Source organism: Coffea eugenioides, chromosome 1 (assembly GCF_003713205.1).
Source record: "Coffea eugenioides isolate CCC68of chromosome 1, Ceug_1.0, whole genome shotgun sequence".
Classification (NCBI taxonomy): domain Eukaryota; kingdom Viridiplantae; phylum Streptophyta; class Magnoliopsida; order Gentianales; family Rubiaceae; genus Coffea; species Coffea eugenioides.
This window is the reverse complement of record NC_040035.1, coordinates 11158179-11276906: the sequence shown is the minus strand read 5'-3', so window position 1 is coordinate 11276906 and position 118728 is coordinate 11158179. Positions and strand designations below refer to the sequence as shown.

General features: G+C 35.3%; 2 protein-coding genes, 1 long non-coding RNA gene and 4 other non-coding genes across 7 annotated transcripts; 6 read left to right on the top strand and 1 right to left on the bottom strand.

Annotated features, from left to right (window-relative positions):
• The first annotated feature begins 3873 nt into the window (after positions 1-3873).
• On the top strand, positions 3874-5840 carry LOC113751568. The gene is made up of 3 exons (XR_003464843.1): positions 3874-3992; positions 4105-4209; positions 5762-5840. It is a non-coding gene; the product is annotated as an uncharacterized LOC113751568 (long non-coding RNA).
• Positions 5841-6963: 1123 nt separating this feature from the next.
• Positions 6964-7736, top strand: LOC113751544 (F-box protein At4g00755-like). Its single transcript, XM_027295595.1, has 2 exons — positions 6964-7425; positions 7535-7736. The coding sequence occupies exons 1-2, from the start codon at positions 7062-7064 to the stop codon at positions 7663-7665; spliced, it is 495 nt and encodes a 164-aa protein (XP_027151396.1). The 5' UTR covers positions 6964-7061; the 3' UTR covers positions 7666-7736.
• A 9255-nt stretch (positions 7737-16991) lies between these two features.
• Positions 16992-64188, top strand: LOC113767757 (beta-glucosidase 12-like). The gene is made up of 15 exons (XM_027311941.1): positions 16992-17210; positions 53024-53093; positions 53704-53762; positions 53987-54062; positions 54170-54208; positions 54416-54420; positions 58344-58377; positions 58475-58562; positions 58987-59242; positions 59344-59459; positions 63127-63347; positions 63474-63505; positions 63639-63675; positions 63776-63884; positions 64023-64188. The coding sequence occupies exons 1-15, from the start codon at positions 16992-16994 to the stop codon at positions 64186-64188; spliced, it is 1527 nt and encodes a 508-aa protein (XP_027167742.1).
• On the bottom strand, positions 19815-19921 carry LOC113753103. Its single transcript, XR_003464970.1, has one exon. It is a non-coding gene; the product is annotated as a small nucleolar RNA R71 (small nucleolar RNA).
• LOC113753246 lies at positions 28252-28358 on the top strand. The gene has a single exon (XR_003465008.1). It is a non-coding gene; the product is annotated as a small nucleolar RNA R71 (small nucleolar RNA).
• Positions 34867-34973, top strand: LOC113753239. Its single transcript, XR_003465005.1, has one exon. It is a non-coding gene; the product is annotated as a small nucleolar RNA R71 (small nucleolar RNA).
• Positions 41482-41588, top strand: LOC113753232. The gene has a single exon (XR_003465004.1). It is a non-coding gene; the product is annotated as a small nucleolar RNA R71 (small nucleolar RNA).
• Positions 64189-118728: the final 54540 nt, after the last annotated feature.

Below are 118728 nucleotides of genomic sequence, written 5' to 3'. Positions count from 1 at the left end.
TGAAAATAAGGATAGGAGGTATATAAAGTACATCTAGACAAAATCCAGCAAAACTTTAAAGAAAATAACCGAAAATAGCAGCTTTGTCCTCTTGGTCTTTAAGCAGCAATTTATCCAGAAATCTCTGGCTTTGGATGAACTTTTCTCCAACTAAACTTCTCTTTTCTCAGTTCTAATTCATTCTTAGACATTATTAACCAAAGGTAGAAGGAAAATAAAGAAGTACTTAGCAATTACCTCCCTTTTTTCATTCACAGTTCATGGCTGGAATAATGGAGATAGAATGCTCTTTCCTCCCTCAGCTCCTCAAGGTATCACACCAAGAAAATAGAGCTTCCTCACTCTTTCCTTCCTCTCTAACTTTGTTTCCCTCGGCTTCAACTGATATGGAGGTGAACCAGAAAATTCTCTCAACTTTTCTCTCTCGGTTGGAGTAGAAGATAGGAGACCAGCCTTGCCCTCTTTCTTTCTTGGCTGAAGTGGGACAACCAAGAAGAATGTTTTGGTTCTCTCTCTCGGTTCCAACAAAAGTGAAGAATGTGCAATTGGCTCTCGGTTGAGCTAACTGGAAACAAGGAGGAATTCAAGCTGTTTTGACTTGGTCAAAATTTGTGGCTGGTCATGGAAGCTCTTGGTCATGCTATGACCCAAGTATCCCTGTCTTTCTCTTGGCTAAAACAATGAAGGCAACGAGAAGAATTTTCTGGTCAAACATAGCTTTGGGGTCTTGCAAGACAACCGTCACTTAGGACTTAGCATACCACTTATCACTCAAGCATGTATAAAAGTTAATCTAACAATTACCCTCACATTTTTATATTATTAGATTATGACCCTATTAATTCTTACTCTAGTTGGTTTGTTGGTTTTAAGTCCTATTAGATTTGATGCTATACAAATTGAGGGTGCACTCAAGTCTTTTAATCTCATGAAACAAGCAAACATGGATATTAAATAATATCATGCAAATTAGAACACATTCAAATTCTAGATGAAATCATAGATGACAAAAACAAATTTTTTTTTCTTTTGGGCTCTCACAAAAAGGGACTCTCTTGGGTATCTATTAGTTGTGATATTAATGATTTAAATTACATTAAAATTAATTTATAACATCGTACATGTATCCTGTTGATCAAGTTGCTAAATCGAGTAATTTTAGGATGAGATTGTTTGTGAAAATACTTGATTTTATTTTTACCATTCACCTATTCGTGCTTTTCCTTTTTCCTTTTTTGTTGGAATTTTTTTTGTTCCCAATTACAATTATAATTTTTTCCCTAGGACCTAGTAGAAAATTTAGTTGCTCTTAAAAACTCTCACAGATTGATAATTGCTTGGTTCACATCTGCAAAAATTTTTGTTTTAAATAATAGTAAACAACCAAGGTAGGATGGCGTACAATTTGAAAAAATATCTTTAGAAGTTTTAGATTATCTTAAATGGGAATTTCTCTACTGATAAGTGGGCCTTTTGCTATTTTAATTATGGCAAATAGGAGGCGATAAGGCAAGAAAAAATCATTACGAGAATAAATTATGGAAGTGCATTAAAAGGGTAATATTTTTCGAAAAGAATATTACTTTGGCAAAAAAAAAAAAAAAACTCACAAATTACACCTTTTGAACTTGTATAGTTATACTTTCCTTCCTATCAGGATCCTCCAGCTTGCAATTACACTAGAAGACTAATTCAAATTATCAAGGAAAAATGGTCATTTTCGTCCCTAAACTTTTTTCTAGAGTCGATTTAGTCCCTAACTTTTATTTCTGACCAATTTAATATATAAACTTAATTTTCAGATCCAATTAAGGACTTTTGTGGCAGCACGACCACCTAAAAGCAATTTATCTCCTCATTTAACGTTAAACAAGGGCATTTTTGAAAACTTCAAATTATCTCCTCTTCACTGTCAACCTCCGTCACCAGCCACCCACATCCTCCTCCTCCTCTTATCCTTCTCTTTTCATCCACCTTTGAGTTTACATTGTAATTGAGAAAGTAGAAGAGGAAATCTGTAAATGCAGGCGAGTGGGTTCCCCAATATTCCAGCCCTTCATTTCTGAAGAACCACGATGTTTGAGGAATCTGTGTCAATCACTATACCTTCGATCTGGGCATCCATGAACAGCTGGTTTACTCCTGCTGTTCTCTTTGTTCTCCTCAATCTCATGATTGGTACCATTGCAATTACCTCAACTTTAGCTAACCAGAAACAGCACCACAACAATTAGCACCAGCAAAACTCCCAAAATGATCTTCATCCTCAACAACCCAAGCTTGCTAGATCACCCTCTGTTCTCCAACATTTGAGGTCCATAAATTTCTACCACTACAAATCCCATGATTCTGGTTCAATTGCAAACCATTTCAAAACCACCCCAGATTCAGACGCCCATTACGGTTTTGAAGAACCCATCAATCCCAAAACCTCGGAGAGTCTCACTCCCAGTACATTTTTGAACAAGCCCATCAACCACAAAACCTTGGAGAATCTCACTCCTAATACATTTTTGAACAAACTCGTCAAAAGCAGCCAGCGCAGTTCTTGTCTTGCTTCAGCATTCGGCATTCGGAAAGACTTGATACAGAAGACTTGTCTTGCTTCGGCTTCGGCACCTTCTTGTCTTGATTCGGCATTCGGAAAATTGTGATTCAGCACCTTCTTCATGTCTTGTTTCTGCTGAAGCCTCTGTAGCAGGCAAGCAATGAAAGACTAAGAAGGAACAACCCCACAACCACGGCCAATCGGCTGGGAAAGGCGGCCAACAAAAGCAGCAGCAGCTTCCAGTCAAGAGGTCAGGTTGGGCTCAACACTAACTGCTATGCAGGGTGATCGCCGCTCTCTTGAACTGTGTATCCATTTGATGTTAGATGAAAGTACTTGATCTCCTTAGACATCACATCTTTGGAGGGTTAACGGGAAAGAGGAGTGGCTGAGAAAATTAGTCGACAAGAAAGGAAAGGAAGGAAGGGGAGGTGGTGGCGGTGGCAGCAAGGAGGAAGGAGGGGTGAGGAAGAATTAAGAAGTTAATTAAAATATTGAAAATCTCTTCAAAAAGTTTTAAATTTAAAAATACTCCAAATACTAATAATTTTTTTAATTTACTCAGTTTGATTACAATTCATACCTGAAGTTCCAAAAATGCCCTTGTTTAATGTTAAATTAAGAGATAAATTGCTTTTTGGTGGTGGCACCGCCACAAAAGTCCTTAATTAGATCCGAAAATTAAGTTTATGTATTAAATTGGCCAGAAATAAAAGTTAGGGACTAAATCGACTCCAGAAAACGTTTAGGGACGAAAATGGTCATTTTCCCAATTATCAAAAGCTTCATATAGTTTTAGTCTACATTGATAAGCAGGTAGTCCTAGGCCAAAAGGGAAAAAAAAAAGTTTACTTGACATGCATGGGTTCAGAAAGGTGAAGTAAAATTTGAATAGTGTTTAAATGTAAAGGTGGTAATAAATATATGTACATTGGACAGTGCTGTAGTGCCTATAGTTATGGTAACGATGTTAGGAAAACCTACTATTACAGGTTTCTATTATCTTTAGTGACAAATCGAATTTTTGAGCGACTTTTTAAATATTATATTAAAATAATTAATATTAACTTTAGTAAGTTTTTACTTAAAACGAGTAAGTATATGCCTAAAAGATAAGTTTTAGTCAAAAATAGAAATTTACCCTTTCAGTAATTTAATTTACTTATTATTTGACAAATGTTACTTTTGTTTAATTAAAACTTATTAATACTAAAAGTAAAAAAAATTACATATTAAAGTAAGAAAATAATCGATTTCTAAAACGGTTTGGGTTTCCACATCTCTCTAAAGTTGCTTCCCTTCTTTTTATTATCTTCTCAGAAATTTTTCCCTGGAAAAGGAAGGAGTACGATCATCATCTTATGGAACGGGATTAGCTTTTGCTAAAATTTAGAAAATTGATCAAGCGGGCTAAGCAATTCTATCTTCAGGCTAAACTCTTCTGGTAGGTTTCATGCCTCAGTCTCTATTTCTGCCTTCTACTAAGCATTGATTCTCATTTCAGTCAATCAATTGGCCTGCCTAGGTGCAGAGGAAAAGCTAAATATGCTTTATAGATAGCACAGGTTCAGGAGAAAGGGTTTCCCCTCTATCAGACACAACAAAAGGGTTAGCAACGGTGGTAGCCAACCAAAGAGCATATGAAAAATAGCGGTGACGAGGTTAGACCATCATGTTCTCTTGAAATCGTTTGTTTATATTGCTGTAATTTATTTATATTTCATTTGTTTTGTTTGTCAAGATTTTCTTGTGAAATCAGGGCTGAGAATTTGAAGAATTTATTGCAATTTTGGGGTTGAAATTGTCCATTGAAACATCTAGGAAATGGTTGTAGTTTTGATTGTTTACGGGTAAAATATGCTTAATAGCCATATGAAACATCTAGGAAAGGACTTGAGACTAGGTGTTTAAGTTAAATGTGATTAATTTGGGAATGCATATAAGATGTTCGGTGAAATGCCAAAGAGAAATTTGACTTGGTGGTTTTGATTTTCAGTTTGGCGGACAAAATACAATTGATTCTTAAACATTTTAATATTTTTGATGATAATAAGCTTTTTGATAACTACCATTGACTTTGTCTCTAATAATTTCGTAAGCACGTTCCTGGCATATATACATAATCATAATTTATAGTCTTTTAGGGTCAACTTTCAGAAGCAGTCAAATGGTTCGATATCTGTAAGAACATTCATAAAAGAGCATGAAGGCAAAATACGCAATGACATAATCAATTTTGTCTTCTTGAATTCCTCTAAAAGAAGGAATTTTGTCTTCTTTAATGAACGGAAAACTGATGTTGCAGACAAGTTTTTGCTGCTTATAGGTTTCCTTTGCATAAGAACTAGGCAATCTCTTTCAGGCAATTGTAGGTTGTACTAGGCTCTCTTCTGCAACTTTCGACCAATCCTATTTGCAAAAAAATTTTTTTGAGTCTCATGTTCTTTGAGAAAATCAACTTTGTTCAATATTTGAGAAGCTCACTTATATATTTCCTAAGACAGGAAACGCATGGTACAAAGTACATATTGCTAAACAAATACGCAATCAATGTGCCTACTTGTACTTTCATTTATTTCATCTTCAGTATAGAAGAACAAACAAATAAAAAAAATGACATAATCAATCTTATGCAATAATGAAACATTTTGAAATGTATTTACTTCCAGTTGAATTATTCCGTGGATGACCATACAAAATAACCCTTAACATTTACTTCATCACTACAAAAGGATGAAAAATACCATAAATAATTACCTGAAGGAAGAATAGCACATATTCTGCTATTGTTCTATCGTTATGTAGTTGTTCTTGGCTATCCAACCTAACAGCTTCATAATAATTCTTCCAAAATTTAAATGAAAGGAGCAGTCTATCTTTGAGAGCCACAATTTTGCTTACTCAATTGTTAATCGAGTATTCAAAAGGTGATTTTGAATATATCTTATTCTGGTAGTATCCACTCGAGATTTTAGGAGTGTTAAACTTGTATCATTTTTTTAAACAACGGCTGCAGAACAAGGTGAAATTATTGTCAGATACAATAGCTAGAGTTGTAAGACTTTCTTTGCCTTATCTTGTAAAGGGGCCAAAAAGGAGTTAATGGATAGTAACTGGTTTCAGATCATTCCTCCTGGTCAGGTAATATATAGCTTGCTTTTATTTTTGTCTCGAGACATGCAATATAATTGTGCTGTATTTGCATTTGAATAGGCATTAATGTGGGCATGCAATCCTTCATTAATCCAAAGTCATGTACGAAACACTAGCTTGTTAGGAGACGAAAATCAGGTACATTTTTTTCTTCTTCACGCCTAAGTTTTATGTTACCTATTTGCTATGATTATGTGTTGTTGTGGCCTTTTTTTAATACAAATCTTGTGATGGTTTTGTACTGAATGAACCAGATTTCAGCCAAGACCATTAAGAAATTTTATTCTTGAGAGGGTACAGATTTTTCAGATGGACTTTGCTAAAAAATTTTAGGATGATTTACGCTTCTCCGAAGGTAGTGTAATGCGTTTTGATTGTAAATCTGAACACAATCTCCTTAGTTTGCAATGATTGGTGTTTACTTGTTTTAATGTGAATACTTTCAACATCCAAGTGCTCTTGGGTTTGTAAACGAGAAATTTCAATTCAAACCGAAGCTTTTGATAGTGATTTCAGAGCCCTTGATTTGCAGGTGATCATAGTCTCAAATCAAGTTACTAGCCTCTTGATTGTTTCAGTTTTCTGAACCCAAAGTCTTTGTGCTCTAAATTCAGTTCTTGGCCATGTAATCTTGTCATGCTTAGATATCCATATCTAGTAACCTGCCGCCTTAATTCTGGTGCATAAGTATCAGTTATTAAAAGTTAGTAAATTATATAAGATCTGAGGTTGCCATTCTTTGTTTCGGCCAATTTGCATTAGATGGACCTTTGTTTAGTCCAAGTACTAAATAAATTGGTGAGTAGATTATTACTGATGCTCAAAATGAGCCGTTTCATCCTATTTTGAAATACCAGTTTTATATAAAATGTCGTGAGACATGTAGAATTTTGTTGTTTACTTCAAATTGGACTGGCTTACTTGATTTAAGTGCCGTGATTTCCTCAGTAAGCCATTAGTAGAGGTCCAAACAAAATGACAATGGAAGTTTTGAATATGGTTCCCGTGTTGCTCAATATGACTTTTGATATGCTTCACTTTTGTACAAGTTACTGAGCAATGTATGCCTTGATCAGGGAAAAGAAAAGAGTTTGAGCACTTGTCTGTCAACTCTTCTCTCTGTGTGATCAAAGTAAAGAAGTTTATGTGCAGGGCGGCAATCTGTGCCTTATGGTGGGGGAAAAATAAAAGAATTTGAGGACGTGTCTGTCAATCTTTTCTGTGTTTGATCAAACTAGAGAAATTGAGGTCCTTCACAGCTGTCTGTACTTTTATCTCTGTTTCTTTTAAGGGCTTTGAACCTTATGCAGTGATTGTGAATGGAATATGCAAGCAACTCTGTTTAAAGGTGTTCCCTGAGATGTCCACTGTTACTCGTGCTATTGAAATTAGTAACATTGTAGAACCTGTGGAATCCAGGACCAATGAGCCTATTGAATGGGCATGTCTGAAACGGGACCATAAAGTATATGCATTTTTGGCTCAAGGTATTGCCTCCTTCCCAAGAAAAGAATGCTTGTCTGAGGCACTTGGTGCTTCAAGCACTGACAATTACCCAGATGAAAGCATTCAGAATACCCCGGAACCAAGTGACAGGATTGGTCAGAGACCTTCTTACTGGTCGAGCAAGGGTGAAATTGATTCTGCAGTCCCTGAGACATTAACGTATAAATTGATGGCCAAACTCTGTGTGATTACTGAAATCCATATTCAACCATTTCAAGGTTATTTTAGAAGACTTTTCATTTTTGTTTGGGGAGGAGGGGGTTGACGGTGACTTCTTGTTTAAAACCTGTCTCTTTATTGGTAGAAAAACTTGATTTGCATTATCAGTGTACTTTCAGTTTGGTTCCCCCATATATCCAGCAAAGGCTGTAAGATTTTTGATGGGGGATTTGTATTGCTGGTATGGAAGCACAAATGGAGGGAGAAGTGTCTTCAGCTGCACAAGAATCTTGTCATGAAATATTGCTGGTCCAGATTCAGTATTACTAATTAACTGCGTTATAGGAGAATTGTTTGCAAAAGTTCAAGCTGCCAGAACCTGTCCTCTGCATTGGAGGGATTCTGCAAGTCCAGCTATTGGGTAGAGTGCAGAAGCAAGAAATAGATAGTTTGTATTACATATGGTGAGTCCTACTTTATTATGATTTTTGTCGCTTGTGTTTGGTGCACAAGCGAGAGGGATTTTTCTCGCATTCACAGGTTTGGTGCAAGTATAAGAGGTTGGGAGCACATGATCCTCAACACATTACCCGGTGCTAGAGGGATTATGGTAAATGACTACGACTACGACGGCGAGGACGATGATTCAGATGACCAGTATAACTAAGTGCTTCTGCTTCTTGCTACGCTTTCTGGTTTTCTTATGCTCTGTTCCTGCTGCCCTTCTGTAAGCTCTGAAGCACAAGATAGAATTTTGGAATTTTGGATTTGTTGGTGGGAACTAGTTTCGACTTTCTTTGTCCATTCATCGTAACCGAGGAAACAATAGTTGTGGGGGTCTCGTAAATACCTTCAATGAATCCGGAAAAAGGCTACCAGCTTTAGGTACTATGAATTCTTTGGCATAAAGAAATCCAAGCGTTACTAGTGCATCAACCTTTCCTACTCTAACTATAATTAATGGCTAATAAAAGTCACCTTGGTACTTATCTCTTGAATTCTTAACTGTTTCAAAATTTAATAAAGAATTTTATCACAACCACAACACTTTTGAATTCAAAACTACAAACAGGCCTATCCTTTTTTTTAAAATTTTGGGTTAAAGTTAGCAAAAGTTCTACTTATTTGCACCTTTCCTGTTAAAATTAATTTTTGTTGCAATTTCCTATTTTAGTTATCCATTCGACACTAGTACGGGCATAGATACGGATTAAGCAACCAGTTTGAGGAATAATATTTTTTATTAAAAAAAATTAATTTGAATTGAATTAGCAATTTGATATTTTCACAAAAAAGTGTCATTTTTTTTTGTCCTTTTTCAAAAAAATTTAAGACAACTATATTTTAGTAATTGTTGTCATTGACACTTAATTGAAGTTCATTAAGAATAATTGAAGTTCTGATATCAATACTCTATTCAAATGTAAAAATTCAACCTAAGTAACAAAATAAATGATAGCTAAACAAATGAAATATGCGTTCAATTGATCGTGTTCAAACTACATCTTCTGTTAATAGTTAGTATATATGAAATTGTATTTTCCATTTGTAGAAAATTAATATGCATTTTATATCTACTAACGAATAAATTACCTATGTTTTGAACAAATCAAACCTAAACTTATGGTGTGATATGTAAATAGTTGCTTACATTTATACGTATGCCATCATCCTTTCTTTATGATGGAAATTTCTTTTGATTATATTTAGGGGTGGCAATTTGCGATACGACCTGAAAAAATGATATGAACCTAGCACGATATATATTGATTCGGATTGAGGTTTTGCGGGGTCGGGTCAGAATCGAGTCGAATGCGACGAACCCGAAAAGAAAATGGGTCTTATTCGGGTCAAACCGTGGGTGATCCGATACGACCCCCCGATCACCTGTTTATGAATTAAAAATTATTTTACCTAACAAAACTACGTTATTCTTTTTGTTTCAAAGGCATTAATCACTTAATCCTAAATGAATTTATTTAACTTATTTGAAGTTGAAATTATTATATTTAGAAAAATAATTTATTATATTATTTTTTACTTTTATACTGCTTTTATTTATTTTATATTTGGTTTGGAACAAAACACTTTTACGATGTTTTTAATTTATTTTTGATTTGGTTTGGGATTATTTATTTAAATTTTTATTACTTGATTATGTAATTAGTCTTGTGTGAATTACAAATTACAGTGGTAAATTAATAAATTAAAATTAAGTTTTGGGTCATTCGGGTCGTCCCGCCAACCCGACAACCTGGAATTTTCAGATTCGGGTCAGATATCCTGACCCGTTTCGGGTTGGGGGGTCAAGTTCGGGTCAACCAGTTTTCTATTATACCTGGATCTCAACCCGACCTGTCACTCCGATTTGGACCCGATTGCCACCCCTAATTATATTGTCAAAAAAATAACATATTTTACAAATTATTCCAATTTATTTAGAAAATGTTACTAATTTCATTAGAAATTATGAAATGTAATCATGGTTTATTAATTTTTTACTAAATATAAATACAACATACAAAATGAAAATATATTTGACTTTGTTTTACTTTGATCAGAAAAACTTGTGGTACAAATAACGAAATAGTGACAAGGGTGCAAATTTCAAATCAACAACCAACGTACACTTAATTACGCTAATTTTTTAGTCGACCAAACTAATATATGCCATAAAGTAACTAGATTTTAGCATTTATAAATTGGCAATTTTAGCAGTTTATATACCATTCACCTATAAAAATTATGATTATTATAAAATGACATTTTATAATAATTTACATGCTATTTGCCAATTAAAAGTAAGTTTGATAAAAAAAATATATGCATATAAATCCATTTTGTAAATGATACAAAATATATTTGAATCTCACGAAACTTAATCTATGGGTAAATTTACTATAGTTTTCAAAGATTATGCCACATTAGTACAAATTTAACTTTTATGCTTGTGACCTAGAAAATAAATTTATTAGAACACATAACCTTTGTAAATGATACATACATTTATTAAAATGCTTAAAACACATAACATTGATGAGTGATACATACAATCATATATTATACATTTACGTTACCAACAATTACTAACTATAATATTAAGTTTCAATCATTAATAAAAAAATCTTAGCATTATTTTAAATAAACTTTCTAATACTTGTTTCATATAAGTTTCGTTAAGTAAAATAGTAAATTTATGCCACAAACTAGTAAGTCTTGATGATTAACCAAATTTACTATTCTATCAACAGGATTTACTATTAATCCGTGAAAACTTACTATTACTTGAACTAAACTTACTCTCCAAGAAGAAAGTTTCGAATATAGAGTAGTAATTTATTTTTTTTTTTAAAAGTAACTTTCATTTTTATTTCAATTTACTTTTTAAGACATAAATAGGATAACAGATTTCGTTCCCAAACTTGCCTTTTAGAGAGTAAGTTTAATTCAAGTAATAGTAAGCTTTTATACATAAATAGTAACTCTTACTAATAACATGGTAAATTGATTAATAATCCAAACTTACTGATTTATGGGACACATGTGCTATTTTATTTTAAAACATATTTCAAACTAGTATTAGGAAGTTTATTTGAAATAATGATAAGATGTTTTATTAATAATTAATTCTTAGTACCTTAGTTAGTAAGTACTCATAATATACCTGTATAATACCTGATTATAGGTATAATTTTAAAAAATTATTTATATATTTTAAAATACTATGAAAAATAGTTTGACTTTTCACATAATCTTGTAAAATATGAAATAAAATTTTGTCGTATTATAAGCTTTTAATCATTTTCAATTTTTGAAAGGTTTGAAAGTTCGAATAACAATAACAACAAATCTTACTAGTTATATATAGAATATTACTTGTTTATATATCAAAATTTTTATAATTTAACACCTATGAATATAATAAGATGATAAAGTTTTAATAAATTTACATCTGAGACACAAGAAATAATAAGAGTAAAAGCCTAAACAAAATGAGAAATAATATAATAATAAAAATGACAAAATTAGTATAACAATTAATATAAGAAAATCAATATGATCTTGATTTTTTTCCTTGGGAGATTGTTCATAAGAATGGGATCCAATAATTATAAATGAAAATCACATGCATGTATAATCTATTGTATAATTTAAATTAAATTTAGTTCACCTATAAAATGGTCCTAAAATAATTAGTACACTATGATAAATGTTATTTTAACACAAAAATTTTTTTTAACTAAAAGTCTGAAATATCCATGACATATGTATGAGAGATATTTTACCATATTTGTATCTCACATCTAATCATGAAAGTTAATTTGAGAAAAACTATTTTTGACAATAGAATTATTTTGAATTTAACCAACAAGTTGAGATTTTTTAAACAATAAAAGTGAAATATTTTGGGAACTTAGTTGTTTATTTTCCCGTAATAAAAAATTTAACATATGACAAATTATTCTTACATATTTTATAAGGTCATATGCAAAAAAAAAAAAGTTTTCATAGTATATTTAAAATGCTTCAAACATATAACATTTATAAATGATACGTACAATTGTAAGTTTCTTTAAGTAAAATAGTAAATTTATGCCACAAACTATTAAGTTTTGATGATTAACCAAATTTACTATTCTATCAACAATATTTACTATTAATCTATAAAAACTTACTATTACTTGAACTAAACTTACCCTCCAAAAACTAAGTTTCAGATATAGAGTGATATTTTACTTCATAAAAAACAAAGTTAGTTTCATATTTATTCAAGTTTACTTTTTGAGACATAAAAGTTACTAATATATCGAGTTAACTTACTATTTTTTTTGCAAAACTTACTAACCAGCATTTTAGGTACTATTTCATTTAGATGACCAGTACAACAGGTCATCAAATGGTCGCTAAAAGTATTTTTACCTGTTATATCAGGTAAAAATAGTTCCGTTACCATAACTATCGTTACTTCAGACTTTTCCTATGTACATTAACATAGTAAGTTGAATATAAATTAGGAAGTCATCTACGGAATTTAAAAATACGATATGCTTAAATGATAGACACAAATACAAATACGCGAACTCTTAAAAATCAGAAATTGGATCATCTTTTTATTTGTGTCTATTGTATTAATTGCATGCTAGTTAGAGTGGGATTTTTGACAAATTAAGTGTGCTGAAGTGGATATTAGATATAAAAAAAATGAATAACCAACCGAGAAGGAAAAAAGGAGGTGTTATTTCTACCACCAAAGACTTTAAGTGTTGGTGAGGTGGGAGGTCAAGGGTTCAAATCTTACCTCCCATCAATATATCACTATACGTGATTTCTTCTTAATCTATAATACGTAATGCCCCGTCTCGTCCGATGATGATTTAATCCCTGTCGGTTTCTCTAGATCCCATTGAACCTCTCCCTCCCTAGTATAAGTTAGAGTAGGAGTAGGAGTAGAAGTAGGTTAGACTAAATGTTAACGTCTAATAATAATAATAATAAAAAAAAGATCTGAATGCCAATTCGCCAGTATCTCCGGGTCTGCTTGCACGTTTATGCCAGTACGTGGTGGAAAACTAAAGATAATACTGGATAGTGCCTAGAAACTAAAGATTTGTGTATCCTTGGAACTCGCAGTCTAACAGATTTCTAAAATAGATCGTTATATTTTTAACAGTTATAATATTCTTCGTGCAAATTGCATACATGTTACGAAACCTCGAGCTTTTCCAGCTGACTGCCAGCAAAAACAAATCATGTTGATTTCACTTTCAATCCTACCAATCTCATTATTCCTATTTTTTATTATTGTCATTTTTCGTCTCTATTTTCTACTTCTCTTCTGTTTTCTGTTTTCTGTTTTCTTTCTTCTTTTCGAGCCATACAACTCCTTAAAGAAGTCTAACGTGAATACACAACCAACTAAAATTTGTAAATACAATCACTGGTGAATTGTTAGTAGTTCAGTACTTGTATATCAAATCTCAAACGTAAACAAAGGTCACCCTCCATTTTATTTCTAATTGTACAATTATTACAAGATTTTTATGACATCTGGAGTATTATTAAATAATACTTGTTAACATACCACTACATGGTCGAAAATTAAAAATGGTACAGGATAGTGCCTAGAAATTAAAGATTTGTGTTTCTTTGGAATTCGAAGTCAACAGATTCCAAAAATGGATCTTATATTTCTTAACAGTTATAATATTCTTCGAGCAAAATGCACACAAGTTACAGCTTAAACTTGAGGTTTTCCAGCCGATTACCAGCAAAACTTCTCGTCCTATAAAATGAATAGCATTTAAAACTGAAGAAAATCTTAGATGAAAGGGATAATTTCATAAACCTTCCTTGAGATTTTTAACAATTTCACTTAGTTCCCTTGAGATTTTAAAAATTACACATACCTCCCTTGAATTTACCATTTTGGTAACAAAAACTATTCGATTGTCAAAATTTTGAATGAATAACCCAAATTGCTCTTGTGAAATTGTGAAGTTCATTTTACCTTGTTATAAAATTTGATAAAAAAATAAGGAATATGCACAAAATCTCAAACCCACTTTCAACCTTTATCTCTACTATTTTAAACCTTTCATATACCTACATCTCAAATCAGTACCACTATCATCATGATCACCACTACCATCAGTCCCTAAATTCTAAATGTCAATCTAAGTTACAAAAGAAAAAAATTAGTACTATTAAATTTAAAAAATTTCACTAACTATATTAATATAACATCCCATCCCTCAAATATTGGAGTACCAATACATGCGCTGTTGTATTTAAATCTTCAACTTACATCTTTTTCTATTCATCTTTAGATCTTTCAAGCCAAACTAAAATTAATTTGTAATATGTTAGAATTATGTTTAGGACATAATTAGTTATTCTATAAGTAAACCTTGTTTTTGTTTCCATTAAATATTTAATTTGTGGTACACTCCTATGCACAAGATTCGGAGTGTATTATTTAATTACATGAAAAATATTAATACATTAAGATTATTATGGTCATTTTATAGGGTCAAGAGAGGTAAGTGTAATATTGAAAACCTCAAGGGTACTAGATGAAAGTGTCAGAAACCTCGAGGGAGATTTCTGAAATTTTCTCTAGATGAAAACAAGTTTAAGATTTGTATCTCTTCGGAGTACTAAGTAGCGAAAATTCTACTTAGATCAGTACATATAATATTCTTCATACAAATTGTACAAGCTTGCTAATAATAATAGCCAACAATATACGGTACAAAAAAATAAATTACTTCAGATAAGTCAAGCCAGACTTTTGCTATTCCAACATGCTAATAATAGTAATATTAATATATGGTACAAAAATATATTACTTCAGACGTAATCAAACTTATACTAAATAATAGTTAATAACATTATTTTAGTCCCTAATCTTTAAATGTCACTTCAATCGAGTCATTAAAACACTTTGCCCGAAGACTCTTTTTCTAAACTGTCATTAATTTTTTTATTAACACCAAATAAACTTGTAAAAGTAAATGACTTGGAAAACTACAATAACACATAATGATTAAGCAATTACACATAACAATTCTAAAACGATAACTTAGAAACGAATAATAAGTTACAATTAGTTTCAAAATGATAGTAGCATTTTTTGCTCAAACTAGCGCTTGTTACCACTGAATAGGATCCAAATCTACAGTAGGCTACCAAAGTTGTACCAGCAATCCCCCCAAAAAAAAAAAAAATAATGCACCTCATAACTTTTTTGTTTTGTTTTTTTTTAAATGCTGCCGTTACTCCCTCTCAACAAAACCCCTGCCGGGAAGCTAGTATAACGTTCATTTGAGAAACAATTTTGGTAACAGTTCCAAGTGAAAAAATGTGCCTGATGAAAAATAAAGCCTCATGCTTGCATCTAAATTCAATACATCTTAAAAGTTGAAAATAACTGCAGCTAGCTTCCTGATTTTCCACAGAGAAGTGTTCTTGAAAGAGTGATGGCATTGCTATATGAGGGCTTCATCCCACTGAATTGCATCTTAAAGAGTTGGAGGGGAGGAAGGAGGAGAGAGGAAGGGAGGGGAGGGAGAGGAAGAGGGAAGAGGAGGGGGGAGAAAGGAGGGGAAGGGTGAGGGTGAGGAACGAGGGAGGAGGAGGGGTGGAGAGGGTGGCAGCAGTAGAGGAGAGAGGAGGTGAGGAGGGTGGTGGTGTGTGATGGATGGTGATGGAAATTAATAAATTTGGGAAAAAAAATCCAATAAAATCACAATAGAATACATCTCCAAAAAACACATAATCTATACGACCCATTTACAATGGAAAATTTTCAAATATAATACTATAGTGTAATTTTTTGAAAACACCACCAAAACACCTAATCTATATGACCCATCTACAGTAGAAAATTTTTCAAATAAATACTACACTATAATTTTTCAAAAACACCTAATCCATACAATTCTTCTATAGTGAAAAGTTTTTTAAATACAACACAATAGTGTATTTTTCAAAGTACCATTAAAAACACCTAATCAATATGATTTATCTATAGTGGAAAGTTTTCAAAAACACTATAGTGTAATTTTTCAAAATACCATTAAAAATACCTAATCCATGCGAACCATAGAATATCAAGGCTAGAAAATTCAACTGTACCTACAGATGAAACTAGAAATATACTTTAAGGGGCAAAGAAAACTTTGACGTATCTAAACTTAAGTATGTAACATAACACATTTTCAAGTTTTGGTTGAGGCAAGAGTTTAAAATTATATTAACTGTTTAAATTTGAGGACAGTTTAAACCCCTCCTCACTGCCCTCTACTTCTTTCGATGAATACATCTGTTAGTCATCATTTGTAAATTAAAAAACATAATTAGCCAGCCTCTTATATGTTGATACATTTTTTCAACATTTTTTAAATCTTGACTCTTGCACAAAAAAGCTACTCAATTTTCACAAAACAGTAATATTGGCATCCAAATTCAAGATGGAAAAGAATTTTCAGAGTCTTAATGCAAAAACGTTCTACCATGTCCTTAAGATTTTTCTTTTTTTTTTAATGCAAAAACGTTAACTTTGGCTTGGAATGAGGTAATTTCCCTTTCTCCTTAATCTTTTCAAAAAAAAAAAAAAAGAAACTAAGAGAAGAATTATATACTTTCCTCTAGAAATTTGAATGTTAAAAGTATATACTTCCACCAAAAGTAATAGAAAAGGAAAAACTTCTACCAAAAATAAGAGAAAATGAAAAGAACAAGAAACTATGTTTGACAATATCTTGAGCATTATAACAGAAAATTTAGTGTTTGAGGATCATATATATCGAACTTTTCAAACAGAAAACATTAAATGGTCATTTGGCAGAGTTTTGAAACCGAAAGAAATCTTGAAAAAAAACTATTTTATTCTACAAATATGTGTTGACCTAATCTTCTTGTATCGAAGCTTCCCATGTATTCACGGATCACGAGAATGGTTTTGCATGTGCCTGAACCTGAACGTGCATTAATGAATACCAAAAAACTATGGTTCATAACAAATTCAAATCCAATGAAATTCCATCCTAGAAGGAAACTCACTCCTTCTTCCCTATGTATATAGCTTATGCTCGTCTAGCAATTTGCAACCCTAAAACAAGCCATGGAATTCCTGGGGCATCTCCTTCTTGCTGCACTTCTAATTAGTTTTAATTTGCTTGCAGCAAATGCCCAACACCGTGGAGTATTTCCAAGTGCTCGTGCCTTCAATAAAATTGATCGTAGTGCTGTCCCCTTATCTCCAAGCTTTGGTATAGATGTACTCAACCGGAGCAGTTTTCCCAAAGGGTTCATCTTTGGGGCTGCATCTTCTGCTTATCAGGTTCGCGATCTATTTATATGTAGTATACATGTAGTTTAGGTGCTCTTTTTTTTTTTTCGAAACGATATTAGTAATATATTGATCATCAACTAAACTTTATACTTGGAGCAAAGGCTGATAAGTGAATATTTAACGTACATTTTGTACAAATTTGGCATGAATTTTTGGTATGTTTTGAGAAAATTAAAGCCATATTTGGACTTTTTTGGTGATAATTGATTAAATATTGTTTAAAGGTTCAAAACTTGATAAATGAGTGGATTAATGCGTTAATTTGGTGAAATTGTGAAGGTTATTGATGTATGAAATTCATGCACAAGCTGAAAGAAATGTAAGGGTTATCCAGAGGACAAAGTACACAAGAAATTGGGAGCAGAAATGTAGAAAATGGGAAGAAGTGAAAAACTGGAAAATTGCTCAACACGGATCCGAGCACGGATCCGTGTGTACAAGAGGGATCCGAGCCCTCGTCTGTACTTCTGGCGGAGTGTATCCGAGGTTAGGACGATCCGACCTCGGATCCATCATGGGAAGTCCTCGGATCCACTGATCCGAGCTCGGATTAATTTTCAGCCCTCGGATCAGAGGCTCGGATCTGTCTCTCTCCTCAGCAAGTGGAGTGTATCCGAGGTCCAGACGATCCGACCTCGGATCCATCATGGGAAGTCCTCGGATCCACTGATCCGAGCTCGGATTAATTTTCAGCCCTCGGATCAGAGGCTCGGATCTGTCTCTCTCCTCAGCAAGTGGCACAGCTGTTTTTCTTTACCTTTCTCACAACTTTTCCAGCTATTTTGAGGGCCAGAAATCGGTGGCACATGCTTCTGCAACAAAAGAGAAGACCAAATGAGTGTAGAAAAGAAAGAAACATCATATCTTTGACTTCTTTTTACAAAATCTGAGTGGAAGAAATTATGAAGGAAAAAGAATAGACTTTCTACCACCTTTTATGCAGAAACACAGAGGAGAAGCAAAAAAAAAAGAGAGGTAGCTAGTTTTCCTTCTTGTAACAAATTTTCTCTCTAGCTAAGAGTTCTTAGAGAAGCATTTTGGAGTTTCACTTGTAACCATCTTGTACAAGAACATAGCAGGAATTGGAGAGCTTTACCTTCAATTTGCTAAGCTTTCTTTTACCTTTCTTATACTTGTACTTCATGATGTTTTGCATTAATAAACTTGTGAGTTTGATTGTTAAATCATTCATGAGTAGCTAATTTTCTTTATCTAGGGAGTAGATGAAACTTATGGCTAAATAATATGAATTGAAGGTGATGTACACTTGTTAGATCTTTTATTAACTTGTCTACTTGTGTAGCTGTGATTACTTGTTGTTGATTGATCACCAATAGCTTGTTATTAGTTGTTATTGTTCAATGAGGATTGGTAATAACAATGGAAACACATGAGTAGAGCTTGAGTTGTATGTTCATGAAAATAGAGATACACTTAGGTGGATTATTTAGCATTTCATGAAATAAAACAGAGTAGTAGTAGTATTTCACCATGAAAATAGGGAAATCTATATTGCTCTAGGCAATTTCATCATGAAAATGAGACTTGGTAATTTTGGAAATGAATCTCTGGTTAAACAAGAATAATAGCAAGAAGTAAATCCATTAATTTGTGTTGTTTATTGCCATAAGTGGAATCTACATCCCTAGAATCTTCCTTAAGTGAAATTTCGCTATTTGCATTCAGCATTTGTTAAACTAGATTTGTAGATCAGGTTTGTAGATTACAGCATTATATTTTCTCTGCTCAATTTAATTGTAAATCTAAATAATAGAGAAAACAAGGGCTTAGTAATTGTTTAAATTGCTCCTCGTGGGATCGACCCGATACACATCTTGTACTACAATTGCGACCTGTATACTTGCAGTCCAACGGGTGTAAATTCGGAATTAAACTTGCATTGATAGTAAAAACCACCGTCAAGTTTTTGGCGCCGTTGTCGGGGAGCGGCAATATTAGGGCTTAATCATCTCTATTAATTTAGATATTTTCATTGTTTTTATTCAAGTTGTTGAATTAAAACTGCAAAATTTCTCTTGTTTTTATTTGTAGTGTATGCACCGGGCGTCTCGAGAAGTTGTATTTTTCGATCCAGAAATTGAGAGGACACTACATAGACAAAGGAGGAACACATTACAGCAAGAGGAACAGGGGATTTGGCAACCAATAAAGGAAATCTTAATAGAGCTTCCATTTGAAGAAGAAATGGCAGAAAACGAAGCAAACAGGCGAGTTCTACGAGATTTTGCTGTACCGGGAACACAAGGATCTCAAACGAGCATAGCAAGGCCTTCGGTAAATGCTAATAATTTTGAGATTAAACCATCACTTATCCAAATGGTTCAACAGTCTCAATTTGGAGGTAATGCAGTAGAAGATCCTAATACACACTTAGCTACATTCTTGGAAATTTGTGATACAATTAAAATGAATGGAGTTAGTGATGATGCTATAAGGCTAAGATTGTTCCCATTTTCATTGAGAGATAAGGCCAAACTTTGGCTACATTCTCATGCTCCTAATACTTTCACCGGATGGGATGATTTATCAAGAGCATTCTTGAATAAGTATTTTCCACCAGGTAAGACTGCTAAACTCAGAATGGATATCACTAGTTTTAGCCAATTGGAAGGTGAATCATTATATGAGGCATGGGAAAGGTTTAGAGATTTGCTTCGGAAATGTCCACATCATGGACTGCCGGAGTGGTTAATCATACAAACCTTCTATAATGGTTTAGTTTTTTCTACTAAAACTATGATCGATGCAGCTGCAGGTGGAGCTTTAATGGGTAAACTACCAATGGGCCAATGAGAGAGGTAATACAAGACGTCACGCAGGTATGATAGAAATGGACACTCTCAATATGCTGAGTGCTCAAATGAATAATGTGATGAAGTTGCTAAGTAGACAAGGTGGAGTTGGTCCAAGTTCATCTAATGCACATGTAGCGTGTTGTTCTATATGTGGAGGTGAACATGATACTAATGAGTGTGTTGATTCTGAGCAGGTACAATTCGTTAATAATTACAATCGTAATGCTCAAAACAACCCCTACTCGAATACTTACAACCCAGGGTGGAGAAATCATCCAAACTTTGGATGGAAGGACCAAGGAAATCAACCAAGGCCAACCAATCCACCGGGGTTCCAATCAAGGCAACCACAAGCTGAAACTAAACCGGGTTGGGAGATTGCAGTAGAAAAACTTGCTAAAGTTACCTCGGACAGATTTGAACGAGTAGAAGGGAGACTGGATCAACTCACTACAATGTACAGGAATGTAGAGGTCCAAATTGGTCAAATTGTTAGTTCTTTGAATAATCGAAATCAAGGAGAATTACCTAGCAAAACAGAGGTCAATCCTAAGGAGCATGTGAAAGCCATTACTCTTCGTAGTGGTAGACAATTAGAAGATCCTCCAGTGGTGGAAGTTGAGAAAGATGAGAATGAAAAACAAGAAGAAAAGCAGAGGAACCAAGAGGCGATTGTGGAGGAAAATAGTTGGGAGAATCCAAGAGAAAAGCAACCATCATTTTCCACTACCATTCCAATACCTCCTGCGATTCCATTTCCACAAAGATTAAAGCAAAATAAGTTTGATAAAGAGTTTGAAAAATTTGTTAAACTGTTCAAACAATTGCACATTAACATTCCTTTTGCCGATGCTATTTTGCAGATTCCGTCTTATGCAAAATTTCTCAAGGAAATCATGACTAGAAAAAGAAAGTTGGAAGACTGTGAAACAATAGCATTAACGGAGGAATGTAGTGCAATTATTCAAAATAAGCTACCACCGAAGTTGAAGGATCCGGGGAGTTTTTCTATACCTTGCACCATAGGTAACATTGATTTTTCTAAGGCATTGTGTGATCTTGGTGCTAGTATATCATTAATACCTCTAACGGTGGCTAGACAATTGGGTTTGAAGGAGCTTAAAAGCACTAATATTACTTTGCAACTAGCGGACAGATCTATCAGATATCCACTTGGAGTGTTGGAAAATGTTTTGATAAAAGTTCAAAAATTTATCATTCCAGTGGATTTTGTGGTATTAGATATGGAAGAAGATGTATCTATACCAATTATTCTTGGTAGACCATTTCTAGCTATTGCAGGTACTATTATTGATGTCAAAAATGGCAAGCTGAAGTTTCAAGTAGATGAAGAAGAGGTAGAGTTTAATTTGCATGAAATAAAAAAATACCCTTCTTTTACCGATCATGCTTATTCTATTGGCACAATTGATAAACTAACTCAAGAGATGAGTCAAGTCAACTTTGACTTAGATCCTCTTGAGTATTGTTTGATGAGTGTAGGTAAGCAAGAATATGTTTGTGAAGAAATTGAAGAATTGGCCAAGTATTTGGATTTTCAAGCACCTTATAAAAGGGGTAATTTTATGAAAGTCTTGGCCAAGGAAAAGGGTTTTCACAACCTTCAGAAATTGAACCTCCAAAGTTAGAGCTCAAGCCACTTCCAACTCATCTAAGGTATGAATTTCTTGGAGAAAATAGCACTTTACCTGTAATTGTTAGTGCTGACCTAGATGATGAGCAGTGTGCAAAGTTGTTAAGAGTTCTAAGAAGGCGTAAGAAAGCAATTGGATGGACAATTTCAGACATTAAAGGTATAAGTCCTTCTATATGTATGTATCGAATTTTATTGGAGAACGGTTGCAAACCAGTGGTGGAAACACAAAGAACACTGAATCCAAACATGAAAGAGGTGGTAAGAAATGAAATTCTTAAGTGGCTTGACGCAGGTATAGTTTTTCCTATCTCCGATAGTGTTTGGATTAGTCCAATTCATGTGGTACCAAAGAAAGGTGGAATGACTACAATCATGGGTAAAAATGATGAATTAATTCCATCTAGACTTGTGGTAGGATGGATAGTATGTATTGATTATCGTAAGTTAAATACGGTAACAAGAAAAGATCATTTTCCCTTACCATTTCTTGATCAATTATTGGAGCGAATAGCTGGATATGAATTTTACTGTTTTCTTGATGGTTTTTCAGGATATAATCAAATAGCTATAGCTCCAGAGGATCAAGAGAAGACCACATTTACATGTCCTTATGGCACTTTTGCCTTTAGAAGAATGCCATTCGGTTTATGCAATGCTCCTGCAACTTTTCAACGATGCATGATGGCTATTTTTTCTGATTATATTGAGAAAATTATGGAGATATTTATGGATGATTTTTCTGTGTATGGTTGACGGGTTTTTACTTTAAGTGCAAGTTTAATTCCGAATTTACACCCGTTGGACTGCAAGTATACAGGTTGCAATTGTAGTACGAGATGTGTATCGGGTCGATCCCACGAGGAGCAATTAAAAACAATTATTAGATACTAATTTACTCTATTATTTAGACTTACAATTAATTTGAGCAGAAACTTCAGAATTTAATTCAACTACAAGAGTTCTTAACTAGAAAATTGCAATATCTCAAGGGGAGTAGAATTCACTAACTATTAAGATCTAGGGATGTAGATTCCACTTATGACACAAAAGATCTAAAATGAATTAATTCAACACTTGTTACTGCTCTTGTTTAACCAATGATTCATTTCCAGAAATACCAAAATCACATTCTCATGATAATAATGGGTTAAAACAGATTAGTTTGTCCTAATCTCTTGGTAAATACTAAATCTGTTCTTATTCACACATGAAATGCAGATTTCATCCACTTGAATGTATTTCTATTCTCATGAATATACAACTCAAGTTCTACTTGTGTCATTCCATTATTTTTACCATTTCTCAATGAGTAAAAATAACTATAAACCTGTTATTGGTGATCAAACAACAACAAGTAATCAAGCATACACAAGTAGACAAGTTAATACAACATATAACAAGAATGAATAACAATCAATTCATATCATTTGGCCATAAGCTTCATCTACTCCCTAGATAAAGAAAATTAGCTACTCATGAATGATAAAACACTCATAACTTCATTAATGTAAATCATCATCAATTACAAATACAAGAGGAGTAAAGAAAGCCTTAGCCAAGATATGGTGAAGCCTTCAAAAATCTTCTTTGTTCTTCAACTTAGATGATTACACAATGAGATCCCAATTTTTCTTGCAATTCCTAGGTAGAGAGAATATGTTTTTCTGTAAGAAGCTAGCTACGTCTAGATGTCCAGACCTCTCCCTCTATCTCTGCATAAAAAACACTCAAAGGCTTATTTTTCCAAGTCAAATTCCAACTTTTGATTCCCCAAATCTAACTTTGTTATAATTGTCAATAACCAATGTTTTTGACTTGAAAATAAGCCACTTTTCTTGCCCTTTTGTCTTCTGAAGCATGTGCACCGAATTCCCTTGCATCTTATAGCTGGAAAGTGGTATGAACAAGAGAGAATTGGCTGAGTCAAATTGCAGAATTTCGGCTATAAAACGCGCCTACACAAAACGCGGCATAAACTCGCGTTTTGTCTACTCGCGTTTTCACTCTAGCCTTATTTCAACTGCAATTTTCTCCATGATAAAGGCCAAACTAGCTTTTGTGCAAAACAGAAAAGTTGTATCCCTTTGAGTTAGCTTTCCAATGCTTCAAGAATCATCCAAATCGGAGCTTTGTAGCCTGAGATATGATCGAAATACTGAAGAGTGTCAAAACTGTCTTGAAGTGCAATTCTTCATTTGAACGTTTTTCACTTCATTTTTCTTTTCACCACTTAATTTCATCACCAAATCTCTATTTTTCACCTCATTTGCCATCCTTTGGTGATTGAGTCATCATTCCTGCATAAAAATGAAGGTTTTATCATTAAAATCACTAAAAATGCAATATTATCCACTTTTACCAAAAATATATAATTTTACCAAAAACCTCTTTATTTTATTTATAAAACTAAATAATCAACTCAAAATTAACTAATAAAATGCACTTAAAAATACGTAAAATAAACTCTTATCAAATACCCCCACACTTGAATCATTGCTTGTCCTCAAGCAATATAAAATTCTAACCATCAATGATCCAAAAAAAATTGAAAATAAACATATGTAGTATTTCAACTCCATTTCCTTGAATCAAGGTAAATAACCCTTATGTGATCTTTCCATTAAATTCAAGTACTCATAATATCAAGCAAAGAAGAGCCAAATATACCATAATTTTTACCAATTCAACTCAACTTCTTATTTTTATCCAATTTCGCAAGCAAGCAACTCCTATAGTCAATAAAGATGCTAACTAATCTCAGGATCAACTTCTTATTTTTCTTTTAAAGAGGGATTTATCTTACTCTTTTTTTTTTCATGTATATATTTTAAGGGTTAAATATTACTTAAGTTGTGAAAAATGCCTTTTGACGCGAAGATCGACATTTTTAGATGAAGATCCCCGGTTACTCAACATTTCACATACTCAAGTTGCTTTTCGTACTCTTAATTTAAGTACCGTTTTACGCGAAAGTCGACATTTGTAGATGAAGACTCCCGGTTACTAAGTACAAAAACTATTAGAGTAGAATAACCCTTTTTTTTTATATATATATATAATAAAATTCCCTCTAAGAATAATCATGAGAAAAGTATGACACTTATTGACCATATTAATTTCTTATCTTATAAAATCAGATAAAAAGAAGAATTTTCATCAAATATGCAAAAATATAGGCATAAGTTTCTCCACTTTACTAGATATACTTTCCTATAGATAAAAATTATAATCACATAAAAGTCATTTCCAAATTTCATGAGAAAAGAAGTTTCAAAACCACATATATTTATTTCAAAAGGATAAGTGACAAAATTTTATTTATTTATTATGGTTAATAACATATATATGTATAAGGTTTTGTAAAAATTTTGACAGAATCTCCCCTTAAAAGTGGACTAAAACTCCCTGCCAGCAACCACAAGAAACATAATTTAAGCACAAGAATTATATCAAACACAACTAAAACCACAAGTATCACACATATTTCTCCCCCCCACACTTAAATTACACATTGTCCTCAATGTGTAGGGAAGGAAATAAACAAAAGTAGAAAAGAAAAGAAAGAAGTACTCCCCAAGTCAATGGCTGAGATCCGTATCAGCCACTAATCACGGACCACTGTCAAAATACAAGTACCTACCACATAGAAAACAGAAAAAATGAAATGAAGTTAACATCTTAAACTCCACAAATTAAGATAATTAGGCAAGCAATTCCAGCAACTAAAGATAGCTTCTGCAGTGTGCCAAGTCAGTCATCCCCCTCGGCATCATCGTCATCCTCTGCATCACGATTGGGCGGTGGATGAATGCCCAAATGATCTTCAATTCGGCTTAGACGATTATGGAGTAAAAATGAAGATTTGTGAGTTGGGTAGAAGAGAAGAAGAAAAACGCGGCTGGAAAAATGGAAAAGTGAAGAAATGTTCTGGAAATCGCGTTTTTGAAGCAGAAAAATGAACCGAAAACGCGACTAAAAACGCGCCTTCAACGCGCGTTTTTAAAGCCGCGTTTTCTGCACAAATCTCGCAGAATTGAAAACGCGGTTACGTATGAAAACGCGACTTAAAGTCGCGTTTATCTGTGTCGCGTTTTCCAGTTTTGCTCAGGCGAGAAAACGCGACTTCCTCCAAAACGCGACTTCAAATCGCGTTTTAAAGGCGCGTTTTATGTTCTGCAGGCGCAGAATTGAAAACGCGATTCTGAGAAACGCAACTTGTAGTCGCGTTTTCGTGGAAAACGCGTTTTCTGCTTCGATTTTTAGCAGAATTTCAACTTTTGAAAAATTACAAAAGGTACCCCAATGACTCAAAATGCATCATAGATCATTCGTTTGCCAATTTTAATGACTGGAACAAATGTAAAACATTAAAAACATGCATTTTACCCCTTTATAATGAATCAAAAACACCTTTAACGCAAATCGAGGGGTTGAGTTGTTTGATCAAAGTTCGCCTTTTTTGTACTCAATTGGTCCTCCTTGCCTTCAATTGCCAACCCTACATTACAAAAACAACAATTTAGCTAAAACATTGATTCAAACCACAAAATCACACCAAGTTAACAAATATAACCTAAATATTGGGTTGCCTCTCAATTAGCGCTTTTGTTTATAGTCGTTGGCTCGACTGAAAAAGTTGAATCACTTTAGAGCATTTAGAGAGAGATTTTCTCCCCATGGGTCGAAACTCCCGAGCCAATCCACCATGTGGTGAACCATGCATTGATCTTCATAGTCCAATTTCCTCAAATGCCAAGGAGGAATATTAGACTTGTCATAGAGAGGCTCAACTTCACCTTGGAGTGGATTTTGCTTGTCTTTTCTGAATTGGCTCAACTTTTCACCATTTTCTTCATGGAATGGAGAATTTATTAAGCCAACTTCCATCCTTATCTTCTCCTCCTTTGTTCCTACACCATGAAAGTTAGTACCAAGGACATTTATAAATTTAACTTCTTCGGTCCTTTCTTGGTTAACCTTTTCATCATATGGCATATTAGACACAAGAGCAGTAGGCTCTATACTCCCTTCTTTATTATCCAAATTGAATTCCAATTCCTCACCATTAACCCGTAATATAAGCTTACCTTTTTCTACATCAATTATAGTTCGTGCAGTGGCTAAAAACGGTCGTCCTAGAATAATTGGCATTCTCACATCTTCTTCAATATCTAAGACAACAAAATCCACAGGTATTATAGATTGTCTTACCTTTATGAGCACATTTTCCAAAATACCCATGGGACGTGTGATTGACCGATCCGCCAATTGCAATGTAATATTGGTAGCTTTTAGCTCTTGAAGTCCCAATCTCCGGGCAACCGATAATGGCATAAGTGACACACTTGCACCTAAATCACATAAAGCATTAGAAAAATGCAATTGACCAATAGTACAAGGAATAGAAAAACTTCCCGGATCTTTCAATTTAGGAGGGAGTTTATTCTTAATCAATGCACTACACTCTTCCGTTAATGCTATCATTTCATTATCTACAATTTTCCTCTTCTTTGACATGATGTCTTTCAAGAAACGTGCATAAGAGGGAATCTGTGTTATAGCATCAATGAAAGGAATGTTAATGTGCAATTGTTTAAACATTTTGAAGAACTTTTCAAACTCCCGATCCTGTCCATCTTTCTTCAACCTGTGAGGAAAAGGTATCACATTAGAATTTAATTTGGGATGAAGTGCATCAATATCAATGATAACATGATCATTTTGACTTTCTTGCTCCCCTTCAATTGCTTGCTTCTTGTCTTTTTCACCACCTGAATTTTCAAAATCGAATCCCTCAACCGTTTTACCGCTTCTAAGAATGATTGCATTGACCTGCTCTCTCGGATTCACTTCGGTTTTACTTGGTAATTCACCAGGGTTTCTATTGTTGATCACATTGGCAATTTGACCAATTTGAACCTCCAAGTTTCTGTACATCCCAGCTAATTGGTCCAACCGCCCCTCAACTCACTCGAATCTATCCGAAGTCACCTTAGCAAGTTTTTCCACCGCGATCTCCCAACTTGGTTTAGTTTCAGCCTGTGGTTGCCTTGGTTGAAATCCCGGCGGATTGGTTGGCCTTTGTTGATTGCCTTGATCTTTCCATCCAAAGTTTGGATGATTTCTCCACCCCGGATTGTAAGTATTCGAATAGGGATTAGTTGGAGCATTTCGGTTGTAATTATTGACAAATTGTACCTGCTCAGAATCAACACACTCATTAATATCATGTTCACCTCCACAGAAAGAGCAACAAGCTACGTGTGCATTAGATGAACTTGGACCAACTCCACCTTGTCTACTTAGCAATTTCATCACATTATTCATTTGAGCACTCAGCATATTGAGAGTGTCCATTTCTATCATACCTGAGTGACGTCTCGTATTACCTCTTTCATTGGCCCATTGGTAGTTATTTACGGCCATTTCTTCTATCAAATTCTGAGCTTCTTGGGGTGATTTACCCATTAAAGCTCCACCTGCGGCTGCATCAATAATAGTTTTAGTGGAGAAAGATAAACCATTATAAAAGGTTTGTATGATTAACCATTCCGGCAGTCCATGATGTGGACATTTCCGAAGCAAATCTCTAAACCTTTCCCATGCCTCATATAATGATTCTCCCTCCAATTGACTAAAACTAGTGATATCCATTCTTAGCTTAGCAGTCTTACCAGGTGAAAAATACTTATTCAAAAATGCCCTTGATAAATCATCCCATGTGGTAAAAGTGTTAGGAGCATGAGAGTGTAACCACATTTTTGCCTTATCTCTTAATGAAAATGGGAACAACCGTAACCTTATAGCATCATCACTAACTCCATTCATTTTAATTGTATCACATATTTCTAATAATGTAGCTAAGTGTGAGTTAGGATCTTCTACAGCATTACCTCCAAATTGAGATTGTTGAACCATTTGGATAAGTGATGGCTTAATCTCAAAGTTGTTAGCATTTACCGTAGGCCTTGCTATGCTCGTTTGAGATCCTTGTGTTCCCGGTAGAGCAAAATCTCGTAGAACTCGCCTATTTGCTTCATTTTCAGCCATTTTTTCTTCAAATGATAGTTCTATCAAAATTTCCTCTATCGGTTGCCAAATCTCTTGCTTTTCCTGCTGTTGTGTGTGCCCCCTTTGTCTACGTAATGTCCTCTCAATTTCTGGATCGAAAGGTGCGACTTCTCGAGACTCCCGGTGCATACACTACAAACAGAAATAAGGGATATTATGCAACTTCAATGGTAAAAAAAACTGATTACAATATAAGATTAAATATAATCTAAAAAAAAAAAAATAAAGCTATCTAAATTAATAAAGATGATTAGGCTCTAATATTGCCGGTCCCCGGCAACGGCGCCAAAAACTTGACGGGTTTTTACTCTAAGTGCAAGTTTAATTCCGAATTTACACCCGTTGGACTGCAAGTATACAGGTCGCAATTGTAGTACGAGATGTGTATCGGGTCGATCCCACGAGGAGCAATTAAAAACAATTATTAGATACTAATTTACTCTATTATTTAGACTTACAATTAATTTGAGCAGAAACTTCAGAATTTAATTCAACTACAAGAGTTCTTAACTAGAAAATTGCAATATCTCAAGGGGAGTAGAATTCACTAACTATTAAGATCTAGGGATGTAGATTCCACTTATGACACAAAAGATCTAAAATGAATTAATTCAACACTTGTTACTGCTCTTGTTTAACCAATGATTCATTTCCAGAAATACCAAAATCACATTCTCATGATAATAATGGGTTAAAACAGATTAGTTTGTCCTAATCTCTTGGTAAATACTAAATCTGTTCTTATTCACACATGAAATGCAGATTTCATCCACTTGAATGTATTTCTATTCTCATGAATATACAACTCAAGTTCTACTTGTGTCATTCCATTATTTTTACCATTTCTCAATGAGTAAAAACAACTATAAACCTGTTATTGGTGATCAAACAACAACAAGTAATCAAGCATACACAAGTAGACAAGTTAATACAACATATAACAAGAATGAATAACAATCAATTCATATCATTTGGCCATAAGCTTCATCTACTCCCTAGATAAAGAAAATTAGCTACTCATGAATGATAAAACACTCATAACTTCATTAATGTAAATCATCATCAATTACAAATACAAGAGGAGTAAAGAAAGCCTTAGCCAAGATATGGTGAAGCCTTCAAAAATCTTCTTTGTTCTTCAACTTAGATGATTACACAATGAGATCCCAATTTTTCTTGCAATTCCTAGGTAGAGAGAATATGTTTTTCTGTAAGAAGCTAGCTACGTCTAGATGTCCAGACCTCTCCCTCTATCTCTGCATAAAAAACACTCAAAGGCTTATTTTTCCAAGTCAAATTCCAACTTTTGATTCCCCAAATCTAACTTTGTTATAATTGTCAATAACCAATGTTTTTGACTTGAAAATAAGCCACTTTTCTTGCCCTTTTGTCTTCTGAAGCATGTGCACCGAATTCCCTTGCATCTTATAGCTGGAAAGTGGTATGAACAAGAGAGAATTGGCTGAGTCAAATTGCAGAATTTCGGCTATAAAACGCGCCTACACAAAACGCGGCATAAACTCGCGTTTTGTCTACTCGCGTTTTCACTCTAGCCTTATTTCAACTGCAATTTTCTCCATGATAAAGGCCAAACTAGCTTTTGTGCAAAACAGAAAAGTTGTATCCCTTTGAGTTAGCTTTCCAATGCTTCAAGAATCATCCAAATCGGAGCTTTGTAGCCTGAGATATGATCGAAATACTGAAGAGTGTCAAAACTGTCTTGAAGTGCAATTCTTCATTTGAACGTTTTTCACTTCATTTTTCTTTTCACCACTTAATTTCATCACCAAATCTCTATTTTTCACCTCATTTGCCATCCTTTGGTGATTGAGTCATCATTCCTGCATAAAAATGAAGGTTTTATCATTAAAATCACTAAAAATGCAATATTATGCACTTTTACCAAAAATATATAATTTTACCAAAAACCTCTTTATTTTAATTATAAAACTAAATAATCAACTCAAAATTAACTAATAAAATGCACTTAAAAATACGTAAAATAAACTCTTATCAAATACCCCCACACTTGAATCATTGCTTGTCCTCAAGCAATATAAAATTCTAACCATCAATGATCCAAAAAAAATTGAAAATAAACATATGTAGTATTTCAACTCCATTTCCTTGAATCAAGGTAAATAACCCTTATGTGATCTTTCCATTAAATTCAAGTACTCATAATATCAAGCAAAGAAGAGCCAAATATACCATAATTTTTACCAATTCAACTCAACTTCTTATTTTTATCCAATTTCGCAAGCAAGCAACTCCTATAGTCAATAAAGATGCTAACTAATCTCAGGATCAACTTCTTATTTTTCTTTTAAAGAGGGATTTATCTTACTCTTTTTTTTTTCATGTATATATTTTAAGGGTTAAATATTACTTAAGTTGTGAAAAATGCCTTTTGACGCGAAGATCGACATTTTTAGATGAAGATCCCCGGTTACTCAACATTTCACATACTCAAGTTGCTTTTCGTACTCTTAATTTAAGTACCGTTTTACGCGAAAGTCGACATTTGTAGATGAAGACTCCCGGTTACTAAGTACAAAAACTATTAGAGTAGAATAACCCTTTTTTTTTATATATATATATAATAAAATTCCCTCTAAGAATAATCATGAGAAAAGTATGACACTTATTGACCATATTAATTTCTTATCTTATAAAATCAGATAAAAAGAAGAATTTTCATCAAATATGCAAAAATATAGGCATAAGTTTCTCCACTTTACTAGATATACTTTCCTATAGATAAAAATTATAATCACATAAAAGTCATTTCCAAATTTCATGAGAAAAGAAGTTTCAAAACCACATATATTTATTTCAAAAGGATAAGTGACAAAATTTTATTTATTTATTATGGTTAATAACATATATATGTATAAGGTTTTGTAAAAATTTTGACAGAATCTCCCCTTAAAAGTGGACTAAAACTCCCTGCCAGCAACCACAAGAAACATAATTTAAGCACAAGAATTATATCAAACACAACTAAAACCACAAGTATCACACATATTTCTCCCCCCCACACTTAAATTACACATTGTCCTCAATGTGTAGGGAAGGAAATAAACAAAAGTAGAAAAGAAAAGAAAGAAGTACTCCCCAAGTCAATGGCTGAGATCCGTATCAGCCACTAATCACGGACCACTGTCAAAATACAAGTACCTACCACATAGAAAACAGAAAAAATGAAATGAAGTTAACATCTTAAACTCCACAAATTAAGATAATTAGGCAAGCAATTCCAGCAACTAAAGATAGCTTCTGCAGTGTGCCAAGTCAGTCATCCCCCTCGGCATCATCGTCATCCTCTGCATCACGATTGGGCGGTGGATGAATGCCCAAATGATCTTCAATTCGGCTTAGACGATTATGGAGTAAAAATGAAGATTTGTGAGTTGGGTAGAAGAGAAGAAGAAAAACGCGGCTGGAAAAATGGAAAAGTGAAGAAATGTTCTGGAAATCGCGTTTTTGAAGCAGAAAAATGAACCGAAAACGCGACTAAAAACGCGCCTTCAACGCGCGTTTTTAAAGCCGCGTTTTCTGCACAAATCTCGCAGAATTGAAAACGCGGTTACGTATGAAAACGCGACTTAAAGTCGCGTTTATCTGTGTCGCGTTTTCCAGTTTTGCTCAGGCGAGAAAACGCGACTTCCTCCAAAACGCGACTTCAAATCGCGTTTTAAAGGCGCGTTTTATGTTCTGCAGGCGCAGAATTGAAAACGCGATTCTGAGAAACGCAACTTGTAGTCGCGTTTTCGTGGAAAACGCGTTTTCTGCTTCGATTTTTAGCAGAATTTCAACTTTTGAAAAATTACAAAAGGTACCCCAATGACTCAAAATGCATCATAGATCATTCGTTTGCCAATTTTAATGACTGGAACAAATGTAAAACATTAAAAACATGCATTTTACCCCTTTATAATGAATCAAAAACACCTTTAACGCAAATCGAGGGGTTGAGTTGTTTGATCAAAGTTCGCCTTTTTTGTACTCAATTGGTCCTCCTTGCCTTCAATTGCCAACCCTACATTACAAAAACAACAATTTAGCTAAAACATTGATTCAAACCACAAAATCACACCAAGTTAACAAATATAACCTAAATATTGGGTTGCCTCTCAATTAGCGCTTTTGTTTATAGTCGTTGGCTCGACTGAAAAAGTTGAATCACTTTAGAGCATTTAGAGAGAGATTTTCTCCCCATGGGTCGAAACTCCCGAGCCAATCCACCATGTGGTGAACCATGCATTGATCTTCATAGTCCAATTTCCTCAAATGCCAAGGAGGAATATTAGACTTGTCATAGAGAGGCTCAACTTCACCTTGGAGTGGATTTTGCTTGTCTTTTCTGAATTGGCTCAACTTTTCACCATTTTCTTCATGGAATGGAGAATTTATTAAGCCAACTTCCATCCTTATCTTCTCCTCCTTTGTTCCTACACCATGAAAGTTAGTACCAAGGACATTTATAAATTTAACTTCTTCGGTCCTTTCTTGGTTAACCTTTTCATCATATGGCATATTAGAAACAAGAGCAGTAGGCTCTATATTCCCTTCTTTATTATCCAAATTGAATTCCAATTCCTCACCATTAACCCGTAATATAAGCTTACCTTTTTCTACATCAATTATAGTTCGTGCAGTGGCTAAAAACGGTCGTCCTAGAATAATTGGCATTCTCACATCTTCTTCAATATCTAAGACAACAAAATCCACAGGTATTATAGATTGTCTTACCTTTATGAGCACATTTTCCAAAATACCCATGGGACGTGTGATTGACCGATCCGCCAATTGCAATGTAATATTGGTAGCTTTTAGCTCTTGAAGTCCCAATCTCCGGGCAACCGATAATGGCATAAGTGACACACTTGCACCTAAATCACATAAAGCATTAGAAAAATGCAATTGACCAATAGTACAAGGAATAGAAAAACTTCCCGGATCTTTCAATTTAGGAGGGAGTTTATTCTTAATCAATGCACTACACTCTTCCGTTAATGCTATCATTTCATTATCTACAATTTTCCTCTTCTTTGACATGATGTCTTTCAAGAAACGTGCATAAGAGGGAATCTGTGTTATAGCATCAATGAAAGGAATGTTAATGTGCAATTGTTTAAACATTTTGAAGAACTTTTCAAACTCCCGATCCTGTCCATCTTTCTTCAACCTGTGAGGAAAAGGTATCACATTAGAATTTAATTTGGGATGAAGTGCATCAATATCAATGATAACATGATCATTTTGACTTTCTTGCTCCCCTTCAATTGCTTGCTTCTTGTCTTTTTCACCACCTAAATTTTCAAAATCGAATCCCTCAACCGTTTTACCGCTTCTAAGAATGATTGCATTGACCTGCTCTCTCGGATTCACTTCGGTTTTACTTGGTAATTCACCAGGGTTTCTATTGTTGATCACATTGGCAATTTGACCAATTTGAACCTCCAAGTTTCTGTACATCCCAGCTAATTGGTCCAACCGCCCCTCAACTCACTCGAATCTATCCGAAGTCACCTTAGCAAGTTTTTCCACCGCGATCTCCCAACTTGGTTTAGTTTCAGCCTGTGGTTGCCTTGGTTGAAATCCCGGCGGATTGGTTGGCCTTTGTTGATTGCCTTGATCTTTCCATCCAAAGTTTGGATGATTTCTCCACCCCGGATTGTAAGTATTCGAATAGGGATTAGTTGGAGCATTTCGGTTGTAATTATTGACAAATTGTACCTGCTCAGAATCAACACACTCATTAATATCATGTTCACCTCCACAGAAAGAGCAACAAGCTACGTGTGCATTAGATGAACTTGGACCAACTCCACCTTGTCTACTTAGCAATTTCATCACATTATTCATTTGAGCACTCAGCATATTGAGAGTGTCCATTTCTATCATACCTGAGTGACGTCTCGTATTACCTCTTTCATTGGCCCATTGGTAGTTATTTACGGCCATTTCTTCTATCAAATTCTGAGCTTCTTGGGGTGATTTACCCATTAAAGCTCCACCTGCGGCTGCATCAATAATAGTTTTAGTGGAGAAAGATAAACCATTATAAAAGGTTTGTATGATTAACCATTCCGGCAGTCCATGATGTGGACATTTCCGAAGCAAATCTCTAAACCTTTCCCATGCCTCATATAATGATTCTCCCTCCAATTGACTAAAACTAGTGATATCCATTCTTAGCTTAGCAGTCTTACCAGGTGAAAAATACTTATTCAAAAATGCCCTTGATAAATCATCCCATGTGATAAAAGTGTTAGGAGCATGAGAGTGTAACCACATTTTTGCCTTATCTCTTAATGAAAATGGGAACAACCGTAACCTTATAGCATCATCACTAACTCCATTCATTTTAATTGTATCACATATTTCTAATAATGTAGCTAAGTGTGAGTTAGGATCTTCTACAGCATTACCTCCAAATTGAGATTGTTGAACCATTTGGATAAGTGATGGCTTAATCTCAAAGTTGTTAGCATTTACCGTAGGCCTTGCTATGCTCGTTTGAGATCCTTGTGTTCCCGGTAGAGCAAAATCTCGTAGAACTCGCCTATTTGCTTCATTTTCAGCCATTTTTTCTTCAAATGATAGTTCTATCAAAATTTCCTCTATCGGTTGCCAAATCTCTTGCTTTTCCTGCTGTTGTGTGTGCCCCCTTTGTCTACGTAATGTCCTCTCAATTTCTGGATCGAAAGGTGCGACTTCTCGAGACTCCCGGTGCATACACTACAAACAGAAATAAGGGATATTATGCAACTTCAATGGTAAAAAAAACTGATTACAATATAAGATTAAATATAATCTAAAAAAAAAAAAAATAAAGCTATCTAAATTAATAAAGATGATTAGGCTCTAATATTGCCGGTCCCCGGCAACGGCGCCAAAAACTTGACGGGTTTTTACTTTAAGTGCAAGTTTAATTCCGAATTTACACCCGTTGGACTGCAAGTATACAGGTCGCAATTGTAGTACGAGATGTGTATCGGGTCGATCCCACGAGGAGCAATTAAAAACAATTATTAGATACTAATTTACTCTATTATTTAGACTTACAATTAATTTGAGCAGAAACTTCAGAATTTAATTCAACTACAAGAGTTCTTAACTAGAAAATTGCAATATCTCAAGGGGAGTAGAATTCACTAACTATTAAGATCTAGGGATGTAGATTCCACTTATGACACAAAAGATCTAAAATGAATTAATTCAACACTTGTTACTGCTCTTGTTTAACCAATGATTCATTTCCAGAAATACCAAAATCACATTCTCATGATAATAATGGGTTAAAACAGATTAGTTTGTCCTAATCTCTTGGTAAATACTAAATCTGTTCTTATTCACACATGAAATGCAGATTTCATCCACTTGAATGTATTTCTATTCTCATGAATATACAACTCAAGTTCTACTTGTGTCATTCCATTATTTTTACCATTTCTCAATGAGTAAAAACAACTATAAACCTGTTATTGGTGATCAAACAACAACAAGTAATCAAGCATACACAAGTAGACAAGTTAATACAACATATAACAAGAATGAATAACAATCAATTCATATCATTTGGCCATAAGCTTCATCTACTCCCTAGATAAAGAAAATTAGCTACTCATGAATGATAAAACACTCATAACTTCATTAATGTAAATCATCATCAATTACAAATACAAGAGGAGTAAAGAAGCCTTAGCCAAGATATGGTGAAGCCTTCAAAAATCTTCTTTGTTCTTCAACTTAGATGATTACACAATGAGATCCCAATTTTTCTTGCAATTCCTAGGTAGAGAGAATATGTTTTTCTGTAAGAAGCTAGCTACGTCTAGATGTCCAGACCTCTCCCTCTATCTCTGCATAAAAAACACTCAAAGGCTTATTTTTCCAAGTCAAATTCCAACTTTTGATTCCCCAAATCTAACTTTGTTATAATTGTCAATAACCAATGTTTTTGACTTGAAAATAAGCCACTTTTCTTGCCCTTTTGTCTTCTGAAGCATGTGCACCGAATTCCCTTGCATCTTATAGCTGGAAAGTGGTATGAACAAGAGAGAATTGGCTGAGTCAAATTGCAGAATTTCGGCTATAAAACGCGCCTACACAAAACGCGGCATAAACTCGCGTTTTGTCTACTCGCGTTTTCACTCTAGCCTTATTTCAACTGCAATTTTCTCCATGATAAAGGCCAAACTAGCTTTTGTGCAAAACAGAAAAGTTGTATCCCTTTGAGTTAGCTTTCCAATGCTTCAAGAATCATCCAAATCGGAGCTTTGTAGCCTGAGATATGATCGAAATACTGAAGAGTGTCAAAACTGTCTTGAAGTGCAATTCTTCATTTGAACGTTTTTCACTTCATTTTTCTTTTCACCACTTAATTTCATCACCAAATCTCTATTTTTCACCTCATTTGCCATCCTTTGGTGATTGAGTCATCATTCCTGCATAAAAATGAAGGTTTTATCATTAAAATCACTAAAAATGCAATATTATGCACTTTTACCAAAAATATATAATTTTACCAAAAACCTCTTTATTTTAATTATAAAACTAAATAATCAACTCAAAATTAACTAATAAAATGCACTTAAAAATACGTAAAATAAACTCTTATCAAATACCCCCACACTTGAATCATTGCTTGTCCTCAAGCAATATAAAATTCTAACCATCAATGATCCAAAAAAAATTGAAAATAAACATATGTAGTATTTCAACTCCATTTCCTTGAATCAAGGTAAATAACCCTTATGTGATCTTTCCATTAAATTCAAGTACTCATAATATCAAGCAAAGAAGAGCCAAATATACCATAATTTTTACCAATTCAACTCAACTTCTTATTTTTATCCAATTTCGCAAGCAAGCAACTCCTATAGTCAATAAAGATGCTAACTAATCTCAGGATCAACTTCTTATTTTTCTTTTAAAGAGGGATTTATCTTACTCTTTTTTTTTTCATGTATATATTTTAAGGGTTAAATATTACTTAAGTTGTGAAAAATGCCTTTTGACGCGAAGATCGACATTTTTAGATGAAGATCCCCGGTTACTCAACATTTCACATACTCAAGTTGCTTTTCGTACTCTTAATTTAAGTACCGTTTTACGCGAAAGTCGACATTTGTAGATGAAGACTCCCGGTTACTAAGTACAAAAACTATTAGAGTAGAATAACCCTTTTTTTTTATATATATATATAATAAAATTCCCTCTAAGAATAATCATGAGAAAAGTATGACACTTATTGACCATATTAATTTCTTATCTTATAAAATCAGATAAAAAGAAGAATTTTCATCAAATATGCAAAAATATAGGCATAAGTTTCTCCACTTTACTAGATATACTTTCCTATAGATAAAAATTATAATCACATAAAAGTCATTTCCAAATTTCATGAGAAAAGAAGTTTCAAAACCACATATATTTATTTCAAAAGGATAAGTGACAAAATTTTATTTATTTATTATGGTTAATAACATATATATGTATAAGGTTTTGTAAAAATTTTGACAGAATCTCCCCTTAAAAGTGGACTAAAACTCCCTGCCAGCAACCACAAGAAACATAATTTAAGCACAAGAATTATATCAAACACAACTAAAACCACAAGTATCACACATATTTCTCCCCCCCACACTTAAATTACACATTGTCCTCAATGTGTAGGGAAGGAAATAAACAAAAGTAGAAAAGAAAAGAAAGAAGTACTCCCCAAGTCAATGGCTGAGATCCGTATCAGCCACTAATCACGGACCACTGTCAAAATACAAGTACCTACCACATAGAAAACAGAAAAAATGAAATGAAGTTAACATCTTAAACTCCACAAATTAAGATAATTAGGCAAGCAATTCCAGCAACTAAAGATAGCTTCTGCAGTGTGCCAAGTCAGTCATCCCCCTCGGCATCATCGTCATCCTCTGCATCACGATTGGGCGGTGGATGAATGCCCAAATGATCTTCAATTCGGCTTAGACGATTATGGAGTAAAAATGAAGATTTGTGAGTTGGGTAGAAGAGAAGAAGAAAAACGCGGCTGGAAAAATGGAAAAGTGAAGAAATGTTCTGGAAATCGCGTTTTTGAAGCAGAAAAATGAACCGAAAACGCGACTAAAAACGCGCCTTCAACGCGCGTTTTTAAAGCCGCGTTTTCTGCACAAATCTCGCAGAATTGAAAACGCGGTTACGTATGAAAACGCGACTTAAAGTCGCGTTTATCTGTGTCGCGTTTTCCAGTTTTGCTCAGGCGAGAAAACGCGACTTCCTCCAAAACGCGACTTCAAATCGCGTTTTAAAGGCGCGTTTTATGTTCTGCAGGCGCAGAATTGAAAACGCGATTCTGAGAAACGCAACTTGTAGTCGCGTTTTCGTGGAAAACGCGTTTTCTGCTTCGATTTTTAGCAGAATTTCAACTTTTGAAAAATTACAAAAGGTACCCCAATGACTCAAAATGCATCATAGATCATTCGTTTGCCAATTTTAATGACTGGAACAAATGTAAAACATTAAAAACATGCATTTTACCCCTTTATAATGAATCAAAAACACCTTTAACGCAAATCGAGGGGTTGAGTTGTTTGATCAAAGTTCGCCTTTTTTGTACTCAATTGGTCCTCCTTGCCTTCAATTGCCAACCCTACATTACAAAAACAACAATTTAGCTAAAACATTGATTCAAACCACAAAATCACACCAAGTTAACAAATATAACCTAAATATTGGGTTGCCTCTCAATTAGCGCTTTTGTTTATAGTCGTTGGCTCGACTGAAAAAGTTGAATCACTTTAGAGCATTTAGAGAGAGATTTTCTCCCCATGGGTCGAAACTCCCGAGCCAATCCACCATGTGGTGAACCATGCATTGATCTTCATAGTCCAATTTCCTCAAATGCCAAGGAGGAATATTAGACTTGTCATAGAGAGGCTCAACTTCACCTTGGAGTGGATTTTGCTTGTCTTTTCTGAATTGGCTCAACTTTTCACCATTTTCTTCATGGAATGGAGAATTTATTAAGCCAACTTCCATCCTTATCTTCTCCTCCTTTGTTCCTACACCATGAAAGTTAGTACCAAGGACATTTATAAATTTAACTTCTTCGGTCCTTTCTTGGTTAACCTTTTCATCATATGGCATATTAGACACAAGAGCAGTAGGCTCTATACTCCCTTCTTTATTATCCAAATTGAATTCCAATTCCTCACCATTAACCCGTAATATAAGCTTACCTTTTTCTACATCAATTATAGTTCGTGCAGTGGCTAAAAACGGTCGTCCTAGAATAATTGGCATTCTCACATCTTCTTCAATATCTAAGACAACAAAATCCACAGGTATTATAGATTGTCTTACCTTTATGAGCACATTTTCCAAAATACCCATGGGACGTGTGATTGACCGATCCGCCAATTGCAATGTAATATTGGTAGCTTTTAGCTCTTGAAGTCCCAATCTCCGGGCAACCGATAATGGCATAAGTGACACACTTGCACCTAAATCACATAAAGCATTAGAAAAATGCAATTGACCAATAGTACAAGGAATAGAAAAACTTCCCGGATCTTTCAATTTAGGAGGGAGTTTATTCTTAATCAATGCACTACACTCTTCCGTTAATGCTATCATCTCATTATCTACAATTTTCCTCTTCTTTGACATGATGTCTTTCAAGAAACGTGCATAAGAGGGAATCTGTGTTATAGCATCAATGAAAGGAATGTTAATGTGCAATTGTTTAAACATTTTGAAGAACTTTTCAAACTCCCGATCCTGTCCATCTTTCTTCAACCTGTGAGGAAAAGGTATCACATTAGAATTTAATTTGGGATGAAGTGCATCAATATCAATGATAACATGATCATTTTGACTTTCTTGCTCCCCTTCAATTGCTTGCTTCTTGTCTTTTTCACCACCTGAATTTTCAAAATCGAATCCCTCAACCGTTTTACCGCTTCTAAGAATGATTGCATTGACCTGCTCTCTCGGATTCACTTCGGTTTTACTTGGTAATTCACCAGGGTTTCTATTGTTGATCACATTGGCAATTTGACCAATTTGAACCTCCAAGTTTCTGTACATCCCAGCTAATTGGTCCAACCGCCCCTCAACTCACTCGAATCTATCCGAAGTCACCTTAGCAAGTTTTTCCACCGCGATCTCCCAACTTGGTTTAGTTTCAGCCTGTGGTTGCCTTGGTTGAAATCCCGGCGGATTGGTTGGCCTTTGTTGATTGCCTTGATCTTTCCATCCAAAGTTTGGATGATTTCTCCACCCCGGATTGTAAGTATTCGAATAGGGATTAGTTGGAGCATTTCGGTTGTAATTATTGACAAATTGTACCTGCTCAGAATCAACACACTCATTAATATCATGTTCACCTCCACAGAAAGAGCAACAAGCTACGTGTGCATTAGATGAACTTGGACCAACTCCACCTTGTCTACTTAGCAATTTCATCACATTATTCATTTGAGCACTCAGCATATTGAGAGTGTCCATTTCTATCATACCTGAGTGACGTCTCGTATTACCTCTTTCATTGGCCCATTGGTAGTTATTTACGGCCATTTCTTCTATCAAATTCTGAGCTTCTTGGGGTGATTTACCCATTAAAGCTCCACCTGCGGCTGCATCAATAATAGTTTTAGTGGAGAAAGATAAACCATTATAAAAGGTTTGTATGATTAACCATTCCGGCAGTCCATGATGTGGACATTTCCGAAGCAAATCTCTAAACCTTTCCCATGCCTCATATAATGATTCTCCCTCCAATTGACTAAAACTAGTGATATCCATTCTTAGCTTAGCAGTCTTACCAGGTGAAAAATACTTATTCAAAAATGCCCTTGATAAATCATCCCATGTGGTAAAAGTGTTAGGAGCATGAGAGTGTAACCACATTTTTGCCTTATCTCTTAATGAAAATGGGAACAACCGTAACCTTATAGCATCATCACTAACTCCATTCATTTTAATTGTATCACATATTTCTAATAATGTAGCTAAGTGTGAGTTAGGATCTTCTACAGCATTACCTCCAAATTGAGATTGTTGAACCATTTGGATAAGTGATGGCTTAATCTCAAAGTTGTTAGCATTTACCGTAGGCCTTGCTATGCTCGTTTGAGATCCTTGTGTTCCCGGTAGAGCAAAATCTCGTAGAACTCGCCTATTTGCTTCATTTTCAGCCATTTCTTCTTCAAATGATAGTTCTATCAAAATTTCCTCTATCGGTTGCCAAATCTCTTGCTTTTCCTGCTGTTGTGTGTGCCTCCTTTGTCTACGTAATGTCCTCTCAATTTCTGGATCGAAAGGTGCGACTTCTCGAGACTCCCGGTGCATACACTACAAACAGAAATAAGGGATATTATGCAACTTCAATGGTAAAAAAAACTGATTACAATATAAGATTAAATATAATCTAAAAAAAAAAATAAAAAAATAAAGCTGTCTAAATTAATAAAGATGATTAGGCTCTAATATTGCCGGTCCCCGGCAACGGCGCCAAAAACTTGACGGGTTTTTACTTTAAGTGCAAGTTTAATTCTGAATTTACACCCGTTGGACTGCAAGTATACAGGTCGCAATTGTAGTACGAGATGTGTATCGGGTCGATCCCACGAGGAGCAATTAAAAACAATTATTAGATACTAATTTACTCTATTATTTAGACTTACAATTAATTTGAGCAGAAACTTCAGAATTTAATTCAACTACAAGAGTTCTTAACTAGAAAATTGCAATATCTCAAGGGGAGTAGAATTCACTAACTATTAAGATCTAGGGATGTAGATTCCACTTATGACACAAAAGATCTAAAATGAATTAATTCAACACTTGTTACTGCTCTTGTTTAACCAATGATTCATTTCCAGAAATACCAAAATCACATTCTCATGATAATAATGGGTTAAAACAGATTAGTTTGTCCTAATCTCTTGGTAAATACTAAATCTGTTCTTATTCACACATGAAATGCAGATTTCATCCACTTGAATGTATTTCTATTCTCATGAATATACAACTCAAGTTCTACTTGTGTCATTCCATTATTTTTACCATTTCTCAATGAGTAAAAACAACTATAAACCTGTTATTGGTGATCAAACAACAACAAGTAATCAAGCATACACAAGTAGACAAGTTAATACAACATATAACAAGAATGAATAACAATCAATTCATATCATTTGGCCATAAGCTTCATCTACTCCCTAGATAAAGAAAATTAGCTACTCATGAATGATAAAACACTCATAACTTCATTAATGTAAATCATCATCAATTACAAATACAAGAGGAGTAAAGAAGCCTTAGCCAAGATATGGTGAAGCCTTCAAAAATCTTCTTTGTTCTTCAACTTAGATGATTACACAATGAGATCCCAATTTTTCTTGCAATTCCTAGGTAGAGAGAATATGTTTTTCTGTAAGAAGCTAGCTACGTCTAGATGTCCAGACCTCTCCCTCTATCTCTGCATAAAAAACACTCAAAGGCTTATTTTTCCAAGTCAAATTCCAACTTTTGATTCCCCAAATCTAACTTTGTTATAATTGTCAATAACCAATGTTTTTGACTTGAAAATAAGCCACTTTTCTTGCCCTTTTGTCTTCTGAAGCATGTGCACCGAATTCCCTTGCATCTTATAGCTGGAAAGTGGTATGAACAAGAGAGAATTGGCTGAGTCAAATTGCAGAATTTCGGCTATAAAACGCGCCTACACAAAACGCGGCATAAACTCGCGTTTTGTCTACTCGCGTTTTCACTCTAGCCTTATTTCAACTGCAATTTTCTCCATGATAAAGGCCAAACTAGCTTTTGTGCAAAACAGAAAAGTTGTATCCCTTTGAGTTAGCTTTCCAATGCTTCAAGAATCATCCAAATCGGAGCTTTGTAGCCTGAGATATGATCGAAATACTGAAGAGTGTCAAAACTGTCTTGAAGTGCAATTCTTCATTTGAACGTTTTTCACTTCATTTTTCTTTTCACCACTTAATTTCATCACCAAATCTCTATTTTTCACCTCATTTGCCATCCTTTGGTGATTGAGTCATCATTCCTGCATAAAAATGAAGGTTTTATCATTAAAATCACTACAAATGCAATATTATCCACTTTTACCAAAAATATATAATTTTACCAAAAACCTCTTTATTTTAATTATAAAACTAAATAATCAACTCAAAATTAACTAATAAAATGCACTTAAAAATACGTAAAATAAACTCTTATCAATGGTTCATCTTTTGATCATTGTCTTCATAATTTGGAATTGATTTTGCAGAGATGCGAGGAAACAAATCTTGTACTAAATTGGGAGAAATGCCATTTTATGGTAAAAGAATGAATTGTCTTAGGACACAAGATTTCCTCCATGGGAATTAAGGTGGATAAAGCCAAAATAGAAGTTATAGAAAAATTGCCACCTGCAAGCAATGTCAAGGGGATAAGGAGTTTTTTAGGACATGTTGGCTTTTATAGACGTTTTATTAAAGATTTTTCTAAAATAGTAAAGCCATTATGTGATTTATTATGTAAAGATACTCCTTTTCAATTTGATGACAATTGTTTGGTTGCATTTGAAAGGTTGAAGAAGGAATTGATTTCGGCCCCAATTATAACTTCACCCGATTGGTCACTACCATTTGAATTGATGTGTGATGCAAGTGACTATGCGGTTGGAGCAGTTTTGGGACAAAAGAAAGAAGGACGATTGCACGTCATTTACTATGCTAGCAAGTTGCTAAATGAGGCACAACTCAATTATGCAACGACAGAAAAAGAGCTATTGGCAGTGATATTTGCTTTAGATAAATTTAGATCTTATTTAGTAGGATCTAAAGTTATTATATATACGGACCATTCAGCTCTTAAATATTTGCTACATAAGAAGGATGCAAAACCTAGACTAATTCGGTGGATTCTGTTATTGCAGGAATTTGATGTGGAGATAAAAGACAAAAAGGGTTCGGAGAATCTAGTTGCAGATCATTTATCACGTTTGGAATATATTCCAATCAAAGATCAGGTTCCAATTCAAGAGAATTTTCCGGATGAGTTTGTCCTAACATTTAGAAATTCTCCATGGTATGCAGATTTTGCTAACTACTTGGTCAGTGGAGAGATTACAAAGGGGTTTAATTATCATCAAAAGAAGAAATTCTTACATGATGTCAAAAGTTACTTTTGGGAGAAACCATTGCTATATAAACATTGTGCCGATGGTATGATACGTAGATGTATTCCCGAAGATGAGGTACATAATGTTTTATATCATTGTCATAACCTTGAAACAGGTGGTCATTTCAGTACTTCCAAGACTGTGGCAAAGATATGGCAATCAGGGTTTTATTGGCCAACTATGTACCGAGATGCTAGGGAATATGTTAAAAATTGTGATGCATGCCAAAGAACTGGAAATATATCTCGAAAAAATGAAATGCCCCTAACTACATTTTTGGAAGTTGAGTTATTTGATGTATGGGGTATTGATTTTATGGGACCATTTCCTAGTTCTTTTAATAATAAGTACATCTTAGTAGCAGTGGATTATGTTTCTAAATGGGTAGAAGCAATCGCTTCACCTACTAATGACTCTAAGATTGTACTTAGATTCCTTAAAAAGAATATTTTCAGTAGATTTGGTATACCCAAGGCCATAGTAAGTGATGAAGGGAAACATTTTTGTAACAAACAATTGGATTCCTTATTGTTTAAATATGGTTGTAGGCACAAGACATCACTTCCATATCATCCTCAAGCTAATGGGCAAGCAGAGCTAGCTAATAGAGAGATAAAGCTCATTTTGGAGAAAACTGTGAATAAATAACGCAAGGATTGGGCTACAAAGTTAGATGATACACTATGGGCTTACCGAACGGCATTTAAGACACCCCTAGGGATGTCGCCGTATCGTTTAGTCTATGGAAAAGCTTGTCACTTACCTGTAGAGATTGAGCACAAAGCTTATTGGGCAATTAAATCTATTAACATGGATTTTAATCTTGCAGGTGAAAAGCGATTACTTGAGCTAAATGAATTGGAGGAACACCGACTACATGCATATGAAAATGCCAAAATTTATAAAGAAAAGATCAAATATTGGCATGACAAGCATATTATTCCTAAACAATTTCAGGTAGGACAAAATGTACTTCTGTTCAACTCACGCTTGAGGTTATTTCCAGGAAAATTGAAGTCAAGGTGGTCGGGACCATTTGAAGTTACTCAAGTATTTCCTTATGGAGCAGTGGAAATAAAAGGAAAAAATGGTGCTCCATTCAAAGTAAATGGCCAAAGATTGAAGCTCTATTTGGCCGGAGAAAAAGTTCCTAAAGGAGTAATTTACTCCTTAGGAAATGCAATGGAGAGTTAAAGAAGTTATAGGAGAGTCGAGCCAACGACTATAAACAAAAGCGCTTGTTGGGAGGCAACCCAATAATAATAGTGTATTTGTGTGTTTCTTACATTTTGGTGTAATTTAATTGACTAATTAGATGTATTTCACTTGTTTGTAGGAGGTACGGGAGTTTTATTATCCATCTTGGAGGTGCACTTGAAGAACATGTGTGAAAAGGGAGTCTTTCTTACCAAATTTTGTTTTAAGTGCTTAAAATCCCCATGCATATACATACATTGTGCATTTCAAGTATATTTAAGTGAGTTTTGGTGATATCATGGTTATAAAGGCTCATCGACTCATTTGATGTATATTTAATGTCCAAAAGTGCCATTTTGATGTAAAAATGCAAAAATGATCAAAGAACCTCACACCTCGATTTTCAATGAAAATGTGTTTGATGTGTTTTGAGAGGTTGGATATTGTGTTTATGGTATATTACATGTGTGTGGGAGGTTAGAATTGATAAAAAGTTTGTCCAATGTGTGATTTGGAATTGGTCGGAAAAGGGAGAAAAAGTTTGAAAAATTGCAGTTTCTGCAATTATTGCAGAGAAATAAGGATCCGAGCTCGGATCCTAAAAAGCCCAGAAAGATCCGACCGCGGATCCATTGATCCGCGCTCGGATCCATTCTAACCCAGACAAATCCGAGGGGTCGTCTGTGTTTCTGTTGGGACTGATCCGAACCATGTCGGATCCGAGGCCCTCTAGAAACGATCCGTCCTCGGATCCGTTCGCGGATATAGCAGAAACGAGGCTTCGTTTCTGTACTTTTCAAAATTCTTCTTCCCTCTTCTCACCGAAACCCTACCTCTTTCCTCCAATTTTTCATTTTAACCATCAAATCTCCAATCTTTCATCATAAACACCTCCACAACCCTTGTATGATCAGAAACCCTAAACTATTTCACCACGACACATCATCAAAAGTGGATTTTGATCTTCAAAAGGGGATTTTGGGCCGCACGGAAATTCTTTGATTTCTGAGTGAAATTGGACTTGTTTGTTCCTCATTCTTCATCATTATCATCCTCTATCATCTTCCCACACATTTGAGGTAACAATTTGCGAATTTCTTTGACATTTTATAATTTCTTATTCTACATATTTCTAGTTTTTGGGAATATTATGATAAATGCATATTTGTTGGAATTTCTTGATACAATTGTGCTACATTGTGCTTAAATAGATTGTACAACTATTTTCATGCTTATTTTTGAGAAAACTGTGGATTTGGTGATATTTTTAAGAATTTTTCTCAATTTTTGGGCTTGAGCATTTTAGTGATTTATACTCTTGAATTTTGCTTTCATTGAATATATGAACTTGTTCCGAGGAGTATACATCACTGTTATACCAATTGAAAATGATATGCTATCATTAGAGCAATAGCCCATGGGGTAAAAGAGTGTGTTCCCAATTAAGTTAAGCACATTGAACCACTTTTACTTGAGATAATTAGTATTTGTTTGGATGAATTGGAACTCATGTGTATGTAAATTGAGTGTTATGAGTGTTATGAATTGGATTGGAGATATTCTCAAGTGTTTGAGTGTTCATTCTTGCAAATGGATATAATTTTCAATTGTTTGCACTTAATATGCATGAAATGATTTCCTTATTGGTAATATCTTTTCTAAATGTGGGAATTGGATTTGAGAATTGTTAGGAAGTTATTTGTTTAAATTTGGGTACATTTTGGCAGTGAGTTTAACCCTTTTTCAAGGGGAAACTCTGCCGAAATTTTCTTAAATTCTCATTTCACATATGTGAGCAAGTTTCTATGATTTCTAATGAACGTTCATCTTATTTTTGTATAGGAACTATGACTCGCACAAGGAGGGCTCGCATTCGTACTCCTACTCCTTCCTCAAGTGAGGAACACACACCCTCTTTGCATGAGGAGTCACCTGAGGAAGAATCTCCTTCGTCGGAGCCGCCACCTCGCTCTCGCCGGAAGACCGCGTCTACTAGCCGTGCCGAGCCACCTCCGGACTACAATACCACACGATTCACATCGCTTGAAAACCAACAGTGGTATGAAGCCGGACTGGACAAGGAGATCATAATAGAAAAGCATTTGGCACCGGAGGTGGACGCGTATTATCACATTTCTACAGCATTCAAGAGACTTGGATGGGAGAACATCCTTCAGTTGCCCAAACACTACTATCCCAATCTGGTCCGGGAGTTCTATGCTAATGTAGAAAACAAACAGAGCCACAGTGGCAACCTCATCGTCTCATGGGTTCGAGGCAGGAGAGTGGCTCTCAATCGAGATACACTGAGACGCTTCGTCCAACTCAAAGACGCAGGCGAAGATGTCAAATTGACCAAGGAGTTCACGGCTCGAGACCTTTGGCAGGTGGGAGAGGCGGTTGGACGCCTAAAGGGCCAATATCGAGAGAGAGGAACTGCGAAGAAGCTTACAGTTTACGCCGATTCCTTCGAGCATAGGTACCACTTGATTTTCTACCTCTTTGCCTTCAATATGGTACCAAAAAGAAGTGGAAAACGGGAGCTCCGCAACAGTGATCTCTACTTCTTGGACAAGATGATGCATGGTGTGGGTGCGCAGTTGACCGGTATTCCTCTACCCAGCATTATCATCAGCTATATGCGGACCACAGCTCGCATGAGGGCCGGCGAGACTTGCTTCGGATTCCCTCGACTGCTATCCCTCGTTTTTGAGAAGCTCAAGGTTCCTCTTGGAACCGAGAGAGCGGTGGTAACTAGGTCTGCCGAGGAGGTAAATGCTTCTATACTCAAGGCTTTGGGTATTTCTACGGATTTTGGAGCTGCTTTGATCCAGGACACAGGAGAAGCATCGACTTCCACTCAACCTCCGCCTCACACTGAACCACAAGCAGAAACTCAAGAGACGGAGGCACAACAGACTCTTCCTCCTCCGGTTCCGCGACTACCTCCTCAACCGCGCTCCAAGTGGCAAGAGCTCCTCAATGCCATGTGCTGTATGGAGACGCGAGTCGTCGAGCGCATTGACCAGACGGAGCGGATGATGACTGAGCGCCTCGACCGACATGATCGCCGTCTTCGTGCGATCGAGGATCATTTCCATATCCGACGGTCCCCTACTCCGACACCTCATCAGGAGGAGGGCCATATTGGTACCTCACATGGTCCTCATGGAGCCGAGGAGGCAGTAAACCCTCGTTCCGAGCAGCCATGATGCTCTTTAGCGGATTAGCTCTTTTATTTCTTTATTTTTCTTTTCTTTTGTTAAGACAAACTTTGTGATTTGAGTTTTCTTTTATTTGAATCATCTTGTGCTACTTATGGTGTTTGGTACCCTTGTTGTCTCATTTTGGGCAGAATTTGGATGATCGTGATGATTAAGGGCTTCAAATTGCATCACCACCTATTTGAGGGAAGTTTCAGTTCTTTTACCTTCCTCTACAACGAGGACATTGTAGATTTTAAGTGTGGGGGAGGGATTACTATATCTTATGGGTGATTGTGTCTTGAAATGCATGATTGTAGTTGTTTATGGCTTAAAAATGTTGGAATTATATTTGGAGATATTGTCATGAGGATAATTTTTGTGAAATTGAGGTTGTTGGCAGGGAATTTCATCCATTTTTATGGGGAAACTCTATCAAAATTTTTTCTAAAATATTTTCCAATATTTCATTGCAAATCTTCCAATTAAATGGCCAAAATGTTAAAATTTTAAGTATCTAATTCTTCCATTGGATAAAATGATATGTGTATTTTGGACAAGTTTAGTTCTTATTTGACTTGGAATGAGTTATTATGCAATTAGGATTTTTTACATTTTAAAAAAGTATATTTGGTTAAATAAGAAAAATTATGCTTAGAATTTTGCAAGATTAATGATATTTCTCATTTTTACTTAATTTTATAAGTAAGTGATTGATATAGTCAAAAACAAGGCCAAATTCTTCCTTTAATTATATTTAGAGGGAAAAAGAAATTGATTGTTAAAAAAAAAATTAATAATAATAATAAATAAATAAATAAATAAAAATATATTATTATTAATTTTCTACTCCAATGATTCACATACTGAGTAACCGGGGGTTGGCATTTACAAATGTCGACATTCGCGTAAAAAGGTATTGGAATTAAGAGCATGCTTAGCAATTTAAATAAGTGAAATGTTGAGTAACCGGGAATTTTCACCTAAAAGTGTTGATTTTCGCGTAAAAAGATGTTTTCACTATTTAAATAAGATGAAATGTGAATAAATCCCTCTAAATTGTTAAGTTTTGGGATGAGGAAGGCCATAAAATTGACTATGTGATTTACTTATTTATGGAATTAGGATAGAATGAGAAAATTGATTTGAATTTGTTGAAATTAAGGCATAATTATTTTTATTTAATTGAATATTATGAGTATTTAGTGTAATCTGAGAAATGGCATAATGATTGGTTTCTAGGTTTTTGAGGAATTAAATTTGACAAAAATACGTGTATTGATTTATTTATTAAATCATTGAAGTTTTGTGTAAAATTGCTTGAGGACAAGCAATGATTCAAGTGTGGGGGAATTTGATAAGTGAATATTTAACGTACATTTTGTACAAATTTGGCATGAATTTTTGGTATGTTTTGAGAAAATTAAAGCCATATTTGGACTCTTTTGGTGATAATTGCTTAAATATTGTTTAAATGTTCAAAACTTGATAAATGAGTGGATTAATGCGTTAATTTGGTGAAATTTTTAAGGTTATTGATGTATGAAATTCATGCACAAGCTGAAAGAAATGTAAGGGTTATCCAGAGGACAAAGTACACAAGAAATTGGGAGCAGAAATGTAGAAAATGGGAAGAAGTGAAAAACTGGAAAATTGCTCAACACGGATCGGAGCACGGATCCGTGTGTACAAGAGGGATCCGAGCCCTCGTCTGTATTTCTGGCGGAGTGTATCCGAGGTCAGGACGATCCGACCTCGGATCCATCATGGGAAGTCCTCGGATCCACTGATCCGAGCTCGGATTAATTTTCAGCCCTCGGATCAGAGGCTCGGATCTGTCTCTCTCCTCAGCAAGTGGCACAGCCATTTTTCTTTACCTTTCTCACAACTTTTCCAGCTATTTTGAGGGCCAGAAATCGGTGGCACATGCTTCTGCAACAAAAGAGAAGACCAAATGAGTGTAGAAAAGAAAGAAACATCATATCTTTGACTTCTTTTTACAAAATCTGAGTGGAAGAAATTATGAAGGAAAAAGAATAGACTTTCTACCACCTTTTATGCAGAAACACAGAGGAGAAGCAAAAAAAAAAGAGAGGTAGCTAGTTTTCCTTCTTGTAACAAGTTTTCTCTCTAGCTAAGAGTTCTTAGAGAAGCATTTTGGAGTTTCACTTGTAACCATCTTGTACAAGAACATAGCAGGAATTGGAGAGCTTTACCTTCAATTTGCTAAGCTTTCTTTTACCTTTCTTATACTTGTACTTCATGATGTTTTGCATTAATAAACTTGTGAGTTTGATTGTTAAATCATTCATGAGTAGCTAATTTTCTTTATCTAGGGAGTAGATGAAACTTATGGCTAAATAATATGAATTGAAGGTGATGTACACTTGTTAGATCTTTTATTAACTTGTCTACTTGTGTAGCTGTGATTACTTGTTGTTGATTGATCACCAATAGCTTGTTATTAGTTGTTATTGTTCAATGAGGATTGGTAATAACAATGGAAACACATGAGTAGAGCTTGAGTTGTATGTTCATGAAAATAGAGATACACTTAGGTGGATTATTTAGCATTTCATGAAATAAAACAGAGTAGTAGTAGTATTTCACCATGAAAATAGGGAAATCTATATTGCTCTAGGCCATTTCATCATGAAAATTAGACTTGGTAATTTTGGAAATGAATCTCTGGTTAAACAAGAATAATAGCAAGAAGTAAATCCATTAATTTGTGTTGTTTATTGCCATAAGTGGAATCTACATCCCTAGAATCTTCCTTAAGTGAAATTTCGCTATTTGCATTCAGCATTTGTTAAACTAGATTTGTAGATCAGGTTTGTAGATTACAGCATTATATTTTCTCTGCTCAATTTAATTGTCAATCTAAATAATAGAGAAAACAAGGGCTTAGTAATTGTTTAAATTGCTCCTCGTGGGATCGACCCGATACACATCTTGTACTACAATTGTGACCTGTATACTTGCAGTCCAACGGGTGTAAATTCGGAATTAAACTTGCATTGATAGTAAAAACCACCGTCAAAGGCCCTCATTTCTTTACTAAAAGTGCTCAACAGCACAAAGGATTGATCCATTCCTTATCATGTATAATGTCTAACGCATAATCACCAACTCTAAAACTAACATGATTATTATTTTTAGATATAGCACAAAAAGAGCACATATGAAACAAAACTTTTAAGCTAAGAATATCCACAACTAGAGTATGCAGTTTGATATTAGAAGCATGTAGTTCAGGTGCTCATTCAATAGGTCATTATTGTAATGCTAGACTCTAGCTTTCGTTCCCATTAAGTCAGTTATGCTTCTCATTCCTAGGTGTTCTAAAATATTTGTTATGCTTAAGAGGTCAAACCATAATTTTTCTCAATCTTCATTTTATCTCGTCCTATTTAGTTATAGTACCTCATTTTTTTTTAATTATTAAATTTTTGTGTATTGGAAGGTAAGAGAGGGAATCATCGATCGGACAACATTACCATCACTAAATTATCTCTAAAAAGTTCTTATTATGTTTCTCCTTCTTTTGTTTTTTTTCCCTCCTCCGTAAGCATTCCTAAAAGTTTAGAAGTGAAATAAGGATTCAAATATTGCAACGCTGAGAATAATTACGATTTTCTCAATTTTTTTTTTTACAGGTTGAAGGCGCTTGGAACATTGATGGCAAAGGTCCAAGCAACTGGGATGTTTTCACTCACAAATTCCCAGGTTTACAGTCATTTTGATGCACAGATCTTCATTACTTCAGAATATATACATTGCATAACAGAATTGAAAGATCCATACATATACATCATGGTCAACAATCATTTTGATCCACCCCATATTTTCTCTGATCTTAACGACACTGTTTGATAGTGGTTCAACTTGTTTTCTCGGTGGTCAAATAGGAGTTAGATTACTTAATCACATCTAAGTGATTAAAATTTGATTTAAGCATTATGGGTTAGTGGTTTACGTTTAACCTTTTACACAAGGTCACATATATAGTTTGCTCAGATGTGAACCACTTCTAATACTTCAAATGACCAAATTTGGTCAAGGATATAGATTAAACACTGTGAAAATGCCAAGGGCTTAAAGGCATTTAATTTTGGGCAAGTTATTTACATGAAAAACGTATACTTTGAGAATTTAATATTGCTATTAATATATTGGTCCATCTATCCTATTAATTATTAATCAGTTCTATGCTATTAAGTTTCGCACTACCACTCTTCCTTCTCCAATTTTTTCAGCATATCCCAATAAATTGTTGCCCAAAAAAAATTATCAAAACTAATAGCCTAGTCTGACCAACTCCATTCTGAAACTACAGGTAAAATTTCAAATGGTAGTAACGGAGATGTGGCAGCAGACTCCTACCATCGATATAAGGTAATGCAAACCAAATCTTTTTGCTCAAATAAGTTAATAGTAAAGCGAAAATATCATACATGGAAAAATAGGGCACAAAAATCAACAAGCCCCGCAAAAAATATACCTTATTTAAAAAAAAAGAAGAAAATTCAGTTATTTTTGTTTATTTACGTTGACTACAATCATTGCCACAAAAAAAAAAATTGAACTACGTCTACAATGCTATCTTTCTCATGTGACAGGAGGATATCAAACTCTTGAAGGAAATGAATGCAGATTCTTATCGCTTTTCAATTTCTTGGCCTAGAGTAATACCTTGTAAGGCCTCACTATGTAAACCTTTATCTAGCGACGGTTTATTATCTACCCATTTTACCCAAATTGGAATATATTATATTGTTACTAAGCTATACAATGATTTGCAGATGGCAAGATTAGCAAAGGCATAAATGAGAAAGGAATTGGTGTGAGGACTCGTAAAAACTATTATTTTTAAGCCTAATTTGTGGCTTAATAAATTATTTAATTGGATATTTGCCTCGAGGAATATTTTCTAGTCTTATTAGACCTAAATACATGGTAATATAACTTCGTTATATTTTTAAAGTAACTCATTTCACGAATTAATTTCCTGGAGCGCGTTTAGTAAAAACAGTGAATAGTGCTTGGAGATTTTATCCGCTTAAGAGTACAATAAGTTTGGAATATTGGAGACATGTACAATGGACCTAAATTCGGTATTTTAATGTTTAAATACTCAAGTGATAGTTATTAGTACTATCGTTATAAGAATTTCCCGGAGGTTTCGCGTTATAGCGTAAAAAAATTGACGGTACGCGTTTTCACACGCGCGACTTTATTTGAGAGACTTTAGACCTTTATTTCGGGACAATTAAGAGTGAATATTATCTACATGAATATAAATACATTGGAGGTTTAGTGCACTAGTGAACCAAACGCGCGAGAAAATCGAGCCCTAATCGCGCCAAACGCACCCTAATGTGAGTTGACTAATGGGTGACTTGAGGCCACAAGTTAATGTCTTCTCTTGGAAGCTAAAATCTGATCACTCTCTCTCTCTCTCTTGAGCTTCAAACAGCCAGCCAGCTCTCTCTCTCTCTCAACCTCCAAGTTTCAAAATTTCTTCTCACAAAAACCTCACCAAATCATCTCCAAATTCAACCAAACTTGCACCACACTTAGCTTAACACTAGGAGATCATTTTGAGCTGCAAAAGGGTGCTGGAAATCACGGTTTCTTGGAGCATTTTGAGGGCCAAAAATTCTGATCTAGTACACTGAGAAGGTATAACATGATCCATCACCTTAAACTTGATTTATAGTAGTAGATATGCATCTCTAAGTACTTGCATGTAAGTAGATGACTTGATATTGTTGGAAAAATGTGAAAGTGGGCTTTATGAACTCCCACTCTTGGGTTGTTGCTGATTTGATGATTGATAGTGGATATATTGTTGGTTTAGTGGTTAAAATGATGGATTAATGGTGTGTAATTGATAGAAACTTCATTGGGTGCAAGAAGCAAAAGTTTCCGATTTTACCCCTGTCTTGTCCGACCATTTTTGTGCAAAATTTTGAGGTTCTAATGACTTGATTATATTGTTTACATGTTAGTGTGAGTGTGTACAAAATTTCATTGAAAATTAACATGATTTGGTTGGTTAAATGAGTTGATTTCCAAAGTTAGCAAAACTGGAAAATGAATCCCGTATTGCCCAGGCAGTCATTTTGTATCGGCTATAACTCTTTGCTCCGATGTCGAAATTGAGTGCCGTCGGTGGCATTGGAAACTAGACATTCCCAGATTTCCATTGGTACCAATTTCACGTTCTGGTTCCACTTGAGGGAGCCACACCATTCGATTGAAAATCACTGTCCTGTTTCGTTTCTCTCCAGGAGACAGGACAGGACTTGTATCTTGATGCTCAAAAACGAGCTGTTTGTGAATGTAATTTGAAAATGGTTTCTTCTGAGAAAATTCATCTTTATGAGAGAGCTTTCCAACGCCATCAACCACGCCCAATTCCAAGTTGAATTGAGTGAGTTGTGGCCAAAGTTTGAAACGGCTACAGTGATAGAATTTTTCCACTTGGACAGATTTGTAACTAACAATGACTTGGGACTTGTTATTTCGAAATTCTTGATGTAAATCACCTATCAAATGTATTTTGAATTCTTGCTAGACCTGATTATCATAAACGAGACATGTTTTAGGTATCTTCCCTTGGTCAAAAGTTTAGAAAAGGAAATTTTCATACACGAGGCAGCTTTGCCTTAAAAATTTGGAAACTTGAGTGATTTTGTTAAGTGACTTTCCGTGCATATTTTTCTATGAAATTTGACAGAGGAATAGCCCTTATATGGTAGTATAATCATACCAAATTTGGTGCCATTCCGAGTCTGTTTAGATGTTCAAACAAAGTCCCAAAGTTCATGTTTAAATCTGGAAATTCTTGATCGAGGAGGAATTTTTAGCCAACTTTGAGCTGCTATATCTTGGCGCTCAAAACTTCAATTCTTGTACCGTTTGTTTCGTTTTAAACTTTGATTGTAGCTCTAATTGAGTTCTAAATTTTGGAGGTTAGTTCGTATTGTGTGAATTTTGCCGGATTTTCAAAGATGGTCAAAAACCAACCCCGAAACTGTCTAAATGGTCCCAAGCAGCAACTTCGAGTCAATTTTTGAATACCTTCTGTTTGGAATCATGGAAAAGTATCTTCTAGGAACTTTTAGCGCTTTTGAAGAAGTTTCCAACGGTATCAAGCTTTCCAATTTTGGACCTCCATAGTGCAAGATACGATTTTTCTAGAATTGACACCCAAAGCTGAAATTTGACAATTTCTTAGAAAATGAGATTTTGGAAACTTGCCTTTTTCTCGATACCGATTGAACATTTTGAACTCGATTTCATGAAAAATGTTAGTCTCTCTCTTTAGACTTTAAAACTTTACTCTTGAGTCTCGATTATTAATAATTAAGGCCCAATTCATGAATTCCCTTTAGATTGTACAACCTTCTTGATAAGTAGGAGTTCTAAGTGATAGTGTATAATAGTTAATGGTTATTTGCTCAGGTGCTCAAGGGGACCTTCAAGAAGAACTCGAAGTGGACGCCTAGACACTTGTTTGAGTATTTACTCTCTTGTTGCAATAGGTGAGTGTTCCATATAGGAATACGTAATTGGAATAAGTCTATGACATGCTTAACCCATGGTCATTAAGTGTTAAGTGCTATATGATAAGAATTTACCACACTCATGCATATTCGAATGAGGTATACTTGAATTGCTCGACATGAAATACCTGAAGTATGTATATTTGAACTATTCGATATGAAATGCTTAAAGAGCATATTTATGTGATTACTTGAAATGCTAGATATGAAATGCTTGGAGAGCATATATATACATGATGTGTTTACATGATTAATTATGCTATGGCAGCATAAGTCGGTTGGAGTGAATCTCCCCGACTCTTACGTGGTAAAAGTGGAAAACGGCCAATGGCGGCCTATTAAAATGACATATGTCTACCAATTAACCGTAATTACCACCGTTAACCGTTTACCGTTTACTGTTAACCGTGTTTACTTACCGTTTTCTAATCTATGTGGTTACTTGCTTACTTGATTATCATGAATCACATGTTATATGAAGTTGTCCATCATTGTTAGGCGAGTGTGTACTTTACCTCACTCGACCTATTCAAATGATGAATTTTATTTTTGTCGAATTACTTGGTTACCTGTGCATGTTGTAAGCTATAAGCTGAACTTGGGCCCTGCCTCGGTTACTGACCTACTCGAGCCAGGACTGGGCTCGGTCGGGTAGGTTGGAGCCCTGGACAACCGTTTCGGTATACTCGAGTATTACCACTGGAGGGATAAGGTGATGGCCAGTCAAACCGAGGGGATCCGGAAGTCATAAGGTGCAGATGACCGACAGAGTTCCACTGGAACACCGTATCCTACAGTATATGTTTACCGTGTATCATGATAATTGTTTCGTGCTAAAATGCCAATATGAAATCCTGAGCTATGCCTGTAATAAGCTCCAATCACTCGTGAACTATACATGCCAATGTCTTGAACCATGATAACTGTCTCATGATAAATGTCTCAAATTACCCGTACCATGATTATCACCCCATGATAACATGCCATTGTGTAACCTTGAACCATGCATATGATATGCCCATCCTACTTGATTTATTTGAACTGTTAGAGTGTCTTGGAACCTCACTGGGCTGTGTAGCTCATCCCACGTTGTGGTTTTCTTTTACAGGGTTCGAGACCAAGAGTGCTCGTGAGTAGTACTAGAATGTTTTCTTTTGAAGACTTTAAGTTATATTATAACGGATGGCTATTGTACCCTTTTCCATTGGGTTGTATTTAAGCTTGAAGGCTACATAATTGTAAGTGTGAGATATTTGAAGTACTTTAATTGTGTATTGAAGTTACTTAAGGTATTTCGGGCTTTTGAATGATGGATTGTAGTGAGTCCTGGCGAGAGCTGGGCAGGCGTCCCGCGGATACCCTTTGGTTCGCCTTAGGGAGAAGTGGGGGCGTCACAATTGGGTACTACAATAAGCTCATAGACGAAATTCTAGCTTATGGTATATAAAAATCCAATGCTTTTTAAGACCATATGATCTTGATCATTTGGTTGTGTTCATCATCTAATTCAACATCTTTGAAATATGAAATGCACAGGTTTAAAGCCAATTGTGACAATTTTTCACTGGGACTTGCCCCAAGCCTTAGATGAAGAGTATGGAAGCTTCGTGAGTCCTAAAATTATGTAAGTCAAGATCCCTCTTCCTATAATATTACTATCACAACCTAATTGATATTAATGAACTCTAAACATGGGTGATAATTTAGTCTAGAAGTGATAACAAGCAACATATACAACACAAACTAGTTTATTTTTGAAAAAAAAAAGGAAAACGAAAAAGGAGCAAAAATAGACATACATAACACAATTTAGTTTATTTTGTTTATTCCACATATATCCAGTATAGCAAAACATGATTCTGCGCACACTAAATATTATAGCAAATATAACAACTGGTTGGAACCAAATAGAAGACAACCTTCACTTGCCCTATTCTATCAAATTCAGCCCAAGAAATCATTTATGCAATCAAATGATAGTGTTCTATGTACTGTAAGAGTCAATATGCTTTTGGCTCTTGGATTTGATGACGTTTTATACTTTCCAGAAAGGATTTTCATGACTACGCAAATCTACTGTTTGCGAGGTTTGGTGATCGAGTGAAAGATTGGATCACATTCAATGAACCTTGGACCTTTAGTTCAAATGGTTATGATAGTGGAACCTTTGCCCCTGGTCGATGTTCTGCTTGGATGAATAATAACTGCACCGGTGGAAATTCAGGGACAGAACCCTACTTGGTGGCACACCACCAACTTTTGGCTCATGCTGATGTAGTTAAATTATACAGGAGAGTGTATCAGGTTATTGTTGCACTTCTAATTCAAACTAACATAGAATTTGATCCTAATCAATATTGAGTTCCATAATTACTATTACTAATTGAATTGTGCATATGTTTTAGGCTCGCCAAAAAGGACAAATTGGGATTACACTAGTCACTGCATGGATGGTGCCATTTTTAAATTCACCTCTTGATCAACGAGCAGCCATTCGTGCCCTTGATTTCATGTTTGGATGGTAAGTGTACCAATAAACGTTTGATGAAGAAGATAGCTAACAAAGTATGTATATAAATGGCCTTTCAAAAAAGAAAAAAAAAAAAAAAAAAGCCCTTTCGAAAAAAATAAGAAGTTTTTTGGGCCCTCATTGAGGCTTTAGGAAATCGAAGGCTCTCTCGGCTTAAATACAATTAAGTTGTACTAGTTCAACATGATTTTGTCCAAGCATCTAACTTCCAATTTTAAAACTTCACTTGGCAATTTATTATTATTATTATTATTACTTTAACGTCTTTCCAATGGATACCTAATCTTCCAATGTAAAATTCTCTTTGACCATAGTGTTTTTCCCAATTGGTGCGCAGCCAGCACCCAATGGAGCACCTAATTTAAATAAAAATATTATATGAATGTGAACACTCAAAAATATATTGTTTTTGTTCGTAATAACACCTCAAAACTCTCTTATTGAAGACCAATTTATCACTTGCTTGCTAAACTAGTTACTGCATGTCAAAGAGTTTTTGAAGACTGGAATAACCTTTATTTTCACCATCTTTACAAATTAGATAGCCACATACTATAATTATGTAGGATGTTAACTTCTTGTATTAGTCCCCATTTTAACACTTACCTATAGAAATGCCCCACGTACACAGATTAATATTCTCGTGTAATATTAGGAATGCTTTCTGTTAGAAAGATCAAGATTTCTTAAAATTTTTATATTCAACATGAGGAAACATCTTGTGCTCCTTGTGACAACCCCACTTTCCCCTAAGGCGAACCAAAGGGGTTAGCGGACTGCCTGCCCAGCTCTCGCCAGGACTAACGGTGCAGTTAGAGCGATCTATTGCGTTCCGGAACATACAACGCGCGTAAACAAGTCAAAATGTCAAAATAATAAAAAAAAAATGAAATCGGAGTCAGCCATGAATAGTAACTGACCCGTCAGACCCCAACCAAATATCAAGCAAACATTCACATCTTGAAATTTAGCATTTACAATCCAAAGTGGCATACAAAAGTATTCAAAAGTGGATACATGGATGGTTTGCCAAATCAAAAGAGAAATGGACCCAAAAGTACATTTAGGGTTTCAATCAATGAGCTATACAAAAGATATGTCCAACTAGCTCAATTCGGCAACCAACTATCAATTGCAGTCCAAAAGTATTTATTTTCCTGTAAGGAAAACAAAAGGAATAGGGTGAGCTTACGCCCAGTGAGATAATACCACTCAAACAGCAAAGTTCACATGAGCATAAAACTTTTCATTTCAATTCATCAAAAGTAAACACAGGCACACAATAATGGTGATAAAAAGATACGGACGGCTCTCAAGAGCCCTTTTCCTCGTTTGCATTCTTGATCAGATCATCTTCTCATTGACTCTCCGTCAATGTTTGAAAGTAACCAACCGTAGACTTCACTTTACTTCCATTCCTTCCACCCAACATACCCCTACCGGGCCCGAACTCCAAACACTTGCACTTTGATATTACTCGAGTATACCGGAATCGAGAGTCTCTCATACTACAAGATTCCTTATAACTTTACCCAAGGCTCATTAATTGTCACGACCAAGCCCTTGCCGGCTCGATTCAATCAATTACCAATGGGGTTGAGCTCATTGAGAACATTTGTAGTCGTTGGAGACTCGTCCAAACGACACCAAATCATGTATTTCATTTCATATAACATTTCATATACAATTCCAATAACTTTTCAATAACATGCGAAACAATAAGTGAGAGTGATAAAGTACACTCTCACTTCAATCAATTAACATTCAACATCTCAAGTTCAAATATCAAAGCCATATAATAGCACACAAGTGAGTAGTACACTCACCAAGCTAGCAAATGTGGTTTCATGCACTTCCGTCAAAAGAACGTTGTGCACCACGGTCACGTCCTAAAACATGCAAACAAATACAATTAGACTCGATAACGAGTCATAAACCAAGGCCAAACATGACCCCAATAGGGTTCCATAAGCATATACGAACATTAAAGGAAACCAGAAATTTCGGAAATGTAACTAGCTTTGGCCCTGAAAAAAACAGTTTTTGTCCTCATTTTGCGGTAATGGCACCAATTTCACTACGATTATCGGATGAGGGTGCAAGACCCACCATTTCGAAGCTAAAAGACAGGGCTACAACATCACAGAAGGTCACTCAACCCATTTTTGAGTGAAAACAGGTCAAAATGCAAGATACTACATCAAAAACGTAAAACATATTCACCAAAACGCATTCTAGCGGAAACATCATAACTCAGGCTCTCCAAGTCCAAATCCAGAAATTCCAAAACCAACTGAAATCTAAGAAACAGGGCTAAATTTCATCAGAAGGCCTCAACAACCAATTCGGAAACAATTCCAGCCAAAACAACCAATTACAGGCGCAATTCTTACATTCGGGTAAAACCAGAACAGCAATAGTAATTTCGACTTTTCTCACTCTACGCTACTCCGATTGACCTGAAATTTTGTAGACACCTCTAAAATGTCATTCCCTACAACTTTCATGTTTTAAGCCAAGGCCAATTCGGCCTTTAACTAGGACCTAAAAATTCGGGCAGAATGTAGCTTCATGAACCCTAGGTTTTTCAATTTTCTTCCAAAACAGAAATTACTTGCAATCTTCCACTTTTTCCACCTTCTAGATGCCTTATATGTCATTTCCAATCATCATAGATTGCCACACAATCATGCTTATATTAAAATAGAAAAATCCCCAAAAATAATAAAACTTCATCACTTCAACCACAAATCAAGAAATAACCCATAACTTTGCATCTCATACAACCACTAAGCCTGATTTAAGCATCAATTAAGGGAGGAGGGTGGTTCTTCACAACTTACCTTAGAAACAAGAGAGAGAGAGCTATTGGTCACCTTAACTTTCCAAATAACTTCACCAATCACCTCAAAATCACTAAGTGGAGGAGTTTTATGGAGCAATTACAAATTTAACCGGTTGAAGTTGGAGATTGAGCAAGGTTGGAGACCAAAATTGTGGAGAGTTTTCTTTCCTTTGTGCTTGAAAGAAGTCGGCCAAGAAGAGAAACAAATGGTGAATTTTTTGGTCAATTTTGATATTAATTTGGTAAAGGCATGAATAGTGGTCAAATGACAAGACTAACTCTTATGGTGACACTTGTCACCTTTTAAATAAATGTTCACCAACCTTGTCTCTCTTATATCAATCCACTTAGCACCCTCTACTTATCTCTTAACACCCGGTAAATTAATTCCAGTATTCAAAACTTAACCTAGTTGGCCGAATTTTTCCGAACTTTTCGCACTAGTGGGTCCCACGTCCGGTATACGCTATTAATTTCTCAAAATCCATTTGATACGAGAAAAATCATCTAAAAACTATATCTGCCCCTTAGAATTATCTAAAATTTTTCCTACTCACGAAAATGCAGAAAACATGCCACAGAAAATAATAAAACCTAAAAAATGGGAAAAAAAATACGGGTTCTCACACTCCTCTTGTAAAATTACGTTCTATGAATAAATTTTGGAGTGGTGTCCGTCCCCGTAAACAGGGTTAGCCAAAAACAACAAAAGAGTGCATGCGTACCTAGCTATCACCTATTCAATAAAACACTACATTCAATGATTACCTTGGCTAGATATTGACACCTATTTTCTATTGGCATGTGTTACAGGTTTATGAACCCTTTGGTATATGGTGATTATCCCGCTTCAATGAGAATTCTTGCCCGCGACCGACTTCCCAAATTTACATCAAAGCAATCTAAAGAACTGATAGGGTCATATGATTTTCTTGGATTAAATTACTACACAGCTAGTTATGCTGCCCATGTTACAACTCCTCCAAATAAGGTGAATTTAAGCTATAGCACAGACCCGCAAGTTAACGTTACAGGTGAGTTTAGTTCAGTTTGCAGGATATATAGCTTCAAATTTTGCAAACATTTTACCAGAAATTTATTCATTATTTATTTTTATTATTAAATTTTGAATAACTTAATGTTGCGCACTATAATGTCAGCGAGCCGCAATGGGAAGCTCATTGGCGCACAGGTAATTCAAATCTTTTAATAGCGTACAATTATATTATATCTACCAAGTTCCAACTGTTGAATTTTAATAAATCAATTGATATTTTGAAAATATTTTGTATAACTCCATGCAAATTTCGAAATTGACTATGCAGGCTGCTTCAACTTGGCTTCTTCTTCTTCTTCTTCTATGTAATTTTCATCAAATCACAAGAATAATTGATACCACATGCATTCCTACATGTTACTCTACCAATGTACATTAATCTCAATTTATATCTTATTGTTTCAGGGGTTGATGAAGTAAATAATCCCACATTACCACTTAAGCAAGCTCTTCAAGACAGCTTTAGAATCCGATACTACTATCAGCACCTTCAGTATGTCCGAAAAGCAATCAAGTGAGTATCTCCTAATACGTCAGTGAAAATCATTAAACAAATTACTTGGTCAAGTTAATTAAACTTTATATTTTGAACCCATTAATGGGGCTTTATTTCACTAAACTTTGTTCATTTTTGTGTTTTATATAAATGTAGAAATGGCGTTAGAGTGATGGCATACTATGGATGGGCAATTATTGACAATTTTGAGTGGAGTGCTGGATATAGTGTCCGTTTTGGAATCAATTATGTAGACTATAGTACCTTAAAAAGATTCCGTAAGCTCTCTTCTTACTGGTTTGAGAGATTCCTCCGCAAGTAAAAGTTCACATATTATTCAGCAGCGGCCATGCTTAGCTCTATTCCACTCCGAAGATGCAACAAAGTGAAAGATAACATTTGTCGAACTTTATTCAGTTTCTATGCCTTTTTTTTTAAAATTCAGTTTCTATGCTTTGATTCAATAATTGAAGAATGAAGTGGAATGAATTGTAAGACCTCTAGTTGTTAATCAATATTATTACTTTTTTTTTTAAGAATGCAAATCATGCTAATCCAACTGAATTTTCTCATAATATCACTCAGCTCCCTAATAATTTGAGTTTCAATCATTATGGTCCTTTAAGTTTAAGCAATTACAACTAGAAATTTTTAGATGAAATAATATGTGAATTGAATTAAATATACGATAAATATGATCCCAAATTTCTAATAAAACACTTTGTATTGGCACAACATTATTGGAGCTTTTGTCCCTGGTCGATGTTCTGGCTGGACGCAAAATAATTGTACAGGTGGAGATTCAAGCACCGAACTATATTTGGCAGAACATCACCAGCATTTAGCTCCTGCTGAAGTAGTAGGGTTATACAAGAAACACCATCAGGTTTTCTACTCTTTCAAATCCACTCATGTTTGGTTGGTGAGTTAGAATCTTCTCCACAAGGTGCTATTACTTTTGGCATTTGTGACAATTATCTTGACCATGGTTAACTGTAAAACCTATAAGCATTGGCCAATATTGATTACAAACAAACCAGAAGAAACACAAAAAATTTCCACTTTAGTTTAGAGAATTAAGTACAAAATCGAAAGTATTATAAAGATATAAGTAGAAATCACCAACAGTTTTCAAGTGATGGACTCCTTATTTAAATTAGGTTGTGATAGAAGAAAATCTTGAACATCCTTTGAAGCTATTATTGAATTTCTGAAATATTTGGAAGTCCATTTTGAAAATCCCTTTTTTGCACTCAGGTGCAAATAGAATGGACTAGACTCCTTTCCATTGAATAGGAGAAATTCTTCATGCATACTCCAATAAAGTTCAAACTTCAAAGTAATCCCGTGTTATTCACTCCTTTTGTGCTAATCCACATTATGAACAATTGTGACACTGGAAATGGATAGTAATTAACAATGATCCACGATTTCTACAAGTATATAGAATCGATCGTAATAATAAAATTATGTGAAGTATTCTAGGGGTTGAATCCATAGGGACAAGTTAATTTCCTATACTTTAATTATTATTAGAAGAAAACAATAAAATTCAAATCGCAATGGAATTTTTTTTAGCTAAATATGGAGGAAAATAAATAATCAAGTCAGAGGAGATAAGTGTGAGAAAACAATTGGCAAGAGACTAGAGTTTTAGATTTTCATCTAGAGGTTGAATTAATTATTTAGTTATTTTTTTAACAGGCCAAGAACATATCACACAAAAATATTTTAGATTATCTCTTGGTAATCTAAATTGTACTCATTAAACCTTACGCCTCTCTGGAGATCAAAAGTATTTGATTTGACCCGTTTAAATTTTTGGTGATTTTGATTACACCATATGATGAGTGATTAATTTATATAATAATTGAATAACATTTTATATTATTTTTAGTCACTTTGGTTATATTATTGGAAGAAAATGAATCATTTTGACTATAATTGGTGAAAAATGATCTTAAGTGATTAAATGAGATTTTATCACTTTTTACTTGTATTTTGTACATTTTGACAGCTTTGACACATTTTCGTATTTCAGCTATATCTTGAGGTATAGTGATCGGATTGAGATGATTCTTGAACTAATTTGAAAATAAGAGATAGACCTACAACTTTGGTGAAGACACCGAAATCCAGTTCTAAGGTTTTCTAGGTCAAAAAACTGAATTACAGTAGTCAATTTCTATTGGTCGAAGCTGAAACAGGGTATTGAGCAGTTAAAGGTATTTCAGTCATTTCTCAGCCTACACAAATCCTAATGAGGTGATTCTTGATGCATTGAAAAGCTAACTCAAAGGGTTACAAGTTTTATGTTTTGGTCAAGAGTTAATTCATCTTCTATTATCAAGAACAGTTCAGTTGAATTTGAGGCAAAATTGGAGCAGTAGTGAAGTTTGAACAGAAATTGCACAAAAAGGTCACTGTAGCAATCCGGCCGGAACTTGGCCGGATTTCTGGCCGGATTGTGGTCAGAAAAGGCTGCTCTTTATGCGGATAACTTGATTTCACCTCCAATAAGTCACATGTAATGCTAGACATGTGACAAACACTTTGCAGCTGTAAAAGGGTGGTGTAAACCTCATTCATTGACCACCTTTTACCTTTATATAGCCAAAAACTTGCAAGATTCAAGGAGGGACATACGGGAGAAAGCTTGGGAGTACAGAAATGTATTTCTTCAATTTTCTTAGTGTTAGTTTAGTTTAGTATAGAGTAGTATAACTCATCCACTCTTGTATATTGGCTAGATTAGGATGAAGATGGAGATGAATAAGGAGGAGTTGAAGCTCAGGTAACATGGGTTATCTCTTCTCCAACTCTTTATCTTTTGTATTGGATTCTTAAATATGATTAATATGCAAGTTCTGGCTTTTGTGTTTATTATGTATCTTTAAAGTTTATGCCTTGGGTTTGGTTGAACTTTCTGTGATTGTTAGTGTTTATTATTTGGCTATTTGATTGCTATGAGTTGAGCAAGCTATTTAGCACTTTAGCTCTTTCAATCATAATTAATCTGGTACCATTAATTGTGATTATCTAACGTGTTGTTTTTGCAATGAAAATTGAGATTTAACACTGGTTCAAGAAGTGCTAAATATAAGGAGTACACTCATGAGAGTAGAGGTGCACATATGTGGTTTTAGTGATTAATTTCATGTAATTTTATTGAAGAAATGAACTTGTAGCTAATTTCATAATCATGAGAATAGGTATGGATTAATTATAAGTATAGTTGATTTACTACGAAAGTAGGTTTCATATGCATAAAGAAATTACACCATAACTAGCCTAGATAGTAGTACTCGATGATCCAAATATAGCACTTGCATGAGTAGTTAGGGACACCATAACCTAAGGAGTTTTCAATTGTTATTTTGCATAAGTTCAGTAGGTTTTATTTCTTATATTTTATTGATAGTCTAAATAATACAGAAGCTTTAGTAACACCGGTAATTGTTTAATCTTTCTCGTGGGATCAACCCGATACACGCCCTAAACTACTAATTTGACCTATATACTTGCAGTCAAATAAATCGGGTTTTAACTTGTACGTATATCAAAAGCCCGTCACCATAGAAATCCTAAGCTACTCTTGTATTTCGGCTAAATATTTATCTATCTAGTGCACGGTTTTATATTTCTTCCCTAAAAGTATGTCTTTGGTGATCAAGCATTCATATGAAATTAAATTAGGATAGATAAATCAAGGCAAAAATCGAGAATTTAACTACGATAAATAATCAATACTCTTTCACAAAACCCTAACCCTGGAAATAAATTAGTTCAACATAGACCTAGGGAAAATCATGAATTCAAAGAGTAAATACAAATATGAAAATAAGAGTAAGAAAAAATTCTCAATTTACCTTGCTCTAATCTCCGTCTTGATCTCTCTTTCATTCGCGTGTGCATGGATCTTAATCTCGTGAGAAGAAGGTTTAAGAAGATATAAAGAGATGAACTAAATCTAGTTTAGTTGTTTTTTAACCCTTTAAACGATCTAGATAACCCCTGTTTATAACTTTCTAAAATTGTAGCTGAATTAAATGGAATTAGATTTCTTAAAGTCGAAAAAAATGAGCCCGCATGAAGTTTCGGAGAATGTCCAGATCAAGACTCACCCCTATCATTGGGCAAAGCTAAAAAGCCATTCGAACCAAAGGAAGACCAGCCCAATGATCAGTTCAATGACCACACACAGATCCGTGGGATCGGTCCGTGGATCCTTGTTATCCAGGTGGTCCACATTTTTGCTTCCCTTGGTGCTCCTTCCTAGAGGTGCTATCGAGCCGAGTCGAGCTCGAGTAGCACCATACTCGAGCTCGAACTTGATTAAAATTTGTGCTACTCGAGCTCGATCGAGTAAAAAAATTTGAACTCGAGCTCGACTCGATGAAATAAAACAAAACTCGAGCTCGACTCATTTGAGGTCGAGTAAGCTCGAGTAAATATCAAACCCGAGCTACTCGAGCTTGAGCTCGAGTTTTGAAATAAATCTATAATTTTTTTAAAAAATATATAATATAAATATATAATATAAATATATAATATAAATAAAATATGAAAGCTCGATTAAGCTCGGCGAGCACTCGAGTACTTATTTCTTGAGCTCGAACTCGACTCGTTAAATTTAACGAATAGCTCGAACTTGAACTCGAGCTCGATTTTACCGAGCTCGAGTCAAGTTTTTGATCAAGCTGCTCACCCCTACTCCTTCCCATGATTCACCTTGTTCCAGAACTCCTAAAACCAATCCATTTTATCTCAAATTGAGCTTTCTAACTATGAGAACAACATAATATCAAATTAAGTGGTTTCTATTCAAATTATAGCTCAAATATCACAATTAACTAACAATTTACACATATAAAATAGTACAATTTATACCCTATCAAACAACTAATATCCATATTTCTTATTTTTTTTCAAGGATTGATGAATTAAATGATCCCAATTTATCACTCAAAGAAGCTTTACAAGCCAGCTTTAGGATACAATATTACTTTCTCCACCTTTTGAATGTTAAAAAGGCAATTGACTAAATTCCTCTAAAACCTCCACCTCAGCAAAAGTTTTTTGAATTATTAATAGTCTCAAATTTACTTTTATGACATATTAAAAAAATATTCTAATTTTCCCAATTATAGAAAAAGTAAAAATCAATATGATACATGCTTTTATATTTTTTCTTCATTTATTGCAGTAAGGGTGTCCGAGTTAAGGGATATTATGGGTGGGCTCTAATGGACAACATGGAATGGTCCACTCCAGCACTTACACAGCCCACTTTGGAATAAACTTTGAAACGCCTCCGCAAGCTCTCAGCATATTGGTTTGAAGATTCCTCCGCAAGTGAATTGATGCGTAAGAAAATTTTCAACGTTAACCTTGAGAGACGTATAGAATTGGGTAGAGGCAGGGGAACAAATACAGCAAAAGGTAGAGTTTCCTTGAATAGACAAAACACATATGTACTCTTCTTTTCTTTTCTTTTTCCGTAAGCACCAATATTTCTTTTCGTTGACATTAATACTATTTTCATTGCTCTATTGTACTTGTCAAGGGGAAGTAATAGGTGCACATTGCCTTGTAAATGCAGTATCCATTTTCACTAAGGAAAATCCTGTTCGACATGCAACTTATGCGATAAAAACAAATTAAAAGATGTCTCATCTTTTTAATTATAGGAACTTGTATATTTGTATCTATGATTTAGAAATGTTGTTATTTCAATTGCTTTTTGTAGATGGACTATTTTAAAACTAAGTCCATAAACACTAGATTTCTAGATCTCTTATGGACAAATTGGGCAGTGCAGTTCTCAAATAAATTTTTCTTTATAATTTTTTGGAAATGGAAGGTTTTGAATTCAAAAGATTTTTTTTTTGAATTCAAAATCTTCTATTTAATTATAATCCTTTCTTCTTATCACCCAATTTGACCCTCTCTCTTGTAATTTTGGTGATATCTAACACATAGCAATTGATTATAAAATAAATTATCCTCATATTTGTATGGCTATCAATGATTTAACGATAAGATTATGAATATTAAGTTTCGTCCTTTATATAGACCCAAAAATCATAAAAAAAAATTATTTCACTAATCTTTTACCTAACTAAATATTAATAAAACATCAGCATATAGACATGAAATTTGAGAAGTACAAATGGTTTCAAAAACTTACAAAATGATCTGAAATTAAATAAATATTAAATATGTAGCGAACTCATTTTTTTTTTAGAAAAATTAACTGATTTTATTACGAATAACCATGAATACACAAGCTGAGGGTACAGACATGCCTACCCAGCTACCCGCCTCCGAAACGATGGGAGTCCCAACCTATCCATTCTAATATTCCACTTGACTAACCGGGGGAGATCAGTAAAATCATTAAAAACCTGTCCTACATTAGAGTCGACACCAAAATTTGCCAGCCGATCCGCCGATGGATTTGCTTCCCTGAAACAATGCAAAACCATGAGAAAGTGTTGTTTAAACTGGAGCAGCTCATCCAGCTCCCTCTGCAACTGCCATGGACACACGTACAAGCGCCCTGAACGACCCGAACGAGTGTAAAAGAGTCTGCCTCAAAATGCAACTCCAGATACCCGCATGCAATACAATATTGGACCCCTAGCAGGAGGGCTTGTAACTCGGCATGCATTACATTGGCTAGGGAGGAAGTCTTGGGCTGCTTAATAACCTGTTATGGTGTCCCCCACCTAGCCGAGGCCTTTTGGTGAGGCATAAGCCTATTGTGTTGTCCAGCAACACCAGGAACAAAACCCACGGCCCAATGGGGTGGCTAACTATGGGACAATATTGGCTAGAGGTGTTAGAATTGGTATCAGAGCTGACTCCCGACCCCGGTGTGCCAGCGAGTACACTGGTTCCCTAAGGGGGGTGGATTGTAATGATCCCACTGACGTGTGCGGGGTATACATATACAATTAACTCATTCACAATCAAGTTTTACATTTATAAACTCCAAAATACCCCACACACGATTTATCGCAAGTATACGAATCGTGAGTGAGTATAGGGTATTAAGGGTCGATCCCATAAGGAAGATTGCAATTACCGGTGATTTTCGAACTACTTTATTATCTAGACTACCATAAATATAAATGTAATGAAAATTAACACTAGAAAGCTCCTAGAGATATGGAATTCCTCACTACTCTTGCAAATGAGATTACTGGTTAAGTGAATGCTATTATCTTGACTAGTTATGGCATAATTTTCTTATGTATGTAAAACCTACTCTCGTAGTGAATCAACTATACTTGTAATTAAGCCATACCTACTCTCGTGGTTATGAAATTAACTACAAGTTTATTTCTTCTATGAAATTACATGAAACAAGTCACTTAAAGCACATAGGTGCACCTCTACTTTCATGAGTGAACTCCCTATGTTTATCACTTCCTTGAACTGGTGTTAAATTCCAATTCTCATTGCAAATTTAACACCTTAGATAATCACAATTAATGGCCACTTAATTATGATTAGAATATCAAAAGTGATAAATAACTTGTTCAAAATAATATCACCAAATAACCAAATAAACATCACTAACAAAATATAGAAAGTTCATCCATACTCTAGGCATTAACCTTAGAAATACATAATAAACATAAAATCTAAAACTTGTATATTAACCATACTTAAGAATCCAATACAAAAGATAAAGAGTTGGAGAAGAGATAACTCATGTCACTTGAGCTTCAACTCCTCCTTCTTCATCTCCATCTTCATCCTAATCTAGCTAATATACAAGAAGGATGAACTAACTAGCTAAATTACCCTACACTAAGGAAATGGAAGAACTACATTTTTGTGGTAATTCTTGCACTCTCCAAGCTCCTGCAAAAAATTGCTAGCTCCAGAGAATATGACCAGCCTTAGTTTTTATCCTATAATTCTAATATCCTCCATTCACCTACCGTATTTTTCTTCTCCCTTTTGATTCTCTAAATCTGGTGTCAACGAAGTCAACAAAATAAAGTTCCAACCTCTTGATTCTGCCGTATATTTTTTACTTGAAAATAAGCTATTTTTCTTCCTTTGTGCATCAAAAACATGTGCAGCCTACATTTTCGCTCCAACTCTAGCTGGAAAGTAGTGTGAAGATGAGAAAAATGGCTGAGCAAATTGCAGAAATTTGGCTGCCATACGCATTTTCACTTTTGACCTCACTTCAACTGCAATTTTCTCTATGATAGCCACCGAACTGGTGGTTATGTAAAAAACAAAAATTGTAGCCCATTGAATTAGCGTTCCAATGATTTAAGAATCATCTAATTTGGAGATCGGTGGACAGAGATATGGTTGAAATACCATAGATTGGTCAATTCTAGGCTTCAGCTTTCGACCATCCAGATAAGTTTCTGTGTTTCAACTTTTTGACTAACAAAACGGCTGAATTGGACTTTGATATCTTCATACCAAATGTAGATATATCTCTTAGCTTCAAAATGGTACCAAGATCACCTTGATCCGATCATTGTAGCTCATGATATAGCCGAAATACCAAGATATGTCGAAACTATCTTTACTTGAATTCCCTCAATTGAATGTTTTGTACTTCATGCCTTCTTTAAACCACTTCAATTCATCAATTATCATCCAATTTTCTTCTCAATTCACTCCAACTGATAGGGGTGGGCAAAAGTATCCGCTAACCCGAAAACCCGTCATATCTGATCCGATCCGATCCAAAAATTAGGATATCCGATTTTTATTATTTGATCGGGTCAAAAGAGGGTCGGGTACCCGCTAAAATGCGGGACGGGTTAGGATCACATAATTAAAAATCCGCGGGTACCCGATCCGCCCCGCATATATATATTTTATTTTATTTTATTTTATTTTTATACACACACTATAAAATAATAAGAACTAAATAAGTAATTTTATTGAACAAATTGCATTACAAATATGAGAGACTATAGTTTATTTACAAAATTCATTTGTAGAGGCCATGATCTTATGTTTTATAGAAAAAAGTTTAATTAATGTGGAACATATATTTTAAAAATTGTGCTACTTATTTCAAACTTTTATTGATTTCAAATTCTTTTAATTTTTTTCCTTTATCTTATATTTTCTTCACATATTTTTTTTTTGGCGGGAAACCTTTTTTTAGAAAAAAAAATATTTCTTAAATCTTAGATGAATGTGTAAAATATAAAATTAAATTAGTATAAATCATTTTTTTTAATTAAATGATAAATGGGGTGGGGCGAGTACCCGTTGATCCGACCCTATCTCAGCGGGTACCCGATTATAGGGTACCCGTTGATATGCGGGGAGGGTAAGGGTCAAAAAATGGCTGACCCGCAAGGTGCGGGTCGGGTCAGCCAAATGGTGAATGGGATGGGTACCCGACCCGTGCCCACCCCTACCAACTGATGATTGAGTCCTTAAACCTACAAAAACCTGAAGTTCTTTCCGTTAAAATCTATATAAATGTAATTTTTGCCAATTAAACCGCAACATAGATATCTTGACCAAAACCCTAGTTAATTAAATATAAAACTAGATAAAACACACGAAAACTAACTAATAAAACATACTAAAAATACGTAAAATATCTACTTGTCAAATACCCCCACACTTGAACCATTGCTTGTCCTCAAGCAATTAGAAATACAAACCAACAATGATCCAACATTTTAAAAATAAACATATGTGCACCATTCAACTTCATTTTCTCCAAACAAGGTAAATAACCATTATGTAATCTTTCATTAATCCTCAAGTACTCATAATATCAAATAAAGAAGAGCCAATTATACCACCATTATAACAAATTCAAATCAAATTTTCATCCTTACCCAATTTCACAAGCAAGCAGCTCATATAGTCAATAATAATGCTTCCTAAACTCATGATCATCTTTTTAATCTATTTTAAAAGATATTTATTCATATAACATATCTAAATATTACTTAAGACGTGAGAATACCTTTTAACGTAAGGATCGACATTTTTAGATGAAAATCACCGGTTACTCAACACTTCACATACTCAAGTTGCTTTGTATACTCTTAATTCAAGTACCATTTTACACGAAAGTCGACATTTGTAGATGAAGACTCTCGGTTACTAAGTACAAGAATCATTGGAGTAGAACAAATCTTATTATTTTTTTCTTTTTTCCTTTCCACTTTTTTTCTTTTTTTTTTTGTAACAGCAAAGATAATAATAATTTCCTCAAAAGAATAATCATGAGAAGAGTATTGCACTTATTGACCATATTTATCACTTTACTTATAAAATTAAATAAAGAGAAGAAATTTCATTAAATATGCAAAAAAAAAATAGGTATAATTTTCTCCATTTTACAAGATATACTTTCCTACAAATTATAATCGCATAATAGTTATTTCCAAATTAAATGAGAAAAGAAGTTTCCATATATTTATCTCAAATGTAGAAGGAATTTGAACTACTAATGGTATGAAACTTGTTACCCCTTTGGATAAAATTGAAAAAATTTGAAACTTTTTGGGGCAAATTCATAAATTTGGACAAGATTTTGAAAAAATTTTGAATTTAAACACAAGTCCAATATTTGCAACCAACAAGTCAATCACATACAATGTATATAATCTCAATTCTTCCTCCCACACTTAACATGCACATTGTCCTCGATGTGTAAAAAAGGAAACCAAGATAAAGAAAGTAATACTCCCCTATGTTGTGATTGAAACGTGTGAATATGAAACTTAACCATCCTTTGTCCATGTATCTTCAATGCTTCATGAGTTCCATTGGTGTCCATTAGTGATATAAACCTAAGAATGAAAAATGAGAAACAAAGGTGATAACAAAGGCATTCATAAACATATAACGGCGATCCGTAGCTCCTATGCCTTTGTCTTGTGATGTATCTATATAAAATACACAATAAACTACTCAAGGTACAACAAAATATATGAGGAAAAGAAAAAAAAAAGAATCAAGGAACCTGCATTTTTCTTAAAAAAAATGTGCTCAGAAAACACGACTCATCAAAACACGCCATCAAGCTGCGTTTTGTGAAATCGCGTTTCTTCACAAATTTTGCAGCATTGAAAACATGACTATGTGAGAAAACGCGACTTTCAGTCACGTATTCAAGGCGCGTTTTTGGTTTTTGATAAAGGCGTGAAAACTCGACTTCATGTCACGTTTTATTGGCCCGTTTTCTTCAATATGGGTGCAGAACTGAAAACGCGATTTGATGAAAACGTGGCTCCAAGGCGCGTTTTTCAAGCCAGGTGCGTTTTCTTCTACGAATTTTTTTGCAGAAATCCAACTTTTGAAAAATTACAAATGGTACCCCAATTTCACAAAATGCATCATAGATCATTTGTTTGCTAAAATACTCAATGCATGCACATGTAAAATGATCAAAAAATGCATTTTAACCCCTTCTAACAAATCAAAAACAACAATTACTCAAATCGAGGGGTTGAGTTTCTTGATCAAACTTCACCTTTTTCACCTCATTTGGTTACTTTTGCTTTCATTTCCAATACCTATAAATGAAAAATAACGAAATAACTCAAACATATAATTTAAACATAAAATCACACCAAAATAACGTAAAGTACTAAAATATTGAGTTGCCTCCCAACAAGCGCTTTTGTTTATAGTCGTTGGCTCGACTATTGAACCTCATTTCTCAAGGAGGATTTGTTAATGAATAATCCACCATTTTATGTCGTGGTTGATCATTAAAAAGTGGCTTAATAGCAAAAACCACATATTCAAATGATATGAGAGGTGGAAGAAGCTTACCTATCTCAAGTGAGTCATAGATATTACCTTGAATATGCACCACTTGAGAATTCACCAAAGGAGTTGCCATAAGGGTTTCTTGGACAAAAATACCTTTAGAACCTATACTTTCAATACACTTCTCAAGAGGGGTGAACAATGAGTCATTAAAGCTCACCTTTTGAGGTTCAACGTTAGTTCCAAGATACTATCATGTGAAATGGATATTTGCTCATTGAAACTCGAATTAGATTCATCATTTTGATCAAAATATAATCCATTTTCACTTGCAACATGCTCACCATTCAAGCTAGGGTCATTTTGCATATCATTAGAAGAAATAACTTCATACAAAATATGTAATTGTTCTTGTATTCTACCAAAGAAAGAAGTTAATTCATCTAACATTTCCTCAATCCTATCAAAACGGTCGGAATGTGAGGACTTGCAAATTCCTTATTTTTTTTCTTTAAAAATTTCCTTTTATTTGGAAATTATTACTTTCTAATAGCCATACTACCCAATCACCCCACAATAAATGCAAATGAACCTAGAAAGTAGGGTTTCACTTTTCATTTTTTAGTTAGCGTGAATTAGGGTTTTACGCCTATCCATAGTGCGACTATTCGGTACGAAGTGTGGATCAAATTTGGTGATTAAAAGTGAGTTTTAGAGGATATTAAGTGTGGGATTAGAGGTGATAATAATAAATTAGTGAATTATAAGTTAAAACCCTAGTATACGTGATTTAAGGAAAATCGGCTCGAACCGACGGGTATCGCTCACTACCGATTGACCACACCACTTGACTACCACTTTCTCACCATAAAATATTATTGATATTGGTGCAAAATATCTCCCTTATCCTCAGCCCTCTCCCTTATCTCCCTTATCCATAGCCGTTTAATAGGCTCAAAGTCATACAAGTACAAAATTGAACTAGAAAGATGTCCGGAAATGCAGTTTAAGTTATAAAACAAAAGACAGATTTGCCGTCACTTAGCGTAACGGGCATTGGGGTGCAATTTATACCGTTTCGAAGCTAAGACAAAGGCCTACAACTTTGATGAGAACACTGAGTCCAGTTCGTAGTGTATCCAGGCCAAAATTTCAAATTACTGAACCAGAATCTAACATTCGGGCTAGTTAACTGCACTATGTGTAACTAACAATAACTCATGCTACCGAAGTCCGATTAAGACGTTTTTAAGGCCGTTGGAAAGTTAAGACATAGCACTACAACTTCTGTGTTTTGGCCAAATGCTAATTTAGTATGGATCAGGGTGAAAAAATACAGTCAGATTGATGAAATGTCAAAATTGTCCATGAAGCTCTATCTATGGCAGTCAGGGGTATTTTTATCTTTTCACATGCTACAGTACTCAGATTGAATTGAAATTTTGTAGAAAACTATAAAATATCATTCTTTACAACTTTTATGTTTTGTACTAAGCCTAATTCAGCCTCCATCATGGTCGAACAGAACCAAGTAAAATAGGGTATCTTCAAAACCGAAAACTGGAATTCATCCAGTCCAATGCTAATTTTCTTATTTCTGGCTTGATTCACTACCTCAACTTCTTATACAAGATTATAACCATCATATACCATCTACCCAACAAGAAATATAGTTGTAAACCTAAACCCTAACTCAAGAACATGCACCATATCCATCCAAACCATTGAAATAACCATCATTAACCAAAAATTTAAGGTGCTATACCAACTTAAACAAGATTAAAAGTAAGAAAATAGTAAACCAGCATTATTTCCTTACTAAAGTTGCTTTCAAGAGAAACCCTAGCTTGCCCTTCCAACCTTTTACCAACACACAATTACCTAAGCACTCAAAGGATGATTTAATCGGTTTAGTTTCTTGATTTTCACTCAAAACCACTAAGCTACAAGATGATAATGGAGTTTCCTTTCCTTGTGGTGTTTTCTCTCCCAAGGTTCAGCCACAAGCTAGAAAAAATGAAGAAGAATGAAGCTCAAGAGGATTTTATGGCTTAGTCATAGTTTGGGTCAAAGGTCCTTGGATTAGTGCCACTTGTCACCACCAATTTCCATCTCAATTTTTTTCTTTTCCTTTGGTTTAAATGGTCAAATTTTTTGGCCCTCTTGATCAGCTTTAGAGCTGATATTTAAGCTCTAATATCAATGAGATTAACTTGATAAAAATGGTGGTCAAATGGTGGGTTCAATCGGTAGTGAACGGTACCCGTCGGTTCGAGCCGGTTTTCCTTAAATCGCGTATACTAGGGTTTTAACTTATAATTCACTAACTTATTATTATTACTTATAATCACACTCTTAATATCATCTAAAGTCACTCTTAATCACCAAATGTGATACACACTCTGCACCGAATAGTCACACTACGAAAAGGCGTAAAAATCCTTATTTTCGATAACTTGAAAATGAAAGGAAAAACCCTTAATTCTATGTTCATTTGCACTTATTGTGGAGTGATTGGGTAGTAGGGTCATTATAAAATAATAAAGTAATAATTTTCAAATAAAAGGAAATTTTTAAGAAAAATATAAGGAATTTTGCAAGTCCTCACAGGGTGTAATTTTATGGTTATTTACATGATTAATCTTTTCATCCCCTGAAATTTTATTGCCCTAAATTTTAACTTAGGGAAAAATTTTTGCCTAGTTATCGTGAATCCCCTAAATTAATTGTATCCTCTACTTCTTGGCCCATTTGGGAAGGACTTGTTGTTTCCCAACTATTTTTTGTACAAAACCCAGCTACAGCTGGACTTGGTAGGAGGAGAATTGAACAAAAATTCACTAGCGGTTCGAAACTTCTGGTTGTTGTCGTTGGTAGTGTAAAATGTTGATCACACTTTCTACTTCTTTCCCTCATTAGACAAACCTATCCAACAGACTTAGAAAACATTAAATTAGTGTGTTTTGCCACTCGTTTTTGGGGTTGGTTTAGTTTATCTAACAAGCTAATTGGGGCTTTTGTATGGGTATGCAAAACAGGAACAGATGGGATGTTATGTGCTTGATTTGACCCAGTTTTTTTCCTCCTCAAATTGAGTATGATTGAGTAGGCTGGGTATGTGTCATATGGAGGGGTGTTCATGACTACAAATCTACTTCGGTTTTTTTTTTTTCAGACTTGGGAGTTGATGTTGTATAGTTTGAGATGTATAATTTTAGGAATGGCTTAAATTAATTGGAGCTTTCTTTTGCATCTTTTGTAATGGTACATAATCTATCTTGTTTTTAATGAATTGTTGTTATTTGTACCTGACATGGACTTTACTGAAAATTTGTTTTATTTGATTGGGTTTTCATTGTTGGTATTTGGCAAATTTAAGTTTCCATACATAGTGATCTGTCTTCAATATAATATTATATGTTCTTATTCTTGATGTTAGGATAAAGGGCTGCATAAATATGGATAGGAGTTGGATGTCAATTAAGAATTACCTAGATCCTAAATATTTAGATGGAGTCAATGAATTTATTAGGTTTGCTTTTTAAGATAAGGATCCTATTTGTAAGCTTCCATATCCTAATTGTCCTGAATATGTTGAAGAATCTGATTAGCTGTACTTGTGCGACTACTTTTCTAGTCCAAAATTTAAGGTACTGGGACATATTCGATCATTTAACATACTTCAATCTCGATATTGACAAAGGTTTGAAATCACAAGTGTAGGTGATAAGTGAGCGAAATAAGATAAATAGATCAAAACAAAAAACTGTTCATATAGCTGGAACAAAATCTTTTCTACGGCATAAAGCTGAACGGATAATTAAATATACTAGCTGGTCTTTTATATTGCAAGTTTGGTTCATTAACTATTACTGTGCTATAGGAAGCAAAAGAGGGAAGATTAATTGGACCGATCGAGCTAAATGACATGACTCATTTTAGTAGGAAGAAAAATGCAATGGTTGACGACACATCAACTCAAACTCAGTAAGAAAAATACCATTTGGGATATGTCTGATGAATGAAGGCCTTGAAATGTGATGGATGTCCATAAACATATGACCAGACTATATGTCCAGATTGTTCTTGATTCAAATTTCCTTTGTTAAACTTGCTGTGAAAATTTTCCAACACTGTCTACTTCGATGTAAAGCATCCTGGTGGTTACTATGTTGATCAAATTCTGTAGATAAATAGATAAAAGCTGATGTCATCTATTGGCCCTATTTTCATATATGAAAATGTCTTTCTTCTTTAATTTTGTTTCTTTTCTTCCTTTGGTTTTTTGTCGTGGCCAATTATAATTTGCTCTTCCAAATCAATTCTGAAAATGTGCTATTCTAGATGAAAATGTACTGTTCTATATGGCCCGTATACACTAATCTTTTGCTATAAGTGATGCTAGGCTAATATTGGTCAAGAGTATTGATTACCTATTGTAAACCTTGATTGCTAATTGTGTACTCTTCGCTTAGAAACAACATCAGATATAAGACAAATATTTATGTGCTTATTTGTGGGAAAGTGGATGGGAAAATTGATGGTTTCTCTCATTACTTGGATCTACTTAATATGCGGCTAATCACTTGTACTATGTTGCAAGCAACTTGCTTGGAAGCCTCTTATAGGGAGATAGTAAAAGATGGCTTTTGCCAAAACTATATTGTTTCAATAGCATTTTGCAATGAACTTTACTTGAATTGAAGCTATGTACACGACAATTGATTAACAATGATTTATTATGCACTTAATTTGTTATGTTCATGTGAATCAACTGCATTTTTGGGTGGATAAGCTAACCAAAGTTACTTTTAATTTGATGTTTTGCTCATCTTCGTATTCACTACTTATTTTCCTTCCTTAATGCCGAAAATGGCAGTTCATTCAACCTTTTTGGAAGATCAATGAATATTATTGAAATTTCCAACACTAGAGTCCATGCCTTTGATTGACCGACATTGGAGATGAATATGTCTTTTGTTCATGCAGCTCACTCACGAGTTTTCTATTTCTTTATTTCAGTAGTCTTTTGTAAAACGACCTTAATTTGATGTAAAATTTGGGACTCCTAGACCCCTTATCGAAACATTTGTTTTACGATGTAGAACTTATATGACACTTGGAGATAATTTGTGGTATATTGGCATGAAGCTTCTAATGCAATTACAACTTTTATTTGTTTTTTAATGGCATGCAAGATATATTATTTTTCATTTTTAGATATAATTGTAGTAGGAAAATCTTCAAATTTCATGGTGATAAAGTGTTGTCATTGAATTAGAATTCTCCATTGATAACAACCTATTGTCATAGAATTAAAAAGTGTTTAGTGACAACAAAAGTTGTCAGTAATTAGTCTATACCAATGACAACTATGGATTAGTTTTAGTGACGACAATGCTTTGTACATCATTGACAAGATACTATGTCACCACTAAAAAGTACAACAATTATTGACGACATCAGTTGTCACAAAACAGTCCCATTCACTGACGACTTTTAAGGTCGTCATTATGTACTTTTACCGACGGGCCTTCAGTGACGACTCTGTGACAACTAGAAAGTTGTCAATAAAAGTTATCAGTGACGACATTTTATTTTTTTGTGACAAAAATGGCTTGTCATTGAAAACCAATTTTCTTGTAGTGCGAACTATTTGGCAAAGAGTGGATCCGTGAGAGTCTAAGTCCTTGTGCGGTACCTGTTTTACTTGTACCAAAGAAAGATGGAGGATGGAGGATGTACACTGATTGTAGAGCGTTTAACATCATTATGGTAAAGTATCGTCATCTCACCTCAATTAGATGACATGCTTGATGAATTGCATGGTATTATAATTTTTATTAAGATTGATTTAAAAAGTGGATACCACCAAATTCGCATGAAAGAAGGTGATGAATGGAATATAGCATTTAAAACAAAACATGACTTGTATGAGTGGTTAGTTATACCATTTGGACTAAGTAATGTATCTAGTACTTTCATGAGACTTATGAATCATGTTTTGCATCCATTCATTGGTAAATTTGTGGTGGTTTATCTTGATCACATCTTAGTATACAGTAAAAGTTTAGACAAGCATGTTATACACTTGCAAGCTGTCTTGAACGTATTTCGAAAGGAAAAGCTCCATTCCAACCTTAAGAAGTGCACCTTTTGATATAGGCAACCCTAGGGGAAGACCCTCCTAGAACCTCCCAACCTTGTAATTATCAGAGTTGGATCTTTTCTCCCAACAGAAATTGAACTCGATTGTTCTCATGAACTCAAGACCTCTGACACACAAAGGTAATCAGCAACCTTAAGCAAATAAGGATGGATGAAGCGACACCACGATTAGGGAACAAGCTAATCGATAAAGTCTGATTTGAATCCTAAGCCATGAACTCAAGAATTCAAGAGTAAGTTCGATTAAGAACTTGAAGGAAAATTCCTCACGATTTCTGGTTGTAATAATCTCTCCTTTACTCTTACAAGAGGTGCCTTTTTATAGGCTAAAACTAGGGCAAAATCCGGCCCACATAAACCTGGAAGAGATTCGGTCCGCATAAAAGAGCTTAAAGAGCTAGCTCTTTAAGGCTTTCCGATAAGGCCCAATAAGTAATAAAATACTCAACGCCTAACAACTACTAAACGGGACAGTCTTAAAACAACTACCAACTAAGCTAACAAGTATGAGATCACTCCTTTACTTCAAACGTACAAGTGAACAAAGTAACTTCATGGTCCATCAAATCTTCAAACTTAACTTGCTCCTTGCTTGTATGGTGAATGATCAAGGCTCGTAAAGCTTCCTTCACCTTCTTGGTTCTTGATCTTGTCATCGGACCACCAATGTTGATCAAAGGGTCCTTGACCCAAGGTTGAAGTTGTTGCACACCCGTATCCGCATCATTCCCTCTTTCCTCGAAAAGATTCGTCCTCGAATCTTCAAAGTCTCCTCTTGAAAGTGAGTTGTCCGCAAATCGATGGTGCGCTTAAAGGACAACAGTGTTGGAAGTAGACGAATGACTACGAGCCATGTTGCATGTCGTTTGGTCAGCTTCGGGAAGCGCTCAAACAAGGACATGCGCCAAGGTAGGAAAGAGCTTGTGTAAGGCGTGTGAAAATCCCAAGTGGCAATCCAAAACTCTCTAATTAGCCTTTGGTCATGAAGCTTCACATTGACACCTTGATTGTGCAAAGGTGTAAAATCCAGCACTAGTTGACATTGATTTGAATCATCTTGCATGGATAAATTGGGAGCAACTTGTTGCATGGATGAGACACTAAACAACTCGTGGAGGACAGCTTTGGGATCTTGCGTGACACACAATTTCTCATCTTCCAACATATAAGGTAGCAAACAATTGAATTCCACCTCATGAGGGTTACTCGAACTAGCACAAGTTGAAGCTGACAAATTGAGCACTTGGCCACCAGCTTTTGGCTGTGTGAATAAGCATGAAAGATCACCACCTTTAGTTGGAATAAGCACAAAATCAGGTTGTAAGTCTTTAATCAAAACTGAAAAATTTTGGACAACTTTACAACCTACAAAAACAAAATAACCTTCAACTTGAAACAAATTAGAAATTGGGTAAAGAAGTAATGGTACATCATCAACTAAATGGTAAGAAGGTATAGAACAAGTTTTAAATGTGAATACTCCCTTTGCCACTTCATTATTCCTTCCACCAATTGATTCAACTTGAGAAGGCATTGCTAGCCTTTTACACTTTTCTTCAAAATCTGGATAAGAAATACAAGTGTTAGGATGAAAATTATACTCAAAAAAAGGTAAAGATGATGAATGACCCATAGGTAGCAAATGAGAGTCAAATTTCGGAATTCTCCCTTCATGGTGGATTTGACGTGATTCCCCTTTGGTATGGACAGATTTGAATTGAAATTGTTCCATGAGATGATTCCAGATAGATTCAATTCCTAAAAGACAAACTCCATGGAAACTAGTGAATTGTACAAGTGACTTTGGAATGGAGCATGGCATGACTAACTTCACTTGACTTTGCTTAATCTGCACAAATGAAGAAACACTAAATAAAGCAAAGGTAAGTTCGTTAGAAAAACAATAAGCCCTCACATTTTTGCTCAAAATCGTCTCACTTTCTCTCTTTTTTTCCTTTTTACCACTCATCTCATCAGATTTTTCCATCTCTTTATCTAGTTTAACGCCCTCAATTGTTTTCTCATCATCAACCTCCTCAACAAATGGTTCAATAGGATGAGATACTCCTTTGTTGGGAATAGGGTCAGCTATCTCCTTCTTAGAAAACTCACTTTGATAGCATCCATTTGACTCCATTTGTTTTTGGTGTAGAAGACGTTGATATGTCTCCCAAAATGACTCCGCATGAGGTGGTTCAACTCTAAGTTTAGTCTTAGAAAATGCTGAATGAACCTTCTTATCACCTCTTGCATAAACCGGCTTTAAAGAGGTAGATTGCATGGAACCCCTCCTCTTGAGAGATTCATTCTCTTGCTTGAGTTTATGTTCGTTCTCTCGATTGTACAAGTCCGTGGTATAATGGAAGGGTACAAATCGTTTCCTCATCACTTGCTTCATTTCAGTCCAAGTGGCAATCGGTTGTTCCCTATTTCTCCTTCTTGTGGCACATACTTGCTCCCACCAAATAGATGCATAATCTTGAAATTCAATAGCTGCAAGTTTCACCTTTTTCTCTTCAGAGTAATTGTGGACTTCAAACACTTGCTCAACTCGCCTAACCCAATCCAAGTAAGTTTCAGGATCATTTTTCCCATGAAAGGTAGGCATCTTAGTCTTGATGGAACCAAGATTGTCATCGGTTCTCCTAGGTCGGTCTCGGCCTTCCCTCGCTTCCCTGTGGCTTTTCCTTGATCGGAATGAGGTGTTAGAATGATACCCCTCATCATCCGCATCATGCTCAACACTCTGAGCACTTGAAGCCCTATTGGGAATATCTCCAGTACCTCGCATCTCAATGGCAGCCACCCTGTCGGTTAGTTGTGTCACCACAAATTCAAGCCTCCCCGCTTGTTTTTGGAGAGTTTGGAGCACCAATTTGAGTGACACGTCGGTCTCAGACGGCTCGGCCATGTTCCCCTCTTGAGACATATTGTCCAACCTGCAAAACAAGTGTATCCTAGTCTACCTTGCAAAGCACTCGTGTATCACTGAAGAAAACACACTCACTCTCAATTTTCCTTCTCGAAGTTCTTAAGACAACTCAACTCTCAAAAATTCCAGAATTAAATACCCTATAAGTAATAAGACACAAAGCAGAATTTTTTTGCGAATCCTAGAAAACAAAAACTCTACCTGAAGTTGGAACTTTTTTTTTTTTTCTTTGAGCTGTTGTTTTGCTGAGTTTCTGGTCAGTATTTTGGAGGGTAAGTGGTGCTTTTGGGATGTTCAAATAATACAAGAACCAGTCCTCAAATTTCAGGGAAATCGGCTCGCAAAAACTAGCTCAACCGATTTTAGAAACCCAAGAATTTAAAGGCGGTGTGGCTAAGGTGTTTGTGGCGGTTTAGGTTTGATTTTGGAAACTGATTTTGGGGTGCTTGGGGTCTGGTTAGGTAGTTTGGAGTCGTTGAAATTCAATTAAGATTGGAAACTCAAGAATTGGAAACCAATCAAGATTTGGAGACTCAAGTTTTTTTTTTTTTTGGGAAACCAATCAAGATTTGGAGACTAATCAAGAATTGGAGACCAATCAAGATTTGGAGACTAATCAAGAATTGGAGACCAATCAAGAATTGGAAACTCAAGATTTGGGAAACTTGATATCCTTTGTGTGAGAGCCAATTCTTTCTCTTCTTCCTTTTTTTTTTCTTTCGTTTTTTTTTCCTCTTTTTTTTTTCGGCTCTTCAAGGAACACAAATTCAGATCACACCAACAAGTTCAAGAAAATGGATGAAAGGTTATGCAAATTTCAAGAAGGCCCTAGTTCTTGATTTATTGTTCAAGAACTTTCAAAACAAGACTTGGTGGTTCAAGAACTTCAAGAATTTTGTCAAGGAGCTCAAGAACTTCCCCAAACTATGTTGTGGTGTCTAGGGTTTGCAAGAACAACAACCAATACTCAAGAAATAGGCAAAACAGAATTTCAGCAATACTCAAAAGAAAATTCCAGCAATACTCTAGCAACTTGGACACTAAAACAATATAAGGTACGTGACTCTTTTTTTTTTTTGTCTTTAAACCCTAACAACCCAAACACAAGTATAACAAACCCAAGAACTTGGACAGAAAACACAAAAAGACAACACCCAAACAGTTTTTTTTTTGACTCGGATGAACAGTAACGTGAACAGTACGCTACAGTACGATGAACAGTAATTCGGAACAGTAACGATGAACAGTAATCGCTACAGTTTTTTTTTTTTGGACAAAAGACACAAACTAGCAAGATATGAACAACTTCAATTAAAAGAGAATTAACCTGATGCTCTGATTACCAACTGATATAGGCAACCCTAGGGGAAGACCCTCCTAGAACCTCCCAACCTTGTAATTATCAGAGTTGGATCTTTTCTCCCAACAGAAATTGAACTCGATTGTTCTCATGAACTCAAGACCTCTGACACACAAAGGTAATCAGCAACCTTAAGCAAATAAGGATGGATGAAGCGACACCACGATTAGGGAACAAGCTAATCGATAAAGTCTGATTTGAATCCTAAGCCATGAACTCAAGAATTCAAGAGTAAGTTCGATTAAGAACTTGAAGGAAAATTCCTCACGATTTCTGGTTGTAATAATCTCTCCTTTACTCTTACAAGAGGTGCCTTTTTATAGGCTAAAACTAGGGCAAAATCCGGCCCACATAAACCTGGAAGAGATTCGGTCCGCATAAAAGAGCTTAAAGAGCTAGCTCTTTAAGGCTTTCCGATAAGGCCCAATAAGTAATAAAATACTCAACGCCTAACAACTACTAAACGGGACAGTCTTAAAACAACTACCAACTAAGCTAACAAGTATGAGATCACTCCTTTACTTCAAACGTACAAGTGAACAAAGTAACTTCATGGTCCATCAAATCTTCAAACTTAACTTACTCCTTGCTTGTATGGTGAATGATCAAGGCTCGTAAAGCTTCCTTCACTTTCTTGGTTCTTGATCTTGTCATCGGACCACCAATGTTGATCAAAGGGTCCTTGACCAAAGGTTGAAGTTGTTGCACACCCGTATCCGCATCACCTTTTGCACTAATCAACTTGCATTTTTAGTCTATGTTGTAAGTGAAGTATACAAGTTGACCAAGCAAAAGTGAAGACTATAAGTAAATGGCCAACTCCTACTACCATGAGTGAGGTATGGAGCTTCCATGGTTTGGCAAGCTTCTATCTACGCTTTGTCAAGGATTTTAGCACAATCGCAGTGCCTCTTACCTATATTATCAAGAAGAGCGTGTCATTTCACTAGGGAGAAGAACAAGCTAAGTCTTTCCATTTACTTAAACACAAGCTCACACATGCACCTATTCTTAGTTTACCTAAATTTGACAAAGTTTTTGAAGTTGAGTGCGATGCTTTTGGTATAGGTGTTAGAGCTGTTCTACTCCAAGAAGATAAACCAATTGCCTATTTTAGTGAAAAATTAAATGGAACTTCGCTAAACTACTCGACCTATGACAAAGAATTGCTAGCCTTAGTTCGAGCCCTTCAAACTTGGCAACACTACCTCCGACCTTGTGAGTTCGTCTTGCACACTGACCATGAGTCGCTCAAATATATCAAGTCCCAAACTAAACTGAATAAGCAACATGCAAGATGGATCGCCTTCATTCGATAGCTTTGCTTTCGTGATCAAATACAAAGCAGGTAAGATTAACATAGTAGCTGATGCACTCTCTAAACGATATACACTTATCATTATATTGGATGCTAAGTTGCTAGGATTTGAGTTTATTAAAGGTATTTATGCTACTGATCCCGATATTGGAGAGATATTCACTTCCTTGCCACGACACACTCGTGGCAAGATTAATGTAGTAGTAAGATCAAATACAAAGCGGGTAAGATTATTGTAGTAGCTGATGCACTCTCTAAACGATACACACTTATCACTACATTAGATGCTATGTTGCTAGGGTTTGAGTTCATTAAAGATATTTATGCTACTGACCCCGATTTTGAAGAGATATTCACTTCCTTGCCACGACACACTCGTGAGCATTACTTTATCTCCCGGGGTTTCTTGTACTATAAGGACAAATTGTGCATTCCAATGAGTTCATTGCGCAAACTCTTAGTTGGAGAAGTATATGGGGGAGGACTTATGGGACATTTTGGCATTGCTAAGACATTGCTAGTTCTCCAAGAGCAATTTTATTGGCTCCGGATGAGAAGGGATGTAGAGCGACATATAGAAAGGTGCATGACCTGTTACCATGCAAAATTCAAGATAAATCCTTATGGTCTTTATACTCCTTTACCAATTTCAAATAAATCTTGGGTTGACCTATCCATGGACTTTGTGCTCGGTTTGCCTAGAAGTAAAAAGGCTCATGATTTAATTTATGCTGTAGTTAACCGTTTTATTAAGATGGTACATTTTATTCCTTGTCACAAAACTAATGATGCTAAACATGTGGCTGACTTGTTCTTTAGAGAAATAATTCCTTTGCATGGAGTGCCTCGCACCATTGTATCTGATAGGGATGTTAAGTTCCTTAACTACTTTTCAAATTTAGTAAAATAGGTACCAAATTATTATTTTCTACTTCTAACAACCCACAAATTGATGGCCAAACCGAAATAGTTAATCCAACTTTGTCTGCTTTATTACGAGCAATCATTAAAAAGAACATTAAAACTTGGAAAGATTGCTTGTCACATGTTAAGTTTGCCTACAACCGCACTATACATGACGTGCGTGGGGTATACATATTACATTTAGCTCATCCTAATTAAGTTTTATATTTATAAATTTCTAAATACCCCACAAGTGATTTATTGCAGGTATACGAATCGTGAGCGAGTATAGGGTATTAAGAGTCGATCCCACAGAGAAGATTGCAATTACCGGTGTTTTTCGAATTCGTTTATTATCTAGACTACCATAAACATAAAAGTAATAAAAAGTAGCACTAGAAAGCTACTAGAGATGTGAAATTCCTTACTACTCTTGCAAATGAACTTACTGGTTAAGTGAATACTATTATCTTGGCTAGTTATGGCGTAATTTCCTAATGTATGTGAAACCTACTCTTGTAGTGAATCAACTATACTTATAGCTAAACCATACCTACTTTCATGGTTATGAATTAACTACAAGTTCATTTCTTCTATGAGATTACATGAAACAAGTCACTAAAGCCACATAGGTGGATCTCTACTCTCGTGAGTGTACTTTCTAGACTTATCACTTCTTTGAATTAGTGTTAAATTCCAATTTTCATTGCAAACTTAACATCTTTAGATAATCACAACTAATGGCCAGTTAATCATGATTAGAAAAGTAAAAGTGATAAATAACTTGTTCAAAATAATATCACCAAATAATCAAGTAAACATCATAAACAAGATATAGAAAGTTCATCATACTTTAGGTATAAACTTTAGAAACACATATTTAAATACAAATCCAAATCTTGCATTAACAAAACTTAGAGTTCAATACAAAGATAAAGATGTGGAAAGAAGAAAATCCTTGTCACTAGAGTTTCTTGAGCCTCTCCTTCTTCACCTCCCTTGGCCTCCTTGTTGAGCCAATATAAGAATGAATAACAATCAAAACTACCTAAACTAATGAACTAAGAAAAACTAGTGAAGACTACATTTTTGTAGAGTTCTTTCTAGCCTTCTCCCGTTATAAAAATGGTCTCCAAAGGCTGCCATTTATAGAGAATTCATGAGGAGTTGTTTCTAGTTGGCAAAATTGTGAAACTCTCTTGAATTGTCTTTCCAATTTTTCAACTTGTTTTTGGTCAGATACAATCGAAATTGATGGTTGGAATTGAGTTGGAAAAGTTGTGTGAAAACAAGGCATGTTGGTCAGCAATTTGCAGGTATCAAATATGTTTTCAACTGCTATTTTCTTGATGTGGTAGGCTGACATAGCTCTTCTATAAAACACAAAAGTTGTAGATATTTGACTTAGCTTTCCAAAGCATCAAGAATCATCTAATTTGGAGATCTGAGGACCAAGATATGATCAAAATACCACTGACTAGACAAAGCTCTATTGTCGGCTTTTGACAGCAGACTTTGACTTCTGTATTTCGACTTTTTGACTAGGACTACGGCTGAACCGGACTTTGATGTCTTCATACCAAATGTAGATCTATCTTTTAGCTTCAAAATAGTTTAAGAATCATCTTAATCCAATGTGTGTAGCCCAACATATAGCCGAAATACCACAGGTTACCAAACCTGACTTTTCTTGCATTCTTTTGTTCTCAGTTGTATTTCTTCTTTTGTACTTCATATTCTATTTTTTATCACTTTAAACCATCATTAATCATCCAAATATCTTCTCAAATCACTCCATTTGATGATTAAATTATTAAACCTATAAAAACATGAAGTTTTTACCATTAGAATCCAAATAAATGCAATTTTTCACACTTAAATCATAAAATGCATATTTTCACTAGAATCTTAGTTAATTAGCTATAAAACTAACTAAAACACACCAAAACTGTGATACCCCAACTTTTAGTATACTATTGTTGTTTAGTCTCAAATAGGATATTACGGTTTCTTTATTTTATTATTTTGTTTTACAGACTAGAAACCCTAAAATTCTTAAAATAAAGTCTAATCAAAACCCTAGTTTCATTTGTGACTGACCGTTTTTTCAAATTTCTCATATTTCAACCGAAACCCTAAATTCAATTTATGGAATTATAAAATCCCTCATGTTTTCTTAAAAATGCCCTTTTATTGAAAATTATGATTTTATAATAGCCCTACCACCCAATCACCCCGCAATAAGTGCAAATGAACATGAAAGTAAAGGTTTTCACTTTTCGTTTTCAAGTTGGAGCAAGTTAGAGTTTTCACGTGTATCCGTAGTGTAATTATCCGGTACGGAGGGAGGATCAAATTTGGTGCTTAAGAGTGACTTTTAGGTGAGAAATAATATGTGATTAGAAGCAATGATAAAAAGTTAGTGAATAGGAAGTAAAAACCCTAGTACGTGTGAATTAAGGAAAAACGGTGCGAACTGACGTGTACCGTGCACTACCGATTGAACGTACCACTTGACCACCACTTTCTTACCATACAAGCTCATAAATATTTGAGCAAAATATCTCCTTATTTCCAGCTGGCTTTGACCGAAATTTAGGGCTAAAAATGCAAGGAAAGAAAAAGAAATTTTGGTTGGCTTTGGTGGTGACAAGTGTCACTCACCTATGGCCACTTGCTCAAGCCAAAAGTCCAACCTTCTTATCCTCCATTTTGCTCCATTTCCCTTCATTTTCTGCTAGCTGGCCGAGACAAGAGAGGAGAAAGAGAGAGCAAGAAACAACCTTCCTTCATCTTGAGATTGAGCCATCCAAGTGAGGAAACAAAATTCTAAACCGATTAATTTGTGAGTTGTGACTTTGGGAAGTTACAGGAACCAAAAATTTCAAGAGGAGGTGAAGTATTACTCTTGCAAGCTCTTTTTGTTGAGATATAAGGTCTGACCATGGCTTTGGTTCTTTTATTTTTTTTGTTTAAGTTGTTATTTAGCTCATGTTTTGGTTAGATTAGTAGTTATACAAGTTGTTGTTATGATTTTGAGGTGATGTATGTGAGTTAGGGTTTGATGATTTTCTGCCTATACTTGTTGTATGGATAATATATGTTGTATTTAAGCTTATATAAGAGGTTGTGGTGATGATTGAGGCAAGAAATGAAGAAAGTTTCCATTGAAATCCCAAAATTCCAGATTTCTGGAAAATTGGACTTCAGTTCTGTCCGGTTCCATTTTGTGATGTTAGAGGCCGAATTAGGCTTGACACAAAACATGAAAGTTGTAGAGAATAATATTTTATAGTTGCTTACAAAATTTCAACCCATTCGGAACAATGTATCCTGTGAAAAGACCAAAATACCCTCGCTGCCCTAGGATGTTTCCAGTGATCCGTTTTAGACAGTTTATCCGTTTGGTAGTGTTTATTCACTATGATCCGTGCAGATTTAGCCATTTTCCAAAACATGAAAGTTTTAGTACTCTGTCTTAGCTTTTTAATGCCTCCAAAAACACCTTAAACGGACTTTGGTAGCCTGAGATATGGCCATTTAAATGTATTACGGTTATATAGCCGATTAGTTGGAATTGGATTCGGTAAATTGGGAATTTGACTGGGTTACACTGGAAATTGGACTAAGTGATCTTCATGAAAGTTGTAGACCTTCGTTTTAGCTTCGAAATGGTATAAGTTTCATCCCAATCCGATAAGCGTAGCTTAGGTCGAGTCCGTTACGCAAAACTCTATCAAATCTGTCTTTTACTAAAGCTTATTTCCGCACTTGTTGTTAGCTTGATTTTGTTCTTGTATTGTCTTGAGCCTATTGAACGGATATTGAAATTAGATTGTTGTGTGTGTACTTTTGGGTTTGGCTGAGAAAAATAATCAAGCCAAAAATGGCTGGAAAATTAGGTAAACACAAAGGGCATGCTGCCCAAATTTACGCTTGAGGACTAGAGAAATATACTTGCAACTTGAGTAAGGGTTAAAAGTGATTACCACTTGAACTATTTAGGATATTTGCATCTTCTTTTACCGAGGTATATAAGTAAGGACTTGGCCGAACTTGTACCCTTGAGAAATAAAATAATGATTGATCGGAATACGTTTTCCTTGTACTTTTGACTCAAATGACATTTCCAAGTATAATGTTACAAAGTTATATAGTTTGAAAAGCGAGCGAGTGTTTCACTAATATTCTCCAATTGAATTTCAATTTCTTGATTCTTATTGAACGAAAAGTTTAAGTTTCGAGCCTTAGTTACTTTTAAAAGTTCTTAAACAATGTTTTATCGCAGATTTGAACTCCGCACACGGAGTAATACCCGAACGTTACTCGTAAAGGCACCGCATTTTGGGTGAGTGCTTCCAAATACCTGGTTGACCTGGACACTTGTTCACAATGCTTGTACATAATTGATATGAGATTTGTTGATCGGGCAAGAGTGTACTTTATCGCACTTGCCCTAACATGATCTATACTTGTTTATTGTTGCAATTAACTTGATATACTTGTACTGCAATTAACTTGATATACTTGTACTTGATGTGTAAGTGTGGAGCGGCAGTATGTACCACACTCAATTCGAGTGGGAGGTGCCTCTCATTCCCATCTCCATACTTTTATTTTAATTCAGTCGATTGGAGTGTTACCTCATCGACTTTTTGGGGACCCCAAACCCCATTGGCTAGTAATCGAGTCGAGCCGGCAAGGGGTTTGTCGATTAGATAACGAACCATGGGTCGTTAGTTATGTCGAGTGGAGTGATATCTCCTCGACTAATCGGTATACTCGAGTATTATCACCCGTTTTTATTGAGGATTTTGGGCCCAGTAGGGGGTTTGAATGGTGGACGGAGAGTAGCGTAAGTGGTGCTCTACTGGATTGGTTACTTACTTGAAAGTTGACGGAGTGTCAACTATTACTTGATCAACCTCTGGTGAAGCAAAGGGAATTTGGCTCCTGAGAACCATCCGTATCCTTATACTTTGGAATGATTATTGTTTATTGGATTATTGTTTCTTTTGAAAAACTTTTATACTCGCTCACTTTGAGATTTGCTACTTGAAGTATTATTGTTCACTTTTATGAACTTTTGATGCCATTAACTTGCTACGTTGATATTCGTACTTTCAAAATGGTCAATTTGTTATTTGAAATCTCAATGGGCTTTTAGCTCATTCCACGCCATTTATTTTTCTTACAGGGGGTACGAGCTAGGTATGAGACATGTACAGACTAGCATAGCCTAGTTGTTTTAAATTTTGAATATGTACTCATGCTAGTACCCGACTAGGGTTGATTGTACTCGATTTATGAACACTTTGGAGTATTTTGGTGTGTAGAAGCTTTGTATCTGGATTTGAGTAACAATGCATATATTAAGTGGATGTGTTATTCATTTTCTATGGATGTACGTTCTTAGTTTTTTTTTTTTTTTTGAGATACGAGTGAGTGAGTCCTGGCGAGAGTTGGGCAGGCGGTCCGCTAAACCCTGGGGTACGCCCTAGGGGAAGGTGAGGCCGTCACAAAAGCTAAATAATAAAACATACTTAAAATTTGTAAACTATGCACTTATCAAACTCCCCCACACTTGAACCATTGCTTGTCCTCAAGCAGTAAGAAATAGAGACCAACAATGATTCCAAACTTTGAAATAAATATATGTGCAACATTCAACTTCATTTCCTCAAAAACAAGGTAAATAACCATTATGCAATCATTCATTAATCCTCAAGTACTCATAATATCAAGTAAAGGAGAGCCAATTATTCCGCTATTATAAGAAATTTACGTCAATTTCTCATCCTTACTCAATTTCATAAGCAAGTAATTCATATGGTCAATAAAATGCTTCCTAAACTCATGATCATCTCTTATTCAAACTTAAAGAGAGATTTATTCATATAATATAACTAAATATATACTTAAATTGTGAAAGTATTTTTTTATGCAAAGATCGATATTTGTAGATGAACATCACCGGTTACTCAACACTTTACATACTCAAGTTGCCTTGCATACTCTTAATTCAAGTACCGTTTTACGCAAAAGTCGACATTTGTAGATGAAGACTCCCAGTTACAAAGTACAAGAACCATTGGAGTAGGACAAATTTTATTCCCTCTTTTTTCTTCCTTTTCTTTTTCTTTTTTTTTTCAAAGCAAAGATAATAACATTCCCTCAAAAGAATAATCATAAGAAGAGTGTTACACTTATTGACTATATTTATCACTTAACTATGTAAAATCAAACAAAGAGAAGAAATTTTATCAAATTTGTAAAATATAGGCATAATTTTCTCCATTTTGCAAAATATACTTTCCTATAAATACACAAATTATAATCACATAATAGTTATTTCCAAGTTAAATGAGAAAAAAAGATTCTAAATCACATATATTTACCTCAAAAATAGAAGGAATTTGAACTACTAATGGTATGGAACTGGTTACCCCTTGGATAAAATTGAAAAAAATTTTAAACTTTTTGGGGTAATTTTGCAATTTTGGAACCAACAAGTCAATTACATATAATGTATGTAATCTCAATTCTCCCCCCACACTTAACATGCACATTGTCCTCAATGTGTAAAAAGGAAAATCAAGATAAAGAAAGTAATACTCCTCTATTGTTGAGATTGAAACACCTGAATATGAAGCTTAACATTCCATTGTCCACTCATCTCCAATGTTTCATGCGTTCTTTTTGATAACCATTAGTAATATTAACTTTTTCACCTCATTTTGTCACTTATGCTTCCATTTCTAATACCAACAAATGAAAAACAACACAAAACCCAAACATATAATTTAAATATAAAATCACACCAAAATAATCATAACATTGGGTTGCCTCCCAATAAGCGCTTTTGTTTATAGTCGTTGGCTCGACTTTTTCACCTCATTTCTCAAGGAAATTTTGTTAATGAATAATCCATCAATTTAGGCCGTAGTAGATCATTAAAAGGTGGCTTTATAGTAAAAGCCACATAATCTAATTATATGAGAGATGGAAGTGGCTTACCTATCTCAAGTACTTCATAGATATTACCTTGAATTTGCACCACTTGAGAACTCACCAAATGAGATACTATGAAGGTTTCTTGGGCAACAATACCTTTAAAATCTATACTTTCAATACACTCCTCGAAAGGGGTAAGAAATGAGTCATTAAAACTCACCTCTTGAGACTCAATGTTAGTTTCAAAGGTACTATCATGTGAATGGATATGTGCTCATTGCAATAGAATTGAGCAATAGAATTGAGATTCATCATTTTCATCAAAATGCAATCCATTTCCACATATAACATTCCCACTATTCATGCTAGGATCATTTTGCATATTATTAGAAGAAATAACTTCACACAATACATGTAATTGTTCTTGTATTCTACGAAAGTGAGAGGTTAATTTATCTAATCTTTCCTCAACCCTATCAAAACGATCGAAAGTCCATTAGCTAGCTTTTCTATGATTAAATCAAATTGATTAGGATAATTTTCTATAGCTAGCTTCCAAGATACATTACAATCATTAGCCAATGGTTCACTTTCTAATTCCCAAGGTAGAGGTGCATTAGCTAACTTTTCTATTGCCAATTCCCAAGATGATTTTGATTCATAGTGGACACATTCGGATTGGTAATCATATAAACAAGGAGAAGCACTATTAGCACACTGATTATCCCAACCATAAGCACAAGAATTGCCCAAATTAGCACCATATTGATCAGGATAAGGATTGTAATACCCAAATTCATCATAATAATCCATATTTGGTGCTTGCATACATGTATAAGTAGCATGATAACATCCACACAAGTCACAAATCATATGATTAAAATTAAAAATATTAACATCCCTCTTTTGCTCAAGCATATTCATAATGGTGTCCATTTCAATTTTTAACTTTATAACATCAAGTTTAACCTTTAAACACCTCAAATTATCTTCAAATGACATACCTTCGGTTATTTCATGGTTACCTCTATCCATGGAGCTTTGCACAGTAACCTTCCGCTGCTGATCTTCCACTTCTCATGCCTTGTCCTCCATATTGACTTACCCTCCTCATTACAAAAAATTACTTTTAAATAATTTCAAAAGCAAGATTAGTTAGGAAGGATAGATTCAAAGATACAAACTAAAACAAAAAACAAAAATTGGCACAACAAAACACTAAAAATGACATAAAATAAATAAGACACAACAAAAGCAACAAAAATAAGAAAAATTGTCTAAATTAATAAAGTTGTTTTTAGCACTGATATTGACAAATCTTCCCCGACAACGGCAACAAAAACTTGACGTACGCGGGGTATACATATAACATTTAGCTTATCCAATCAAGTTTTACAGTTATAAACTTCTAAATACCCCACACGTGATTTATTGCAGGTATACGAATAGTGAGCGAGTATAGGGTATTAAGAGTCGATCCCACAAAGAAGATTACAATTACCGGTGTTTTTCGAATTCGTTTATTATCTAGACTACCATAAACATAAAAGTAATAAAAAGTAGCACTAGAAAGCTCCTAGAGATGTGGAATTCCTTATTACTCTTGCAAATGAACTTACTGGTTAAGTGAATACTATTATCTTGGCTAGTTATGGCGTAATTTCCTAATGTATGTGAAACCTACTCTTGTAGTGAATCTGTGAGGACCCGAAAATTTTCTTATTTTATTTTATTTTACTGGTTTAATTAATTAATCAATTTGACTATTTAAAATTCATATATATGGAAAAACGCCTCTCTTATGTTTTTCAAGCGTTTTGTTAGAAAATTACTTTTCGAAAACTCATTTAGTTCGGAACAATGAGTACACATTTTTCGAGACTATATTTGAATTGAGAGTGTATTAATTTTGGAAAAGTAAGAATGATCAATAGTAAATTAAGAAAAAAGTCACGAGGACTTGCAAAAAAAATTAATTTATTTTTAAACTCCTGTTACGAGTTTATTAAAATATTTAATTGCCTGTTTGCACCGAATATCATTTTCTAGTCTCTTGAGACCTAATTACATTGATCTATGACTTACTTATATTTTAGAGTGGCTCGTTTCAAAAATTAATTTCTCGAAACCCGTTAAGTGAAAATAGTGAATACGCAATTGGAGTAAATAATTGATTCGAGAATACAATAAGTTTGAAAAGTTGGAGACTTGTACATTAGTCTCAAATTAGGTATTTTTATGTTTAAGTGCTCAAGTATTAGTTAGTAATACAATCATTATAAGAATTTCTTGAAAGTTAAGCGTTATCGCGCAAAATTGGAAGTACGCGTTTTACGCCCGTGATAAATTAAAGGACTTAAGGCCTTTATTTTTTTGACCATTAAGAGCGAATAATAATAGTATGAATATAAGTGCATTAGAGTTTTAGTGCACAAGTGAAACAAACCCGAGAGGAAACGAGCACGAAATGCGCACATACGCGCATTCTCCTTAGTTGATTTTTGGAGCATTTTGGGCCACAGATTCTTAGGCTTCTCACGGGAGCATGACACCAGATCAAAACTCTTCTCTTCTCACCTGAAGTACCGGCCAAACACTCTCTTTTCCCTCCCAAAACAACCGACCAAACAGCAAAGGAAAGAAAGGAAGAAAAGCTTCTTCAATCTTGCACCAATCTTCCTCCATTTCATCTCAAAATTTACATCCAACTCACAAACCATTTGGAGATTCACTTAGGCAAGGAGAAGAGCTTCATTTCCACGGTTTCTTGGAGCTTTCTTGTGACAAAAAATCTGACCTTTAGCATCTAAGAAGGTATATGACGATCAAGCCCTTAAATCTTGTCTTATGGAAGTAGTAAAGCATATATAAGCTCTTGCATGCATGTGGGTAGTCTTGTTTATGATGGATTTTTGTTTGGTGGGCTCTATGAACTCCCACCTTGCATATATGGACTGATTTGGTGATTGATGATGAAAATAATGTTGGTTTAGTGCTTATATTGGTGGATTAATGTTGGGTTATTGATGGAAACTCAAATGAGGTGCAATGGGAAAAAGTGACCATTTTGCCCCTTGTTTGTTCGACCACTTTTGTGCAAGATTTTGAGGTTCTAATGGCTTGTTTATGTCGTTTACATATTATACTGATTGTGTAAAAAGTTTCATGGAAAAATAATATGATTTGGTTGGTTAAATGAAGTGATTTCCAAAGTTTAGAAAACTGGAAAATGATTCTCGTCACTACCAGACAGTCATCTTGTTTCGGCTATAAATCATGGCTCCGATGTCGGAATCGAGTACCGTTTGCGGCACTGAAAACTAGACATTCCCAGATTTCATTTGGTATAAAATGCACATTCTGGTTCCTCTCGAGTGAGCCAAACCATTCGTTTAAAAATTGCTGTCTTGTTTCATTTGTCACTGGGAGGCAGATTATGAACTGCGATTTGATGCTCACGTATGAGCTGGTTATGGACAGATTTTGAAAATGGTTTCTTCTGAGAAAATATAGCCTTATGAGTCTAGTTTCTAACACCACAAACCACGCTCAATTCTGAGTTGAATTGAGTGATTTATGATCGAAATTCAAAACTGACTTTGTGAACGAAAACAGTGTTTTGGACAGATTTGAAACTAACTATGCTTTGGGACTTGTTATCCAAAGCTTCTTAGTGTAAATCATCTATCGAATGTACCTTGAACATATTTTGGACATTTCCTACTGGAATGAACCATGTTTGAGATGTTCCTTGACCAAATGTTTGGAAATTGCAAAATGGAAGTTCAAAGGCAGCTTAGCCTTAGAATTTCTTGTGATTTCAACGGTTTTGTTAACCCACTTTCTGAGCTTATTTCTCCATGAAATTTCGTAAAGGAACAACCCTTATATGGTAGTATTATACTGCTAATTTTGGTGTTATTCCGAGGCCGTTTCATGGTTCAACTAAATTTCCAAAGTTCATGACTTGATGTTGGAAAACCCTTGTGTAGCAAGGAAATTTGGGTAATTTTGAGCTACCATATCTTGGTGCTCAAAACTCCGAATCTTGTTCCATTTGTTTTGTTTTAAACTTGGATTGAAACTCTAATAGAGTTCCAAATTTCAGAGGTTAGTTCAGATCAAGTGAATTTTGCCGAATTTTTAAAGTTGGCCAAAAACCAACCTAAACCTGTCTTCAATGCCCCAGAACCGTAACTTTGAGCAAATTTTTGGATACCTTTAGTTTGGAATCAGGGAAAATTATCTTCTAAGAACTTTTATTACTTTCTATGAGGTTTCCAACGGTACCAAGTTTTCCAATTTTGCACTTGTAAAGAGTGAGATACGATTTTTCAAAGATCTCGTATCAAAACTGAAATTTCCGAATCTTAAGGAAATGGAGTTTTTCGAATCCTCCTTATTCCTTTGATATTACTTGAACATTTTACACTTGATTTCAAAAATGAAAACTCGATTTCTCTTGTACTTTAAAACCCCCCTTTTGAGCCTTAATTCGTGAGTAATTTGGGCTCATTTTAGCGAGATCTTCTAAGATTGTACAAGCGTGCAATCTTCCTTGATAATTGGGATTTATGAGTAATTGTTCACTATTAATTGCTCAGGCTCGCACGAGAACCTTCAAGAGGATTTCACGGTGGACGCCTGAACGTCAAATGACATTTTTTTTTTGTTTATTTGGTGAGTGTCAAGTGTATGTGTTGATCTTGATCCCTATCTTTTGATGTTTACAAAACAAATGGATGATACTAATATTTCTTCAAGATATACTTTCAGTTTTGAAGTTGTTTGATTCCATGAACAAGTGCAATTGAAAGGGGACTAAGTATACTGAAGCTGTCGGACGCTCAAATAGTCAGGATCGGATGTCCGAAAGGATGAAGAAAATCAAGAAGGAAACTCTGTCGGACGCTCGTAAGGAAGCATCGGACGTCCTGAAGGATCGGACGCATGCTTCGAACGCACATCAATCTCATCGGACGTCCTAAAAAATCCACGAAGATTTGATAACTCTCTGGACGACGTTCGGACACAGAAGCTCAGACGATAAAATACCATCGGACGTCCGAACGACAACTTGGCTGATTTTCGGACGATGGGATCGGACGGTGTTTAATCTGTCGGACGTCCGACGTCCCCAACGGCTAGTTGACTATTCAGCTACTTTCTATCCGTTGGATGCTTTAATGAGGCACTTTCTTGGTCCTATATAAATAGTGGTTGGTCAGATACTTTAGATGACTTTTGCACACTTTGTTTACAAGATCTCAAGAGATATTTTAGCTAGAAAATAGTCTCCAAAGCTAGATTTGTAGTCTTAGTGGTGTGAGGTTCATTGTAAGCTTTTCATTTGTGAGTGAATCTTTCATGAGTGTAGCTCTGTGAGGGTTGTCCTGAGGGATAGTAAAACGTCCTGGCTTGACCGAGTGGAGTTCGGGGCAAGGAGGAGGTGAACCTTCCTTTGTACACAAGAGTGATTATAATTCATCAACTTGAAGTAGGTTGTCTCAATTAATCTACAAGCTCAAGAGGAGTTGGGTAGTTAATTGGTTTGCAACTCTTTCCTTTTTATTTACTTATTGTTACGTTTATGATCTTTAATTTGTTTATCTCTTCTACTCACAAGCACTTGTGCTTTCTTATCAACTGTCTCATTGGTTGTCTTCGGGCCTTACAGTATGTTAAATGCTTATGTGATTGAGATATTAATTGTACGAATGTTATACATGATACGTAAACTTGCCGAGGTGAGGGTGTACTTTATCTCCCTTGTCCTCTTTCTCGTGTAACTACGTGATACTTATTACTTAAATGAATATGATTGATAATTGTACATGGATATTATGTGCATGAATAGTTGAAATCCTGAGAACTTGATACGTGCTTATTTGTTATCAATGACTTGAGATTTGAAAATAGAGCCGAGTGTGTACTTTATCGCACTCGTTCTCATTTGAAATAAATGACTCGTGCTTGAATTACATGATTTGATGGAAATGAAATGAATGCTTGAATGTATCAAATGCTTGAATGACATGAAATGATTAATTATGCTATGGATGCATAAGTCGATTGGAGCGATGCCTCATCGACCTCTGAACGATAGTAAGTACCACACTAATTAGGTGGGAGGTACCTCTCGAATCGTCTCAGATCTATAAATTGAACAATAGTAAGTACTATACTGGTTCGGGTGGGAGATACCTCTCGAATCGTCTCAGTACCCTAAATCTCTGAACGATAGTAAGTACCACACCGATTTGGGTGGGAGGTACCACTCGAGTCGTCTCAGAAACATACATGGAATACGTGAAAGGTTACGAACTCAATTACCTACCCGGGGGACGGGGTGTCGTCCCGAAAGGGTATTAAAAATTGAACTTGGGCAAATAAGAAATCATTAGCTCCGGAGAGTTTCGGCATCCTACTCAAGGGTGTTTATTATAAATTGTGAAATTTCTTGAATGTTATAGTTTCACTAGTGTGTAAGTGCTATTATTATTGAAATAATTGTCTTGCATGTTTTTTTGATCTCACGAGCATCCGCTCACCCCGTTAGACTTACTTTCTTTAACAGGAGCTGAAATGGAAGAAATGATGGAGAGGTCGACTTGATGGCCTTTTACTAGAATTTTGAATGTATTCATTTAGTCAACTTTTGGAAGCTGTATATTTTGGGATTGTAAGATGTTTTGGTAACTTATGATGTAAGATTTAATCGATTATTAAGGAATTGACCTTCCTTTATATTTTTGACTTTTAGTACTGATTGGTTATTCTTAAATTTGAATTGAATTTGTACCGAATCCTGGCGGGAGTTGGACAGGCGTCCCGCAGACACCCTAGGGTTCACTCTTGGGAGAAGTAGGGGCGTCACAGAATCAACTATACTTATAGCTAAATCATACCTACTCTCATGGTTATGAATTAACTACAAGTTTATTTCTTCTATGAAATTACATGAAACAAGTCACTAAAGCCACATAGGTGCACCTCTACTCTCGTGAGTGTACTTTCTAGACTTATCACTTCTTTGAACTAGTGTTAAATTCCATTTTTCATTGCAAACTTAATACCTTTAGATAATCACAACTAATGGCCGGTTAATCATGATTAAAAAAGCAAAAGTGATAAATAACTTGTTCAAAATAATATCACCAAATAACCAAGTAAACATCATAAATAAAATATAGAAAGTTCATCCATATTCTAGGTATAAACTTTAGAAACACATATTTAAATACAAATCCAAATATTGCATTAACAAAACTTAGAGTTCAATACAAAGATAAAGATGTGGAAAGAAGAAAACCCTTATCACTAGAATTTCTTGAGCCTCTCCTTCTTCATCTCCTTTGGCCTCCTTGTTGAACCAATACAAGAATGAATAATAATCAAAAGTAACTAAACTAATGAATTAAGAAAAACTAGTGAAGACAATATTTTTGTGGAGTTCTTTCTAGTCTTCTCCCGTTATGAAAATGCTCTCCAAAGGCTACCATTTATAGAGAATTCATGAGGAGTTGTTTCTAGTTGGCAAAATTGACTCTTAAAACTCTCTTGTATTGTCTTTCCAATTTTTCAACTTGTTTTTGGTCAGATACAATCAAAATTAATGGCTGAAATTGAGTAGAAAAGGTTGTGCGAAAACAAGGCACGTTGGTCAGCAATTTGCAACTATTAGATACGATTTCAACTACTATTTTCTGGATGTTAGAGGCCGACATTATGACACCTCGGATTTGTGTGTAAGAAGAAGAGAGTATAACGACTGGAAAATTCACTCATATTTTCTTAAAATTTCCTCTTATTTTGCTTAAATTACTTTATAATATCTTTACTACTTATTTACTCTCTTAATAGTTGTAATGAATAAGAGATTTAAAAGTTTTACCCTTAGTTTTATAGTTCGGTTAATTAGGATTTTCGCGTATTTTGCCTGTGTAATCCCTTGGTGAGGTGTATGTACTAAATTTGGTGGTTAAGAGTGAGTTTTAGATAAGAGAAAGTGTGCAATTAGAAGTGATAATAATAAGTTAGTGAACCATAAGTAAAAACACAAGTACGTGCGAGTTAAGAAAAATAGACTTGAACCAACGTGCACCGTTTGTTATTGGTTAAGTACACCGTTTGACCAATATTTTCTTACCCTAATCTCCTTGTTTTTATTTGAGCTAATCCTCCCTAAATTATCCCTTAATCCAGCCATCTTTGTTCACTAAAGAAAAGGAAAGAAAAGAAAAAATGTAATGGAATCTTAAGGCGACACTTGGCAACCATCTAAGGATTGTTTGACCAACCAATTTCCTATCTTATTATCACCAAATTAACTTCATTTCTTCTTCATTTCAGCATTTTGTTGGCCAAAACTTGAGGGAGAGAAAAAGAGAGAAAACTTCATCTTATGCTTCAATTTCAAGCCTCAATCCTGAGTTTCAACCAATAATCTTTCAAACTCCTCCACAAAAATTGATCACTATGGAAGGTTAAGGGTTTTGATGGAGTAATTTGGGAAGAGGAAGGTCTTGACAGCCTCTTTGCATAGGGATTAAGGTGACTTTGGGAAGAAACTTCCCTCTACTTCATATATGTGTAAACTAGTAGTTTAAAATTGTAGTTTTGGTAGTTTTATGGGAAAATTTCATGGGTTGAAATAGTGTTATGGAAATTTATAGTTTTATGGAGAATTTTCGGCCTTTATGTGATTCTTTATGATTGGCCATGGTTTGATAACTTTGTCATGTGTAATATTGAGGTTTATGTGTTAGTTTAACTTGTTTAGAAGAAATTCTAGCTTTAGTTCCAAATTTTCAGCTTTAGTAGTGGAATCTGCTCTGTTTCTGACCTATATATGCGTCCATGTTAGATGCTGAATCAAGTCTAGGTCAAAACATGAAAGTTATAGGGAATGGAGTTATTTAGCTTCCTGCAAAATTTCAACTCAATCGGAGCACTGTAACACATTAAACGACTAAAATACCCCTGACTGCCAAAAGCTCTATTTCACAGGCAGCTTTCCATTTTCTTTGAGATTTCACATTTTGACCTTGAAAATGCATGAATTCGGTGTTGATATCTTCATAAGAAATGTGGCTCTCTGTCTTAATTTCAAAACTCCATTAAATGTAAACCAATCCAATAAGCATAACTTCACATGTGACTAAAACACCGAGAGACGTCAAACTTGCTGCTTAGCTATTTGTCTTTAAAACTAGTTTCTAGCTTCTAGATTTGATTTGAATGGTTGCATTGCCCGAATTGACTTATTTTTGGGTGACATTGAGCTGAATTGAAGAGCCATTATGTTAACCTTATTTATGTATTGAATTGGGCTGCGTTGAGAAAAAATAATGAAGCCATAAATGGCTAGAAAATAGTTAAATACAAAGGGCATGCTGCCCAAATTTTCACTCGAGAGTTAGGCGTGTGTACTAGAGACTTGAGTGACGACTCGAGGTTAAAGCGAACATCGCTTGTTTATGGTATTTGATTTTTCTCTAGTAAGAGATACGTAAATTGAAAAATTTGCCGAAACTCGTACCCTTTAACTAATAAAAGTAGCGACACTTAAAAAGACAATTTTCTCGAGTTTTCATATTAAGTGTTATTTCAAGAATATAAATTACTTCTCTATCGAAACTAAAAGAGCGAGAATGAGTTTTCTAGGGTTTGATAAGCCATATGACCACCACTTACACAAGTTTTATTTATTTGATTTTCTTAAAGCGAAACCCCTATGTTTCAAACTTTAGAGAGTTTTATATTTTTAAATGATATTTTATCGCAGATTTGGAATCCAATCAAGGAGTTGGACCTGAACGTGATTTTTGAAAAATACTAGACCTTTGATGAGTGCTTCCAAATATCTTATTGAACTTGACACTTATTTTCAATACTTGACCAATGTAATCAAATGATATTTGATTGCTATGGTCGGGTAAGGGTGTACTTTATCGCACTTGTCCTAATGTGATATGTACTTGTTTATTGTTGCAATTGACTTGATATACTTGTGCTTGACTTGTAAATGCTGAGCGGCAGTATGTATCACACTCAATCCGAGTGGGAGGTGCCTCTCATTCCCATCTCCGTACTTTTTTCTTGATTCCTTCGATTGGAGATATTATCTCATCGACTTCTTGGGGACCCAAACCCCATTGGTTAGTTAATCGAATCGAGCTGACAAGGGTTTGGTTGATTAGATAACGAACCATGGGTATCTAGTGTTGTCGAGGAGAGTGTTATCTTCTCGACTAATCAGTATGTTTGAGTATTACCACCAGTATTTAGTTGGTGTTCGGGCCCGGTAAGGGGGTTGAATGGTGGATAGATTGGGGTTAAGCGAAGTACTACTGGATTGGTTGCTTTACTTGAAAGTTGACGGAATGTCAACTAATACTTGATCAAACTCTGGTGAAACAATGTGAATTTGGCTACTAAGAGCCATCTATATCCTTATATTTTGATTGTTATTCGTAGTGTTATTATTTCTTTTAAAAAAGAATTTTACACTCGCTCAATTTGAAATTTGTTACTTGAAGTGTTATTGCTCACTTTTATGAATTTGTTACATTCGCTATTTTGGTACGTTGATACTTGTACTTTTAACTAATGGTCAACTTGTTATTTGAAACCTCACTGGGCTTTTAGCTCATTCCACGCCATTTATTTTCCTTACAGGAGGTACGAGCGAGGCGTGAGACTGTACAGGCTAGCACAGTCTAGTTTTTAGAAATTCTGTAATTGTACTCGCACTAGTCGCTCGATTAAACTTGAATGTATTGAGAACTTAAATCTTTTGATATATTTGGGATTGTATGGATATTTGAGATAGAAATGAATGCGTTTGTATGTTCCGAACTTGGGGATTGTTATTTCCTTTGCTTTTGAGGTTGCACCATATTTTCTTGACGTGAGTGAGTGAGTCCTGACGAGAGTTGGACAGGCAGTCAACTAAACCCTGGGGTAGGCTTTAGAAGGAAGTGAGGTCGTCACAAATGGTATCAGAGCTCTTATCGAGCTCGTGCCAGGATAGGATTCTCGGACCGTAGGGATTGGCTTGTCAAGTGTGGAACAATTGTCTATTGTTGGGGATCTTAGATATGTATGTTGGGTAGGAATCTCAAAAGTGGTTGATTTCTTCTTGAGACTAGCTAGCTCGAGTTGTGAATTATCATATTTTCAGATTTCTGTTCCCAAGTACCAAAGAGTAATACCTTTATGATAAGTCGATATCCCGAATAATATTAGGATAAGTCTGGATAGGGAAAGCCAAGACATGGAGAATGCGAATAGTCTGGACTTGGGAGATATTAAAGATATTAGTGAGAATTAGGACCCTTAGTATGCAAGTGTACATACCTAGTTATACTTTTTCGAGTTTTGATTAAGTATCGTGCTTGAGCAATACCTAGGGTTGGGTTAATGCCTCATAGAAAATGTAAATTGTTATAACATGTATATAAAAAAAAAGTATATTATTTTCAATGTGTGCTATTATTTTTTATTTTATGATACTTTTATCGAATTTTATAGCTATTTTATTTTGCTTATACTTATATAGCCTATTGTCCAAAAGAGGTAAGGAGGGTAGGAGGAGTCAAGGACGTGGAACTACCCGAGAACGCGGTTCTAGCCGTGGCCGTGAAACTAGACGAGGACAAGAACCAGTACGAGAACCGAGAGAGGAGAGAGGTGAAACGGTTGAGCCACAACCTGGACCCCGACCTAAAGGGGGAGATCTAGTTGCAACGGCAATTCAACAAATGACCAATATACTTGCTCGACTGGTAGAGCAGCAGGGTCAAGCCCTTGTTAATCAACCTTGAGATCCTAAAATAGAGCAAGATAGGGCTCTAGAGAAATTTTAAAAGTTTTCTCCTCCTAAATTCCTGGGAGGGCCGGACCCTGAGACAGCTAAGAGGTGGTTAGAGATGATGATCAATGTTCTTGCTGTCTTAAACTATACGAAGGATAGGCAGGTGAATTTTGCTGTATTTCAGTTTGAGGGACCAGTTAGAGCCTGGTGGAATGTAGTTAGCTCTAAATGGGAGAGAGAGGGAACTGCATAGACTTGTTTGAATTTCGTGCAGGAGTTTAACGAGAAATATCTCTCCCCGATGGTCCAGGAGAAGAGGGAAGATGGTTTTATTAAGTTTCGTCAGGAAACTCTAAGTGTGCTGAGTATGAGACTCAGTTTACGGAGCTATACAAATTTGTTCCTGAGTTAATAGCTACGGAACAAAGGAAGGAAAGGAGGTTGTATAGGGATTAAATGTGAAAATATAGGAGGCCTTGGTGGCAACACAAATTAATACATTTACGGAGGTTCTAGAGAAAGCCCAGAGAATAGAAATTGTTAGGGCACAAGTAAGGACTTTTCATGCAAAATGGAGAGGTGCGCCTGGTGGAAGTCAAGGGCAGGAATAAGGTGATCTAGGTATGCCACCCTCTAAGGTGATTCGAGGAGATGGTGGTGAGCAAATTTCGGGGACATCTAAGGAAGTTACTAGAAGAGAGTCCCAAGGTGGAAGGGGACAAGCAAGAGGTGCCTTGCAGGGAGATCAGACCTCAGCCCCTCAAGTATCTTGTGGATACTGTGGGAAATCCAACCACACAAAAGATAATTGCTGGTGACAAACTCGAAAGTGTTTACGGTGTGGAAGTCCTGAGCACCAGATCGCCAATTGTCTATTGATCGATGATACTCAGCCAGTCGGAAAATCAAACCCTAAACAACCGAATGTAGGAGGGGATAAACCCAGAGTGCCAGACAAAGTGTATGCCTTAGACTACCAGGGTATGATTCATGTTTTTCATTGTCTGGCTAAAAGTTTGGCTAATGGTGAGACTTGGGAGTTAGAGAAGGACATGCAAGAAAATACCCAGAGTTAATTACGAATAAATGTATGAATTTCGAGAACGAAATTCTTTCAAGGAGGGGAGAATGTGACACCCTGGATTTGTGTGTAAGAAGAAAAGAGTGTAATGACTAGAAAATTCGCTCATATTATTTTAAAATTTCCTCTTATTTTGATTGAATTACTTTATAATATCTTTACTACTTATTTACTCATTCAATAGTTGTGATCAATAAGAAATTTAAGTGTTTTAACATTAGTTTTATAGTTCGGGTAAATTAGAATTTTTGCGTATTTTGGCCGTGTGATCACTTGGTGAGGTGTGTGTACTAAATTTGGTGGTTAAGAGTGAGTTTCAGATAAGAAAAAGTATGTGATTAGAAGTGATAATAATAAGGTAGTGAACTATAAGTAAAAACACAAGTACGTGCGAGTTATGGAAAATAGGCTTGAATCGACGTGCACCGTTTGTTACCGGTTAAGTACACCGCTTGACCAATACTTTCTTACCCTAATCCCCTTGTTTTCATTTGAGCTAATACTCCCTAAATTACCCCTTAATCCAGCCATCTTTGTTGACTAAAGAAAAGGAAAGAAAAGAAAAAATGAGATGGAATCTTAATGCGACACTTAGCAACCATTTAAGGGTTGTTTGACCAACCAATTTCCTATCTTATTATCACCAAATTAACTTCATTTCTTCTTCATTTCAGCATTTTGTTGGCTGAAAATTGAGGGAGGGAGAACTTCATCTTGCACTTCAATTTCAAGCCGCAATCTTGAGTTTTAGTCGATAATCTTGCAAACTCCTCCACAAAAGTTGATCACTAAGGAAGGTTAAGGATTTTGGTGGAGTGATTTGGGAAGAGAAAGGTCTTGGCAGCCACTTTGCATAGGGATTAAGGTGGCTTTGGCAAGAAACTTCCCTTTACTTCATATATGTGTAAACTAATAGCTTAAAGTTGTAGTTTTGATAGTTTTATGGGAAAATTTCATGGGTTGAAGTAGAGTTATGGAAATTTTCAGTTTTATGGATAATTTTCTGCCTTTATATGATCCTTTATGATTGGCCATGGTTTGATAACTTTTCCTTGTGTAATATTGAGGTTTTATGTGTTAGTTTAACTTGTTTAGAAGAAATTCCAGCTTTAGTTCCGAATTTCCAGCATTAATAGTGGAATCTACCATGTTTCTGACCTGTATATTCGTCCATGTTAGAGGCTGAATCAGGTCTAGGTCAAAACATGAATATTGTAGGGAATGGAGTTAATTAGCTTTTTGCAAATTTTTAGCTCAATCGGAGCCCGGTAACACATTAAATGACTAAAATACCCCTGACTGCCAAAAACTCTATTTCACAGGCCGCTTTCTGTTTTCTTTAACATTTCACATTTTGTCCTTGAAAATGCATCAACTAGGTGTTGATGTCATAATATAAATGTAACCCTCTATCTTAGTTTCGAAACGCCATAAAATGTAAACCAATCCGATAAGCATAGTTTTAGATGTGAATAAAACGCCGAGAGACGTCAAACTTGCTGCTTAGCTATTTGTCTTTAAAACTAGTTTCTAGCTTCTAGTTTTGATTTGGATGGTTTCATTGCCCGAATTGACTTTTTTTTGGGTGACATTGAGCTGAGTTGAAGAGCTATTATGTTAAACTTATTTATGTATTAAATTGGACTGCGTTGAGAAAAAATAATGGACCCATAAATGGCTAGAAAATAGCTTACTACAAAGGGCATGCAACCCAAATTTTCACTCGAGGGTTGGGCGTGTGAACTAGAGACTTGAGCGACAACTGGAGGTTGAAGCAAGCTTCACTTGTTTTTGGTATTTGATTTTTCTTTAGTAAGAGATACATAAATTGAAAAGTTTGTCGAAACTCATACCCTTTAACAAGTAAAAGTAGCGACACTTAAAAAGACGATTTTCTCGAGATTTTATACTAAGTGTTACTTCAAGAACATAAATTACTTCTCCATCGAAACTAAAAGAGCGAGCATGAGTTTTCTGGAGTTTGATAAGCCATATGACCACCACTTACACAAGATTTATTTATTTTATTTTCTTAAAGCGAAACCCCTATGTTTCGAACTTTAGAGAGTTTTATATTCTTAAATGATATTTTATCGCAGATTTGGACTCCAACCAAGGAATTGGACCTGAACGTAATTTTTGAAATGCACTAGACCTTTGGTGAGTACTTCCAAAAACCTGATTAAACTTGACACTTATTTTCAATACTTGACCAATATGATCGAATGATATTTGATTGGTATGGTCGGGCAAGGGTGTACTTTATCGTACTTGCCCTAATGTGATATGTACTTGTTTATTGTTCCAATTGACTTGGTATACTTGTGCTTGACTTATAAATGCTGAGCGGTAGTATGTACCACACTCAATCCGAGTGGGAGGTGCCTCTCATTCCCGTCTCTATACTTTTACCTTGATTCCGTCGATTGAAAATATTATCTCATCGACTTCTTGGGGACCCAAACCCCACTAGTTAGTTAATCGAGTCGAGCAGGCAAGGATTTGGTCGATTAGATAACGAACCATGGGCATCTAGTGTTGTCGTGTTGAGTGTTATTTTCTCGACTAATCGGTATGCTCGAGTATTACCACCAGTGTTTAGTTGGTGTTCGGGCCTTGCAAAGGGGTTAAATGGTGGACGGATTGGGGTTAAGCGAAGTACTACTAGATTGGTTGCTTTATTTGAAATTTGACGGAGTGTCAACTAATAATTGATCAAGCTCTGGTGAAGCAAATGGGAATTTGGATTCTGATAGCCATCTGTGTCCTTATACTTTGATTGTTAATCATAGTGTTATTGTTTCTTTTAGAAAAGAATTTTACACTCGCACATTTCGAGATTTGCTATTTGAAGTGTTATTGTTCACTTTTATGAATTTGTTATGCTTGCAATTTTGCTACATTGATACTTGTACTTTTAAATAATGGTCAACTTACTATTTGGAACCTCACTGGATTTTTAACTCTTTTTGTGCCATTTGTTTTTCTTACATGGGATACGAGCGAGGCATGAGACTGGTACATGCTAGCATAGTATAGTTTTTGAAAATTTTGTAATTGTACTCGCAGTAGTCGCTCGATTAGGGTTGAATGTATTTAGAACTTAAATCTTTTGACGTATTTGGAATTTTATGGATGTTTGAGATAGAAATGCATGTATTTGTATGTTCCAAATTTGGGAACTGTTATTTCCTTTACTTTTGAGGTTGCACCTTATTTTCTTGATGTGATTGAGTGAGTTCTGGCGAGGGTTAGGTAGGCGGTCCGCTAAACCCTGGGGTACGCCCTAGGGGGAGATGGGATCGTCACAGATGGTATCACAACTCTTATCAAGCTCGTGCCGGGAGAGGATTCTCGGACTGTGGAAATTGATTTGTTAAGTGTGGAACAAACATCTATTGTTAGGGACCTGAGAAATGTATGTTGGGTAGGAATCTCAAAAGTGGTTAATTCCCTCTTGAGACTAGATAGCTCGAGTGGTGAATTATCATGTGTTCGGATTCCTATACCCGAGTACTAAAGAATGATACCTTTATGATAAGTCAATATCCCGAATAATATTAGGATAATTCTAAATGGTGAAAGCCAAGACACGGAGAAAGTGAATAGTCTGGATTTGGGAGATATTGAAGATATTAGTGAGAATTGGGATCCTTAATATGCAAGTGTACATACCTGATTTTGCTTTTCCGAGTTTTGATTAAGATCGTGCTTGAGCAATACCTTGGGTTGGGTTAATATCCCATAGGAAATATGAATTGCTATGACATGTATATAAAGAAAGTATGTTATTTTCAATGTGTGCTATTATTTGTCATTTTATGATACTTTTATCAACTTTATAGACACTTTATTTTGCTTATACTTATATAGACTATTCTCCAAAAGAGGTATGGAAGGTAAGAAGAGTCAAAGACGTGGAACTACCCGAGTACGTGGTTTTAGCTGCGGCCGTGGGGTTAGACGAGCACAAGAACCAGTACGGGAACCGAGAGAGGAGAGAGGTGAAATGGTTGAGTCACAACCTGGACTCCGAGCAGAAGGGGGGGATCAAGTAGCAACGGCAATTCAGCAAATGAACAATATACTTGCTAGACTGGTAGAATAGTAGGGTCAAACCCCTGTTAATCAACCTAGAGATATTAAAATACAGCAGATAGGCTCTAGAGAGATTCCAAAAGTTTTCTCCTCTTAAGTTCCTAGGAGGGCCGGACCCTGAGGTAGTTAAGAGATGGTTAGAGACAATGATCAATGTTATCACTGTCTTAAACAATATAGATGATAGGCAGGTGAATTTCGCTATATTTCAGTTTGAGGGACCAGCTAGACCCTGGTGGATCGTAGTTAGGGCTAAATGTGAGAAAGATGAAACTACATGGACTTGGTTGAAATTCGTGCGAGAGTTTAACGAGAAATATCTTCCTCCGATAGTCCGGGAGAAGAGTGAAGATGAATTTATTAAGTTTCGTCAGGGAACCCTAAGTATAACTGAATATGAGACACAGTTTACGAAACTGTTCAAGTTTGCTCCCGAGTTAATAACTACGAAGCAAAGGGGGATAAGGTGGTTTGTACAGGGATTAAATATGAAAACACAGGAGGCCTTGGTGGCGGCACAAATTAATACTTTTACGAAGGTTCTAGAGAAATCCCAGAGAATAGAAATTGCCAGGGTACAAGTAAGGGTTTTTTATGAAAAACAGAGAAGTGCGCCTGGTGGAAGTCAAGGGCAGGAACAAGGTGATCTAGGTATGCCATCCTCTAAGGTGGGTCGAGGAGATAATGGTGGGCAAATTTCGGGGACATCTAAGGAAGTTACTGGAAGAGGAACCCTAAGTGGAAGGGGACAAGCAAGAGGTGCCTCGTAGGGAGGTCAGACCTTAGCCCCTCGAGTATCTTGTGGATACTATGGGAAATCCAACCACACAGAAGATAATTGTAGGCGAAAGGCTTGAAACTGTTTACGGTGTGGAAGTTCTGAGCACCAGATCGCCAATTGTCCACTGATCGGTGATACTCAGCCAGTTGACAAATCGAACCCTAAACAACCGAATGTAGGAGAGGATAAACCCAGAGTGCCAGCCAGAGTGCATGTCTTAGACCACCACGGTTCGATTCGTGTTTTTCATTGTCTGGCTAAAAGTTTGGCTAATGGTGAGACCTGGGAGCTAGAGAAGAACATGCAAGAAAATACCCTGAGCTAATTACGATTAAATGTATAAATTTTAAGGACGAGATTCTTTTAAGGAGGGGAGAATGTGACACCCCAGATTTGTGTGTAAGAAGAAGAAATTGTAAGAACTGGAAATTCATTCATATTTTCTTAAAATTCCCTCTTATTTTGATTAAATTACTATATAATATCTTTACTACTTATTTACTCTGTCAATAGTTGTAATGAATAAGAGATTTAAGAGTTTTACTCTTCGTTTTATAGTTCGGGTAAACTAGGATTCTCTCGTATTTTGGTTGTGTGATTAGTTGGTGAGGTGTGTGTACTAAATTTGGTTGTTAAGAGTAAATTTTAGATAATAAAAGTGGGTAATTAGAAGTGATAAAAATAAACTAATGAACCATAAGTAAACACACAATTACGTGTGAATTAAGGAAAATAGACTTGAACCGACGTGCACTGTTTATTACCGGTTAAGTACATCGTTTGACCAATACTTTCTTACCCTAATCCCCTTATTTTCATTTGAGCTAATACTCCCTAAATTACCCGTTAATACAGCCATCTTTGTTGACAAAAGAAAAGGAAAGAAAAGAAAAAAAAATGAGATGGAATCTTAAGGCGACACTAGGCAACCATCTAAGGGTTGTTTGACCAATCAATTTTCTATCTTCTTATCACTAAATTAACTTTATTTCTTCTTCATTTCTACATTTTGTTGGCCAAAACTTGAGGGAGAGAAAGGGAGAGAAAACTTCATCTTGCACGTCAATTTCAAGCCACAATCTTGAGTTTCAATCGATAATCTTGCAAACTCCTCCACAAAAGTTGATCACTAAGGAAACTTAAGGGTTTTGGTGGAGTGATTTGGGAAGAGGAAGGTCTTGGCAGCCTCTTTGCATAGGGATTAGGGTGAATTTGGCAAGAAACTTCCCTCTACTTCATAAATATGTAAACTAGTAGTTTAAAACTATAGTTTTGGTAGTTTTATTGGAAAAGTTCATGGGTTGAAATAATGTTATGGAAATTTTCAGTTTTATGGAGAATTTTCAACCTGTATGTAATGCTTTATGATTGGCCGTGGTTTGATAACTTTGCCATGTGTAATATTGAGATTTTATGTGTTAGTTTAACTTGTTTAGAGAAAATTCCAGCTTTAGTTCCAAATTTCCAGCTTTAGTAGTGGAATCTGTCCTGTTTCTGACCTATATATGCGTCCATGTTAGATATTGAATCAGGTCTAGGTCAAAACATGAAAGTTATAGGGAATGGAGTTATTTAGCTGCTTGCAAAATTTTAACTCAATCGGAGCACTGTAACATGTGAAATTACTAAAATACTCCTGACTGCCAAAAGCTCAATTTCACAGGCAACATTCTGTTTTCTCTGAGATTTCACATTTTGACCTTGAAAATGCACGAACTGGGTGTTCATGTCTTCATAAGAAATGTATCCCCCTGTCTTAGTTTCGAAATGCCATAAAATTTAAACCAACCAATAAGCATAGTTTCAGATATGAATAAAACGCCGAGAGACATCAAACTTGCTGCATAATTATTTGTCTTTAAAACTAGTTTTTAGCTTCTAACTTTGATTTGGATGGTTGCATTGCCCGAATTGACTTACATTTGGGCGACATTGAGCTGAGTTGAAGAGATATTATGTTTAGCTTATTTATGTTTTAAATTGGGGTGCGTTGAGAAAAAATAATGAAGCCATAAATGGCTGAAAAATAGCTAAATACAAAGGGAATGCTGCCCAAATTTTCACTCGAGAGTTAGGCGTGTGTACTAGAGACTTCAGCGATGACTCTAGGTTGAAGCGAACTTCGCTTGTTTATGGTATTTGATTTTTCTTTAGTTAGAAATACATAAATTGAAAAGTTTGCCGAAACTCGTATCCTTTAACAAGTAAAAATAGCGACACTTAAAAAGACGATTTTCTCGAGTTTTTGTACTAAGTGTTACTTCAAGAGCATAGATTACTTCTCTATCGAAACTAAAAGAACGAGCATGAGTTTTCTAGAGTTTGATAAGCCATATGACCACCACTTACACAAGTTTTATTTATTTTATTTTTTTAACGCGAAACCCCTATGTTTCGAACTTTAGAGAGTTTTACATTTTTAAATGATATTTTATCGCAGATTTGGACTCCAACCAAAGAGTTGGACATGAACGCGATATTTGAAAAGCACTAGGCCTTTGGTGAGTGTTTCCAAATATCTGATTGAACTTGACACTTATTTTCAATATTTGACCAATGTGATGGAATGATATTTAATTGGTATGGTTGGGTAAGGGTGTACATTATCGTACTTGCCCTAATGTGATATGTACTTGTTTGTTGTTGCAACTGACTTGATATACTTGTGCTTAACTTGTAAATGCTGAGCGGCAGTATATACCACACTCAATTCGAGTGGGAGGTGCCTCTCATTCCCGTCTCCGTACTTTTATCTTAATACCGTCGATTGGAAATATTATTTCATCGACTTTTTGGGGACCCAAACCCCACTGGCTAGTTAATCGAGTCGAGCGAACAAGGGTTTGGTCGATTAGATAACGAACCATGGGTATCTTGTGTTGTCGTGTTGAGTGTTATCTTCTCGACTAATCGGTATGCTCGAATATTACCACTAGCATTTAATTGGTGTTCGGGCCCGGTAAGGGGGTTATATGGTGGACGGATTCGAGTTAAGCGAAGTATTACTAGATTGGTTACTTTATTTGAAAGTTGATGGAGTGTCAACTAATAATTGATCAAACTCTGGTGAAGCAATGGGAATTTGGCTCCTGAGAGCCATCTATATCCTTATACTTTGATTGTTATTCGTAGTGTTATTGTTTCTTTTAGAAAAAAATTTTACACTCACTAATTTTGAGATTTGCTACTTGAAGTGTTATTGCTCAATTTTATGAATTTGTTATGCTCGCAATTTTGCTACGTTGATGCTTGTACTTTTAAATAATGGTCAATTTGCTATTTGGAATCTCATTGGATTTTTAACTCTTTCCACGTCATTTGTTTTCCTTACAGGGGGTACGAGCGAGGCGTGGACTGGTACAGGTTAGTATAGTCTAATTTTTAGAAATTTTGTAATTGTGCTCACACTAGTCGCTCGATTGCGGTTTAACGTATTGAGAATTCAAATCTTTTGATGTATTTGGGATTGTATGGATGTTTGAGATAGAAATGAATGTATTTGTATATTCCAAGTTTGAGAACGGTTATTTCCTTTACTCTTGAGGCTGCACCCAATTTTCTTGATGTGAGTGAATGAGTTCTGGCAAGAATTGGGCAAGCGGTTCGCTGGACCCTGGGGTACGCCCTAAGGGGAGGTGAGATCGTCACAGATGGTATCAGTGTTCTTATCGAGCTCACGCCGGGAGAGGATTCTCAGACTGTGGAGATTGACTTGTTAAGTGTGGAACAAATGTCTATTATTAGGGACTTTAGATATGTATGTTGGGTAGGAATCTCAAAAGTGGTTGATTTCCTCTTGAGACTAGCTAACTCGAGTGGTGAATTATCATATTTTCGGATTCCTGTACCCAAGTACCAAAGTGTGATACCTTTATGATAAGTCGATATCCCGAATAATATTAGGATAAATCTAGATGGCGAAAGCCAAGACAAGGAGAATGTGAATAGTTTGTATTTGAGAGATATTGAAGATATTAGTGAGAATTGGGACCCTTAGTATGCAAGTGTACATACTTGGTTATACTTTTTCGAGTTTTGATTAAGATCATGCTTGAGCAATACCTGGGGTTGGGTTAATATCCCATAGGAAATGTGAATTGCAATGACATACATATAAAGAAAGTATGTTATTTTCAATGTGTACTATTATTTTTCGTTTTATGATACTTTTATTGAACTTTATAGTCACTTTATTCTGCTTATACTTATATAGACTATTGTCCAAAAGTGATATGGAGGGTAGGAGGAGTCAAGGACGTAGATCTACCCAAATACGCGGTTCTAGCCATGGCCGTGGGGCTAGACGGGCACAAGAACCAGAACAGGAACCGAGAAAGGAGAGAGGTGAAACGGTTGAGCCACAACCTGGACCCCGAGCTGAAGGGGGGACCAAGTAGCAACGGCAATTAATTCAACAAATGACCAATATACTTGTGAGACTGGTAGAACAGCAAGGTCAAACCCCTGTTAATCAACCTAGGAATCCTAAAATAAGGCAAGATAGGGTTTTAGAGAGATTCCAAAAGTTTTCTCCTCCTAAGTTCCTGGGGAGGCCGGACCCTGAGGTAGCTAAGAGATGGTTAGAGACAATGATCAATCTTTTTGCTGCTTTAAATAATACGGAGAATAGGCAGGTGAATTTTGCTGTATTTCAGTTTGAGAGACCAGCTAGAGCTTGGTGGATCGTAGTTAGGGCTAAATGTGGGAAAGAGAAAACTGCATGGACTTGGTTGAAATTCGTGCGAGTTTAACGAGAAATATCTTCTCCCAATAATTCGAGAGAAGAGTGAAGATGAATTTATTAAACTTCGTCAGGGAACCCTATGTATAACTGAGTATGAGACTCAGTTTATGAAACTGTTCAAATTTGCTCCCGTGTTAATTGCTACGGAGTAAAGGAGGGTAAGGTGGTTTGTACAAGGATTAAATATGGAAATACGAGAGGCCTTGGCAGCAGCACAAATTAATACTTTTACGGAGGTTCTAGAGAAAGTCCAGAGAATAGAAATTGCCAGAGTACAAGTAAGGATTTTTCATGCAAAACGGAGAGGTGCGCCTGGTGGAATTCAAGGGCAGGAACAAGGTGATCTAGGTATGACACCCTCTAAGGTAGATCGAGGAGATGGTGGTGGGCAAATTTCGGGGACTTCCAAGAAGGTTACTAGAAGAGGAGCCCTAGGTAGAAGGGGACAAGCAAGAGGAGCCTCGCAGGGAGGTCAGTCCTTAGCCTCTCGAGTATCTTGTGGATACTGTGGGAAATCCAATCACACAGAAGATAATTGCTAGCAAAAGGTTCAAAAGTATTTAGGGTGTGGAAGTTCTGAGCACCAGATCACCAATTGTCCATTGATCGATGATACTCAGCCAGTCGACAAATCAAACCCTAAACAACCGAATGTAGGAGAGGATAAACCCAGAGTGCCAGCCAGAGTGTATGCCTTAGACCACCAAGGTACGATTCATGTTTTTCATTGTCTGGCTAAAAGTTTGGCTAATGGTGAGACCTATGAGCTAGAGAAGGACATGCAAGAAAATACCCTGAGCTAATTATGAATAAATGTATGAATTTCGAGAACGAAATTCTTTTAAGGAGGGGAGAATGTGACACCAAAGATTTGTGTGTAAGAAGAAAAGAGTGTAGCGACTGAAAAATTTGCTCATATTTTCTAAAAATTCCCACTTATTTTAATTTGATTACTTTATAATATCTTTA

Bases quoted from the DNA above. Each gene is read 5' to 3' on its own strand.
- LOC113751544 (XM_027295595.1), top strand. From the start codon at position 7,062: ATGTCCACTGTTACTCGTGCTATTGAAATTAGTAACATTGTAGAACCT. The intron at 7,426-7,534 runs GTTATTTTAGAA...TTGCATTATCAG, and splicing joins CCATATTCAACCATTTCAAG to TGTACTTTCAGTTTGGTTCC.
- LOC113767757 (XM_027311941.1), top strand. From the start codon at position 16,992: ATGGAATTCCTGGGGCATCTCCTTCTTGCTGCACTTCTAATTAGTTTT. The intron at 53,763-53,986 runs GTAATGCAAACC...CTCATGTGACAG, and splicing joins ACTCCTACCATCGATATAAG to GAGGATATCAAACTCTTGAA. The intron at 63,348-63,473 runs GTGAGTTTAGTT...CTATAATGTCAG, and splicing joins CCCGCAAGTTAACGTTACAG to CGAGCCGCAATGGGAAGCTC.